This window comes from Ornithorhynchus anatinus, chromosome 8, assembly GCF_004115215.2.
Source record: "Ornithorhynchus anatinus isolate Pmale09 chromosome 8, mOrnAna1.pri.v4, whole genome shotgun sequence".
In the NCBI taxonomy this organism is placed as follows: Eukaryota; Metazoa; Chordata; class Mammalia; order Monotremata; family Ornithorhynchidae; genus Ornithorhynchus; species Ornithorhynchus anatinus.
The window spans coordinates 31,901,101-32,042,403 of record NC_041735.1 but is presented as its reverse complement, the minus strand read 5'-3'; the positions used below and the strand labels follow the sequence as shown (position 1 = coordinate 32,042,403).

At 48.5% G+C, this 141,303-nt stretch overlaps 2 protein-coding genes, 1 non-coding gene and 2 pseudogenes across 8 annotated transcripts; 3 read left to right on the top strand and 2 right to left on the bottom strand.

Moving 5' to 3' along the window:
- Window positions 1-7,569: 7,569 nt before the first annotated feature.
- On the top strand, window positions 7,570-28,685 carry LOC100079201 (annotated as a pseudogene).
- Window positions 28,686-49,247: 20,562 nt separating this feature from the next.
- LOC114813699 lies at window positions 49,248-89,233 on the bottom strand. 5 transcript variants are annotated; one of them, XM_039912974.1, is made up of 7 exons: window positions 89,165-89,233; window positions 84,082-84,184; window positions 55,961-56,310; window positions 55,320-55,463; window positions 52,053-52,117; window positions 51,398-51,474; window positions 49,248-50,948 (listed from the first exon to the last, which is right to left on the bottom strand). In XM_039912974.1, exons 3-7 carry the CDS (start codon window positions 55,981-55,983, stop codon window positions 50,613-50,615), a joined length of 645 nt encoding a protein of 214 aa, XP_039768908.1. In that variant the 5' UTR covers window positions 55,984-56,310; window positions 84,082-84,184; window positions 89,165-89,233; the 3' UTR covers window positions 49,248-50,612. The 5 variants fall into 5 exon arrangements, 3 of the variants coding, with proteins under 3 accessions (XP_039768908.1, XP_039768909.1, XP_039768910.1); XM_039912975.1 differs by lacking the exon at window positions 89,165-89,233 and adding an exon at window positions 86,337-86,467; XM_039912976.1 differs by lacking the exon at window positions 55,320-55,463.
- A 4,748-nt stretch (window positions 89,234-93,981) lies between these two features.
- On the top strand, window positions 93,982-94,119 carry LOC114814048. The gene has a single exon (XR_003761791.1). It is a non-coding gene; the product is annotated as a small nucleolar RNA SNORA7 (small nucleolar RNA).
- Window positions 94,120-105,628: 11,509 nt separating this feature from the next.
- ORNANAV1R3220 (vomeronasal 1 receptor ornAnaV1R3220) lies at window positions 105,629-109,955 on the top strand. Of its 2 annotated transcripts, XM_029070007.1 has the most exons (2): window positions 105,629-105,720; window positions 108,977-109,955. In XM_029070007.1, exon 2 carries the CDS (start codon window positions 109,026-109,028, stop codon window positions 109,953-109,955), a length of 930 nt encoding a protein of 309 aa, XP_028925840.1. In that variant the 5' UTR covers window positions 105,629-105,720; window positions 108,977-109,025. The 2 variants fall into 2 exon arrangements, with proteins under 2 accessions (XP_028925840.1, NP_001240541.1); NM_001253612.1 differs by lacking the exon at window positions 105,629-105,720 and having other exon boundaries at window positions 109,026-109,955.
- On the bottom strand, window positions 119,106-119,747 carry ORNANAV1R-PS4050 (vomeronasal 1 receptor ornAnaV1R-ps4050 pseudogene; annotated as a pseudogene).

The window sequence follows — 141,303 nt, the reverse complement described above, 5'->3', positions numbered from 1 at the left end:
GTGCCAGGACCCACTATGTGAAGGATCCTGTACTGGGGAAGAGGCCCCATTTATACAGCGCCACCCCTATCCTACATGACCAGCTGTTCTCCCCCCACCGAGGACAGAACAAGAGAAATGGACTTGAACTGCAGTGAGAGGCAAAAAGAGCGGAGACTGGCAGTGCCATGGGAACGGGGCTCTCGGGGAGCCTGGAAACTCCTCTGGGAGCCGGTGGCCAGCCGGCATGGAGCTGAAGCACCCCCAAGAGTTACTCTCTATCCTCTTGGAAATCACCATTTCTGATAGTGGGGAATGGGAGTCGGTGAGCTCTATTTTGAGCTTGTCGGTGAGCACCAGCCTCACAAAAAGCTCACCAGCCCATGACTAAGGTGAGTCTTCAGGGCCTTTTCTAAAAACCTGTCTCCCCAGGAAACCTTCCCTAATTGATTCAATTAATCAATGGTATTTATTGAACACTTACTTGTCCTAAGCGTTTAGGAGAAGGCAGTAAATAGAGTTGGTAGGCTTGATCCCTGCTCATAAGGACCTTACAGGCTAGACTAATTCCTACAATTCCAATCACATCAACCTTCAACACTTCATTTTATTCCTTTACTCAGCACTTATGCAGGCAATCAATTTAATCCTTATACCTTTATCTCTATATTTAATTAGTTGTTCAGCTATTTCACCCAGATCTATTTCAATCAATCAATCAGCATATTTACTGAGCAGTTACCATGTGTGGTCAATTCATAAATTACCCAGTGGTGAATACTGAACGCTTACAGTGTGCAGAGCACTGTATAAGCATTTGGGAGAGAGTACGACCTAAAAGACTTAGTAGATATGATCCCTGTAAATAATTTTTGCCAGCCACCCACCCACATTAGTTCATGAGCACCCTTAGGGAAGGGAACATGTATCTGGCTGCTATTCTACTCTCCCAAGCACCTAGTACAGTGTTGTGCACACAGCTGGTGCTCGGGGAATCTTGCTGATCGATCAGTTGACTGACTGGATGGGGAGCAGCTGCCCTGCTCTCACCCCGAGACTGGAAGCGTTGTCCCTAAATCTTACCTTGAACAAGCAGCTCAAAAATGTAGTTCATTATATCATCCTTGTTTTGCACTACAATTGTGTAGTGCCCACTGTCTCCCTCCTTTGCTTGGATTAGCTTCAGCATGCTCTGATACCTGGTGACATCAAAGAGGACCCACGCGAATACACTCATTAGGCACTACAGAAAACCCATACGTAGAAGTTCCTAGCTAAATTATTCTGCAAAAGGTGAAAGACTTCATCTTTGCTACTTCACTTCAACAGTAGGGAAGCAGTATAGCCCAGTAGAAAGAGCACTGGCCTGGAAGTCTCCCACAGGGTTCCAGCTCCACGGGAGGGACTGCATGCTGGTTGCCCCACTGGGTGCCCAATGCGGACCATGCCCACCAGCATGGACCAGGGCCCAGGTGCCCATGCCTGTCCCAGGGTGGGCAGGGAAAGGGAAGACAGGGGAGGCGATAGAGCTGGAGGGCATCTCTTTGCCTGGCATAGCCCAGATGGGGCCAGTAGTCCAGGTGGCTCCGTCGCCCAACAAATGGACATTTCAGGTGGAAGGGACCTTCCGTGTTCTGACTCCAATCTTATTGTGGGCCTGGAATGTCTCTGTTTATTGTACTGTACTCTCCAAAGCACTTAGTACAGTGCTCTGCACATAGCAAGCAATCAATAAGTACAATTAAGTGAGAATAAAATCCACACCAGGGCCAGGCAATCCAGATGACTCTTGAGCAGTTCTGACTGGGGTTGCTCCAGCAGTCTTAAGGGGGACCCAGGAGACTGGGATCCCCATGTGGCCAGCCTCCAGAGGAAGCAACAGGCCAAGCTAGGGGGTTGGCGCGGTGTCGGGGGGCTGGAGCCAAGTCTCCCCAATAATTCGTTCATTCAATCGTATTTACTGAGTGCTTACTGTTTGTACAGCACTAATCTAAGCGCTTGGAAAGTACAATTCGGCAACAGAGACAATCCCTACCCAACAACAGGCTCACAGTCTAGAAGGGGGAGACAGATAACAAAACAAAACAAGTAGACAGCAATCAACCTCCAGCCTTGGAATCCCAGGGGGCCTGGGCCTGGCCGCTCCCTATCCTCGGGCCAGGACCCTCGAAACTTCACCTGAACCCGGGCCGGGCTGGAGCCCAACACTCATAATACGGGCCCAGAACCTACTGAGATCCCCGCCTGGGTCACTGTGGTCACTCCGCAACAGGTGTCCCCTCCCTCTATGAGGAAGTTATGGGCCACTAGACTAAAAGCTCCTTTAGAACAGGGATCGAGTCTCCTAACTCTGTTGGACTCGCCCAAGCGCTTAGTGCAGCGCTCTTCATGCCACAGCCTGGAAGCTCCCTGAGAGCAGAGACTGTCTTCTAATCCTATGGGACCGTCCCAAGTACGCAGTATAGTGCCGCTTGCCATAAATGCCCAATACAGCATTCTGCACACAGTTCATGCTCAGTACAATGCTCTGCACATAATAGGCACCCAATACAGCAGCAAGAAGCAGCATGGCCTAGTGGATAGAACATGGGTCTGGGAGTCAGAAGAACCTAGATTCTAATCCAGGCTTCCCCAGTTATCTGTTGTATGACCTTGGGCAAGTCACTTCACTTCTCTAGGCCTCAGTTACTTCACCTGTAAAATGGGGACTAAGACTGTGAGCCCTATGTGGGACAGGGACTGTGTACAATCTGATTAGCTTGTATCTACCCCAGTGCTTAGTACAGTGCCTGGCAAATAGAAAGTGCTTAACAAATACCTTAAAAAAAGGGACAGCACTCTGCACATAGTAGGTGTTCAGCAAAGAGTAGGAGTCCAGCACAGCACTTCATATACAGTAGGGGCCCTATACAGCATTCTGCCCTCAGGCATCCAGCTGGGGACATGGACTCAATAAAGGGGGTGCGGAGAGCACTAGGGTAGACTCAGCAGGGGAAAGGCTCTGTCACCTGATCTCCTAGGTCTTCTCCAGGCTGATGGTGATCTCGGTCAGGTTCTCAATGAGCATCACGTTGTTCTTCAGCCAGGACACCCTGGACTGGAGGTAGGTCTCAAGCTCCACACCAAAATGCCGAACCTCGTGCAGGTTCACGGCCTCCACTGGGTCGAAGCCAGGCTGGAGCTGGACGAAGCCTTTCTCTGGGGACAGAAGGGGGTCCGATGAACAGGTTGGTGCTGCGGAGAGGCCAGTTGGCCACAGGCCCCACCCCACCGTGGGGACTTAGGGTTCTCACTCTACCGTGGACGTGAGGGTGACCTTCTTTATCTGCTTCGCCTCTTCGGTGACATGGTGGGCAGCACACTCAGAATCACCGCTGTCCTTGGCCGTGGCCTCGGGCACCATCAGGGTGAACACCAGCTTGATGGGTGGGACCTTAAACTCGTCCACCTTGATAATGCCCTTGTCCCTCTGTGCCGGAGAGAGGAGGCGGGGCTCAAGCCACCTGCAGGAGGAGGGGACACCCCAGGAGAGGTCCGGGATCCTGATGGGTGGGGGAAGCTTTTCTGGATCTGCTGCACCATCATTTCTCTCCACCCTTTGTCCTGGAACTGGGGCCCAGGGGTGGGACCGACAGCTGCCAAATAGGTGAAAATAAGGAGAAAGAAGGGGATGAACAGAGAGGAGGAGGAAATACATCAGGGCAGAAGGGAAGGGAGGAAGAGGCTGGCAAGATGGAATAGGAGAGTGGGGGCAAAGGATCAGGAGGAGGAGATAAGGGGGAGAGACTAGGCAAGGAAGCAAGGGTGTGGGCAGTGGCTGAGATGCAGGGGAGGGGAGGGGAAGAACTCTTTCCTCCCCACAAGGGCCTGCGAGGTCGCCTCCCCCAGACCCACAGGGGAGGAGAGGCCGTTTCCCAGACAGTGACCGTCACCTTAGCTCCCCAACTCATGCTCCGTGCTTAGTGCATAAGCCAGTCCTTATCCCGGCTCCGCCACTTGTTTGCCATGTGAACTTTGGCAAGTCACTTCACTTCTCTGCGCCTCACTTATCTCATCTGTAAAATCGGGATTGAGACTGTGACACCCACATGAGATGGGCTGTGTCCAACCTAATTTACTTGTATTCACCCCAGCACTTAGTACAGTGTCTGGCACATTCATTCATTCCTTCATTCTATAGTATTTATTGAGCACTTACTATGTGCAGGGCACTGTACTAAGCGCTTATATTAAGCGAAGGGGGAAGAGCAGAGGGTGGGAGGGAGGGGAGGAGGAGCAGAGGGAAAGGGTGGGCTCAGTCTGGGAAGGTGAGGGGGAGGAGGTGAGCTAGTGAACTTACCATAAGAAATACCATTATCATTTTTATTATTTACATCCCCAGGGGCCCAGGAGTGGGGGGCAAGGGGCCTGGCCAGGACCCCGAGGACCGTTGCCTTTAAATGCAGGAAGGGGGGGCGGGGCGGGTTGCCCCGCTGCTGCTCGCTTCAGCTTGTGTTCAATGGTAGTAATAATAATAATTGTATTTGTTTGCCTGCACTGTGCCAAGCCATGTGCTCGGCGCTGGGGTGGATCTAATCAGGTCAGTCGCAGTCCCCGTTCTTCATGGGGCTCCCTGTCTAAGCGGAAGGGAGGTCAAGGATTGATTAGCCTCTTGCCTACTGTGTGACCTTGGGAAAGTCAGTTCACTTCTCTGGGCCTCAGTTGCTCCTCTGTAAAATGAGGATTGAGACTGTGAGCCCCACGTAGGACAGCGGCTGTATCCAGACTGTTTTGTTTGGATCCCCCCAGCGCATAGTAGAGTGCCTGGCATATAGTAAGTACTTAACAAATACCACAATTATTATTATTATTTTACGGATGAGGGAGCTGAGGCCTGGAGAAGTGAAGTGATTTTGCCCCAGGTCCCCCAGCCGGTAAAACCGACCCCCAAAAGTTGAACTGCGCAGGAGGGCGGGGAGGGGCGTGTCAGTCACGATGGTGCAGAATTTGGGGTCCAAGCGCTTCGCTCCCTAAAGCCTCCTTCCCCCTTCCCCATCCCAGCGATGCCCTGCTGGGCCTTTGATGGGATCAAATGCTTAGCTATTTGGAAGAACGCTATTTGGAGTACAGGGTAAACAGAGAAGAAGGAAAACCATGTTTTTTTTGTTTGTTCTCTTCCTTCCAAGGGTACTTCCTGGAATAAGTCACGCAAAAACTCCAAACATGTAGTGTTTAGCATGGCTGAGTGGGTGCCTTAAAAACCTATCCTGAAAAAATATAAAAGCATTCTGGCCAACAGAAGGACTACATACTGGAGTTTTACTCCATCTGCTTGGGGCTTAGTTTGACCCAAAGCGAGGGGAGAGAGGCCGGCGCCAGCCCTATTAATCTCATAACAGGGGAGCAGTGTGGTTTAGTAGAGAGAGCCCGGGCTTGGGAGTCAGAGATCGTGGGTTCTAATTCTGGCTCTACCACGTATCAGCTGTGTGACTTTGGGCAAGTCACTTCACTTCTATGTGCTTCAGTTCCCTCATCTGTAAAATGAGGATTAAGACTGTGAGCCCCACATGGGACAGCCTGATTACTTTGTATCTACCCCAGCGCTTAGAACAATGTTCGGCACATAGTAAGCGCTTAACAAATACCATCATGATTATTAAGCGAGTATTGTGTGCCAAAAACTATGCTAAATGCTAGACGTAGAGACAAGGTAATCGTCTCGGACAGTCTCTGTTCTTCGGGGGGCTTGGTTTATGAGGAAGGGAATTGAAGTGGTTTATCCCTATTTTACAGATGAGAAAACTGAGGCACAGAGATATTACTGACTCTGCTCAGAAGCATTGATTTATTTGCCTATCCATCTTTCCATTCTTTTTTATCTCAAAATTAAGTGATGTGTGCCTGTGACTGTGAGCTCCTTGAGGTAAAAGGTAGTATCTTTTACCTCTATTGTACTCTCCCAAGTGCTCAGGACAGTACTCGGCAAATTCTAGATGCCCCGTACGTTGTTTTCCTACAATAAGTGGCCAGTACAGTTCTCAGCTCGCTGTAGGTGCTCAACACTTATGATTAATGGAGGAAATGAAAGCAAGTTCCTCCAAATCTGTAGTGTACAAATTTCCTTTAAGGGAGCCTTTTGAGGAAAGGTTTAAAGTCTGGGGAGTTGAGCTGTTTTGGATTAAAACCTTTCTCGGGATTTGAGGCTGAACATATTATGCGTATGTCCCACATTTCTAATTAACAAGGTTTCCAGTCAGTCCCTCCCGGTTGTGTTTTCTTTTTTGGGGTTTATTTTAAAGTGGGGAATCAGAGGTTTTCTCACCCCAGCTAAGTTTTCGTGTTTACTTGCAGGGAGAGCAGCAGAGGGCTGCAAAACCCCTTTTCATAGTGTTTTAAGGAAAATTGATCTAGGGATAAGGGAGCAAAAGTGAAATCTGCACCAGGCAGTGCATCTCTCATGACGGTTCAACAAGGAAAGAAAAAGAGAGAGGGCGAGCTGGAGAGAGGGAGAGAGACAGATATTGATGGAGACAGAGAGAGACCGCATTTGTTGCCGAATTGTGCTTTCCAAGCACTTAATACAGTTCTCTGCAAACAGTAAGCACTCAATAAATGCGACTGCACAAATGAGAGAGATGAGCATGAGAGAGAGAGAGAAAGAGAAGCATGAACCTGGGAGTCTGAGAACATGGGTTCGAACCCCGGCTCTACCATATGTCTAGGGTGTGACCTTGGGCAAGTTACTTCACTTGTCTGGGCCTCAGTTACCTCATCTGTAAATTAGGGATAAGAGTGTGAGCTGCGTGTGGGACAGGGTCTGTGTCCAACCTGATTAATTTGTAACTACCCCATCACTTAGAACAGTGCTTGGCACATAGTAAGCACTTAACTAGTACCATAATTATTATTAGAGAGTGAGTTCATTCCTTCGTTTTTATTGAGCCCTTACTGTGTGCACAGCACTGTACTAAGCACTTGGAAAGTACAACTCAGAAAGAGATAGAGACAATCCCTACCCAGCAAGTGGCTCACAGTCTAGAAGATCCACGGTCTAGAAGAGTTGGGGGGAGAGGCGGGAAGAGAGAGAGAGTAGTGGCTGGGATTTTCAGCCACACACAAATGGGACAGGGACTGTGTCCAGCCTGTATCTACCCTGGTACTTAGCACAGTGCTTGGCACACGATAAGCACTTAGCCCCATTATTATCATTATTGGAGTCTGTGAGTCGGGAGGGCGATATCAAAGGGAAAAGGAAGATGTTTGTCTTCGATGGAAGGGATGTGGCCAGCTCTTAGCTGGCTCGTTCCCCGCTGGTCACCTTCCCGTTTTGGGGGTGGGGACGGGGGACATGGGCTGAATCATACCAGCGTTGATTAGGAATGGAAATCTGGGATGGCGCAGGGCCCCCTGGCCTGGGAACCTGAAAGAGGCCTGGGAAAGGGGAGAAGAGTTCACTGGGATCCCTGGGGCTGGAGTGGAATCCAGCCAGCTTCTCAGACTGGGACAACTCCAGGGGGGTCAGGGTCAGCTGAGAGTGGGCTCAGTGGAACTAAACCCCCAACCCTGGCTCTAACTTTGACTTGTCTTGGTTCCCCCAGTTTTCCATCGACTATGGGTCCTTCCCCTTGGACATTCCTGGTCTTGGGGTGTCTGCTGTCAGGTAAGGCCCATGACCCACTCCAGCCTTAGGCAGGGGAGAGGGGAGGAGGTGATCCAGAGACCAAAGACAGTCGAAGGGGGAAGGGTGGGAGGTTGAATTCATGAAGTGCCTTTGGATCACGTCCCTTCAGAGCCAGGAGTTGCGGGGAGGCAGAATCCTCCCCCTTTCTAGATGTTTCAGTGTGCAGACCCAAGGGGTCTGCAGCTAGGGGGGTGGAATCCTGGGGCAACCCACCTCAGGAAAGTGATGATAGTGGCAAGGGGGCAGGGAAGGTTCTTCTCCCAATATGGTCCTGCCCTCGCATCCCGGAACCTGTCCCTCTCCCCCACCGCACAGTACTACCAGGGAAGGGAGAAAAAACAGACTGTTTTGGCCCCCAGCTCCTAAGGTCGCAGGGTCCCCATTGACACTCTACTGAGTGTGGGTCAGGGGAGAGGACAGAATTCTGTCTCAGCTGCCCCAGGGGAATGAAAGATTCCACTCCCCCTCATTCCTTCTGCCAGGCATGGCACCCCCCTACAGGGCCAAACGTCTTGTTGACTTCCCCCCCCCCCTCGGCCACTGGTACCCAGATTCCCAGGGGGAGTGAGTGTCGGCGAGCTCTAGTGGCTCAAAGGAATTTCCATGGTTTCCTTCTGTCAGGAGAGGGGCCCGGCTCTGGAGGTGAGGGTGGGGTCTCTGAGGCTGAGCTTGCTCTTGGAGGGGGTCTCAGGGTCGGATTACCCAAGCCCAGCTCCTGGTCACAGCTACCTGGGCTGAACCCAGAGATTCCTGGCTCCCCACAGCCTATATGAGGTGCCCCAACCCAGATTCTGGAAAGCAAAGGGTGTGAACTGTAGGATCGGTTGAAGGGGAGATCCTGAGCACAGTAGCTGTTGTTCAGAAAGGTCTGGGGGATCCCCCAAAGAGGGAACCCCCAAGTTGAAGGTTGGGGCTCCCCCTGGTGGGTTCCTCATGGAGGGTCCAGTCAGACTGGACCAGCTCTGCCCACCCACCCGCTCCCGACCGTCTCCCACCAGCTTCCCCTCCGTCAGGGCTGCGACGCGGCTCCTTCCAGCCCCCATTACGCACCACCATCACGCCGAATGAGGAGGAGCTGGTGATGCCGCTGCATGTGTCCCTTTCCCTGAATTACACAAGAAACAGCGAGGTCATCTGGCAGTTCCCCACACTGGAAGACGAGAGCCCTGGCGTGTCCGTCCGCAGTGAGAACGACAGCGGCTCCTTTGTGGCCGTGCTGGAGGTGGCCAATGTCTCGGCCGTACACACTGACCTCTAGACCTGCTACTACAACCACACGCAGGCCCAGGAGGCTGAGGTCAAAGGCCAGGATATCTACATCTACATGCCCAGTGGGTGCAGGGCCCCCCCATGGTCAGGTGGTCTGGGTGTGGGGCGACCATGGATTCCATACAGGGGTGCTGGAAGGGGAGATCCGTGGTTGGGGTTGGACCGGCCCCCTTACGGAAATGGCGGGGTACCGTTTGGCCACGTTGAGTGCAGTCAGAAGGACCTGGGTTCTAATTCCGACTCTTCCACATGTCTGCTGGGTGACCTTGGGCAAGTTACTTCACTTCTCTGGACCTCAATTCCCTCATCTGTAAAATGGGGATTAAGAGTGTTGGTATTTGTTAAGCGCTTACTATGTGCAGAGCACTGTTCTAAGTGCTGGGGTAGATACAGGGTAATCAGGTTGTCCCATGTGGGGCTCACAGTTAATACTCATTTTACAGATGAGGTAACTGAGACACAGAGAAGTTAAGTGACTTGCCCACAGTCATACAGCTGACAAGTGTTAGAGCCAGGATTCGAACCCATGATCTCTGACTCCCAAGCCTGGGCTCTTTCCACTGAGCCACACTGCTTCTCTAAGAGTGTGAGCCCCATATGGGACTGGGACTGTGTCCAACCTAATTAACTTGTATCTCACCAGTGCTTAGAACAGTGCTTGACACTGTAAGTGTTCAGCAAGTTTCATAATTATTATTATTATCCAGTGGAGATGGGGAACTACAGGGGATCTGAGCCCACTGGTAGCAGGGCACTGGGAGGAACCCTGTTCTGGTTGTCCTCTGGACACAGCTCACAGCAGGAGCTCAGTCCAGTACTCTGCCCATAACAGGTGCCTAGCCCAGCCCTCTGCCCACGGCAGGCAATTAGTCCAGAGCCCTGCCCTTAGGAGGCATCTTGCCCAGTGCTCTGCCCACAGCAGGCATTCAGTCCGGTGCTCTGCCCACAGCAAGCTCCCAGCCTAGCACTCTGTCCTCAGCAATTGTCCAAGCTAGCATGCTCCCCACAGCAGGTACTCAGTCCAGCACTCTGCACACAACATGCTCAGTCTAGTGCTCTGGTGTCCAGTCCAGCACCCCTTCCCCAGCTAGTACTCATCACTTGCTGGTAATGACAATTGCTTCCTCTGCGTGCCCTCTGCCCCTCCCTCCTCCCTCTCGACAGCCCAGCCAAACCAACCCCTCACGTCAAGCAGCATGACCTAATGGATAGAGCACAGGCCTGGACGACAGAAGGATCTGTGTTCTCATCCTGGCTCTGCCACTTGTCTGCTGTGTGGCATTGGGCAAGTTACTTCTCTGTGCCTCAGTTACCTCATCTGTAAAAGGGGGATCAGGACTGTGAATCCCATGTGGGACAGGTTCTGTGTCCAACCTGATTAGCCTGGATCGATCCCAGCTCTTACAACAGTGCTAGACACGCAGTAAACGCTTAACAACTGTTAATCATCATCATCATCATCATCATCATCATCATCATCATCGTCCCCCCTCAGTCATGGTTGACCACTTCATCGTCTTGGAGAAAGCTGGTTCCACCGTGATCCCCTGTCGCCCCACCTACCCGCAGACGCAGGAGACCCTGCATGCCAGCCTCGGCAAGGCGGTCTTTGCCTCCTACGACAGCCGCTAAGGCTTCCTGGGTCACTTTGCCATGGGGTCCTACATGTGCGAGATGACCTGTGGCAGGAAGTTCCAGACCCGCAAGTTCAACATCTACACCTTGCAAGATATCTGCTGCCCTTGGGCCGTCCGCGCCGTCCCTTGGGGAAGGGTCCCTGAGCGCCTGAGGCCCAACAAACTCGGTCCCTTTCCTGGAGGGCTGAGTGCATGTGCCTGGAAGGCCACCACCTCCTCCGAGGGGAGGACAGTTTCCTGAGACCACCTGCTCACGGGAGGATTTCAGGGAGGCAGTGTGGCCTAGGGCACCCGGGAGGCCAGGACTTCTGACTTTAGTTCGGGCTCTGTTCTGTATTGCTGGATGACCTGGAATGTAATTCACTTAGTCTCTCTGAGCCTCATTTTCCTTATCTGTATGAGTCCCAGGGGGGTTGGGTCTGCACCAGAAGCAGAGTGGGCCTGTGAGTCAGCAGGACCTGGATTCTAATCTTGGCTCTGTCACTTGTCTGCTGTGTGACCTTAGGCAAGTTACTTCACTTCTCTGTGCCTCAGTTCCCTCAACTTTAAAAATGGAGATTAAGACTGTGAGCCCTATGTGGAACAGGGACTGTGTCCAACCCAGTTAGCTTGTGTCTACCCCATCGCTTAGGCCAGTGCCTGGCACATAGTAAGCACTTAACAAATCCCACAATTATTTGGGGACATCCTGCTTCGGCCTTGAGGTTAGTCCTTGACAGCCAGTTGGCCAGGTCCGGCCTCCACAGGGCCCTGGCCTAGGCGCTGTGCAGAGTTGGGGAAGGTGATTCCCTGGCCCACACCTGTCCTTCCTTGCTTGCCGGTAGTCACCCCAGAGATCGTCGTGGAGATGGAGGCCCCAAAGTGTACAAGACGGGTGAAACTATTGTGATCACCTATACCGTCCTGGACAACGAGGTGGTCGATTTCCAGTGGAACTATCCGGGGAAGGTGGTACATCCCACTTGCAGCACGCTGACCGGGGAGGGCGTGGTGGGGATGGGGCTCAGAGCAGGAGTCAGTCAATCATACTTTTTGAGCGCTTACTGTGTTCAGAGCACTGTACTGAGTGCTTGGGAGAGAACAGTACAGTAAGAGAAACAATATCTGGTCACAACGAGCTTAGAGTTTAGAGGGGGAGATAGACATTAATAGAAATAAAGAAATTACAGATAGGACGGTAAGTGTTATGGGGCTAGGAATGGGGATGAATAAAGAGAGCAAGTTAGGGTGACGCAGAAGGAGTCTTTCGTTCATTCAGTCATATTTATTGAGCACTTACTGGGTGCTGAGCACTGGAGGCACAACCTTAGGCCCAATGGACAGGGAGACGGAGTGGTGGAGACATCCCCTCCATCAATTGATTAAGCACCTACTGGGGGTGGAGCACTGCTTTGCAAGTCTACTCAGTGCTTTGTGGGTGTAAATCACCATCTTAGGGGCCTACTCTGTGCTAGGCATTGTATAAAGCAGTAGGGAAAGTACGATGGAGGAAAAAAAACATGGTCCCTGCCCTCATGAATTGTGAGCCCTTTCAGGAATAAGAACTGGATCTAGTTCCCATCTCTGTACTCTTTCCCAGTGCCTAGTACAGGGCTTTGCACACAGTAACTGCTTAATGAATACCAATACCACTACTTCTTCCAGTCTCATTGGGGTAGACAGGCAGAAAGAAGCAGAGTGAAGTGAAGAAGTGAATTACTAAGTGATTGAGCCACAGGGAATGCACGCTGGGAGGAACAAAAATGCTCTGATGCTATGGTGGATGTTGTTGTGAGGTTCGGACATGAGGAGATGCCTCTTGAGGAGGAGGAAGAGGAGGAGGTGGATGAAGGGGAGGAGGTGAAGGTCTACATGCAGAGTCGGGTGGCTGTTAGGTGGGAGGGAGCTGCAGACCAAAGTGGGGCCGTGGAGAGGGATGAGAGGGGAGAGATGAGACCAACCAGTGCTGGGGAGGAGCACGCAGCATGAGTTGGGGAGCCAAGGTGACGGTCACTGTCTGGGAAACGGCCTCTCCTCCCCTGTGGGTCTGGGGGAGGCGACCTCGCAGGCCCTTGTGGGGAGGAAAGAGTTCTTCCCCTCTCCTCCCCTGCATCTCAGCCACTGCCCACACCCTTGCTTCCTTGCCTAGTCTCTCCCCCTTATCTCCTCCTCCTGATCCTTTGCCCCCACTCTCCTATTCCATCTTGCCAGCCTCTTCCTCCCTCCCTTCTGCCCTGATGTATTTCCTCCTCCTCTCTGTTCATCCCCTTCTTTCTCCTTATTTTCACCTATTTGGCAGCTGTCGGTCCACCCCTGGGCCCCAGTTCCAGGACAAAGGGTGGAGAGAAATGATGGTGCAGCAGATCCAGAAAAGCTTCCCCCACCCATCAGGACTCCCGGACCTCTCCCGGGTGTCCCCTCCTCCTGCAGGGTGGCTTGAGCCCCGCCTCCTCTCTCCGGCACAGAGGGACAAGGGCATTATCAAGGTGGACGAGTTTAAGGTCCCACCCATCAAGCTGGTGTTCACCCTGATGGTGCCCGAGGCCACGGCCAAGGACAGCGGTGATTCTGAGTGTGCTGCCCACCATGTCACCGAAGAGGCGAAGCAGATAAAGAAGGTCACCCTCACGTCCACGGTAGAGTGAGAACCCTAAGTCCCCACGGTGGGGTGGGGCCTGTGGCCAACTGGCCTCTCCGCAGCACCAACCTGTTCATCGGACCCCCTTCTGTCCCCAGAGAAAGGCTTCGTCCAGCTCCAGCCTGGCTTCATCCCAGTGGAGGCCGTGAACCTGCACGAGGTTCGGCATTTTGGTGTGGAGCTTGAGACCTACCTCCAGTCCAGGGTGTCCTGGCTGAAGAACAACGTGATGCTCATTGAGAACCTGACCGAGATCACCATCAGCCTGGAGAAGACCTAGGAGATCAGGTGACAGAGCCTTTCCCCTGCTGAGTCTACCCTAGTGCTCTCCCGCACCCCCTTTATTGAGTCCATGTCCCCAGCTGGATGCCTGAGGGCAGAATGCTGTATAGGGCCCCTACTGTATATGAAGTGCTGTGCTGGACTCCTACTCTTTGCTGAACACCTACTATGTGCAGAGTGCTGTCCCTTTTTTTTAAGGTATTTGTTAAGCACTTTCTATTTGCCAGGCACTGTACTAAGCACTGGGGTAGATACAAGCTAATCAGATTGTACACAGTCCCTGTCCCACATAGGGCTCACAGTCTTAGTCCCCATTTTACAGGTGAAGTAACTGAGGCCTAGAGAAGTGAAGTGACTTGCCCAAGGTCATACAACAGATAACTGGGGAAGCCTGGATTAGAATCTAGGTTCTTCTGACTCCCAGACCCATGTTCTATCCACTAGGCCATGCTGCTTCTTGCTGCTGTATTGGGTGCCTATTATGTGCAGAGCATTGTACTGAGCATGAACTGTGTGCAGAATGCTGTATTGGGCATTTATGGCAAGCAGGGCACTATACTGCGTACTTGGGACGGTCCCATAGGATTAGAAGACAGTCTCTGCTCTCAGGGAGCTTCCAGGCTGTGGCATGAAGAGCGCTGCACTAAGCGCTTGGGCGAGTCCAACAGAGTTAGGAGACTCGATCCCTGTTCTAAAGGAGCTTTTGGTCTAGTGGCCCATAACTTCCTCATAGAGGGAGGGGACACCTGTTGCGGAGTGACCACAGTGACCCAGGCGGGGATCTCAGTAGGTTCTGGGCCCGTATTATGAGTGTTGGGCTTCAGCCCGGCCCGGGTTCAGGTGAAATTACGAGGGTCCTGGCCCGAGGATAGGGAGCGGCCAGGCCCAGGCCCCCTGGGATTCCAAGGCTGGAGGTTGATTGCTGTCTACTTGTTTTGTTTTGTTATCTGTCTCCCCCTTCTAGACTGTGAGCCTGTTGTTGGGTAGGGATTGTCTCTGTTGCCGAATTGTACTTTCCAAGCGCTTAGATTAGTGCTGTACAAACAGTAAGCACTCAGTAAATACGATTGAATGAACGAATTATTGGGGAGACTTGGCTCCAGCCCCCCGACACCGCGCCAACCCCCTAGCTTGGCCTGTTGCTTCCTCTGGAGGCTGGCCACATGGGGATCCCAGTCTCCTGGGTCCCCCTTAAGACTGCTGGAGCAACCCCAGTCAGAACTGCTCAAGAGTCATCTGGATTGCTCTGGCCCTGGTGTGGAGTATTTTATTCTCACTTAATTGTACTTATTGATTGCTTGCTATGTGCAGAGCACTGTACTAAGTGCTTTGGAGAGTACAGTACAATAAACAGAGACATTCCAGGCCCACAATAAGATTGGAGTCAGAACACGGAAGGTCCCTTCCACCTGAAATGTCCATTTGTTGGGCGACGGAGCCACCTGGACTACTGGCCCCATCTGGGCTATGCCAGGCAAAGAGATGCCCTCCAGCTCTATCGCCTCCCCTGTCTTCCCTTTCCCTGCCCACCCTGGGACAGGCATGGGCACCTGGGCCCTGGTCCATGCTGGTGGGCATGGTCCGCATTGGGCACCCAGTGGGGCAACCAGCATGCAGTCCCTCCCGTGGAGCTGGAACCCTGTGGGAGACTTCCAGGCCAGTGCTCTTTCTACTGGGCTATACTGCTTCCCTACTGTTGAAGTGAAGTAGCAAAGATGAAGTCTTTCACCTTTTGCAGAATAATTTAGCTAGGAACTTTCTACGTATGGGTTTTCTGTAGTGCCTAATGAGTGTATTCGCGTGGGTCCTCTTTGATGTCACCAGGTATCAGAGCATGCTGAAGCTAATCCAAGCAAAGGAGGGAGACAGTGGGCACTACACAATTGTAGTGCAAAACAAGGATGATATAATGAACTACATTTTTGAGCTGCTTGTTCAAGGTAAGATTTAGGGACAACGCTTCCAGTCTCGGGGTGAGAGCAGGGCAGCTGCTCCCCATCCAGTCAGTCAACTGATCGATCAGCAAGATTCCCCGAGCACCAGCTGTGTGCACAACACTGTACTAGGTGCTTGGGAGAGTACAATAGCAGCCAGATACATGTTCCCTTCCCTAAGGGTGCTCATGAACTAATGTGGGTGGGTGGCTGGCAAAAATTATTTACAGGGATCATATCTACTAAGTCTTTTAGGTCGTACTCTCTCCCAAATGCTTATACAGTGCTCTGCACACTGTAAGCGTTCAGTATTCACCACTGGGTAATTTATGAATTGACCACACATGGTAACTGCTCAGTAAATATGCTGATTGATTGATTGAAATAGATTTGGGTGAAATAGCTGAACAACTAATTAAATATAGAGATAAAGGTATAAGGATTAAATTGATTGCCTGCATAAGTGCTGAGTAAAGGAATAAAATGAAGTGTTGAAGGTTGATGTGATTGGAATTGTAGGAATTAGTCTAGCCTGTAAGGTCCTTATGAGCAGGGATCAAGCCTACCAACTCTATTATACTGCCTTCTCCTAAACGCTTAGGACAAGTAAGTGTTCAATAAATACCATTGATTAATTGAATCAATTAGGGAAGGTTTCCTGGGGAGACAGGTTTTTAGAAAAGGCCCTGAAGACTCACCTTAGTCATGGGCTGGTGAGCTTTTTGTGAGGCTGGTGCTCACCGACAAGCTCAAAATAGAGCTCACCGACTCCCCATTCCCCACTATCAGAAATGGTGATTTCCAAGAGGATAGAGAGTAACTCTTGGGGGTGCTTCAGCTCCATGCCGGCTGGCCACCGGCTCCCAGAGGAGTTTCCAGGCTCCCCGAGAGCCCCGTTCCCATGGCACTGCCAGTCTCCGCTCTTTTTGCCTCTCACTGCAGTTCAAGTCCATTTCCTCTTGTTCTGTCCTCGGTGGGGGGAGAACAGCTGGTCATGTAGGATAGGGGGTGGCGCTGGTATAAATGGGGCCTCTTCCCCCAGTACAGGATCCTTCACATAGTGGGTCCTGGCACAGCACCCTGCTCAGAGTAGGCATCCAGCATGGCACTCTGCTCTCCTGCATTGCCCCAGGCACAGTGCTGAAAGCTGTTCCTTCCCCCACTCCTCCTGCTCCAACTCTCCCTCAAGTGCCGGCCTCCATCTTGGATCTGGTGGACGAGCACCACGGCTCGGCAAGGGTCCAGACCGTCCGCTGTGTCGCCAAAGGGATGCCACTGCCCGACATCGACTAGATGGTTTGCAGGGACATTAAAAAGTATGCAGAGCAGCCTGTGCTGCCTGACCACTTCCTTCCTAGCCCCGGTCTGAGGGTCTGCACCGGTGGCCTGAGCCCCATGGCTCCATGGGGAGGGGCGTGTGTTTTGAGGGGCCGAAGCACCTTGGGACTGCTGAACGTTTCAGTAAAGTCGGAGCCAGGTGGGGCTTAGTCAGGAGCTGGGATCCACTGGGGACTCAGCACAGCTTCTGGCCTGTTTTATTCTCTGGGATGACCAGCAGAGGGTGTGGTGACCAGCAGGGGTATCAGGGTGGAAAATGCTGTCAAACTCCTGCCTCCCTCCTGCTTCAGCCTCGACCTCCCCACTCTCCCCAGATGCAAGAATGAGACCTTGTGGACCCCCCTGGCCGCCAATGCATCTGACATCACCATGGAGGCCCACACGGGCAAACGGGGACATGATGGAGAGTCAGGTGACCTTCTGGCAGGTGGAGGAGATGCTGGCAGTGCACTGCTTGGCCAAGAATCAACTCGGGGCCATGACGTGGGAGCTGAAGCTGGTGGCCCCCGGTGAGTTGGTAGACGAGGGGGGCACAGGTTGAGGGGGATGACGACAGGTGGAGCCAGTCCTCCTTTCTTCCTCCTCCTCCCTCCAAGGACCTCCACCCAAATGAGGAACACCATTTAGCTCGGCCTTGCAGAGAGCCAAGGGCCAGTCGGCCCTGGTTGGGAACAGAGTCGACGATGCTGACATCTGGAGCGGGGGCTTTTGTGTCAGGAGGGGTGGTTGGGGCAGCGGCGTTGCGGGACGGGAGGGACGGGTCTCCATCTGGGGCCGCGCTGACCTTCGGGTCTCTCCGCCCCCAGCCCCGCACTCTGAGCTGACTGTGGCTGTTGCCGTCCTGGTGACCCTGCTGATTGTGATGGTCTGCCTCATCGTGCCAGTCATCATCTGGAAACGGGTCAGGGCCCTCCACCTCCCCCCTGCAAGGGCCAACTGGGATCTCTCCCTGGCCCAGCCTCCCCGGGTCCTGACCCCTCCTTTCACCTTGCAGAAGCCACGCTATGAGACCCAATGGCTGGTCATCGAGTCCATCAGGCCGGCCACCCACGAGTCTGTCTACAAAACCAAATGCAGATCCCCTGCGACTCGCACTGGGAGTTTCCGAGGGACAGGCTGGTGCTCAGTACGCTCCCCTGGACCCTCCCTGCCGGCCGGTGGCCTCCAAGCCCCAGGGACTCCTTATCCACATGAGCGACCTTGGGGGCAAAACCAACAGGCAAGCGATAGCAAGGACTAACAGTGACTTTGTGGCCCGTGTAACCGAGAACTCTGTGCTAAGCGCTGGGTAGACTCAAGACCATCAGATCAGAAATAGACCCTGCTCCACCCGAGGCTCATAGTCTACAAGGGAGGGAGAGCGGGGATCTGTATGCACATACCCACTCACCCCTGCACCCGTACAGCCACAGTTGCTCATATATGCACATGTATGTGTACCATCCCTGCACATTCACGTCCACACACACATAACACAGGTGCCCGCCGGCCAAGTCACAGCCTTCCAGGAGGGCCCCAGAAAGGCAGGCGGGCAGGAAGCAGTGGGAGGGAGGCAGGGATGGCTCGCTCCTGCTCTGACCAGCCTTGTCACCCACAGGCCAAATCCTTGGGTCCGGAGTATTTGGGGAGGTGGTGGAAGGCACTGCATACGGACTGAGCCGCTCCCAGCCCATGATGAAGGTGGCTGTGAAAATGTTAAAACGTGGGTGCCTTTGGGGGCTTCCATAGTGCATGGGAGGACCGGGAGGGCTCTCCCTCTGAAACACCCCAGGAGTCGCCACCCTTCCCTCACAGTCCCCCCATCCTGCCGGAGTGAATCCCCTGGGATTGACTTGCTCTTTTGGGGTGCAATGGGGTGGGTGGTGCTGCTGGTTACCCCAGCTTCTCACCTCCCCTCCCCAACCTTTCTTGCTGGCCATGGCCTGGTAATGGTATTGATAAAGGGTATACTACATGCCGAGTGCTATGCTGAGCGCTGGGGTAGATTTAAGATTATCAGATCTGACACAGTCCCTGTCCTGCTTGGGGCTCATGGCTAAACAGGGAGAGCAGGAATCTCATCCCCATTTAACGGATGGGGAGGTTGAGGCCCAGAGAGGTTAAGTGACTTGCTCAAGGTCATCCAGCAGGCCTCAATCCCCTCCTTACACGACACACCCTTGCCCACTCTCCTGGACTGAATTTCTGCCCTTCTGGACCCTCAGCTTTCCACTGGCCGGCTCTCCTGTAGCTGGCTGGCCTCTCCTTCCCAACCACCATTCCCTCTACCATGCCATTACTTGCCCCTGCCCCTCATTCTCCTCAGCTAAAATACCCTCCCCATCCCATCAAAGCCCTTCTCCTGAGCCCCCCTCCTCCAGAAAGCCTGCCCGGATTAACCACGCCTCTGCTGCACACACTCATCATACCACCTTGCGGCTCTTCCTCCTCCGTAGGGCCCAGATCTGTCTCTAAGGTACCAGGGAGAGTTCAACAGTAGAATAGCCCCCTCCACTAGGTGGAGCTCCTTGAGAGCAGGGCACCCAGCAGCATGGCGCAGTGGAAAGAGCACGGGCTTTGGAGTCAGGGCTCATGAGGTCGAATCCCATCTCTGCCACTTGTCAGCTGTGTGACTGTGGACAAGTCACTTAACTTCTCTGTGCCTCAGTTCCCTCATCTGTAAAATGGGGATTAAGACTGTGAGCCCCACGTGGGACAACCTGATTCCCCTGTGTTTACTCCAGAGCGCTTAGAACAGTGCTCTGCACATAGTAAGCGCTTAACAAAAAAATTATTACATTTCTCCTGCAATGTCCTCAGCCCCTAATAGTGAGCGCAGTCCAAACCGGGCCCCCGGCACCCACCACAGCTGCTCTACCACTCACATTGACCATCATAACAAGGGGAACGATAGTCAACTCTCAGGGACTGCTTCTCCACCATGCGGATTATCCAGGCCCCCACCTTCCCCTTCCTGTTCTCTTTCCAGTGCCCTTTGCCCCTTGCCAGCCCCTCTCTGAGACCGGGAAGGGGAAATGAGAAGGGTGAAAGAAATATCCCATTGCCGTTTATTGGTGGTCTGGGGTGGGGAAGATAAGGAAAACTGTTGGAGAAAGGTTCTCTCCTCCTGCGTCTTGGAGATCTCGAGCATCTCTGTCAACGTGGTCTCCCCTCTTTGTAGCTGTGGGGGCTTGCCTTTCACCCATCACCCCACTCTAAGACTGGCAACCTTCAGCCATTGCTCTGGGCATTAGGGGAAGTAGCTGAATTCAGGCCATAGAGTCGAGTGGATGGAGAGGCCTTTGTGTGCCATAAAGGAGTGGGGCAGTGCTTGGAATTACTGTGTACTGACTATATGTACAGCCCTGTGCTAAGCACTTGGGAAAGTACTGTATAACAGAGTTGGGGGGTACAATCCCTGCTAACAGGCATTTACAATCTACAGGAGGAGGAAGACATCAGGGAAGTTTTTTTGCAACATCCTGAGGGCCGGGAAATTGGGTGGTGGGGGAACCTTGGGGGTCTTCAGCCGTGCCGTGGACACTTGAGCTCCTAGAGGCCGGACTGCCCAGACTGACTGACACACGGTTTTTGACCCCGACAGCTGCGGCTCACATCAGCAAGAAGCAGGCCCTCGTGTCAGAGCTGAAGATCATGATGCATCTGGGCCCCCATCTGAACATTGTGAACCTCCTGGGGACTTGCACCAAATCAGGTGGGTGTGAGTGTCAGGGAAGGGCATGTTTTGAGTCGAGGGATGACTGGGGTGGAGGGCTGTGGCTCTGTGGGCACAATCCTCCCCCGAGCCACCCTGCTCACTTCCCATTACCCCGGCCTCAGGACCCATCTACCTCATCACCGAGTACTGTGTCTTCGGCAACCTGGTCAGCTACCTGCAAAAGAAGCGTGTTAACTTCCTGACTCACCCCCCAGAGAAGATGAAGAAAGAGGTGAACATCTTCAGAATGAGCCCTGCCAACAAGAGCTTCACGAGGTGAGCTAGGGCAGGGCATGCTGGGTATTGCCCTGAAACCAAAGGGGGCGGGGCTGTGTACTGGTTGCCGTCCTGAATGCCCACCCTCATGACCAGGAATGGAGAAGGGAGAATCAGGGGTGTTGGATTGTCCATGCTGGGTCACTGGGGGAGAGTCAGGGATGTTGGATGGTCAGTGCTGGGTCACTGTGGGAGAGTCAGGGATGTTGGACAGTCCATCCCTAATGGTGAGAGTGGGTGTCCAGGAGAACAACCAGCATGTTGTTCTTGGGCACCTGGTGCCCTTTCAGAGTCAAAGTCCTGGGCTACGCGGACCATGGGGGTAGGCCAGCAGGTGTTGCTCAAGACCTGGTGGTCTCTGAGCCTGTTTCTCTAAATGGGGGCTTTTCCAGGGCTGGGGAGGAATCAGGAACTAGTGGCAGGAAATCTCTTTGCCAGAGTGGGAGGGAGGGGCCAGAAGTGGCCATGGTCTGTAGAATCTCCGAGCAATGAGAAGTCATCAAGACCAACCCCCTGCCCCCTCCATAAACACCTGTTTTCTGGACGAATGTTTCCCTCAGAGGAGCTGGGCCCCCCAGCTAACACTTCACCTTGGCTGGCGCAGTTGCATCATCTTCTCACTTGAAAACAATGGGGACTACGTGGACTTGAACAGGTGGACACCTCGCAGTGCGTATCCGTGTTGGAGAGGAAAGAGTCGTCCAAGTCCTTGAACATCCAGCGATCCCTGTGCAACCGGTCAGCCTCCTACAAGAAGGCGGTATCGGGTGAATGACGGGGTCCCCTTGATCCCTGTGACTGTTGGGTGGAGAATTGGGCTGGGGGCAGGGGGTACCACATCCAGGTGAAGGGCTGAGGGCATTACTGGTGGAGGCTGGCTGGATTAGGCAGAAAATGCCAGGCCATTTTGGGACTGCGGCATGTGGGTGGGGATCGTTTACTCTGCCACCTTGGGAATCAAGTCCTCTGCATGGACATGGGAATCAGAGGATCTGGGTTCTAATCCCGTCTGTGTAATTTTTCTCCTGTGTTACCTTGGGCAAGTCACTTCACTTCTGGGTTTCAATTCCCTCATCCGTAAAATAGAGATTAAGACATGTGAGATAGGGACTGTGACCATCCTGATTACCTTGTGTCTACCTTGGTGCTTAGATCAGTGCTTGGCACATAGTAAACACTTAAGTATCATAATTGTTATTGTGAGGAGCAGCATGGCCTAGTGGATAGAGCACGGGCTGGGAGCCAGAAGGTCATGGGTTCTAATCCCAACTCTTCCACTTGTCTGCTGTGTGATCTTGGGCAAGTCACTTCACTTCTCTGTGTCTCAGTTACCTCATCTGTAAAATGGGGATTGAAACTGTGACAGGGACTGTGTCCAACCCAATCTGCTTGTGTCTACCGCAGTGTTTAGTGTTAGTGCCTGGAACATAGTAAGCACTTAACAAATACCATTATAATAATAATAATAATGATAATCTCTCCCCTAGGTGAGGCAGGAGGAGGAGGAAAGAAGTGGCAGGAGACTGGGGGTCAGACTGAGGCAAGGAGTAGAGTGCTGGCAGCTGTGAGCCGGTTGTGGCCTTTTTCTCCTGGGGCTGGGAAAGGCAGACTTGAGGACAAGGGGATTCTCCAGTCAGGGTGGGGCCCGATGCCCAATATTAGGTCTGGAGACCCTTTCTGGAGGCTTCTCTGGGGGAGCCAGTCCGGTCCTCCAGGATGGCAGTGCTCTGACTTAGGGGGCCATACCCAGATTCCTGACATCCTCTCTGCCCTCCCCTCACCTGGTACCACTGACAGACCCTGAGAAGCCAGAGAAGCCTTTCCGGGGGCTTCTCTGGGGGAGCCAGTCCGGCCCTCCAGGATGGCAGTGCTCTGACTTCGGGGGACATACCCAGATTCCTGACATCCTCTCTGCCCTCCCCTCACCTGGTAGCACTGACAGACCCTAACGTCGGATGACGATTCATATGGCCTTGGCCTGCTGGACCTGCTGAGTTTTTCCTACCAGGTGTCCTGCAGGATGGAGTTCTTGGCTTCGAAAAATGTGCGTGTCTCTGGGGGGTGCAGTGGGATGCGCAGTGCGGGGAGGTGGGGAGGTGGCTCGGGGGTCCCTGTCCAGAGCCCGTGTTTCTGATGGAAATGGTCACTTCTGGAGTGGGCAATGGGCCCCTCCTCCACCAAAGTCTGGATGCCTCCTCTTCTTGTCTAGAGATCTCCAGTCTCATTTAGATCTCTTGCCCACCATGTATCCAGACATCCCCTTCCAGCATTTCTATACTTCTGCCCCTACCCTGGTGAGCTGGGCAGAGGGAAGAGCCCCTGGTCCATCATAAGCGTCTGGCCTCAGAGGACAGGGAAGACTGTGGCTTCTGCAATGATCGTGCCCCTCTCCCGTTCCCCAAAGTGTGCCCACCGGGACCTGGCCACACAGAACGTCCTGCTGGCCCAAGGGAAGATCGTGAAGATCTGCGACTTCGGGCTGGTGAGGGACCTCATGCTCATCTCCAACTACGTGTCCAAGAGCAGCATACGTATAAACTCAGGCCGGGCCTGTGCAGTCCAGGGGTGGGCAGAAGCATAGATTTTGGAGGCCAGGGGAAGGCTGCCTAGCTCCTGGAGCTCCAAGATGCTTGAGGGGAGGGGAGGGGCGGACTGAGGGTGGAGATTTGTCCAGTCAGTCGGTCAGTCAGTTGTATTGATTGAGTGCTTACTGTATGCAGAGCACTGTACTCAGTGCTTGGGAGAGTACAGTATAACAGACACATTCCCTGCCCACAAGGATCTAGAGGGGGAGACAGCCTCGGGCGGGGAGATAGACATCAATATAAATAAAATTACAGTTGTGGACATAAGTACAGTGGGGCTGGGAGGGGGAATTGGTCTCTGGGAGAGGCTGGCAAGGGGTTTAATTGTAACCATGAAAGCAGTAGAGTGGAAGGATGTTCTCATCTCAGTCATCAACGTTAACAGGATTTGCTGGATCGCTAGTAAATCAATGCATGGCATTTATTGAGGGCTTACTATTTGCAGAGCGCTGTACTAAGCACATGGGAGAGTACAGTGCAACAGAACCTGATTATCCTGGATCTACCTCAGTATGGTACTTAGTGTGACATCCCAGCTCTGCCACTTGTCTGCTGTGTGACCTTGGGCGAGTCACTTTACATCTCTATGCCTCAGTTACCTTATCTCTAAAATGGGGATCAAGACCGAGAGCCCCATGTGGGACTGGGATTATGTCCAATCTGATAGCTCGTATGTACACCGGTGCTTAGAACAGTACCTAGCACATAGTAAGCCCTTACCAAATATCACAATTATTATTATTACTTGGGTCAGAGAAAGAGCTTAGCAAGTACCATAATTATTACTAGTCCTGTTATTGTTATCCTTGGGGGAGGGTGGCGCAGGGTTGGGGAGGATGGTTTGAGTCCTCTCTGTGTGCTGCCTTCATGCTGCAGATGTTTCTGCCCGTGAAGTGGATGGCTCCGGAGAACATCTCTGACAACCTGTACAGTACGCTGAGTGATATCTGGTCTTACTGGATCCTGCTGTGGGAGATCTTCTGTCTTGGTACATCCCCGTCAACCCCTTGCCCTGCCCCGGCAGTCCTCCTTTGGAATGCCGGAAGCAACTGTTTGCCGGCTGCCCTTGTGGACACCCACCCGCATGCTGTGGATGGGCACACACCTCTCTCTCTTCATCTCTGCCTTTCCCCACGTGACCTAGTACAGAACCCTGATTCTCCCCCTCCACCCCTAATTGTCCCATCAGTAACCAGCTTGGACCCCCTGACACTTCCCTGACTGCTCGACTCTCCCTCCAGTAACCTAGCACAGACCCCTGTCTCCTCACCCAGTCAACCCACCACGGACCCATGACTCTCCCCTTTCCACCCCTGACTCTCCCTCCAGTGCCCCAGCACGGATCCTGTATGAACTCCTTGTCCATGACTCTGTCCAATTTCCTCTGAACCTGTTGGTGTTTTAGACTGAGCAGCTTCTTGGGGAAGGGAATCCTGTACTCACCCCCCTTTTCTTGTGTTTCCCTTTGGCCTTGCCAGCTTCTCATTCTTGTGAAACTTCCTTGCTCTGATGCCAAGATGTTTGGGGACCACAAATTTCCCGTCTGCCCTGCTCAACCCACCACGGCTGTGGAACTGGCAGTCCAGTCTCCCGAGTCCTGGCTAAGTCACCTAGGGCCAGGCCCTCTGTGGCCTGAATGGCACCCCATTGTTCACGTGAACGGTACTGCTCTGTCGACAGGGGGCACACCCTACCCGGGCATGATCATCGACTGTACCTTCTACAACAAGATCAAGGGCAGCTATAGAATGGCCAAGCCGGACCACGCCACCGACGAGGTTAAGTCATTGTTTCTAATTCTGGCTCCGCCACTTGTCGGCTGTGTGACCTTGGGCAAGTCACTTCACGTCTCTCTACCTCAGTTCCCTCATCTGTAAAATGGGGATTGAGACCTTGAGCCCCACGTGGGACAGGGACTATGTCCAACCCAATTTGCTTGTATCCACCCCAGAGCTTAGTACAATTCCTGGCATGCAGTAAGTGTTTAACAAATGGCCCCATTATTATTACTATTATTACTAAGTCTTCCTTTTTGGGCCCCTGCGCCCCTCCTCCCCCCATCCCCTTCCCCTCCTTCTCCAGGTATGAGATCATGGTCAAGTGCTGGAACAACGAACCCGAGGAGAGACCATTCTTCAAACATCTGAGCGAGATCTTGGGCAGCCTGCTGCCCAGCCACTACAAGAAGGTTCGCCCACCGTGGGCTGGCGCTGCAGCGGTGGAGGGGCTGGGCTGCAGAGTTCCAGAGGGATCCAGGCTGCTGGGAGTCCCGGGCTCATTGGATGACCTTAGACAAATCCCTTCATTCAATAGTATTTATAGTATTTATTTCAATAGTATTTATTGAGCGCTTACTATGTGCAGAGCACTGTACTAAGCGCTTGGGATGAACAAGTCGGCAACAGATAGAGACAGTCCCTGCCGTTTGACGGGCTTACAGTCTAATCGGGGGAGACGGACAGACGAGAACAATGGCACTAAACAGCGTCAAGGGGAAGAACATCTCGTAAAAACAATGGGAACTAAATAGAATCAAGGCGATGTACAATTCATTAACAAAATAAATAGGGTAACGAAAATATATACAGTTGAGCGGACGAGTACGGTGCTGTGGGGATGGGAAGGGAGAGGTGGAGGAGCAGAGGGAAAAGGGGAAAATGAGGCTTTAGCTGCGGAGAGGTAAAGGGGGGATGGCAGAGGGAGTAGAGGGGGAAGAGGAGCTCAGTCTGGGAACGCCTCTTGGAGGAGGTGATTTTTAAGTAAGGTTTTGAAGAGGGAAAGAGAATCAGTTTGGCGGAGGTGAGGAGGGAGGGCGTTCCAGGACCGCAGGGAGGATGGCCTCAGTTTCCTCCTCCACAAAGCGGGGCTTAAGATCCCTGCTATCCCTCCCTCTAAGACTCAGAGCCCCATGGGGGATGGGGACCATGACCAGCCTGGCACTTAGCACAGGCTCGGCACCCAGTGCATACTCAGTAAACCCCACTGTTGCTAGCACCAATACTCTGAAGCCCTATGTAGCCTGGCCTTCAGCCCATAGTAACCAGGGCCTGCCATTTATCCCCAGAGCTACAAGAAAGTCCACCAGGACTTCCTGAAGAGTGACCACCTGGCCATGACCCGGATGAGAGTTGAGAGTGACCAGCCATACGTGGATGTCGCCTTCAGGAGAGAGGAGAAGCTCGAAGGGGAGAGCGGCTTGGACGAGCAGAGTCTCAGCACCGACAGTGACTACATCATCCCCCTCACGGACCTCGAACTCAGCCTGAAGGAAGAGCTCAGCAAGAGGTACCCCCTGCCCGGCCATCCTCTCCCCGCCCCCCGGCGCCATGGTCCTCACTATCCTCTCGCCCAATGTCTGGTGCCTGCTGATCTGTCATCCCCCAAACCTCACCCAGACCGGGCAGACACAGTCAAGCCTACATTTTGGAGGTTTGGGAGGTTTTGCTCAAATGTAAGCTCCTTGCTGGGAGTGTGTCTACCAATTCCCTGTTATATTGTACTCTCCCAAGCACTTAGTACAGTGCTCTGCATTCAGTAAGCGTTCAATATTGATTGACCGACTGACTGGGAGTTCCTTGCCCTCATGCCGCGTTGTCTGGGGACCACAAATTTCCCATCCGCTCTGCCCACCCTTCCACGACTGTGGAATTCCTGAGCTCTGGCTAAATCACCTCAGGGCGGGCCCTCTGCTTGGTACAGCGCTCTGCACATGGTAGGTACTCAAAAACAAAGTACTACTGATTAATTGACCCCTATAACTGGGAAGAGCAGGGAGGTGTTCTTGTAATTGCCAGCGTCCCCTCTTTCTCTCCTAGGCTCTGTACTAGAAGCCTGCTGTATGCAAAGCACTGTCCCAGGACCATATTGGGTGCAGAGTAGTGTACTGGGTACCTGCTGTGTGGAGATCAGTCCATCAATCATATTTACTGTGTGCAGAGCACTGTACTAAGCACTTGAGAAAGTATGATTGGTCATTCAATCGTATTTATTGAGCACATACTGTGTGCAGAGCACTGTACTAAGCACTTGGAATGTACAAGTCAGCAAAAGATAGAGGCAATCCCTGCCCGACAGCGGGCTCACAGCTTAAAAGGGGGAGACAGACAGCAAAGGAGACAGACAGCAAAACAAAACAAGTAGGCAGGCATCAATACCATCAAAATAGATAGTGTCATAGATATATACACATCATTAATAACATAGAGTAATAAATAATATATACAAATATACACAAGTGCTGTGGGTGGGAAAAGGGGTAGAACAGAGGGAAGGAGGAGTAGGGGCAATGGGGAGGGGAGGAGGGGCAGTGCAAACTGAGGAGGGCTCAGTTTGGGAAGGAATCCCGGAGAAAGTGAGCTCTCAAACATGACATAACAGACACACTCCCTGCCCCCAACGAGCTTACAGTCTAGTGGGGTATGCAGACATTAGTATTAATAAATTATAGATGTGTACATACGTGTTGCAGGGCTCAGGCAGGGTGCAAATCCAAGGGCAAGGGTGATGCAGAGAGAGCGTGAGTAGAGTACTGGGTGCCTGCTGTGTGCAGAGTACTGTATTGGGCACCTAGTGTAGGCAGAGCACTACAGAAGGTGCTTGGGAGTCAGACAGAAATGAGATGCAGGTCCCACCCTTGAAAAACCCAGTCTAATGAAGGGGACAAATCAACATAAAGTGATGCATAGACACCTAGGCAGAAGGGTACAAAAGGGAAGGAAGAGGTAAATCCAAGAGATCGCTCACAAGAACGAATCAATCAATAGAGGCCATTCTGCTTCTTCCCGGCCCTAGTAAAAGGTTGGCAAAGAAAGCAGGGAGGAGGGGGAAGGAGAAAGTTGTCTATGTTTCAGTCCCCGAGCCCCTGGGCTAGGAGCCGTTGCTTCCCATCGTGCCGCTGCCAGAGGTATGTGACCCTGGCACTGTCCACCAAGGTCAGGTGCCTCCCCCTAAGGGGCCAACCGTGGAGGTTACCCTGGGCACCGGTCCCCAGGGGCCCGCAGGGCAGTATGGCTCAGTGTGGGAGGATGGGAGCGGTCCCCACCCCTCTCACCCGCCCAGGGGCAGCTTTGCAGGCTCCAGTCCTCTGGGCCGAGTTGGGAGGTGGCGGGCAGAGCGTGTCAAGTTGGAAGCTCGGTCTTTCCGATGCCCCTGGAGCCATAGAGCTATTCTGGGAGTTGGGGTCCCCTGGAGGGGATGCCTCTGCCTCCAATGGTGGGACCTCTCTACTTCCTCCATTTCAGCACCTCTGTCCACTCCCCAGGTCCCAGATATCTGAGGAGATCGCCATCGACATGGGCTCCAGCAGCTCGACCTTAGTCAAGAAAGAGGACAAGACCCTCGAGGACATCAATCTGGTGGACGATGACATTAACATTGATCCATCAGACCCAGCGAAGGACAGGTTCTTGTAATCTCCCCCACCCCCATGGTCCCAGTACACATACACGTCCACCCTGCCCCTCCCTGCCTAGCCAAAAGCCACTTCATTGCAGTGCAGAAGCTGCCGAGGAGTCTCCGGCCTGTGCCAAAAGAGGTAGGTGGTCCTGATGGACCCCCAGGGCCCCAGAATTGGGCAAGCTAGGCCCAAGTGAACCTTTCTGGTGTGCGCTTCTCAGCGGGGGGAAAGGGAGAGTGTCTCAGCAGTATCTGTGGCTGCCCAGAAATGGCCCACCCTTGGCCCATGGCCTCCCTGTCCCTTCTCTACAGACACCACCCCCCACTGTCCCCTGTAATTATGCAAATAGTCGTCTGCCCCAGGATGCCGTCCACTGCTCTCCCCACCCTGGTCCAGAGAAGGGATTACTCCGGGCGCCTGTGGAATCTTCCCCCTCGAGACCCAAGCTCAGCTAAAGAGCCAAAATCACTTGTGACATTCCCAGACACAAGGATAATAGCATCCTCCTTTCTTAGCATTCACCTGGGCATTAGAAGGTCATGGGTTCTAACCCCGGCTCTGCCATTTGTCTGCCTTGTGACCTTGGGCAAGTCACTTCACTTCTCTGGGCCTCAGTTACCTCATCTGCAAAATGGGGATGGAGACTGGGAGCTCCATGTGGGACAGGAACAGTGTCCAACCCGATTGGCTTGTATCCACCCCAGAGCTACTAAGGTACAGTGCCTGGCACATAGTAAGCGCTCAACAAATCCCATAATTATTGTTATTATTATTACTATGTGCCCAGTGCTGCACTGGGTGCCTTTTGAGTGTACTGGACATTTGGGAAGCCTAAAATACATAAGAGACATGGTCCCTGCCCTCTAATGGAGGAGAGAGAGTGGACCCAAATGGTTAAGTAAGCCAGAACTACCAATGTGCGAGCGAATTAAATACTGGACCCAGTGAACAAATGAATAAAACCCTGAATACTAAGGGTGGCTGTTTAGGAGGTGCTGAGGATGGGGATGACTGGGGCTTGAAGAAGTGGGCTGGGCCTGGGGGTTGGTGGAGGGGTGGCGGGGGGAGAGATCCAACTGGGAGGAAGGAGTCAGGGATGGGGTGGCAGAGTGGGAGATGGGGCAGGTGGGCCTGGGGGATGTCGACCCCACCCCCATAGCGCTCATGTTCCTATTTTTATAACCTACCCCTTTCCCTACCTCTAATTTACTTTAATATCTGTCTCCCCAATAGACTGTAAACTCCTTGAGGGCAGGAAATGTGTCTACCAACACTGTAATTATAATAATGATGATGATGATGGTGTTTGTTAAGTGCTTATTATGTGTCAAGCACTGTTCTAAGTGCTGGGGTAGACACAAGCTAATCAGATTGAACATAGTCCCTGTCACACATGGAGCTCCCAGTCTTGAGCCCTGTTTTACAGATGAGGTAACTGAGGCACAAAGAAGTGTACTGACTTGTCCAAGTTCACACAGCAGGCAAGTGGTGGAGCTGTGGTTAAAACCCAGGTCCTTCTGACTCCCAGGCCTGCGTTCTATCCACTAGGTTAAGCTGTTTCTGCTGTCATTGTTCTCCCCCAAGCACTTAGTACGGTGCTCTGCACACACAAATTACTCAATAAATAACATTGATCGGCTGATTAACGGGGTGGACCAGGTTGCTAGGGGCTGGTGTGCCCACTGCTAGTGGGTCTCTCAAGAGAGATCTTTTGGATGTAACAATGATAGTAATTTGGATTTCTGAATTCCACTCACATCAGTCTTTGTGGGTGGGGAATGTGTCTGTTTTTGTTCTATTGGCCTCTCTCAAGCCCGTAGTACAGTGCTCTGCACACGGTAATTTCTCAGTAAATACCACTGAATGATCATCACTGAATGGTAATGAATCAGTGGTCTCATTTTTATCCTCTCAACATCCCTCCGGCTTGAAACTCCCCGCCATGACCTGCTGTTGTCCAGGAAGGGCGGAGGTGGGAGATGCTTGGACTCAAGGCCGCAGAGTGCCCCACCAACCATCAAGGGATACCCTCCATTCCGCCATTCGCAACTGGCATGGAGAACTGTGCAATAATAATAATAATGGAATTTAAGCGCTCACCATAGAATAATAATAATAATAATGATACTTGTGGCATCTGTTAAATGCTTACTACGTGTCAAGCACTAGTGCAGTGGATAGAGCATGGGCCTGGGAGTCAGAAGACCTGGGTTGTAATCCCTGCTCTCCCACTTACCTGCTGGGTGACCTTGGGTAAGTCACTTTACTTCTCTGGGCCTCAGTTACCTTTTCTGTAAATGGGGAGTGAGACTGCGAACCCCAAGTGGGATAGAGATTGTGTTCAACCCGATTTGATTGAATCCACTTCAGTGCTTAATAATAATAATAATAATAATGTTGGTATTTGTTAAGCGCTTACTATGTGCAGAGCACCGTTCTAAGCGCTGGGGTAGACACAAGGGAATCAGGTTGTCCCACGTGGGGCTCACAGTCTTAATCCCCATTGTACAGATGAGGGAACTGAGGCACAGAGAAGTGAAGTGACTGGCCCAAAGTCACACAGCTGACAAGTGGCAGAGCGGGGATTCGAACCCATGATCTCTGACTCCAAAGTCCGTGCTCTTTCCATGCTGCTTCTCTACAGTGCCTGTAAGCACTTAACAAATACCATTATTACTGTTATCATTCTATGAGCTGGAGAAGATACTCAAGTCAGATCCGCTCCCTGTCCCACACAGGGCTCCCAATCTAAGTAGGAGGGAGAACTGAATTTCCACTTCACAGATGAGGTAACTGAGGCACAGAGGAGTTAAGTGACCTACACAAGGTCACAAAGGAGGCATGTATCAGAGCTGGGTTGGAACCAAGGTCCTCTGACTACCGGGCCCCTGCTCTTTCCACTAGGCCACATTGCTTCTCACCATATGTGTTTGGAGTAGATACAAAATAATCGAGGTGGACACAGTCCCTCTCCTACACGGAGCTCAGAGACCAAGAACTAGGCACGCTCTTCCCATAACGTGAGTCTGTCCTGATAGAACACACTATTACTGGTACCATCACTGGTATTTATTGGGCGCTAACTATGCACAGAGCACTGAACTAAGCACTTGGGAAAGTGCAATTCAACGGAGTTGGCAGACACATTCTCTGCCCACAACGAGCCTAGAGTGTAGAGATGCTAGCAGGTGTAAATCGGTAAACCTGGTTGTGTGCCACTGTGTTGCACTGGGCAAGGTGATTTAGCTGCAGTGCTGCCCAGACTCATCCGCAGCCTCCCTGTACTGAACTGGTCAGGAATTTGTATGTCTTTTGTGGTTTTGCAACACTACAGTATTTAATTTAATTTAATTGGGGCAGCTTGGCATAGTGAATTGAGCACGGGTCTGGGAGTCAGAAGGTCATGGATTCTAATCCCGGCTCTGTCACTTGTCTGCTGTGTGACCTTGGGCAAGTCACTTCACTTTTCTGTGCCTCAGTTACCTCCTCTGCAAAATGGGGATTGAGGCTGTGAGTCCCATGCAGGATGGGGACTCTGTCCAACTTGATTTGCTTGTATCCACCCCAGCACTTAGTACAGTGCCTGGCATCTAGTAATCACTTAATAAATACCATCATCATCATTATTATTATCATTAATAGTGTGAAACAGCAATGAGCAGCCTGGGTGCCAAGCATTCCCTGGGTACTAAGAATGGCATTTGTTGAGCACTAACTAGGTGCCAAGCACCGTGCTAAGGGCCAGGGTTGATACAAGAGAATCCAACTGGACCCAGTCAGGGTTCCACACAGGGTTCACAAGCAAAGAGGTGGGAAGAGCAGGCATCTCCATTCCATTTTACTGTTGGCCTTACAGCTCTCCATAACTTTGCCCTTTCCTACCTCACCTCCCTTCTCTCCTTCTACATCCCAGACCATACACTCCACTCCTCTGGTGTGTATACTGCCTATCTCGCTGCCGACACCTAGCCCATGTCGCACCTATGGTCTGGAATGCCCTCCCTCCTCAAATCTGCCAGACAATCACTCTCCCCCACCTTCAAAGCCCTACTGAAGGCACACCTCCTCTAAAAGGCCTTCCCAGGTTAAACTCCACTCTTCCTCAGCTCCCACTCCCTTCTGTGTCACCCTGACTGGCTCCCTTTGCTCTTCTCCTCCTTCCTGCCCCACAGCACTTATGTACATATCTACAATTCTATTTGTTTATATTGATGGCTGTTTACTTGTTTGATGTCTGTCTCCCCTGCTCTAGACTGTGAGCCAGTTATGGGCAGGGATTGTCTCTATTTGGTGTATTGTACTTTCCAAGTGCTTAGTACAGTACTCTGCACACAGTAAGTGCTCAATGAATATGAATGAATGAATGAAACCGAGGCCCAGAGATGTTAAGCGATTTACCCAAGGACACCCAGCAGGACAAGGGCAGTGCTGGATCCAAAAGCCAGTCTTCCTGTCTTCCAGCACTGAGCTCTTTCCTCAGAAGAAACTGGGAGACAACGGAGCCAAACAGACCGGTGACAATTCACCCCCGTCCCCAGAACTTCCGAGGTTCAGTGCTAAGCGTGTAACAAATACCATAGAAGCAGCATGGCTCCAGTGGAAAGAGCCCGGGCTTAGGAGTCAGAGGTCATGGGTTCAAATCCCAGCTCCGCCACTTGTCAGCTGTGTGACTTTGGGCAAGTCACTTAACTTCTCTCATGCCTCAGTTACCTCATCTGTAAAATGAGGATTAACACCATGTGGGACAACCTGATTACCTTGTATCCCCTCTACCACTTAGAACAGTGCTTGGCACATAGTAAGTGCTTAACAAATGCTATCATTATTATTATTACCGTCATCAGCATGCTCAGCCAAGTGTCTGTGCTCGTATTGGCCATCGACCCAGAGAGTAACAGGGAGGCCCACACCTGGTCGTTGTTTAGCTAATGGGGTTTAGAATGAAGCAGGAAGTTGGGGGTGATTTTCCGCAGTGGGGTGTGTGGCCCCCCTTTTCGTTTATACCGCCATTCTGGGGCCAGGGAAGGGACTGGAATCAGCGCAGCAGGGAAATGGACACCGGTAGGTTCAATCAATCAATATTTACTGAGCACTTACTATGTGCCGAGCATAGTCAACAGCTGTGGTATGGCGAACTCACATGGGACTGTTCAGAGGGGATTACTTTGAAGGTAACAGTAAAAAGCAGCCTTAGTTGTTAAGTAAGTGCCTAGCAAATGCCAATATAATAATAATGATAGCAATAATAATAATTTATTTTAAAATAAATTATGGTATTTTTAAGCACTTACTGTGTACCAAGCACTAGAGATTACTATGCGCCAAGCACTCCGCTAAGCACTGGGGTAGACACAAGATAATCCAATTTCACATGGGACTCACAATCTAAGTAGGAGAGAGAACAGGTATCCTCACTTTGCAGATGAACTGAGGCACAGAAGTGAAGTGACATGCCCAAAGTCACATAGCAGAGGAGTAGTGAAGCTTGGATTAGAACTCAGGTCCTCTGACTCCCAGGCCTGGGCTCTTTCCATTAGGCCATGCTGATCCTCAATAGTGAGTGCTGAAGCAGTCCCATAATTATGAACAACTGCCATCAGTGGCCACCCAAAAGGAGGGCAAAGGGGCTAGTGTGGTTCAACTCTGGAATTGGGAGTGTGGCTTTCTGACAATGAAACCAGTTCATCGGAGGTTCCTGTTAGCAGAGAAGCAGTGTGGCCTAGTGGATAGAGCACGGGCCTGGGAATCAGAAGGATCTGGACTCTAATCACAGCTTTGCCACTTATCTTCTGGATGACCTTGGGCTAGTCACTTCACTTCTGTGGGCCTCAGTTTCCTTATCCATAAAGTGGGCATTAAGACTGTCAGCCCCATGTGGGACATGGACTGGTTTTAATTTGATTAGCTCGAGTCTACCCCAGTGTCTAATACAGTGCCTGGCACATAGTCAACACTAAACAAATGGGAAAAGAAAGATGGAGTCAAGTGACCAATCAGTCCATTCAGACAGTGTGGGCTCATTGCAGTCAATTCATCAATCAATTGTATTTATTGAGCGTTTACTGTGTGCAGAGCACTGAATTAAGAGCTTGAGAGAGACCAATATAAAAGAGTTGGTAGACACGTTACCTGCCTACAAGGGATTTACGGTGTAGAGGGGGACAGACATTACTATAAATAAATTACAGATCTATGCGTAAGTGCTGTGTGACTGAAGGTAGGGTGAATAAAAGGTGCAAATCCAAGAGCAAGGGTGACGCAGAAGGAAGTGGGAGAAGAGGAAATGAGGGCTTAGTTGGAGGAGGCCTTTGCATGTCTGCACATTTGCTCATTCCTTTCTGATGGTCTGAAAGTAACTAACGGGTGAGCGTATTGCACATGCTCAGAACCCTGGGCTACGCTAAAGGGAAAGATACCCTGAAAGAGCATTTCCCTCCGTAAAATGGAAATGTAAGTTCTCAGTGTTAATATCAAGTAGAGGACTCGTTAACAGATGGCTTTAAAAGAGATTTGGGATTTCCTTCTGGCTGTGGCATCCAGTCAGTATCCACGTGTCGTGATGGGACCATCGTGCAATCTTCCCCTCCCTCTTTCCATTTGGAAGGAAATCTCAGCTGAGAGGGATGCTTATGAAGGATCTCGGTGAATTTAATACCCATGAAATGAAACTCTGACTCTTCCCGTCTCTCAGAGAACCTCTTCAAAGGGCCAATCACCAGGGTGGAGCTCAAGGGGGCAGGAGAGAGGGTGAAGAATATAGCGCTGGGCCTGGTGACTTGAAAGCCAAGCCTGTGGTGATCCCCTTGGCATGTTCTTTAAAAGCTCTCATCCATCTACAATGGCATAGCTACTTCAGAGCCTCTGAAAACCCTTCATGTGTTGCTGTAATTATACTGCGACTAAGGACAGTTGAGAATCATTCGGCAGTAAATCATGCAAAGGCAGTCGCCGATCTGGCCGGAAATTTAAGGCAGGCTTTAAGACAAACCTACACACTCGGTTCTCCCAGGATGTGCCCGAAGCAGAAAAATCTGACCAAGTTGGGGCCCAGGAGGCAGTACTGCCCAGCAGAAAGACCCTGGGTCCGTGGGAGTCAGGAGGTCGGGCCTGCTGGTGGCCTTGGCCAAGACAGTTTACCATTCTGGGCTTCGATGTAAAATGGGAAGCCCGATCTCTGCTTCTCCCAAGCCTGGTGGGAGGGAAAACAGGGATAACTGATGTGGAAATGTACTGTGGGAAATTTTAGGAAAAATAGCTCACCTTAATTCAAGGTGTGGCTGCTGTTCCTGATCTTTTATCAGCAGAACCGACCCACTTGCAGAAGCCCATCACAAAGGGGAGGAGAGGGGCCAATGTTTATATTCCTAGGACAGCTTAGAACTGAAGGCTGAATGGGAGAGATTCTTCCGGTTTCTTTTTCCCTTTCCCTCAGCCTCTGAGACCTGTGATCTGCTCCCGGGAGACTGGGGAGGAAAAGGATGGATGAGTGGAGAAACCTGAGAAAAGCAGTGTGAGAAGTACACCGAGGAGCAGTATAGCCTAGTGGATAGAACATAGGCCTGGCAGTCAAGAAGGACCTGCGCTCTAATCCCGGCTCTGCCACTTGTCTGCTGTGTGACCTTAGATGAGTCTCTACACTTCTCTGTGCCTCAGTTACCTCATTTGTAAAATGGGGATTAAGATTGTGAGCCCCATGTGTGATAGGGACTTTGTCCAACCTGATTACCTTGTAACTACCCCACCTTTGAAACAGTGCTTGGCACATGGTAAGGGCTCAACAAATACCATAATTACTATTAATTATTAAACCCACAGGGTTTGTTTAGCAAGGATCAGGGTCTGGGAGCTGAAGAGATAGAGAAGCAGTTTGGCGTAGTGGATAGAGCACGGGCATGGGAGTCAGAAGGTCCTGAGTTCTAATCCCAGCTCTGCCACTTGTCTGCTGTGTGACCTTGGTTGAGTCACTTCACTTCTCTGGGCCTCAGTTACCTCATCTGTAAAATAGGGACTAAGACTCTGAGCCCCATGTGGAACAGGGACTGTGTCCAACTCGATTTGTTGGTATCCATCCCAGTGCTTAGTACAGTGCCTGGCACAAAGTAAGTGCTTAACGAATACCATGATTATTGTTAAGAGTCGTGTTGAAAGTGTCCTTGGGTGGGGGAGCGGGATTCCATTAAAGGACCCTTTTTGGGCAGGGGGCAGGAACAAAGTTGCTGGAAACTGCTGAGTAGAGCAATTGTGCCTACCAACTCTATTGTACTGTCCACTCCCAAGTGCTTAGTACAGTTGAGCATACAGTCCTCGCTCAATAAATTCCATTGATTGATCAATTGCTGGAGAGTGAAACCTAACAGCTGATGTGGAGAAGGCTCCTCAATCAGTCTCGGGTTCAGGGGTATTCCTGACATACAATGAACGATCAGGAAGACCGGATCTGACTTCAATGAGACACTGGGAGCACATCAACCCAGCGATCCAGTAATGGCACTCATTAACCACCAGCTCCGAGGGGACTGAAGGCCCCATCTAAGTGCTTGGAACAGTTCAAAAGAGTGAGAAGACATGATCCCTGCCCTCCAGGAGCTTACAGTCTACCGTGGGCAGAACACTGGGCTAAGCCCTTGGGAGAATTCAACAGAATTCTGATAATCCTGTTCTGAACATTGGCTTGGCCTTGATCTGCCCCCTGCAGCCCCAGATGGGCAGGAAAGACCAGGAAATGGGCTGGGGAGCTCAGGAGAACCAGGGGAACTGGAAGACTGTCTTGAGCTCCAGATTAAGTGCTCGGGCAACCCATTTGGCCCAGAGACTGGCAAATCAGCCCTCTCTACAGCCCCTTGCACTTTGGCCAGCCCCACTGACCCAGCTGACTGATCACAACTCCCGGGCTGGGCCAGATCGGCTCAGAACCATGTTCCGATGCTCTCACTGATCTTATTTAACAGCCCCACAAATGGCAGGCCCAGGAGAAGACCCATTCCTCGGACAACGGAGCTGGACTCTGGCGCGAGATGTGTATCGAGGGAGCGGTGTCTGTGAGATGGTGAGTGAGAATCGGGGCTGATCTGGGGCGGATCCTACCCCGCCTGGAGTCCAACCATGTTGGGGTTTTGGAGCTACCGCAAGTCGCGACGCCCTCCTCCCTCCGCCTGTCAGCACCATCGGTGCAGTGCCCTCCATCGCTTGGGCCCCGGAGGCTGATCTCTACCGCGGCGGGGGGGTGGGGGAGGAATCACCAGGGGTTAGAAGGTGCCGAATTGTCCATTCCATGTGCTTAGTACAGTGCTCTGCACATAGTAAGCGCTCAATAAATACGACTGAATGAAAGGTGATGTCTCGCGTGCGTGTGTGTGGAGAGCGGTGGGGACGATGAGACAGGGCGAAGAGAGCGTTTTGGGGGAAGAAGAGGGGGGGTCTCGCTGCTTTTGCCCCGTTCCTCCCAGAGTCACTCGAGGAGGGGGACTTTTTTTCTCTCCTGCGAAGGGGACGTGGGGTTGTCTGTCGTGGCTCTGGTGGAGGACCCACCTGGGATGCCGCACCTCTTCACTGGAGCTGTTCGGATCACGCCCGCCCCCAACCCCGGCCCTCACCGCCACCCACTCCTCTTTTATTCTCCCTTCTTCTCTAGCGGATCCTCAGCAATCTATGAAATCGAACCGAGTCCAAATGCATGTGGTGTTGTGTTCCAAGGAGGTGGGGAAAAGAACCTCTGACCCTCCCCGCATTTCGATGGGGCCACCGGCCCTTGCTCAGTGGTACCCTGATTCGGTCCAGGCCTCCCCTCCTGTGCACCGCTTTCTTCCTTCCCATCCCACCGGCCGCACTCCTCTCCAGTCAGGTCCGGCTGTCCGGTCAGGGTCCATCCTCAACCGGGGGGTGGTGGGGGGAGGTCGGGGTTGGGGTGTGGGCGAGGATGGACCTAACGGGCCGCCACGCATGGTGGTAGAGCAGGTGGTGCGCGCAGGCTTCTTGGCTCGTCCCTACAGCGTAGCTCAGTTGACACAGCACGGGCTTGGGAGTCAGAGGGCATGGGTTCTAATCCCGGCTTCACCGCTTGTCAGCTGTGTGAGCTTGAGCAAGTCATTTAACTTCTCTGTTGCCTCAGTTACCTCAGTTACCTCAAAAATGGGGATCAATACTGTGAGCCCCACGTGGGACAACCTGATCACCTTGTATCCCCCCAGCGCTTAGGACGGTGCTTTGCACACAGTAAGCGTTTAACAAATACCATCATTATTATTATGTCTTTGTGGGCGGGAGGGAGGGTGGGGCGTGGAGAGGCGCGATCTCCCAGCAGATGGGGCGCCCCCAACTTCACCCCGTCCTCCTGCGACGTATGGACGTCTTATCCTCCGGCCACCTGTTGGGTGCCGTCGACACCGGCCGAAGGCGCGCCACTCCCCCGCCCCACGACCCACACTCTGATCGTGAGTGGTCACTCGTGAGTGGTCACCGGGTCGGTCTGCACCTTCTCCGGGGGGTGGGACGGCTTTTGTGGTATTGGCGGGGGACACGTGTCGTGACGGACGGATGGGAGGAGGATGCAGGAGGTGGCGTGGGAGAAAAAGTAAAGGCTTCACTGGGCGTTCCCGGTGCCCCCCCCGCCCCGCCCCTCGTGCTCTCCCTCCCCTCTCTGCAGCCCCAGCCAATACCAGCACCCCTCTCGCCTCCGGGGTGCGGAGCCCTGGCGACCGCCACCGCTCGCACTCGCACTTCTCACCCCAGCAGCAGCCGATGGGCGGCGGGGGGAAGTCGCTGGGTTTTTTTATAAATTTGAGTAGTTCTGTCAATTTTCCCGAGGCCCAATTTTCCCGGGGGACGACCTTGTGTGGTGGGCCCGTTGATTGATTGATGGTGGGGGGGAGGGCGGGCCCCACCTCCGATGGCGACGCCCAAGTGTATGGGTGTCTGGGGTCGTGTGTGTGTGTGCGTGTGGGTGGTGTGGCGGCTCGTGTGCACTCGCTGGGGGTCGGCGGCGAGGAGGATGAGGAGGTGGGGGGCGGCTCTCGCCCGGGCAACCTCCCTCTTCTCCCCCCCCCCCGACCCCGCGACCACCTCCCCGCAGCCCGCTTCTTCTCGTTGAGTGCTCCCGTGCTCGAGGAAGGGGCTACCTGGTTGATCCTGCCAGTAGCATATGCTTGTCTCAAAGATTAAGCCATGCATGTCTAAGTACGCACGGCCGGTACAGTGACACTGCGAATGGCTCATTAAATTAGTTATGGTTCCTTCGGTCGCTCGCCCTCTCTTACTTGGATAAATGTGGTAACTCTAGAGCTAATACATGCCGAGGAGCGCTGATCCCTTCCCGCCCTCTCGTCCCTCCCCGCCCCTCGGGGAGGCGGCGGGGTGTGTGTGTGTAGGAGGGAAGGGGTGCATGCATTTATCAGACCAAAACCAACCCGGTTCCCCCCGATCTCTCTCTCTTTCTCCTCTTCTCTCCCGCCCTCCGCCCCCCACCTTCCCGCCCTCCTGGTTCCGCTCCTGCGGTGTTCATGGTGTGTGTGTGTGTGTGTGTGTGTGCGTGTGTGTGAGTAGGGTGTGGGGGTGGGTCGCGGGGTGGGGTCGGGGCGGGGCGGGGGCCCGGCCGCTCCTTGGTGACTCTAGATAACCTCGGGCCGATCGCACCGCCCCCCCGTGGCGGCGATGACCCATTCGAACGTCTGCCCTATCAATGGTAATAATAATAATGTTGGTACTTGTTATGCACTTACTATGTGCCGAGCACTGTTCTAAACGCTGGGGTAGATACAGGGTAATCAGATTGTCCCACCTGAGGGTCACAGTCTTAATCCCCATTTTAGGCACTGAGAAGTTAAGTGACTCGCCCGAAGTCACATAGCTTCGAGTGTGGCGGAGCTGGAATTACTTGCCGTGCCTACCATGGTGACCACGGGTGACGGGGAATCAGGGTTCGATTCCGGAGAGGGAGCCTGAGAAACGGCTACCACATCCAAGGAAGGCAGCAGGCGCGCAAATTACCCACTCCCGACCCGGGGAGGTAGTGACGAAAAATAACAATACAGGACTCTTTCGAGGCCCTGTAATTGGAATGAGCACACTTTAAATCCTTTTCGCGAGGATCCATTGGAGGGCAAGTCTGGTGCCAGCAGCCGCGGTAATTCCAGCTCCAATAGCGTATCTTAAAGTTGCTGCAGTTAAAAAGCTCGTAGTTGGATCTTGGGATCGAGCTGGCGGTCCGCCGCGAGGCGAGCCACCGCCTGTCCCCGCCCCTGCCCTCTCGGCGCCCCCTCGATGCTCTTAGCTGAGCTCTCCTCCCTCCTCTGCGGCCCCCCTTTCATTTAGTAGTATTTATTGAGCGCTTACTATGTGCAGAGCACTGTACTAAGCGCTTGGAATGTACAACTCGGCAACAGATAGAGAAAATCCCTGCCCAGTGATGGGCTCAGTCCAAACACTCATGGGGTTGGGTGTGGGAGTGGGGCGCGGCTGGGGGTTCCCTCTCGCAAGGCTCGCTTTAGTCCTTCGTCTCCCTAAGTGTAGACCTCCTCGGGCCCGAATGCACATCGTCGGTGTGAATGCTCGATCGGTCCCGTGGGGATCTAAAACTGTGCAGCGCTAGGTGATCCCGCCTGCAGGTTCTGACCGGTGTCCCTTTTCGTCCGTCCCCTCAAACCCCTACCGTCGCCGTGCCCCCCCCCCCAACCCCGATGAGTCAGATGGGGCGGGGGAAGTCGGGGCCTTGAGGCTGGATGCGTTAGGCGATCCGAGATAGACCCTGTATGTCCCCCCAGCGCTTAGAACAGTGCTCAGCACTTCGTAAGCGCTTAAAAAATACCGTAATTTCTCTCCGATAGAGGAGGGGACAAGCGAGTCTGGGCACGTGTCCCAGGGCGCTGTCGCTCTGACCGCCCGCTCCGGACTAAAAAGCCTGTTCGTGTCCCCTTCCCCCGCCCCCGCCCCGTCCCCCGGCAGGAGGGTTCTCCCTGTGGACGTTAGGGGGCGCTCCCCCCAGGGGGCGGAAGGGGCTCGGGCCCGCTGGGCTCCACCGCGCGCGGGGGGTGGCCGGGGGAACGGGACTCTGGACTCCCTGCTCCCCCCACCAACGCCGGAGGTTTTGTTTTTTTTTCCGAATCTAACCTCGGAGCAGACGTGGCGACCCCCTGAATTTAAGCATATTAGTCAGTGGAGGAAAAGAAATTAAGCGAGATTCCCTCAGTAACGGCGAGAGAAGAGGGAATAATAATAATAATAATAATGTTGGTATTTGTTAAGCGCTTACTATGTACAGAGCACTGTTCTAAGCGCTGGGGGAGACACGGGGGAATCAGCTTAGCCCACATGGGGCTCACAATCTTAATCCCCATTTTACAGATGAGGTAACTGAGGCCCAGAGAAGTTAGGTGACTTGCCCACAGTCACACAGCTGACAAGTGGTAGAGCTGGGATTCAAACTCATGACCTCTGACTCCAAAGCCCATGCTCTTTCCACTGAGCCACGCTGCTTCTCTAAGAGCTCTAAGGGAAGAGCCCAGTGCCGAATGCTCGCCCCGCGGTGGGGCGCGGGATCTGTGGCGTCCGGAAGACACACTCCCCGCTGCCGCTCGTGTGTGTGTGTGTCCGCCCGCCCAAGTCCTTCTGCTGATGGAGGCACATTCTGTGGACGGTGCGAGGCCGGTAGTGGACCCCGACGCGCGGGAATGCAGCCCAGAGCAGGGGGGAAACTCCAGCTAAGGCTAAATACCGGCACGAGACCGATAGTCAACAAGTACCGTAAGGGAAAGTTGAAAAGAACTTTGAAGAGAGAGTTCAAGAGGGCGTGAAACCGTTGAGAGGTTTCTGTCTCCCTGCCTCCCCGCCCCTTATCTCTGCCCCCCCATCCATCCCCTCTTTCTTTCCCTTTGGGAGAGAGGGGGCTGTGGGTGGGAGTTGGAGAAGAGATTGGAGGTGGCAGGGAGGGGGGGAGGACGGGAGGAGGGAGACGGGCCGCCCCGCCCCCGGAGCGACTTTTTTTGTCCCAAGCCAGGGCGGAAACTGTCCTCGGTGCACCCCGACCGCGTCACGCCCCTGGGTTTCCCCAATGGGGGGCTTCAGTCGCCCCCTCCCCCCGCCTTCTCCCCCTCCCCGCCCCGCTTGGGAGGAGGGGGCGCCTGGGGTCTGTGGCGATGTCGGCCAACCACCCGTCTTGAAATACGGACCAAAGAGTCTAACACGTGTGCGAGTCAGGGGCTCAATGGCGCGATGAAGGCGAGGGCCGGCGTGTGCCGGCTGAGGTGGAATCCCAGTGGGCTTGTTTGTTGGGGAGGGGACGGGGTGTGGTGTGGGTGTGTGTATGGAGGGACGGCCTTTCGCTCTCCCTCCCTCTCCCTGCCCCACCGCCCTCTGCCCCGAGATGCCCCGAGGGTGCAGAGTGGCTCAGTCGAAATAGCATGGGCTTTGGAGTCAGAGATCCTGAGTTCGAATCCAGGCTCCAACCTATTCTCAAACTTTAAATGGGTCAGAACCCCAGCTCGCTGGCTTGGAGCCGGGCATGGAATGTGCCACCTAATGGGCCATTTTTGGTAAGCAGAACTGGCGCTGTGGGATGACCCGAAGGCCGGGTTCAGGAACCGACGACGACGCTCATCAGACCCCAGAAAAGGTGTTGGTTGATATAGACGGCAGGACGGTGGCCGTGGAAGTCGGAATCCGCTATGGAGTGTGTAACAACTCACCTGCCGAATCAACTAGCCCTGAAAATGGATGGCGCTGGAGCGTCGGGCCCATAGAGAAGCAGCGTGGCTCAGTGGAAAGAGCCCGGGCTTTGGAGTCAGAGGTCATGAGTTCGAATCCCAGCTCTGCCACTTGTCAGCTGTGTGACTGTCACTTCACTCCTCTGTGCCTCAGTTACCTCATCTGTAAAATGGGGATTAAGACTGTGAGCCCCACGTGGGACAACCCTATTCCCCTGTGTCTACCCCAGTGCTTAGAACAGTGCTCTGCACATAGTAAGCGCTTAACAAATACCAACATTATTATATCCGGTCGTCACTGGCACTACCAAGGAAAAGCTTGGGAAATTAGAAAAAAAAAAAAAGAGATGAAAAGAGAAAAAAACCCGAGGTGCTCCGGCGCACGAGTCCATCCCCCCCCCACTTTTTTCTTCTCTCTTTTTTTTTCTGCCTTCCCTTCTTTTGGCGGGGGCTAGGCCGCGACGAGTAGGAGGGCCGCTGCGGTGCGCCTTGAAGCCTAGGGCGCGGGCCCGGGTGGAGCCGCCGCAGGTGCAGATCTTGGTGGTAGTAGCAAATATTCAAACGAGAGCTTTGAAGGCCGAAGTGGAGAAGGGTTCCATGTGAACAGCAGTTGAGCATGGGTCAGTCAGTCCTGAGAGTTGGCGAGCGCCGTTCCGAAGGGACGGGCGATGGCCTCCGTTGCCCTCAGCCGATCGAAAGGGAGTCGGGTTCAGATCCCCGAATCCGGAGTGGCGGAGATGGGCGCCGCGAGGCGTCCAGTGCGGTAACGCAAACGATCCCGGAGAAGTCGGCAGGAGCCCCGGGGAGAGTTGCCTTTTAATAATAATAATAATAATGATAATAATATTAATGTTGGTATGAGTTAAGCACTTACTTTGTGCAAAGCACTGTTCTAAGCGCTGGGGGAATACAAGGGGATCAGGTTGTCCCACGTGAGGCTCACAGGTTTAATCCCCATTTTACAGATGAGGTAACTGAGGCACAGAGAAGTGAAGTGACTTGCCAAAAGTCACACAGCTGACAAGCGGCGGAGCCGGGATTCAAACCCATGACCTCTGACTCCCAAGTCCTGGCTCTTTTCACTGAGCCACGCTGAAGGGCAGGGCGCCCTGGAATGGGTTCGCCCCGAGAGAGGGGCCTTCGCCTTGGAAAGCGTCGCCGTTCTGGCAGCGTCTGGTGAGCTCTCGCTGGCCCTTGAAAATCCGGGGGAAAAGGTGTAAATCTCGCGCCGGGCCGTACCCATAGCCGCAGTAGGTCTCCAAGGTGAACAGCCTCTGGCGTGTTGGAACAATGTAGGTAAGGGAAGTCGACAAGGCGGATCTGTAACTTCGGGATAAGGATTGGCTCTGAGGATTGGCTGGGTCCGTCGGGCTGGGGCGAGAAGCGGTGCTGGGCGCCGCTGCTCCCCCCGCCCCCGGGGTCTCTTCCCGCGCCGCCGCCAACCGCTCTTTCTCCCCGTCTCCCCCCTTCCCCGTGCCCCCACTCCCGCTCTCCTTCTCTCTTCTCCCACCTCACCCTCGTCCCCATTTGGATCCCCTCCCGGGTTTCCTGGCCCTCGCGCCTCCTCTCCTCCTCTCCCATCCCTTCCGTCCTCTCTTCTTTCCCCCATCCCTTTCTGTCGCCCCTTCCTTTCCCCGTCCCCCCTCCTGGTGGGGGGGTTGGGAGGCAGGAGGGGTGGTGTGAGGGGTGGGTGGGAGGAGGAGGAGAAGGGAAATACACATCATGAACAAAATAGAGCAATCAATAATCTATAGAGATAGGCACGTGCTGTGGGAAGTAGGAAGGTGGGGAGAACAGGAGGGAGGGAGTAGGGGGAATGGGGAGAGGAGGAGGAGCAGAGGGAAAGGGAGGGCCGGCCTGAACAGGGGTCAGAGGCATGGCCGTTCCCTCTGCTCCTCCTCCCCTCCCCTTCCCCTCCTCCCGCCCTCTGCTCTTCCCCATTCCCCTCCCCTCAGCACTGTGCTCATTTGTTCCTATTATTTATTACCCTATTTATTTTGTTCATGAGGTGTATATCTATCTTGATGATGTCTTGTTTTGTTTTGTTCTGCTTTGCTTTACTGTCTGCCTCCTCCATTTAGACTGTGAACACGTTTTTGGGCAGGAATTGTCTCTAATGTTGTCTAATTATACATTCGAAGCGCTTAGTACAGTGCTCTGCACATAGTAAGCGCTCAATAAATATTATTGAATGCATGAATGACTGATTGAATGTGCCCCCGGGGTTCCCACGGGGGGGTTCCCGTGGGTCGGCAGCGGCACCGACTCTGGAGGCGAGCCGCTCCATTCCTGTGGATCACACCTGCTGCGGGGGAGGTAGCGGCCGAGCCTGGGGCACCCGGGGGATTCCCCCTTTTCCCTTCCCCCCGACCTCGGGTCCGTCTCCCTTCCCCCCTCCCCCCCTTTCTCGGCCCATCCCACCTCTTCCCCTTACCCCCCCACCTCCGCTCTTCCAGAAGCGATGTGCTGATGGAAGGGGGGGGGGGCGGACGAGGTTGGAAGAGAGTCGGGTGAGGAAGGGGGATGGGGTGGGGCCCCCTTGGAGGGGATGAGGGGTGGGGGGTTGTTACCCGTAGCCGGAGACAGGTTCTCTCCGAATCGGCGCGGCAAGAGAGAGAGGCCGGGGATGGAAAACCTGTGTTTTGTAAAGAATTTATTCCGCGGGGCCAATTGAATTAATTAATTACTTAAACGCGACAATCGGCCTTCCCTTTTCGGGGGGGTGGCGGGGAGGGGAATATGGGAGAATATGGTGTTAAAGCTTCCCCTTTGGGAGGAATATGGTGTTAGAGCTTCCCTAACCGGAGGAAGACACTGGTATGTTACTCGCGTGTGGGCAGACACCAGGGCCCGCCCAGGAAGAGCTCGCTTATGGTTTACTCACAACGTGGTGAGGCGGCTAGTTCCCACCATGTGTGCACCCACTCAGGAGGAACCCACTTAAGCGTTAAACCCACTTGCATGTTAAAACCCACTTATACGTTAGCCCCACTTGTACGTTAAAACCCACCTATGCGTTAAGTTCACGTATGCGCTCCTTGCACGTGGTGAGGCGGCTAGCTAGGGGGGAATCCACTTAAACGTTCAATCTACTCACTTATACATTACCCACTTATGCAATAAGCTCACATATGTGTTACACTTACTTATACGTTACCCACCTATGCATTAAACCCAGTTATGCGTTACACTCACCCGTCCCGTGACCCCTGACTCTGTGCGATGGTCCTGGTGGCAGAATGGGCGTCTGGTGCTCTGGGAAAGGAAAGACACGTGGGTGACTGTTGCTACCGCTGTGGTCCTCCAAGAGAGACCAGAGCACCACAGGCCACAAGTATACATTACCCGTGGTTTGGGTGGTACCAACTTCCTTCCTGTTCAATCTCCGCCCCTTCCGCTCCCTCCCCTTCCATACCTAATTGGGTGGGCACGGAGGGGAGGGGCATCTATCTTCCCGTCCCGCCCCGCCCTCTGGCCAGAGAGGTTACGTCACCGATGGCATTTTGACCTTGGGGTAGCAGGTGTCCAGGTCCACCTTGGCACAGGGGTCCGTTTTCCCGGGGTCTCCCCCGCCGGGCCCTGGCCCCGCGGTGCCCCGCCTCGCCCGGCGCCTAGCAGCTGATTTAGAACTGGTGCGGACAAGAGGAATCCGACTGCATACAACACCCTGTTGAGCTTCACTCTAATCTGGCACGGTGAAGAGATATGAGAGGTGTAGAATAAGTGAGCTCTAGAGAGCTCTATCCCAGGGTGTCCGAGCGATGGGGAGGGAACAGAGGGAAAGAGAGGGCTCAATCTGGGAAGGCCTCCTGGAGGAGCTGAGCATATTCACTCTGTGTGCGGAGAGGTAATGCAACCACTTTGCAGAAAGGAAAGTCGAGAGGAGAGACTTTTTATAGTAGGGAATATAACACTGTGCTGTGGAGCAGGAGACAGGTGCAGTGTATATATTATATATAAATACATATTTTCTAAATTTAATGAAGCTGATCCACCCCGTGAGTTCCGCGTATTATCCGGAGAGGTAATGCGGCCACTTTGCAGAAGGCGAAGTAGAGAGGAGAGGCGTTTTTTAGAGGGTATATAACACTGTGCTGTGGAGCAGGAGACAAACTGATAACATTTGAGAAAAAGCAACTCTGGGAAAACGGGCCGCAAGGTGGACGGCAGGGTGGGGAGCCGGATCTTGCTCTGCCCTCTGGAAAAGTGAGTTACCGCGGCTTGACCCAGCACTGTTCATTCGTTCGTTTGTTCATTCGTTCATTCCTTCAATCCTTCCTTCTTATATACTGAGTGCTTACTGTTAGCAGAGGACTGTACTGAGCACTTGGGAAGTACAATTCGGGTGCAATTAGAGATAATCCCTACTCAACAACGGGCTAAGAGTCTAGGAGGGGACGGGGGGGTGGGTGTAGACAAACAGCAAAACGAATCCAAAAAAAACTTGCATCAACATAAATAAATGGAATTATGGCTCTATAGACATCATTGATAAAATTAATCGAATACTAAACAGGTGTATCTATGCGTGAGTGCTGTTGGGCGAGGAAGGGTGGGGGCTAGAGCCGAGGGAGGGTGTCCGGGCGATGGGGAGGGAAGGAAGAGGAACAGAGGGAAAGGGAGGACTCAGGGTGGGAAGGGCTCCTGGAGGAGCTGAGCTTTCAGTAGGGCTGTGAAGGGCGAGGGAGGATGGGGGGAAAGTGTGCTAGTTTGGCGGATGTGAGGACGGAGGGCATGCCAGGGCAGAGGTAGGACGTGGTACAGGGGCCGACGGAGGGACAGGCGTGAACGAGAAAAAGTGAGGGGGCAAAGCATCAGAGGTGTGGTGAGTGTGTGGTCTGGGCTGGGCTGTCGAAAGAGAGAAGGGTGGTGAGGTTGGAGGGGGCACGGTGATGGAGAACTTGGAAGCCAAGAGTGAGGATTATTTGCTTGATAGGAAGATGGACAGGTCACCGCTGGAGGTTTTTTGAGGAAGGGGGGCGGGGAGAAAGGGGTGACATGCCGACAGCGTTTCCTTAGAAGGATATTCCGGGCAGCAGAGTGAAGTACAGACTGAAGTGGGGAGAGACAGGAGAATGGGAGATCAGATAGAATGCAAATGTGGTCATCCAGTCAGGATATGATGAGTGACTACAGCGTGTCTCAGTGGAAAGATTACGGGCTTAGGAGATCTATCAGAGGTCATGGGTTCTAATCCCAGCCCTGCCACCTGTCCGCTGTGTGACTTTGGGTAAGTCAGTTAACATCTCGGTACCTCAGTCAGCTCATCGGGAATTAGGACTGTGAACCTCACGTGGGACAATCTGATCGCCCTGTATCCCCTCCTCCCCCCCCCCCGCCCCGCACTCCCCTAGTGCAGGGGACATAGTGGGGGCTTAACAAATAGCCCCTTTATCATTATTATTATTATTGACGAAGGTAGCAGTTTGGATGGAGAGGAAAGGGCTCATGTCCAAATGTCTCTGAGGCGGCGGAGGGAGCCCTGAGGATGTCCGGGGTGGGTTGCGAGTTGGGTTCCCCTTGTGAGTGTACTCGGTGGCCCTCAGACTCCCCAGCAGAGGGAAATTCCTTTGGCATGAAGCCGCCGAGGACAGTGTTAACGATCGTGACATTCTTCCGCCCGCGTCCCGGCTCCAGGAGAAGGGAAAAGGAAGCAGTCGGTTGCAGAGGAGATGGAACATCACGAGTGTGTAGAGGCTCAGAAAGGCGGAAAGGAGAGGGAGTTGGGAAATGTCTAGCCCTCCGATCTCTGGGTTGAGCGATCCAAAGTTCAATCTCGGTGGGACGTTCCGCTCTTTCCTCATGGTCATTTTGGCTCTGCGGGGCTGACTCGTGCTCTGTTCCTGCAAAACTCCAAATAAATAACTCTCCATGAGAATAGGTTATTCAGATGGTCAACCTACTTCACTTCCTTTATTCAGTACTGACACCTGCTCGTTGAGTAACCAGCAATACCTAGCAGAAAAGAGTCGTCAATCTTTGGGCGTCTGGGTTTTGGATCCGGGCCGGTGACTTCAGGGTGATTTCAGTGCTTCTCTTTCCAGCCCTGGCTCCTGTAGAGTACGTGCAAGTTAGTGAGTGGGTGAGGTGGGATGGAGCACGAGGTCAGTGGAATTGCGAAGCGATAGGAGGCGGTGTGGAAGTTGAAATCCCCAGGTGTGAAGGTAAGGCTGCAGAAAGAGAGAAGGAAGGTGCGAAAGGGATCCAAATGGTTTCCAAAAAGAAGCTGGAGGTGGGCCCCGTGCTTCCACTGGCTTCCGGGCCTAGTCCAGGATACTGTCTCCCAGCCTCGAGTCATCGCCCCCTGGGTCACGGTCCCTGGTGGCCATGCCGTGACCCTCTATCTTGGGGTCTCCATTACCACGTGGCCGGTTTCGGGATCCTGGGTGCTGGGGAGGGGCGGGGAGCTGGCTCGAGCGTCCCACGGGACTTCCACGTGCAGGGGGAGGGCTCAGGCCTGGTCCCCGTACCCACTTGGGTGAGCTCTGGGGAGAGGGAGAAGGAGAGAAAGCCAGCCAGGCAGGAGGAGCTCTGCCCACTGCTCGAATCCAAGGCACGTGGGGACGGGGAGAAGGGGCTGAAGTGGGGCTGGGCTCTGGGCTCTGGGCTCTGGGTTCCCATCTGAGTGCAGAGGGGGAAGGGTATGGCAGCTCGAGCTCTCTCCCTGCTGCGCTGCATGTCCCAGGCCTACACACGGGCAGCGCTCCCCGACCACTGCCATGACAGCCGGAGATCTGGGTGTCGCGTGGAAACTGGCCTTCAACCCTCTCCACGCCTCCACCACTCCACCCCCACTCCCTCCCGCTCGCCGAGCCCCTTTCCCTGGACCGGACGCAGGCCGCTGACGCTGTTTGTTTGCCCTCATTCCCGTTGAGCTGAAACTCCTCACTACTCCCCCAAGGCCCAGGGGACGCAGGACTGGGCGGGGGAGGGCAGGGGGATGCTGGGCTCTGCCCAGCGGCACCCCCAACACAGTTCGGGTAAGTGACGCCCACCGCTCTCAGGAACTGGGCAGGTTGTAGCAGTGCCCTTCTACGGAGACAGGGATCACCAGCGCTTTTGCGTCTGAGGACCCACGTCTCCAAGGACACCAAGGCTGGCAGGGTGGGAGAGAGGGCGAATAGGGCCTTAGCTCTCTATGTGCGTGACTAGGTCCGCGCCCCTCGCAGACCATCAGTGATGGTGGAAATCTCCAGGCTGCACCAGCCTGTCCCAGCCTCTGGCGACAACTGAAGGACAGGAGCGAATCTTCAGGAGTCCCAGCACAGGCGGCGACGAGCCCTCGGTCGGACCGAGGCTCTTCGGGGAATCCGCGGGAGCTGCAGCTTGTGGATGGAGATGGCTCGGAGCGAGGAGACCGCAGACATGAGGCAGAAGTCCTCATTGTCGCTCAGTGGATTTGACCTGCCTCTGGCCTGCGCTGCGAGGGAGGAGAGGTGGGGATTGGCCTCCTGGTCTGACTTCAGGACGGAGCCATCCACCCACTTCAGTGTCGGGACCTCCAGCCCTGACCGCTGGGAACCAAAGAATCTCTGGAAGGCCATCTCCAGCTCATTCACGGTGATGGGTTCACCATCCAGCAGGACCTGGAGGAAGGGGACACAGAAGATCTTGTTATTAGCAAAGAGAAAGCAAATGCTTCTTCTTTCAATCCTAGCGACGTACCTTTAGAGTCTTCTCAAAGGAGGTAGGGGCGGGAAGGTCTTCTGGCCAAATGCCGCCGCCCCCACCCCCGCCCCCCGATACCTATTGCAGTGAAAAAGATACGGCTACTCGGCAATGCGTTGGGGAAAACCTAGCCACGCTGATCTTCCCACTGTTTGGTTTGTTTTGTTTGGGGACTGAATCCCTAAGGACTATTGACATCTCGCAGGACCCGTGCCCAAGAGGCGCGCCCCCCGCCCTCCCCCCGCCACCCACCCCGCCTTTGAATCCTACCCCCAACTTTCGGCCGCGGTCACCTGACCTGCGGGTATAGCTACCGTGCCAAGCCTTCGACACTAGGGGGAACCCCATGGAGAAAGAAAGGACTCACCTGGAATGGCACTGGGCTTCTGATGGACGGGGTTGAGCCAGGCTTCTTGGAAATGGAGGTCACGAGCTTCCTGCCATCTGTAGGGAAACAAACACAGGTAATGGTGGCGAGAGAGACAGGAGTTCCCCCAAATCCTCAAAATCCTTGCCCATCAAGACGTGGCAGGAAGAAGGAAAGCTTGGGGGCCAAGGTGGAAAACCCGGAGGAGTTCAACAGGGGGTGGGGGAATGCGTTTAGGTGCAGATGGAGCTTGTGCGGTCTAGGACAAACGATGAGGTAAGGGGTAGGCCCTGAGGAAAGGAGTCAGGATCACATCTCAGGGGCAGCCCGGGCACAGGCCTGGGACCCGGATAAGCAGGAAGAATCTGAAAGGGAAAGTTTGGCCTTGAGGGTCGCAGAGGAAAGAACTCGGGAGCAGGCGGAGAGAAAGCGAAATAGACACGCGGCCAGGGTCACCGCCGAAACAGGGTTCCCAAATAGCAGCAGATAAAGAAGGGGAGAGTCGGAGAGGCAGTCCTGAGGTCCCGCAGCCATGTCAGGGAGAAAAGGGTGGGCTTCACGAGAAGGAGTGAGTGGGATGGCAGGAGAGGAACCTGGGGAAATAGCGGGAAAAGAAAGGATGCGAGCGGGAGAAAAAGAGAAAGAGGGACTTTACCTGCAGCCAGCGGAGAGACCCGGATACAGCGGCGCTTGGCAGTCTGGGTGGCATCCTCATCGCAGCTGGAAGGAAAGAGAAAAGAACCGGGCCGATCTCTCTCCAGCCCCGGGGAGGGCCCCGGACCCAGTTTCCGTTTCTCCTGGATCCCAGTAGAGAGGACCCCACTCTGTGAGGGCGAACCCGTACTATCCTGAGCGGGGCTGTCTAGCGAGGCCTTCCTGGAGAGCCCTCGGCTAGGGCTTCCCCGTCCAGTCTTCTTGTTTCCGAGGGGCCGAGACCCCTTCCCATGGCTCCGCGCGGAGCTGGGTAAGGGGCTGGCGGGGCCGCGCATCCTGCAACAGGGAGGGAGCGAGATCCGAGCGGACGGCGAAGCAGTTGGCCGGCAGCGTCGTATCCCCTCTGGGCTGAGGTTGCGTCTGGACCAGGCAGGGACGAGCGAGCCTGCGACATTTAAATAGGGTGTCACCACGAATTCCTCGGATCAGCATTGGCTCTTCCTCCCACGAAATCGCCCCACGCCCCTGGTGGCCGGAGATTGAGGCAACAAAGTGTCAACTCTGCGGATTGACAGAAAGGGGCGAAAGAGGGAGGTGTGAAACGAGTGTCGTCTGGGCGGATCTTGGCGATGTTGTGAACATGAGACCGGCGGGTTTGGGGGACTGATTGGACATGTGGGGAGAATCCTGAAGATGTTTTTCGGGTTGGAGCTTTCCTGATGGGAAATTATGTATTAAAGGCGTCCCATGTTCCTCTGTCGAGTGCATTCATTCATTCATTCAATAGTTTTTATTGAGCGCTTGCTAAGCACTTGGAATGTACAAATGGGTAACAGATGCCTTCCCTGCCCTTTGACGGGCTTATAGTCTGATCGGGGGAGACAGACAGACAAAAACAAAACAAAAACCCGATTTAGGCCTCTGGGTTTTGCATCCGGGCCTGTGACTTCAGGGTGATGTCAATGCTTCTCTTTTCCAGTCCTGGCTCCTGTAGACTACGTGCAAGTTAGTGAGTGGGTGAACTGGGATGGAGCTGAGGCCTGGTCCCCGCACCCATTTGGGTGAGCTCTGGGGAGTGGGAGAGGGAGAGAAAGCCAGCCAGGAAGGAGGGCCGGGTGGAGCTCTGCCCACCGCTCAAATCCAAGGCACGTAGGGAGGGGAGAAGGGGCTGAAGTGGGCCTTGATTCTGGGTTTCCATCTGAGTGGAGAAGGGGAAGGGTATGGCAGCTCGTGGTCTCTTCCTGCTGCGCTGCCTGTCCCAGGCCTACACATGGGCAGCGCTCCCCGACCGCTGCCTTGGCAGCTGGGGATCTGGGTGTCGTGTGTGAACTGACATTTAACCCTCTCTCCACCTCCACCACTCCACCCCCAATTCCGCCGGCTCGCTGAGTCCCTTTTCCTGCACCGGGCGCAAGCCACTGATGCTGTTTGTTTGCCCTCATTCCGGTTGAGCTGAAACTCCTCACTACTCCCCCATGGCCCAGGGGATGCCGGACTGGGCGGGGAAGGGCCAGGGGATGCTGGGCTCTGAGCTGGGAGAGACAGGAGGAAGGGAGATCAGAGAGAAGGCTGATACAATAATCCAGCCGGGATATTATAAGAGCCTGTACCAGTAAGATAGCCGTAGTGATGGGCCTGCTCCGTCATTTTCCTGCTTGAGTTCTGTTGTGCTACTATTGTCCCAAGAATTTTCTGCGTGGGAGGCTCATTCCGCCAACGACAGGCACGGGGATAATTCAGTCAGGGGGTAGTCAGCACTCATTTCACTCTCAACTCATTAACAAGAATTGATTGATTAACTGTAAGGGATCACTTTGCATTGAAATGTTAACCTTTCTAATGGATTGGCAGTGAGAGTGTGAACTCTTGCCCCGGAGTGAGATGGGCCTGCACCCCGCCCTTGATCGCTCTTCAAGAGCCAAGTCTCTCTTATCAGCTGAGGTACCAAGTAGCGCACTCACACCAGCTAGGCAGAACGTGACATAACGCGTGGAGATAGGGGAAGTGCTAAATTGGAGCCAACACAGCAGGAGTAGAGCTTCCCCTTCTGGGCCCTTGAGAAAAGGCGGCGGGAAGCAGAGCAAACTGATTTGGCTGGTCTTCGTCACGGAGCAATCAATCCGTAGAAAACGTCCATCCCAGATCGACTGTGTCCTCTGGGGCACTCCAAAGAAGGCTGTAAGCCAATTCGGCTCCCAAAGCAAAGGTTGCCCGCTTCCCTTCATTTACCGCTTCTGAAGGGCTCGACAGGCAGGCGTGGCGACGATGGGGCAAAACTCCTGGGCTGAATGTTCTCCGTTCTTTTCTCCTGCAGAGTTCTCCTGTTGCCAGAAACCATCGCATCCCAGGAATCCTTGTTCTGGAGCTTTGTAAAGGCTTATCCAAAGATCTCTGCGGTGGAAGTGGACATGGTGTCCTCCGCAATACTACCGCTATGTGAAGGGGACGAAGAGATTGAACGATCTTGGTACGAGAAATACACCCAGACCATGGGACGTGATCCCCCAATAAGGAGCACCTCTCAAAGTTCAGGTAGTATGACAGAAAAGTTTATCTCACCACATCTCTAGAGAGGGATGGATGTAGCTGTGCATACTGGGTGAATCCAGGGTGAAGGGATGTATCGATCCTGGTGAGAGCTGGGTCCTGGGGAAGGGGCATAGCCCGGCGGTATTGCATATCAGGCGTTTCTCGAGTCTTCTGCTTACTGTTCGTTTTCTATCTCTAATAGCCCCTTCTTGCCTTCTGGAACCACGAATGGCACCTCTTGATCAGACACATGGGTCCGGGTCTTCCTCTGGACTCATCAGCATTGCTAGGAATAACGACGAAGGTAATGAAATGGAAAAGAAAGAGGAGGAAGGAAAGGAAAGGAACGTAGCCAAGAGGAAGATGGACAGGGTGGTGGTCCACAAAACCTCCCAGAATCGTCCTGTGAGCAAATCCATCATGGAAACCTTGTGGATGACATTTAAAATGAAGCATCGGGTCAGGACCCCTGAAGCAGTAAGACTGGCCGGAGATTTGGCGATATCCGTTCCACAGGTAAGAAACCAACTTTTTTGTGGGCTTGAGTTCCTTCAGGTAGAGGTCTAGAGGAGTGCACAGCTGAACAGTGGAGGGGGAGGGAACGAGTATGGTACCAAAAATCAGTCATTTAAACAGAAATGAGGTTCCTTAACCCTTCTGCCCACATCCCACACCCATCTACCTTTCAAGATGTTTTTCTTTCACTCTCCCATTCAGCTCCTCTCCCCATTTCACTCACCATATCATCCATTGCATCTGACCACACAAGCGCCTGTGCTGAACTGGCTTGAAGAGCAGTCGTGGGCTGGAGATGTGGTTGCTCATCACCTCCCAGGAATCTGAATCACATCTCCGTTTTACAAGATGAGGCCAAATATTTCCTCTGTAGGGAATCAGATAGGTTTGCTCCCGCCCCGTCCCCAAACCTCCCTGTCTTCCTACACACACACACACACACACACACACACGACTCAAACTGAACTGATTTTCTGTCTGTTTTCTCATCCAGGTTACAGCCTGGTTTCAGAGCACCAGAAGGAAATATCGAGAAATGGCTACGGTCCAGAAGAAGGCGACAAAGTCTGTCCAGGTGAGTTAATATGCCAGAAAGTCTGTCCCTGGCAGCAGCCGAATCTCAATCGCAGAGAAGGAGGAGGAAGCGTGAGTGGAGCGGCAAGAGGTGAATGGAGCCTGAGGGCGGGAGGGGGCCATGCACTTCACCCTGAGGTAGAAGAAGAGAGATGTCTTTGTGACCCTCAAACTCAAGACACTGAAAGGGAAAGCAGGGGATGGAGGCTGGTCGCAACATGGACTGAGTTTTTAGGGGTCAGGAAGGGAGATGGGGATGGAGAAGGGTTGTTATGAGATAGCTCACCGTACCTCATGTATAAGCGTGATCCCATGGAGATGCAGGGTGTTGTTATTTTCAGGGTCTCTCAACGCTAAGCCTGCTTCAAAGTTTGCTTTTGTCTCTGGACTGTTCTTAGGATGAAGTCTCCCGTGACCCACTGCACGTGCTCCGCTTAAAACGGATTGGTAAGAGCGATTCCTTCTAAATCTCCAATTCCATGCCCTGTTACCAGCCCAGCGGGATTCAGAAATCCCACCGCTTCCAATGCTTGAAAACACAGTATCATTGACTCGCGACTGGAACGCATGCCCCCGTGTCTCCACGGGCATGCAATTAGTAACTGTGTCTGTGGGGTGGGATATTCAGGACTTGGCGTGACCTGTTGGAAAGAGCACGACACTGGGACTCAGCAGACCCGGGTTGCAGTTCCACTTATACCTCATTCCTGTTGTGTGATCTTGGGCAAGTCCCTTACCTTCTCCGTTCCTGTTTCCCCCCCCCCGTGAACTGGGGAAAAGAGTCCTGTTCTCTCCGCAAGCTCCGGCTCTCACCCCACCCTCAATGCTTTGCCCTCTCCGGGCTGACGAGTGCAGAGACGGATCTGAGGTAGCATGAAACACCCAGAGGAGCTGGCGGAGCCCTGGCTGCGGACACCTAAACTATGATTCTCCCTTCCGCGAAGTTCAGTTCGAGGTTAACTTATACACACTTTGATTTCGGAGGAAACACGTCCCCTTCCCCTCACCGCCCCAGCCCGCGTTCTATCTGGCTTCCTTCTTCCCATAGTTCACGGAAGGTATCTCCTCCCTCTCTTCCCCAGCGCCGCCCCCATCTCGCCACATCGGGCAACCTGGTAATTCCAGTTTCGAAAACATAAAACATAAGACATTGGAAAGGGCAGACTTTGTCATATCTTTGAAGGATTTCACCCCCTCAAAGTTTCATCGTGAAGGATTTGATCTGAAGTGGAGGATATTGCTCCAAATTGCCATTAGCTTCCAAGATCTATTCTAAATTGAAACCATCACTTATTTACTTAGATAAATGTATAAACTAAACAATCAAGTAAAATATTTCTTAATATTAACATTTGCCTCATTTTTTTGCGACCTTTTCTCAGAACGAATGGAACTTCTTAGAAGAAGGTGAGGGAGAGAAGGGAAAGGGAAAGAGGGGTTCCCAATGAGAACTAGCCGCCCCCCCAACCTGTAAACTCTAACTACACTTTGAAAGCCTGCATCCAAAAAAATCTGAACAATCCCGGGGAGAGAGGGGTTATGAGAAGCATTTAAGAGGTCCCTTAGGATTCAGGAAACTATCTGAGAGGCAGGAAAATGATCATGTGGCTCGGAAGGCCTTTGGCTCTGGTCTCAGAGAATCAGGAGAGGGTGGACCTGAGACCTGGGATTCCTTGAGAGTCTGAGGGGTACAGAACCAGACAGCATGTTGCACACAGGAAACGTAGAGTGCTGGGGAAGGGAAATGTGGGAAATATAAGCTCACTGTGAGCAGAGAATGTGTCTGCCAACTCTTGTATTATACATTCCCAAGTGCTTAGTACAGTGCTCTGAACATAGTAAGCACTCAAGGAATAATATTGATGATGGTGAGGAAAGGTCAAGGCATTTTCTATAGGAATTATTTCATATTGACCAATTCACTTGTTAAAGACCCTTTCGATTTGAGTATTAGAAATCCTATAGTGTTCTAACATTTTTGTGCAGCTGGGGTAGTGCTTCAGTTAGCTCTTAAGGGTCCAAGGAACAAATCTGCCCCGGCAGCAAAGGGATACAAGGGAGAAAAGGCCCCTCCAGGATTTGTGCATCCAAGGAGGAAGGACAACTAAGAGAGCCGCATATGATCCAATTACTCTTTGGAGGTGCTTATTTTGACAGCCAGTTTCTGACCCAGAGCGACTCCATGGACACACCCTCTTCAGAATGTTCCATCTTCTGTCATCAAGTCATTGTGGTGTCTGTATCCATACAGTTTTCTTGGTAAAGATATGGAAGTGGTTTAATTAATGATGGTATTTGTTAAGTACTTACTATGTGCCAGGTGCCGTTCTTAGGTGGATACAAGCAAATTTGGTTGAATAAGGTCCCTGTCCCGTGTGGAGCTCTCAATCTCAATTCCCCATTCTACAGATGAGTTAGCTGAGGCCCAGAGAAGTAAAGTGGCTTGCCCAAGGTCACCAAGCAGATAAGTGACAGAGCCAGGATTAGAACCCATGACCTTCTGACTTGCAGGTCTGTGCTCTATTTACTACACCATACTGCTTTTTACTGTTGCTTTCTTCCCCACAGTAAAACCTTGAGTCTCTGGTGTTGTCTGTGATCAATATTTTGATAATTTCGTCACTTGCCTTTGACTCTTTCCCATGCCACAGCTGTCCATCACAGGTGAATCGACTTTGTCTGATGCGTAGGCTTTGACCTTTCCATTATGGTTAGCCCTATATGGCATAGCTTTACACTTCATCTGCATGCCAACTCTCTTGCCACAATAAGATTCCCTCGGTCAAATGAATTAGCCTCAAATGGGGCCAAAGTATTTGGTTGAGAGGCCATTTGGTAATCACAAAATTCATTTGAAGACTGGTGCTGTATGGCAGCTGCAGCCCTGGACTAGGAGTACTCTGAGCCCCAATCCCTCAGTGACCAACCTAACCTCTGGGGCCCACCGCCTAGGAGAGAAGCTACCCAACTCTCCACTGTGGCTCCTTTCAGCCCCTGTTCCAACCCCAGAAGGAGCCGACCAGCAGCAGCAGAATTGTGAACCTTCCAACATCACTGGTGGCTTCCCCACTCTCATAACTCCAGGGTTCCCTCTCACCTATATCATTCGTGTACTTTATGTGAACTTTCCAACATCACTGGTGACTACCCCACTCTCATAACTCCAGTGTTTCCTTCCACCTATATCATCCATGTACTTTATCCCCTGCACTTAGTTCATCTTTAGGCCTCAGACTCATGGAATTTCGGGAGCAGCAAATGAAGGGTAATATTCAGAATAAAATTATTTCAGATTTTACCCCTTAGTCTAGGTTCTTGACCCTCCTAGGTATTTCTCTTCCTAGAAGTCAGTGGGTTAGGACAGTACCTTCCTAAGATTTCACAGGACATCAGGGAGGGCAATGGGACACACTGCCTTAACAGACAGTTCCAGCTAAGTGATCATTAGAGCTGTCTTCAGCCTGATCTGGGGTGTGAAAATTTCAGGAAAAGGCTTTTGCTCCTGGAAGATTATGTGGTCTAGGAATGACAGGCATTGGCTTCATCTGGAGAAAGATGGGGGCTCCAAAACCACAAGGAAGCCATGTTGTTTAATAGATAAAGCATGGACCTGGGAGCCAGAGGGCCTGGATTCTACTCCTGGCTCTGCCTCATGCCTGCTGGGTGACTTTGGACAGTCACTTAAATGTATTGTGCCTCAGTTTCCTCAACATCAAAAAATGGGGATTCACTACCTGATCCCCACCCCACTTGACTGTGAGCCCCATTTGGGATAGGGCCTGTTTAACTTATACCTACCGCAATGCTTAGAATGGTGCTTTACACCTTGTGAGTGCTTAACAAATACCAATAAAAAAAGATATTTTTCTTTCTTTGTTGGCTTGTTTCATGTAATTGTTGGGTGGATCTTCCCTGACCTAAAATGTGACCTTGCAAATGGTTATCCTGGCAAGCAGCCTAGCCTTATATCCATCCACTTACCATACCTCCAAGTTATTCCACCAAGATAGTGGCCTTATCTGGATTTAGCTAGCTGGGTCTCCTTGATCTGTCCATCTGGGCAACTTCTCTTTTGTCTCTTATCTGGTCTCTCATCATTTATCCGGTCTTTTCAGTTTAAAGTGGGTTCCTCTCCACAATGACTTTGTCCAAACATTGGTAGAAGCAGTTTGCTGTAATATGTGCACTAAACCTTTCACTCCGAACATTTCACCATCCAAAGCCCTCTCCTTTATTTTCTCTCTCTCTCATAGTTATATATCTTAGAGTGAAAGAGAAAGAGTTCAGTATCCCACAGGCTGTATTTAACATCTAGGATCTCCACCAGTGACCCTCAATTTTTTCTGCCTCAGATGTCAGAGATCTGTATTGTTTGGGGTCTGGCTTTGGGATCAAGAATTTGAGTGAAATGTATATGACTAGCTGCAACTAGCTGCAACTCCTACAATACAGTCCCAACTCCAATCTCAGGCTCAGTACTCCTGTTTCTGTAATGAACACCAGAGCAAAGAATCAAGGATATAAAATGAGGGACAGTCTCAACCTACTCTCTCACACACATCCTCCCAAACCCAACCTGGCTGCTTGGGTATGAGGGTGTGAGTCTACAGTTGTAAGCGGGATATGGGCAAGGGTGAGAGATGAGGGTGCGTGGCTTCTGGTGTGGAACTATGTCCTAGTGAACTGTGCTCAGGTGGCTAGTTGAATTAATCCCTAACTGTGCTCAAGCTCTTATTCATTCATTCATTCATTCATTCATTCAATCATATTTATTGAGCACTTACTGTATGCAGAGCACTCTACTAAGCGCTTGGGAAAGTACAACACAACAATAGATACATTTCCTGCCCACAAAGAGCTTACATTCTACAAGGGGCACACAGACATCAATACAAATAAATGAAATTACAGATATGTACATTAAATAAATTTATATATATGTACATAAGTGCTGTGGGCCTGGGATGGGGGAAGAGCAAAGGAAGCTAGTCAGGTTAAGGCAGAAGGGAGTGGGAGATGAGGAAAAATTACTCTCCCCCACCTCAAAGCCTTGTTGAAGGCCCACCTCCTCCAATAGGCCTTCAAGAAGAAGAGGAGGAGAAGTGCTTTCAATATGGCTTTGGTTTGTGGGTGGGGGCAGGGAGGAGCAGAGTAAGTGTCTGTCAGATTTGAAGAGGGAGGACGTTCCAGGGCAGAGGCTGAACGTGGTCTAGGGGTTGGCAGCCAGATAGGTGAGATTAAGGCACAGTGAGAAGGTTAGCACTAGAGGAACTAAGTGTGTGGGCTGTGTTATACCAAGAGAGAAGCAAGGTGATGTAGTAGGGAACAAGGTGATAGAGTGCTTTAAAGACAATGGTGAGGAGTTTTTGTTTGATGTGGAGGTGGATGGGAAACCACTAGAGTTTTTGAGTAGTGGGGTAACATGTCCAGAATGGACCTAAACACTATCTTCAACTGTTTGCTGTCCAAGGGCTTCAATCCTCACTGCTTTCAAATATGCCCATTTCTCCTTTATCCTAAAAAAAACCTCCCTTGACCCCATAGCTTCCTCCAGTTATTGCCCCATCTTCCTACTACCATCCCTTTCCAAACTCCTTGAGCGAGTTGTCCATATCTGGTGCCTCAAGTTCGATTTAGTTTTTTTATAGTCCACCATCATTGCTCTAGATAGTGATCTTCCCCAATTTAGACTGTGAGCCATGTGTGTATAATCTGTCTTGGATTTACTCTAGTAAAATAATAAAAATTGTGGTATTTGTTAAGTTCTAACTCTGTGCCAAACATTCTGCTAAGCGCTGAGGTAGGCAGAAAATAATCAAATCCCACATGGGGCTACCAGGTCTAAGTAGGAGAGAGAACAGGTATTAAATCCCCGTTTTGCAGATGGGGTTACTGAGGCCCAGTGATATTAAGTGACTTGACCAGGGTCACATAGCAGCTAAGTAATGAAGCTGGGTTTAGAACCCAGGTCTTCTGACTCACAGGATCATCCTCCTTCCACTAGGCTAATAGGCCATGCTGCTTGTAGCCTGAACTTGGTGTACAAATACCATTGCTAATGAATATTAATTCATTCATTGAATCATATATTTATTGAGCACTTACTGTGTGCAGAGCACTGTACTAAGCACTTGGGAGAGTACATTATAACCATGAATAGACACCATCCCTGCCCACAACGAGCTCACAATCTAGAGAGGAACACAGACATTAATACCAATTAATAAATTATAGATATGAGCATAAGTGCTGTGGGGCTGGATTGGAGGATGTTTCTTGTGATATAAGGTTTGGGATATTTGGGTTACATAGTGGCCTGGAAGGTGAGTAAGGGGTGTGAGGTACTAAGTCTGTCACTTAAAGTAAGAGACGGGGGACAGAAAGGCTGAGTCTTGTACAAAATTTATTCCACGAGGAGAATTGAATTATTTGACTATTTTTGATGCGGCAAATTGAACCTCCCTTTTGGGAGGAATATGATTATTAATAATAATAATAATAATAATGTTGGTATTTGTTAAGCGCTTACTATGTGCCGAGCACTGTTCTCAGCGCTGGGGTAGACACAGGGGAATCAGGTTGTCCCACGTGGGGCTCACAGTCTTAATCCCCATTTTACAGATGAGGTAACTAAGGCACCGAGAAGTGAAGTGACTTGCCTAAAATCACACAGCTGACAAGTGGCCGAGTCAGGATTCGAACCCATGACCTCTGACTCCAAAGCCCGTGCTCTTTACTTACTGATATTAAAACTTTCCTATCAAGAAGAATATAATTACGTGCTACTCATATGTGGCAAAACACCTAGGTCTCTGGGCTTTGGTTTGGAACCCAGGAGGAATGAAGAGAAGCCAAGCATGTTGAGAAGGGAGTTCCCCATGATACCTACTCCAGTCTGGGAGAGGAAACAGACTTCTTGAGCCACATCAATGTTCATTGTTTCCTGATGCGAATCTAGGTCCCATCCAGAAGGAATTTACTTATGCTTTGTTTGCACGTGGGAAGGCAGCTAGCTGCCACCCACAAATGCTTCCCATCCGGGAGGAATCCACTTATTCTATGTTCACACGTGATGAGGCAGCTAGCTCTGATCCACAAGCACTTCCCACTTGGGAGGAATCCATTTAGGTGTTAAACACCCATGGAGAAGAGCCAGCTTCCAGCCCCATGAGAGTTCAGCGGGACACTCACCCATCCCAAGGCTCCTCACTTGGTGCAGGCAGAGCGGGCATCCCACACTCTGGGCAGAGGTGACCCACAGCCGATTGCTGCAAGTGTCGATCCACTGCCCAGTAGGTCAGAGGCTGCAAGCATTTATTACCTGTGCTCCTAGGCCATTCCAACTTTCAGCCTGAGTTTATCCAATCTCTACCCTCCCCCTCCTCCATACCTAATTTGATGGGCACGGGGGCAAGGGACTCCTTCTGTATTCCCAGCTTGGGCTGTCAATCTAGCAGTTTTGGTTGTGAGGGCAGTATCCTATTCACACTTCCGAAATCCACCTTGCTGGCTTGGAGATAGCATTTGAAAGCAACGTGGCTTAGTGGAAAGAGCACAGGCTTGGGAGTCAGAGGACGTGGGTTCTAATCCCGGCTCTGCCACCTTGGGCAAATCACTTAAATTTTCTGGGCCTCAGTGACTTCATCTGTAAAATGGGGATTACGACTGTGAGCCCCATGTGGGACAACCTGATAACCTTGAATAAACCCCAGGATTTAGAACAGTGCTTGGCACATAGTAAGTGCTTAACAAATACCATCATTATTATTATAGGGGGTACCTCGGGTGCACCTTGGGACAAGGTCATGAGCCAAATGATTAGGATGGAAGAGAAACCTGAAAGAAGCAGTGATTCTACACTGAGAAGCAATTGGACCTAGTGGAAACAGGTTAGGCCTGAGAGTCAGAGGATCTGGGTGCTAATCTTGCTCCACTACTTGCTTGAAGTGTGACCTTGGGTATGTCACTTAACTTCTCTGAACCTCAGTTTCCTCATCTGTAAAATGGAGTTTAAACACCTTTACTTCCTCCCCCTTGAACTGTGAACCCCGTGTAAGACAGACATTGTCCCCAAACTAATGATTTCATATCTACCCTAGTATTTAATACAGTACATGGTACACAGTAAGGGCTTAATAAACATGACATTTGTGGTATTTGCTAAATGATTAATATGTGCCAAGTCCTGTAGTAAACGTTGGGGAGGATGCACGCAAATCTAGTTGGACACAGTCCCTGTCCCGCATAGGGCTCACAGTCTTAGTCCCCCTTTTACAGATGAGGTATTTGAGGCCCAGAGAAGATAGGTGACTTGCCTAAGGTCAACAGCAGACATGTGGCAAAGCCAGAATTAGAACCCATGACCTTCTGACTCCCAGGCCTGTGCTGTATCTACTGCGCTATGCAGCTTCTCGACAATTATTCATTATCTAATTAGATTGCATCTACCCCACCACTTGACACATTTCTAAGAGCTGTACAACTGCTAAAATATCTTATCATTACTTAAAAGAAGGAAGGCCCTCTAATGAAACATTTACGGTTACATACTGCAAATTATTTTTCCTTTCCTCTTCTACAAAAACATTCAGTCCATGTTTCTACACTCCTCAACGTTCAGTCGTTGCCTATCCACCTCTGCATCAAACAGAAGCTCCTTTAAAGCATTCAATGACCTTGACCTCTCCTACTTTACCTCACTGCTCTACCATACTATCTAGCCTGCATCCTTCTCTCCTCTAATGCCAATCTAGGCACTGTACCTAGATCTCATTCTGTCTCTCTGCCAGCCTCTTTCTCAGATCCTGCTGCTAGCCTGGAAAGCCCTCCCTTTTCTATCTGACAGAAAATTATTTTCTCCATCTTCAATGCCCTATTAAAGGCATATCACCTTGGTATGGGCTACGTGATGAAAGTGACTCAGATCTCACTTCAGTACAATAGAGATCAACACCAAGGAAGACGAGTAGAAGAGGCTGTCATTAGGTGGCCAGACAGAACCTGCCTGTGGATGTAACACTTGGTATAACCATATACTGTGCTAAATACTGAGGTAAATGCAAGATAAATCACATCAGTCACAGTCCCTGTCCCACATGGGGATTACAGTCTGATTGGGAGAAAGAACAGGTCACACCAATTTTATAGTTTTTGACTCCCTCAAATCAAATGTGAATAGCAATTCAGACAAACAAGAATTTAACGGGTTTAGGTGTCTGCCAGAGTACCCCAAGTAATTCCTGTATTTTTGCACTTCTCTTGCTTCTTTCATGGTTTTTAACCTACCAAGAGAGGGAATGGACAGGTTACAGTCATGTGAGACGGGGAGGGGCAGAGGGATGGGCAATAGATAAAAATAAATGCCTTCTAGACTGTCATCTCCTTATGGGCAGGTAATGTGTCTACCAACTCTGTTGCGTTGGACACTCCCAAGCATTTAGTATAGCCATATCATGCCTTTGTCGGGTAATATAAGTTAAAGAAAGGAAATATGGGAGAGAGAATCTCAGCTGATTCCGTTCCCCTCCTCCAATTTTCTCCTTGACTCCCACCAATCTGGCTTCTGTCCCCTTCATTCCACAGACACTGCCCTATCGAAGGGTACCAGTGTTCTCCTTTTAGCCAAATCCAATGGCCTTTATGCCACCCTAATCTTCCCCGTCCTCTTAGCTACCTTGGACGCTATGGAACACCCCCTTCTCCTGGAAACATTATCCAACCTCGGCTTCACTTACACCGTCCTCTCCTGCTTCTCTTCCGATTTCTCTGCCAGCTCATTCTCAGTTTCTTTCATGGGCTTCTCCTCTGCCTCCCAACCCCTAACTGTGGGTGTCCCTCAAGGTTCAGTTCTGGGTCCCCTTCTGTTCTCCATCTACATACACTCCTTTGGAGAACTCATCTGCTCCCATGACTTCAACTAGCACCTCTATGTGGATGACATCCAAATCTACATCTCCAGCCCTGATCTCTCTCCCTCTCTTAAGTCTCACATTTCCTCATGCCTTCAAAACATCTGTACTTGGATGTTCCACTATCACCTCAAACCTAACACGTCTACAAGAGAACCCCTTGTCTTTCCACCTAAATTCTGTCCTTCCCAGGACTTTCTAATCACTGTAGATAGCACCTCCATACTTCCTGTCTCGCAAGCTTGTAACCCTGGCATTATCCTTGACTCCTTTCTCTCATTTCAACCCACACATATTCAATCTATTACTAAATCCTGTCGGTTCAACCTTCACAACATCACTTTGTCCTTTCCTTCCCATCCAAACTGCTATGATGTTAATCAAAGAAATTATCCTATCCTGCATTGTAACAGCCTCCTTGAAGACCCCACTGACTCCTGTCTCTCATGGCTCCAGGCCATACTTCACTCTGCTTCCTGAATAATTTTTCTGCAGAAACTTTCAGCCCATGTTTTGCCACTCCTCAAGATCCTCTAGTTGTTGTCCATCCAACTCCACATGAAACAGAAACTTTAACACACCTTGCCCCCTCCTACCTCACCTCACTACTCCCCTACTACAATGCAGCCCACATACTTAGCTCGTCTAATGCTAACCTTCTCACTGTACCTCGAGAAGCAGCGTGGCTCAGTGGAAAGAGCATGGGCTTTGGAGTCAGAGGTCATGAGTTCAAATCCCAGCTCTGCCACTTGTCAGCTGTGTGACTGTGGGCAAGTCACTTAACTTCTCTGGGCCTCAGTTACCTCATCTGTAAAATGGGGATTAAGACTGTGAGCCCCATGTGAAACAACCTGATTCCCCCGTGTCTCCCCCAGGGCTTAGAACAGTGCTCTGCACATAGTAAGCGCTTAACAAATACCAACATTATTATTATTATTATTACCTCGATCTTATTTATCTCACCTCTGCCCGCTCACCCACATCCTGCCTCTGTCCTGGAATGCCTTCCCTCTTCACATCCAAAAGATAATCACTCTCTTTGTTCTCTTCAAAGACTTATTGAAGGATTTATCCTCCAAGACACCCAAAAACTCTCTGGGTATGTCAAAAACCTCCAGTACTTGCCTATCAGCCTTCGTATGAAGCAAAAACTCCCCTCACTATTGGCTTCAAAGCCCTCCATCACCTTGCCCCCTCCTACCTCACCTCCCTTCTCTCCTTCTACAGCCCAGCCCGCACACTTCACTCCTCTGCCACAAACCTCCTCATGGTGCCTCGTTCTCACCTGTCCCACCGTCGACCCCCATCCCACGTCCTACATCTGGTCTGGAATGTCCTCCCTCCTCACATCTGCCAAACTAGCACTCTTCCCCCCTTCAAAGCCCTACTGAGCTCTCCTCCTCCAGGGGTCTTCTCTGACTGAGCTCCCCTATTCCTCTGCTCCTCCTCCCCTCCCCATCATCCCTACTCCCACCCTCAGCTCTACCCCCTTCCCCACCCCACAGCATTGGTATATATTTGTACATATTTATTATTCTATTTTATTAATGATGTGTATCTATCCACAATTTTGTTTATCTATTTTGATGTTATTGATGTCTATCTACTTGTTTTGTTTTGTTGTCTGTCTCTCCATTCTAGACTGCGAGTCCGTTGTTGAGTAGGGATTGTCTCTATCTCTTGCCGAATTGTACTTTTCAAGTGCTTAGTACAGTGCTCTGCTCACAGTAAGCAATCAATAAGTACAATTGAATGAATGAATGAATGAATGAATGAATGATTAAAAGCCTTCATTCCCTTTAATTTCATCCCTTTTGTGTCACCATGACTTGCTGCCTTTATTCAACCCCCTCCCACCTCCATAGCATGTATGTACATACCTGTAACTCATTTATTCATATTAATGCCTGTCTCCTTTTATAGACTGTAAGCTTGTTGTGGGCAAGGGAATGTCTCCTCTGTTGTCATATTGTAGTCTCCCAACCACTTGCTCGACAAACAGTAACTGCTCAATAAATACTACTAACTGATCAATACAAGATCAAAGAACTCAAATTAGAGTTAATTTGCAAAGAAGGTCCTGTCTTTTAATTAATTTTGAATTGCCTGTTACAGTTCAGAAGTGAGTGTAATTTTGTTCTACATGTATTATTATAAACATAAAAGAATGCCTATCTCCAAACTTGGCCTGCCTACCACGTAGGATTATTAAATGATCAAATTGGTCATGGTCAGAATGAGATTTCCAGGAAATATGGAAACGAAACCAGTGGAATAGAAGATGGTGAGCAGAGATGGAAGGAGAAAGCTGCAGTCTAAGATCGCCAATAATTTGTTTACATAGTTTAACCCCCATTGAATACAACAAAAGTATCTTGGGGGAATAAATGTCTTTTTTGGGAGGTGGCATCATGACTTTAGGACTTTATAATTTGCAGGAGCAGGTCGACAGAAGGAATTGAGAACCTTTAAACTTATAATGAATGAGGATTAAACAGCAGGTGCAAATGACAAGAATTTGGGAGGAACTGGATTCAAAGAAGATAGGTGAAGATATTCACATCTTGCAGGAGCAAAGTGCAAACAGTAGAAAAGTAAATAGGGAGAAATGGATTGTTTTCGTATAAAACAGCAGACTGTAGGATTGTTGGAATCTAATTCAGTGTAAGTATTAAAAATAAAAAAAATAATAATTCTTATGGAGATTTCGAAAGAGTTTAATCCTGTGAACTGTTCACGGACTAGATTGCTTCTGGTGGGAGATGTATGAAACCTAAATTAGTTTGCCAAGTTCCTACAGACTTGTGCATGTGTGCACGCATGTGTATGTGTGTGTGTGTGACTGTCCGTATTGGAGAAATATAGGGAAAAGCTTTGCCTGCCTCTCAGGGGACGAGAGAGAAAGGCAGGAAAATTTTTTTTTATTTCGACACAATTCCCAGTCTAGTGCCCAAAAGTCCTATCCTGTTCCCCTGACCAACCTGTGGTCAGCTCCAGCAAAGACATCTCTGCAGCCCCAAGATCAAATTGTGGTTGAGGAGAGATCTGCTGAGAGGTGCGGGGATTGGGTCTTGAGGGAGCAGGGCTGATCCTATGCTAAGAGCTCCCCAAATCTGGGTGGCAGAAACCTGTGTCGAGTAACCAGCTGGGAGGCAGGAATAGGATGGAGTAAGGGACTCAGAATATGGCCAGCAGCAGGAAGTTATTTTACTACAGCTAATTCATTCATTCATTCAATAGTATTTATTGAGTGCTTACTATGTGCAGAGCACTGTACTAAGCGCTTGGAATGTACAAATCGGTAACAGATAGAGACAGTTCCTGACCTTTGATGGGCCTACAGTCTAATCAGGGGAGACAGACATACAAAAACAATAGCAATGAGTAGGTAGATTGAGGCAGGATGGAAAATACACCTTATTTGCAAATGGGGTGGGGGTGTCTCATGGTCAGGGTGTGGGTCAATGGTAGCTTCCAACAGTCATGTTCCCTTCTGATCCTGCTGACCAGTCCTCTCCTGGCCCAGGTCTCTCTCGCCCCCTCTGGCTTACAAAAAAGATGATCTCTCTCTTCTGACCATGGAGTCAGCAAGAATCAGGGTGGCCTAGAGAGAAGCAGCACTGCCTAGTGGATAGAACAAGGACATGGAAGTCAGAGTGATTTGGATTTTAATATCAATTCCACCACTTGCCTACTGGGTGACTTTTGGCAAATCACTTCACATCTCTATGACTCAGTTCCCTCATCTGCATATGGAGGTTAAGACTGTGAAAACCATGTGAAACACGGACTGTATCCAATCTGATTATCTTGCATTTACCCCAAGTCATAGTACAGTACCTGGCACAAAGTAAGCACTTAATAAATACCATTTCTTTTAAAAAGGAGACACTTGCCAGTCTGCACTTTGATTCTGGACCTGAGTCACTCTCACTGCTCCGTCAGGGCCAGGATGACATTTATAAAGAAAGGTTTCATGTCCTCATCTCCCTCCAGGACGATTATTTTCTTGTCACTAGCAGGATCCTTACGTTCCCTGGGGCAACAGGGAGATAACTCATCCCCAGTGCCCAGAAACCACTTGTGTCAGCCCATCATAGTAACAAGCAAGAAGCAGCTGGGCCACAACTCTTTTCTCAATTTCTGGACTATCCCCTCAGCAATAACAATAATAATAATAATAACAACAACAATGATAACTGTGATATTTGTTAAGCTCTTACTAAGTGCCAGGCAGTGTATTTAACATTTGGAGAAATCATTAGGTGGGATATAGCCCCTATCCTCCATGGGGCTAACAATCGAAGTAGGAAGGATAACAGGTATCGAAACCCATTTTGGAGATGCGGAAATGGAAGCACAGAGAAATTAAGTGACCTACTCAAGTTCATAGAAGGAGAAAATGGCAGTGGGAGGATTAGAACTCAAGCAGTCTGACTCCCAGTCACCAGACCCTTTCTACTAGGCTACACCGCTTGGCAGTCAGTAAGTGCTCAATATATACCATTGACTAGTTGATTGATTGGGAAACTTGCAGTCAGTTGGGACAGCAGGTCTGGGAATCTGATTCTGTATTTCCCCACCGTGAAGAAATATGGATGTACTTCATCGCCATGGTTAATGTACTCATTAACAAATATTGGTATGCATACACACACACACACACACACACACATTACATATACTATTCTGTTTCATACGTAAATGTATAATCTCTCCAAGGAATAGAATGATATAGATAACACATTATATTTCAAAGGAAATGAGATATCAATGTATTGATATGCATTGATATGTGACATGTATAATACATATATGATGTATATGTTATATTGAAATTCCTTTGAGAGATAATTAAATAGAGCAGCATGAAGAAGTAACTTACTGCAAATTCATATGTGAATGGGTGAACATTCTGATAAATGAAGTATCTTTTTTACTTCATTATGAGAAACTCCGGTCACTATTCCCTTGCACTCTCATGGCTTGTTTGCAGTGATCTTTTCCCTTGATTCCTAATAATCATAATGGCAATGATGGTGTTTTTAAACACTTTCTATGTGACAAGCCCGTTCTAGGAGGATACAAGTAGATATAATTTAATCAGGTTGGAACCAGCGCTTGCTCCATAGTCTCGATAGGGAGAACAGGTAATTTCATCAACAACCTGGCAGTGGAGGGAGAGTGGAGATTTCATGGCAAAGGACCCCTTGGCCAGCCAAGCTCCCTCTCCTTCTTTCTTATGTGATTTGTTAAGCTCTTACTATATCCCAGGCACTGTACTAAGTGCTGGACTAGTTACAACCTAAACATATTGGAAACAGTACATTAACTACATGGGACTCACAATAGTAATCACCATTTTACAGACGACATAACTGAGGCACAGAGAAGTTAAGTGATTTGCCTAAGCTCACCCAGCAGAATCAAGGCAGAGCCTGGATTCTAACCCAGGTCCTTCAACTCCCTCTACAAGAGGATTTGAATCACTGATGCTGAGCTTCTAATTTAGGTCCAGGAAAGTCTCTGTCCAGGTTGGAAATGGGGATGAAAGTGGGGATGAAACCCTGCATACAAATTGTTTTCAAATGTGCTCATGTATCCCAAGATATTCCCTGTCCTAAGTAAACTCTTAATATTGGTATTTGTTAAGTGCTTACTATGTGCAGAGCACTGTTCTAAGCGCTGGGGTAGATACAGGGTGATTAGGTTGTCCCACGTGAGGCTCACAGTTAATCCCCATTTTACAGATGAGGTAACTGAGGCGAAGAGAAGTGACTTGCCCACAGTCACACAGCTGACAAGTGGCAGCGCCGGGATTCAAACCCATGACCTCTGACTCCCAAGCCCGTGCTCTTTCCACTGAGCCATGCTGCTTCTCTACCTTATGTATCCCTCCAGTTATCTCCCCATCTCCTTCCTACTATTTCCCTCCAAACTCATAGAGCAGGCTGTCCAGACCCACTGACTCCATTTATTAATTGAGTCATTCAATCGTATTTACTGAGCACTTACTGTGTGCAGAGCACTGTACTAAGCGCTTGGAATGTACAATTCGTCAACAGAGATAATCCCTGCCCAACAATGGGCTCACAGTCTGAAAGGGGGAGACAGACAGCAAAACAAAAGTAGTAGTCAGGCATCAATACCAACAAAATAGATAAATAGAATCATTGATATATACACATCATTGATGAAATAGAGTAATAAGTAATATATTCAAATATGCATAAGTGCTGTGGGGAGGGGAAAGGGGAAGAGCAGAGGGAGGGAGCAGGGGAAATGGGGAGGGGAGGAGGGGCAGAGGGAAAGGGCGGGTGCAGTCTGGGAATGCCTCCTGAAGGAGGTGAACTCTCAGTAGAGCTTTGAAGAGGGGAAGAGAGTTAGTTTGGCGGATTCATTCAATAGTATTTATTTAGTGCTTACTATGTGCAGAGCACTGTACTAAGCGCTTGGAATGTACAAATCGGCAACAGATAGAGATAGTCCCTGCCCACTGATGGGCTTACAGTCTAATCAGGGGAGACAGACAAAAACAATAGCAATAAATAGAATCAAGGGGATGAACATTTCATTAAAACAATAGCAATAAATAGAATCAAGGTGAGGTACATCTCATTAACAAAATAAGTAGGGTAGTGAAAATATATACAATTGATCGAAAGAGCACAGTGCTGAGGGGAGGGGAAGGGAGAGGGGGAGGGGGAGGAGCAGAGGGAAATGGGGGGAAAGAGGGCTTAGTTGAGGGGTGGTAAAGGGGGGGGTAGAGGGGGAACAGAGGGAGCAGAAGGAAAAGGGGAAGCTCAGTCTGGGAAGGTCTCTTGAAGGAGGTGAGCTCTAAGTAGGGTTTTGAAGAGAAGAAGAGCATTAGTTTGGTGGAGGTGAGGAAGGAGAGCATTCCGGGACAGCGGGAGGACATGGCCCAGGGGTCGATGGGGGGATAGGCGCGAACGGGGGACGGTGAGGAGGTGGGCAACAGAGGAGGGGAGAGTGCGGGGTGGGCAGTAGAAAGAGAGAAGGGAGGAGAGGTAGGAAGGGGCAAGGTGATGGAGAGCCTTGAAGCCTAGAGTGAGAAGTTTTTGATTCATGCGGAGGTTGATGGGCAACCACTGGAGGTGTTTAAGAAGGGGAGTGACATGCCCAGAGCGTTTCTGCAGGAAGATGAGCCGGGCAGCGGAATGAAGAAGAGACTGGAGCAAGAAGAGACAGGAGGAAGGGAGATCAGAGAGAAGGCTGACACAGTAATCCAGCCGGGATATTATGAGAGCCTGTAACAGTAAGATAGCCGTTTGGGTGGAGAGGAAAGGGCGGATCTTGGCCATATTATAAAGGTGAGACCTGCAAGACTTGGTGATGGATTGGATGTGTGGGGTGAATGAGAGAGCCGAATCAAAGATGACACCGAGGTTTTGGGCTTGCGAGACAGGAAGGATGGTCGTGCCATCCACTGTGATAGGGAAGTCAGGAAGAGGACAGGGCTTGGGAGGGAGGATGAGGAGCTCAGCTTTGGCCATGTTGAGTTTTAGGTGGCGGGCAGACATCCAGGTAGAGACGTCTTGGAGGCAGGAGGAGATACGAGCCTGAAGGGAGGGGGAGAGGTTAGGGGCAGAGATGTGGATCTGTGGGTCATCTGCATAGAGATTATAGTTGAAGCCGTGAGAGGGAATGAGTTCACCAAGAGAGTGAGTGTAGATGGAGAAAAGAAGAGGGCCAAGAACTGACCCTTGAGGAACCCCAACAGTTAGAGGATGGGAGGGGGAGGAGGAGCCTGCGAAGGAGACCGAGAATGAATGGCGAGAGAGATAATAGGAGAACCAGGAGAGGACAGAGTCCATGAAGCCAAGGTGAGATAAGGTGTGGAGGAGAAAGGGATGGTCAACAGTGTCAAAGGCAGCTGAGAGGTCAAGGAGGATTAGGATAGAGTAGGAGCCGTTGGATTTGGCAAGAGGAGGTCATGGGTGACCTTTGAGAGAGCAGTTTCGGTAGAGTGGGAAGGGGAAGGAGAGCATTGGGAGGGGCAGATGGGGGGGTGGGTGGAAGGACATGGTGAGGCCAGAGAGGTAGGTGGCAGCACTGAGAATAATTAACAATAACATGCGAAAGCGGTAATTTAGTAGCATGATACAATAAAATAGTATTAATAAGCGGGTTATAACCAGGGTCGGATGTTGACTTGACTAAGGGTCGAACTGATCAAAATCAAAATCAAAAGGCTAGCTGCAAGGAGAGTCCTGGGGCTCATGTCCAAATGTCTCTAAGGCGGCGGCGGGAGCCCTGAGGATGTTCGGGGTGGGATGCGGGCGTAGGTGGCGGTTAAGGTAAGGTAACACAGTGAGAACAAGGATATCGTTGCTCGGGGCGTGGGAAATCAACCACCTCACGGGGGAAGAGGGAGTGAGGGCTTCCCAAAATGGCCACTTCCGGGAGGAGTGTGGGGAGGGCGGTTGGGGAGCACAATGTCCCAGGGCCCGAGATGGGAGGAGCAGGGGAGCACAATGTCCCGGGCCCAAGCAGGGGAGCACCATGTCCCCAGGAGCACATCACCAGGATATGAGGAGGGAGGGCATTCCAGGCCAGAGGCCGGACGTGGGCTAGGGTTCAATGGTGAGACAGGCAAGGAAAAGGCATGGTGAGGTTAGCAGCAGAGAAGCGGAGTGTGCGGGTTGGGCTGTAGATGCCGAGAAGGGAGGTGAAGTAGGAGGGAGAACTTGTTGAGGAGAAAGCGATGGTCGACAGTGTCAAAGGCAGCTGAAATGCCGAGGAGGATTAGGGTGAAGCCGTTGTATTTGGCAAGGAGGTCATTGGTGACCTTTGAGAGGCTGGTTTTAGTGGAGTGGTGAGGATGGAAGCTAGATTGGAGGGGGACCAGGAGAGAGTTGGAGTTGAGTAATTCAAGGCAGCGAGTGCAGAGGACTCACTCCAGGAGTTTGGAAAGGAAGGGTAAAGGGAAATGGGGCAATAACTGAAGGAGGCTGTTGGGTCAAGGGAAGGTTTTTTTAGGATGGGGGAGACGTGGACATGTTTGAAGGCAGAGGGGAAGAAGCCGTTGAAGAGTGAGCGGTTGAAGATGGAAGTTAAGGAAGGGAGGTGGGAAGGAGTGAGAGTTTTTAAAAGGTGGGACAGAATGCAGTCTGAAGCGCATATGGAGGTGGCGGCACTTGAGAGGAGGGTGGAGATCTCCTCTGAAGATACTGCTGGGAGGGATGGGAAAGTAGAGGAGTGGTTCAAGAGCAAGGAGGATGTGGTGGGGGAGTGATTTTTGGGGGGAGGTGGTGATTTTGGGGAGCTCAGACCTGATAATATTAATTTTCTTAATGAAGTAGGTGGCCAGATCATTGGTGAGGGATGGGGGAGGAGGAGGAACAGGGTGAGTTAAGTGTCCGGAACAGCTGATGAGGGTGATGGGCATGGGTGTCAACAAGGGAAGAGAAATAGTTTTACTGGGCAGAGGAGAGGGCAGAGTTAAGATAAAGCAGCATGGCTCAATGGAAAGAGTCCGGGCTTGGGAGTCAAAGTTCATGGGTTCAAATCCCGACTCTGCCACTTGTCAGCTGTGTGACTGTGGGCAAGTCACTTAACTTCCCTGTGCCTCACTTCCCTCATCTGTAAAATGGGGATTAACTGTGAGTTCTCACATGAGACAACCTGATTACCCTGTATCTAGCCCAGCGCTTAGAACAGTGCTCTGCACATAGTAAGCGCTTAACAAATACCAACAACATTATTATAAAGGACACACTTAAAGTGGACAAGGTTGGCCTGGTGTTTAGATTAACACCAGCAGCGTTCAGCGGGTTGAGCATAAGAGCAAAGGAGGCAGACAGTGGAGTTGATCCAGGCTTGTGGGTTAGTGGTACGAGAGAGATGAAGGGATAGGGGAGCGAGTGAGTTGAGTAGAGAGAGTGGAGTTGAGAGCATCTCTTTAGTCAATAAGAGTGGGTAGAATGGGTAGGGAGGCTAGGGGGTAAGAGATGTGCTGAGAAAGATGGATGTGGTCGAGAGAGCAGAGGTCTCTGTGGGGGACTAATACAGATTTACAGATAGAAGGAGTGTGGGAGAGGAGGCTTGCGAGAAGGTTGTGGTCAGAGAGAGGGATTTCAGAGTTGGTGAGGGTGGAGATTGTGCAGCTGTTAGAGATGAAGAGATTGAGTGTGTGTCCCAGTTGGTGAGTGGGCAAGGTTGGGGGGTTGGCAGAGGATAGAAGGCAGGCGGAAGAGGAGTCATCGGGTACATCTATGTGGATATTGAAGTCTCCAAGGATCAGAAAGGCATGGAAAAGGTGAAAAGGAAAGTCTCTGCCTCTTACCTGGTGTGTGACCTTGGGTAAGTCCTTTAATTTTTCTGTGTCTCCGTTCCCTCATTTGCAAAATGGGGATTCAATATCTGTTCTCACTTCTATTTAGACTGTGAGCCCCACATGGGACCCAATAATCTTGGATCTACCCCAGCACTTGGTACTGTGCTTTGCATGTAGTAAGAGCTTTACCAATACCACAATTATTATCATTATTATCACTGTTGTTATTATTATTATCATTATCATTAGACACTAAATACAAAAGTGATTACTTACACTTGTATTTATCAAGCAATGATGGTGTGTTATGAACCAGAATTAAATAACAATAATAATAATTTGATATTTGTTAAGCACTTACTATGTACCAAGCACTGTTCTAAGCGCTGGGTAGATACAGGGTAATCAGGTTGTCCCACGTGGGGCTCACAGTCTTTAATCCCCATTTTACAGAAGAGGTAACTGAGGCACAGAGGAGTTGTGATTTGCCCAAAGTCACACAGCTGATAAGTGGCACATTAGAACCCATGACCTCTGACTCCCAAGCCTGTGCTCTTTCCACTGAATCACGCTGCTTCAGCAATCCATGATTATCAGTGTTTACACTACATAGCTAAAAATGGTACTGGGAAGGGAAGCCCTCGAACTTCTCCTTGCTGCAGGCAACAGAATAGGTGTTCAGAACAACGACCCAGGCAATGGAGAATATTGAAGAATTTGTGAAGTCTGAGTGCTTATCACAGTGCTTGGCATGTAGTAAGCTCTGAATAAATACTATGACTAACTAGCTTAGATTGTAAAAATTGCAAGCATGGAAACGAGTGAGGAGGTTCATTAGTAGAATAGTCTGCAGGTGAAGAAAGTTTGTTTCAGGGAGAGTGCCATAACGTTAGAGAGGAAAGGGCAGTTGCAAAATATCAGATTTAGGGTTTTCTCATCTCCTTTGGAAATTCTTAGCTGTTTTTGGTTCTGAGATGAAACTCTTCAGTTTTGTCCACGAAATTGGCTGTGATACTGCCCAAAGAGCAGTGGTGAAGAGAAAGCATTTACCACTACATCTGGACACTCGCAGGGTTGGTACATTGAATATTCTTATGTGTGGGTACCCTAAGGGAAGCAACATGACATAGAGAGTAAAACGCAGGCCAGGGATTCAGAAGGTCATGTCCAGAATGCTTTTGTAGAAAAATGATCTGTAAAGTAGAGTGAAGTATGAACTGGAGTGGGGAGAGACAGGAGGCTGGGAAGTCAGCAAGGAAGCTGGTACAGTAATCCAGGAGCAAAAAAGTGAGCGTTTGGATTAACATGTTATCAGTTTGGATGAAGAGGAAAGAGCAGTTGTTAGCAGTGTTGTGAAGGTGGGAGTGACAGGATTCAGTGGTGGACTGAATTTGTCGGTTGAGTGCAAGAGAGGAGTCAAAGATAACACCATGGTTACAGGCTTGTGAGTCAGGAAGGGTGGTGACACCATCTACATTGAATGGAATGTCATGGGGAGGACAGGATTTCGGTGGGAAGATAAGGAGCTTTCTTTGAGACATTAGGTTTGAAGTGACAGGAGGACATCCACGTCATGATGTCTTGAAGGCAGGAGGAGATGCCAGACTGGAGAGAAGGACAGAACATCTCCAGGCTGGAGATGTAGATTTGGGGATCATCTGCATAGAGGTGGTAGCCGAAGCCATAGGAGCAAATGAGTTCTCCAAGGAAGTGGGTGTAGATGCAGAATAGAAGGGGACCCAGAGCTGAATATGGAGGGACCCTCATAAGTTAGGGAGTGGGAGACTGAGAATGGAGGGCTTGAGAGATGAAGAGAACTAGGAGAGGACAGTGTCAGTGAAGCCAAGGTTGGATAAGGTTTCCCGGAGAATGGGGTGATTCACAGTGTTGAAGGCAGCTGAGAGGTAGAGGAGGATTAGGATGGAGTAGGGGCTGTTGGATTTGGCAAAAATGAGATCATTTGTGAACTTTGAGAGGGAGGTGCATGGGGCTCACAGTCTAAGTAGAAGAGAAAACAGGCATTCAATATCCATTTTATAGTTGAGGAAACTGAAGCACAAAGAAGTTAAGTGACTTGCCCAAGGTCACACATGAAGCAATTTGCAAGGCCGGGATTAGAACCCAAGTCCTCTGACTTCCAGGACAATTCTCTTTCCACTAGGCCACACTGTTTCTCAACTTCTATAACTGGTGTGTACCAGCAGATTTCATATTCTATCTATCTAGCCCTGACTTAAGGCTGGAGCTAGTCTTATAAGGATTTTCTGTCCCATCGTGCCATCAGTCACAAGACCACAAGATATACTCAGAACAAAAGCCTTCCAGACATCCTTTTTTTTTATAAGATATGGGATTTGAAAATCATTTTCTCAACACTGAAGGTAAGAACAAGTATTAAGTAAAATCAGAAACATGAATCTACACTGAATGAAGTTTGGTAAAAGAACACCATGTTGACTTCCTTCTTGCATCCCAATGCCTCTTTCTCCCCATTCGACCTCTCCCATCCCTTTCTTTCCCTTCCTTCAAAGCTCATACCATCCACCTCTATCATACATTCTAGATTCGAGTAACAGTCACCTAACCCCTCCCAGGCCCTACCTCCAACATTTTCTTAACCATTTTCATGTTTCTCTCATTCCTTATCTCTTTCTCTATCTCTACATTGATCCTTGGGGACTTCAATACCACCCTTCCACTGCTCACTTTCTATCACTCCAATTCCGCTGACTTCCTGCTACACCCCACCTCATCCACTCACCAACTTGTACACACTCAAGACCATCTTCTATAGCCACTGCAGTCTTTGAAATCCCTCTACCTGAACACAACCTCTTCGCCTGTTTTCTCTACCACACACCTCCTCCCCGCAAATCTGTGCTGTTTCGCCACAGTGTCATCCAATCTTTTGACCCCATCCAGATTTCTCAGTACCTCGTTCCCCATTAAGCTTCTATACCCTAAATATCTTCCCTTCAAGACCATTTACCGCTCTCAACATCACCCTCTTTACTGAACTCAACTCACTCACTCCCCTATCCCTTTGTCACTCTCTTTCCACTAACAGTTAGCCCTGGATCAACCACTGCAATCCACTGCTTCATTCTTGTGCACCAGACATAGATAACAGGCCAATTGCATACACATCAAGTTTATCTTAGAGTGCTTTAACTCTGCCTTCTCCTCTGCCCAGAAAATTATTTTTCCATCCTTATAGACACCCATGTCCATTGGTCTCATCGGTTGTTCCAGATGTTTAACTCTCTCCTCAAATCTTCTGTTTCCCAGCCACCCCCATCCCTTGTCCCTGATGACCTGGCCACTTTCTTTATTGACGAAAAATTGAAACTATCAGGTCTTATCTCCCCCAAATCTCCCCTGTCCCTCCTCACTCCAGCCCCTTCTTCAACTCTCCCATCTTTTCCAACTGAATCTGTGGAGGAAATTTCCTGCCTTCTTTTAAAATTCACCCCCTCCACCTGTGCATCCAACTCTATTCCTTCAAACCTTATCAGAACACATGCCCCCTCCATTTTTCCCTCCCTAACCACTGTCCTCAACTGTTTACTCTGCAATGGGTTCACTCCAACTGCTTTCAAATATACCCAGGTCTCCTAAGTAACCCTACCTAAAATAACTCTCCTCATCTGAATAACCCTCCCTTGAACCCCAGCTTCCTCCATTTATGGCCCCATCCTCCCATTCCTCTCCAAACTCCTTGAGTGAGTTTTCTATAACTGGTGTATCAAGTTCATTTTAGGTTTTTTTGAAGTCCACCATCAATGCTTTCCATAGCTTTCTACCCTAATTTAGACTGTGAGACGTGTGTGTGCAATTCCTCTTGGATTTACTCTAGACTAATAAAAATAGTTATTAAAACAATTGTGGCATTTTTTTAAGTTCTTACTCTATGTCAAGCACTATGCTAAGCATTGTGGAATGCAGAAGATAATCATATCTCACATAGGGCTCACAGTTAAGTAGGAGAGAGAACAGGTATTAAAACCCTCTTTTGCAGATGAGGATACTAGGCCAATAGGTCATGCTGTTTCTAGCCATTCTTTGTGTATAAATATCATCATTATTATTATAAATACCATTCCTAAAGAATATTCATTTATTCATTGAATCATATCTATTGAGCACTCACTGTGTGCAGATCACAGTACTAACCCCTTGGGAGTGTACATTATAGCAATAAACAAACATCCCCTGCCCACAATGAGCTTACAATCTAGAGGGGGAGACAGGTATTAAAAGCAACAAATACAATTACAGTTACATACATAAGTTCTGTGGGGCTGGGTTGGGGGATGCTTCTTGTGATATAAGATTTGCGATATTTGGGTTACACAGTGGCCTGGAAGGTCGGTAAAGGGTGTGAGGTAATAGGTTGTGTGCTAAATGGTTAGGATGGAGGAGTAACCTGAAAGAAGCAGTGATTCCCTAGTGGGAAGCAGCAAGGCCTATTGGTAAGTTAGGCCTGGGAGTCAGATGACATGGGTGCTAATCCTGAGAGAGCTGAAGATCTACCCCAGTGGCTAGTACCGTGCGTGGCACACAGAAGGGGCAATTATTCATTATCTAATTAGATTGCATCTACACCAGCACTTGGAACATTATAGTGCTTTACAACTACAAAAACTTAATTTTCATTACTTAAAAGAAGAAAAATCCCTTAACAAAGCAATAACAGCTGCATCCTGTAAATTTTCTTCCCTTCCCTTTACTACAAAAACGTTCAGCCTATGCTTCCCCAATCCTCAAGAAAGTCCAGTCATTACCCATCCCCCGCTGCTTCAAACAGAAACTCCTTATCCCTGGCTTTAAAGCACTCAATGACCTTGTCCTCTCCTATTGTACCTCACTGCTGCCCAACTACTATCCAGTCTGTCACTTTGCTCCTCAAATGCCAACCTATGCATTGGACCTACATCTCATCTACCTCTGCCAACCCCTGTTTCACATTCTGCTGCTGACCTGGAAAGGCCTTCCTTTCTTATCTGACAATTACTCTCCCCACCTTCAAAGCCCTCTTGAAGGCACATCTTCTTGGCATTCATTCATTCATTCAATAGTATTTATTGAGCGCTTACTGTGTGCAGAGCACTGTACTAAGCACTTGGAATGTACAGTTCGGCAATCCCTGCCCATTGATGGGTTTACAGTCTAATCATGGGCTATGTGATGCAATTGGCTTGGTGCTGACTGCATTACAATAGAGCTCAGCACCATGGAAGATGAGTAGAAGGTGGCCAGACAGAACCTGCCTGTGGATGTAGCACTTAATAATACCGAGTAATGTGCTAAGTCATATCCGACACAAACCCTGTCCCACCTGGGGATTAGTGTCTAAAGGAGAGAGAGAACAGGTAGTTCGTACCCATTTTATAGTTCACATCTCCCTTAAATCAAATGTAATAGCAATTCAGACAATCAAGACTTTAACAGGTTTGGGTGTCAGCCAGAGTGTCCTGACTAATTCCTGTGTTTTTGCACTTCCCTTGCTTCTTTCATGGATTTTAACCTACTGAGAGAGGGAGTGGACAGGTTGCAGCCATGTGAGGGGGAGAGGGAGGGGCAGATGTTTTAGACTAGAACTCTAGGCTCTGAGCTCCTTACGTGTATGTAATGTGTCTACCAACTCTGATGCATTGGATGCTCACAAGCATTAGGTACAGCCTTGTCATGTCTTTGTCAGATAAGTTAAAGGAAGAAAAATTGGAGAGATGGAATCTCAGCTGATTGTGTTCCCCTCCTCAAATTCTCTCCTTGATCCTTTCCAATCTGGCTGCTGTCCCCTTCACTCCACAGACACTGCCCTCTCAAAGGATATCAGTGATCTCCTTCTAGCCAAATCCAATCGCCTCTACTCCATCTTAGTCCTTCTCGACCACTCAGCTGCCTTTGACACTGTGGACCACCCCTTTCTCCTGGAAATATTATCCAACATTGGCTTCACTTACATTATCCTCTCCTGCTTCTCTTCCTATTTCTCTGCCTGCTCATTCTCAGTTTCTTTCATGGGCTCCTCCTCTGCCTACCAACCCCTAACTCTGGCTATCCCTCAAAGTTCAGTTCTGGCTCCCCTTCAATTCTTCATCTACAGCCACTCTTTCGAAGAACTCATTCACTCCCATGGCTTCAACTACCACCTCTATGTGGATGATGCTCAAATCTACAACTCCAGCCATGATCTCTCTCCATCTCTGCAGTCTCACATTTTCTCCTGCCTTCAAGATATCTGGACTTCAATGTCCTGTGCTCACCTCAAACTAAATATGTCTAAAAGGGAACTCCTTATCTTCCCACCCAAACTCTGTCCTTCCTCTGACTATCTCCTCACCATAGACAGCACCACCATCATTCCTGTCTCACAAGTCTATAACCCTGGTGTTATCCTTGACTTCTCTCTCTCATTCAACTAACACATATTCAAACCATCACTAAATCCCATTGGTCGAACTTCACAACATCACTAAAATCCATCTTTTCCTTTCCAACCAAATGTCTACCATGTTGATCCAAGCAATTTTCCTATCCTGCCTTGTATCAGCCTCCTTGAAGACCCCAGTGAATCCTGTCTCTCAACAATGCAGTCCATACTTCACACTACTGACTAGATCATTTTTCTACAAAATCTCTGAGTCCATGTTTCCATACTCTTCAAGAACCTCTAGTCCTTTCCCACCCACCTATGCATCAGACAACAAATCCTCACCATTGGTTTTAAGGCACTTAATCATCTTGACCCCTCCTCCCTGACCTCCCTACTCTTTTACCACCACCCAGGCCACATACTTCATTCCTCTAATGCTAGCCGTCTCACTGTACCTCAATCTAGTCTATCTCACCACTGACCACTCACCCACATCCTACCTCTGGCCTGAAACACCCTCTCTCCGCATATCAGACAGATAATTGCTCTCCCCCACTTCAAAACGTACTGAAGGTGTATCTCCTTCAAGAACCTTCCTGAGTTAGCCCTCCTCTCCTCTTCTCCCACTCTGTTCTGCGCCACTCTTTCTTCCTCCTTCATTCATCCTTCCTCCCATCCTCACAGCACATATATAAGTATTTATACGTATATATATGTATGTATATATATATATAGAACTGTATATTAGAGAAGCAGCGTGGCTTAGTGGAAAGAAAATGGACTTGGGAGTCAGAGGTCGAGGGTTCTAATCCTGGCTTTGCCACTTGTCAGTTGTGTGACTTTGGGCAAGTCACTTAACTTACCTGTGCCTCAGTTACCTCATCTGTAAAATGGGGATCAAGACTGTGAGCCCCAAGTGGGACAATCTGATGAACTTGTATCTATCCCAGTGCTTAGAACAGTGCTCTGCACAAAGTAAGAGCTTAACAAATACCAACACTACCTCATCTGTAAAATGGGGATTAAGATTGTTAGCCCCACGTGGGACAATCTGATAAACCTGTATCTATCCCAGTGCTTAAAACAGTGCCTGGCACATAGTAAGTGCTTAACAAATACCATCATCATCAACATTGTTGTTATTATTTCTGTAATTGATTTATTTATATCCTTATATTAATGTTTCTCTCCCCTTTTAACTGTGAGCTCTTTGTAGGCAGAAATGTGTCCATTTATTATTATATTATACTCTCTCAAGCTCTTAATACAGTGCTTTTAACACTGTAAGCCCCCTATAAATCTGATTAAATGAATGAGTGAATGAATCTCACCTCTGCCCTCTCACCCTCGTCCTGGAATGCCCTTCCACTTCACATCACTCTCCCCATCCCTTTCAAAGACTTACTGAAGGGACATCTTCTCCAAGACACCTTCCGTGACTAAGCCCTCTTTCCCTTTTCATCCATCCCTTCAATGTTGGCCAACTTGCTCCCTTTATTCGCCCCCCCTTCCAGGCCCACAGCACTTATGTACATATCTGTAACATTTGTTTCTAGTAATGTTTGTCTTCTCAACTAGACTCTAAGTTTGTTGTGTGTCTGCTATGTTGGTATATTGTAATCTTACAAACAGTGAGTACCCAGCTCCATGCACAACAGGCACTCAATAAATACAATTGACTAACTAATCATTACAAGATCAAAGAACACAGAGTTCATTTGCAAAGGAAATCCTGTCTTTGAATTAGTTATATATTGCTTGTTACAGTTCAGAAGTGAATGTAATCATGTTGTACACACATTATTACAAAGATAAAAAGAATACTTACTTCCAAACTTGGGCTGCCTAACACATGACATATTAAATGATCAAATTGCTCTTTAAGCAGTTGATGGTCACAGTCAGAATGAGGCTTCCAGCAAATTTGGAAACTAAACCAGTGAAACAGAAGATGGTGAGCAGAGGTGAATGAGAAAGCTGTTATGACCAGATTGTCAATAATTTATGTAGTTTAACCCCTTTTAAGTACAATCAAAGTATTTGGGAGGAATAAAGGTCTTTTTTGGGAGGAGGGAGGAGGCCTCATGACTTTAGGACATTATAATTTGCAGGGGCCAATTGCCAGGAGGAATTTAGAACAATTGAAACTAACACTGACTGAGGATTAAACAGCAGGTGTAAATGACAAGGATTTTGGGAGGAAGTGGTTCAAGTAAATTAAGTGAGGATGTTCCACATCTTGCTGGAGCACAGTGTAAACAGGAGAGAAGTAAATAGGGAGAAGTAGATTTTTTGAAAATTAAACTGCAGCCTGAAAGATTTTTCAAATCTAATTCAAAGCCTTCCATGCAAGTATTAAAAATATAAAAATTGAATCATTCTTATGGAGATTTGAGGAAAGTTTAATCCAGTGAACTCTTCAGGGACTAGATTTTTTCTGGCAGGAAATGAATGAAACCTAAATTGGTTTGCCAAATTCCTAGGGACATGTGTGTGTGTGTGTGTGTGTCTGTCTGTCTGTCTGCCTGACAATTTTGGAGAATTATGGGGGGAAAGTTTGCCTGCCTCTTAAGGGTCATGAGAGAGAAAGGCAGCAAAACTCTTTTAATTTCAGCAAAGTACCCAGTCTAGTGCCCCTCAGTTCCATCCTTTTCCTTTGATCAGCCTGGAGTCAGCTGTAGCAGAGACAGCTCTGCAGCTCCAAGACCAGGGGCAGTTGGGGAGGTCTGAGAAAGGGGGTGTCCCAACCATGAATTGCAGAGCACTGCTCAAAGGTGTGTTTGTGGTGGGAGGGGAGGGGAGGCTTGGGAATTGAAGGAGCTCCCCAAGACTGGGAGGCAGAAACTTGTGCTGAATATACAACTGGAAGGCAGGAAGCAGCATCACATAGTGGATAGATCATATGACTGGATGCCAGAAGGTCGTAGGTTCGAATCCTGCTCTGCCACTTGTCAGCTGTGTGACTTTGGATAAGTGACTTAACTTCTCTGTGCCTCAGTTACCTCATCTGTAAATTCGGGATGAAGACTATGAACACCACGTGGGAACAACCTGATAACCTTGTATCTATCCCAGTGCTTAGTACAGTGTTTTGCACATAGTAAGCACTTAACACATACCATCATTATTTTTCACCTCCTCCAGGAGGCCTTCCCAGACTGAGCCCCCCTTTTCCTCCACTTCTCCTCTCCTCCCCATTGCCCCGACTTCCTCCCTCTGCTCTACCCCCTCCCTGCCCCACAGCACTTGTGTATATATGTACATACTTATTATTCTATTTTATTAATGATATGTATACATCTAAAATTCTATTTATTTATATTGATGCTAATGATGCCTGTCTTCTTGGTTTGCTTTGTTTTCTTGTCTGTTTCCCCCCTTCTAGTCTGTGAGCCCATTGTTGGGTAGGGATTGTCTCTATTTGTTGTCAAATTGTACTTTCCAAGTGCTTTCTCAGTGCTCTGCAAACAGTAAGCGCTCAATAAGTATGATTGAGTGAATGAATGAATGAATAGGATGGAGAAAGGGCCAAGCATATGGCCAAGAGCAGGGGGCTATTTTACTACAGCTAATGTAGTAAGGGGACAGAGGCAGGTTGGGAAATTCACCTCATTTGTGAGGGGACTGGGGTTGTCTCAAGGTCAGGGTGTCAGGGAATGGCCTCTTCTAACAGTCATGTTCCCTTTCATCTTACTAACCAGTCCTCTCCTGGCCCATGTCTCCATCACCACTCTGGCTTACAGAAAATATGATCTCCTCTCTGTTCTGACCATAAGGTCAGCAGGAATCAGCGTGGCCTAGTGAGAGGAAGCATTGGCTAGTGGGTTGAGTATGGGCCTGGAAGTCAGGATCTGGATTCTAATCCCAAACCTGCCACTTGCCTACTGGATGACCTTGGGCAAATCACTTTGCCTCTCTGTGCCTCAGTTTCCTTATCTGTAAAATGGAGGTTAAGACTGTGAGCCCCATGTATGACATGGATTGTGACCTACTTGATTAGCTTGTATCCACCCCCATGCATAGTACAGTACCTGGACATAGTAAGCACTTAACAAATATCATTGCAAAAAAGGAGACACTCACCAGGCTGTACTTTGATTTGGGACCTGAGTCACTCTCTCTCCTCTGTGGTGGCCAGGTTGACATTTATAAGGAAAAGTTTCATGTCCTCATCCCCCTCCAGGCCAGTGATTTTCTTGTCACTAGCAGGATCCTGACACTTTCAGGGGAGAGCAGGAGATGGTTTGTCCCCAGGGGCCAGAAGCCACTTGTGTCAGTTCATTATAATAATAGGCTAGAAGCAGCCACAACTCTTTTCTCACTTTCTGGACTACTCCCTCAACAAAAATAAAATGTTGGTGACAGTTCTGGTGAATTTTTCAAATAAAATAATATGATATGAAGTTTTGATTGTTTTTTGAGATCATTATTAATTATTGCTGACCTGTTGTGTAAAGCATAAATTGAAGAGCTTATTCTATTTGGACACATATATTGAAAACAATTTGTAGTGCCAGGGGAAATGAACAAGAATTTTGGAGAGACTACACATTAAAATAATACTCTGAAAACAAAACCATACTGATATAATTATTTTGAAGAGTTTCACAGAGAGAATTATCTTATCTCTTATCTTAGAAATTAATTTCAATGAACAGTGCCTTTTTCAGTGGTATATAATAATAATTATGGTATTTGTTAAGCACTTACTATGTGTCAAGCAGGTAGTGATGCCTATTGCCCTGAGATTTCAAATCAAATACATGAGTTTCTCTCTGCTATTGAAAAGTATGAGTATTCACTATTTAAACAAAATCAATAGTGATTCAGAGAAAACTGAAATAATATGAACCACCTCAAAAATAGTGAATATTGTATTTTTCTTCCTCCCCTCTACATCACCTCGGCATTTGGGTCTCGACACCTTAAGCAATTTGATACTCACTCAATTTGATACTGCAACCATAGTCCTTATTTACATACTCTGTTTCTTCCTCTATCTGTAACTTATTTTAATGTCTGTCTCCCTAACTAGATCTGTATGCTCTCTGATGGCAGGGATTTTGTCCACTAATCTGTCCACTAATTCTAGTGTACTCTCCAAAGCTCTCCACACAGGAAATGCTCAATAAATATGATTGACTAATGCATTCAGTGATCATGAATAAACCTATCTTGTCTTATGCTGTCAAATCGTGTCCAGCCCATAATGCTGCCACAGACATATCTCTCCCAGAACGCCCCACTTCCATCTGCAATCGTTCTGGTATCCACAGAGTTTTCTTGGTGAAAATACAGAAGTGGTTTACCATTGCTTCCTTCTCTGCACTAAACTTTAGTCTCCACCCTCGACTCTCTCCCATCCTGCTGCTGCCCAGCACAGGTGAGTTTAACTTGTAGCAGATTGCCATCCACTTGCTAGCCACCTGCCAAGCTAGGAATGGAATGGTTAGGCCTCTGCTTGACTCTCCCTCCTGTAGTCATGTCTGGTAGAGTACTGGAAACTCTCCATGTGCTACCATGAGAGCAGGAATAAATCTATAGACCTTAATTAACTGTGGGAGCTGACTTGTTTATTGTTAATGAGACAATTTATGTTTTATGTCTCAATACTTAATCCAGTTTTTCAGAAATTCTTCTACTAAACAGCACAATATCCTCAAAAAATGACTGTTGCTAGCAACAGCCTCCCATAAATTAGGTACCAGGATTCCTATTAGAGGAACCCCTTAAAGAGGAAGAACCAGTCCATTGCCCCCAAATAACTACCATTTCCACAATAAGACAACAACAAATCAAAAAGTCCACAATAATGCAGTTTACTGTCTTGCTTTTCCACTGGTGTACAGTCAAGTGGATTCTGGCCCTCAAAGCTTATAGAGCCCACAAGGCCACAGAACCAAAATTAATAACCCCAATACATTCATTCATTCATTCATTCATTCATTCATTCTTATTTATTGAGCATTTACTGTGTGCAAAGCACTGTGCTCGATGTTAAGGAGAATACAATACAAAAGCAAACAGATATATTCCTATATATTCCTGCATACAACAAGCTCACAGTCTACAGGGGGAAATAGTAATTAATATAAATAAATAAATAAATACATAAATAAATACATAAATAAATAAATAAATACAGATGTAAATATATGTCTTGTGGGGATGGGACAGAGGATGATTGAAGGGAGCAAGTCAGGGCAAAACAGAAGGGAGTGGGAGAAGAGGAGGGCTTAGTCAGGGAAGGCTTCTTGGAAGAGTTGTACCTTCAATAAGGCTTTGAAGTAGAGGAAAGCAATTATCTGTCTGATATGAGGAGGGAGGGTGTTCTCGGACAGAGATAGGATGTGGGCAAGCAGTTGATGGAGAGAAAGATGAGGTGGAGGTATAATGAAAAGGTTAACATTAAAGGAATGAAGTGTTTGAGGTGGGTTGTAGTAGGAGAGGGGGCAAGGTGATTGAGTGCTTTAAAGGCAATGGTGAGGAGTTTTTGTTTGCGGCAGAGATGGAAGGGCAACCACTGGTGTTTCTTGAGGAATGGGGAAAACTGGTCTGAAGGTTTTAGAAGGAAAATGATCTGGGCAGGAGAGTGGAATATGGAATGGAGTGGGGAGAGACAAGAGGCAGGTAGGTCAGGAAAGAGGCTGTTGCAGTAATCAAAGTGGGATGGGATAAGTGCTTGCCTTAATGTGGTAGCAGTTTGGATGGAGGGGAAGGGTGGATTTTAGCGATGTTGTGAAAGTAGAACTGATGGTATTTAGTGATGGCTTGAATGTGTGAGTTGACTGAGAGAGAGGAGCCAAGGATAATGCCAAGGTTACAGGCTTGTGAGACAGGGGGATGGTGGTGACATCAAGAGTGATGGGACTCATCCTTTCCCTGAAAATTTTTTCCTCATGTAAACTTACCCAACTTGAGATAGTATCAGTCCAGGAGACAGAGGAATGATCAGGAAGTGACATTAAGCACTGTGGAGGTCACAAAGACTGCATTCTGGAACTTTCCCCATTACACTGTCAAAGGACCTGGATTCTAATCCCAGCACTACCACATACCTGCTTTGTGACCTTGGGCAACTTCTCTGAACCTTGCTTCCCTCATCTGAAAACAAAAGATTTTCTACCTCTTCTCCCTTCTGCTTAGACTCTGAGCCCTATATAGGACTTGATTATCTTTTATTTGCCCCAGGGCTTAGTACAGAACTTGATGAATAGTAAGTGCTTAACAAATATTATTATTATTATCCCATATCCTTGAACCCAGACTCCACTCATTCTGTTTCTTGTTCCTCTTTCCTACTCTTTCTGCGTTTTAGAGCCTGACACATTAAAAAAACATATACCCGAAGTATTCTTGCTCCCTCAGCATGGAATCTAAGAGACCTAGCCCCAGCCGCCCCCCCACCCCCCGCCGTTGTTGGGGACGGATTGTCTCTGTTGCTGAATTGTACTTTCCAAGTACTTAGTACAGTGGTCTCCACACAGTAAGTGCTCACTATTCATTCATTCATTCATTCAATAGTATTTATTGAGCGTTTACTATGTGCAGAGCACTGTACTAAGCGCTTGGGATGAACAAGTCGGCAACAGATAGATACAGTCCCTGCCGTTTGACGGGCTTACAGTCTAATCGGGGGAGACGGACAGACAAGAACAATGGCAATAAATAGAGTCAAGGGGAAGAACATCTTGTAAAAACAATGGCAACTAAATAGAATCAAGGCAATGTACAATTCATTAACAAAATAAATAGGGTAATGGAAATATATAGAGTTGAGCGGACGAGTACAGTGCTGTGGGGATGGGAAGGGAGAGGAGGAGCAGAGGGAAAGGGGGAAAAGAGGGTTTAGCTGCGGAGAGGTAAAGGGGGGGTGGCAGAGGGAGTAGAGGGAGAAGAGGAGCTCAGTCTGGGAAGGCCTCTTGGAGGAGGTGAGTTTTAAGTAGGGTTTTGAAGAGGAGAAGAGAATCAGTTTGGCGGAGGTGAGGAGGGAGGGCGTTCCAGGACCGCGGGAGGACGTGGCCCAGGGGTCGACGGCGGGATAGGCGAGACCGAGGGACGGTGAGGAGGTGGGCGGCAGAGGAACGTAGCGTGCGGGGTGGGTGGTGGAAAGAGAGAAGGGAGGAGAGGTAGGAAGGGGCAAGGTGATGTAGAGCCTTGAAGCCTAGAGTGAGGAGTTTTTGTTTGGAGCGGAGGTTGATAGGCAACCACTGGAGTTGTTTAAGAAGGGGAGTGACATGCCCAGATCATAAATATGGCTGAATGAATGAATGAATCATCAGCCCAAAAGCATCAATAATTTCATTAATAACCTGAGCAGTTAATCAAATCCAAACTGAAATACTAATAAGCTGTCTGACATCTAGGTAATTTGAGGTTTGAGCAGAGAAATACATTGTGGCTTGTAACTGTCAGAAGGTATTACTTGCTGTTGATGATTTTCAAGATCATCTGATCTATCCCCCACTTTACTGTTTTCACCTTAGAGCAAAAATTGTGATATAGTTAAATTTTGTATTGATGCTGATATCCCACAATCAAAATGCAGCAAGGTTTATTTTCATTGCCGTGAGAGCCAACTAATAGCTGTAATTTGAGGCATTAATTTGAACATTTCCATCATTTGTAATTGTTGGAATAATAACTTGAACAATAATAATGGTATTTTATAAGCATTATGTATTAAGAGCTGTGGGAAATGCAGGGTTCTGAGATTGACTACAGTCCTTATTCCTCATGGAGATCACACTCTACTTTATCCTTATTTTACAGATGAGGAAGCTGTGCTCCAGAGAGGTTAGCTGACATATTTATGACCACACAGCTGGCCGGTTACAGAACTGGGGTTCCAATATTGGCCTTTGGACCCCCAGTCCTGTGCACCTTCCACTTAGACCAGGATCCCTTCCCATATTACCTGTGCTTGATATTCACAGCACCCTCACTCCCACAGCAATTATATACATATCCATAATATATTTTAATGTCTATTTCCCCGTGCAGATGGTAATCTCCTTATAGGCAGGGAGTAGATTTATCGACTCTTTTGCATTGTAGTCTCCCAAGTACTTACTTAGCACAGTGCTCTGCACACAGTAGTCACCCTATTGATGGTGAAGATGATAAGGATTGGAGAAGGAGGAGAGGAGGATGGGAGGAAGTTGAGATGGAGGAGGAAGGAGAAGGAGGTAGAAGAGGAGAAGGAGGAGGATTTGAGACCATCATTCATTCATTCATTCATTCATTCGTATTTATTGAGCACTTACTGTGAGCACAGCACTGTACTAAGCACTTGGGAAAGTACAATACAGTAATAAAGAGAGACAATCCTCACCCATTACGATTCGACAGTCTAGAAAGGGGGCGGAGGGGAGACAGCCATTAATACAAGAGACATCAATATAAATAAATGAAATCACAGATATATATTTACATATATATATATATATATATATATATATATGTGCTTTGGGGCTGAGATAGGGAGGAAGAACAAAAGGAACAAGTCAGGGTGATGCAGAAGGGAGTGGAAGATGAGGAAAATGGGGCTTGGTCTAAGAAGACCTCTTGGAGGAGATGTGGCTTCAGTAGGCTTTGAAGTGGGTGAGAGTAATTGTCTGGTGGATTTGAGGAGGGAGGACATTCCAGGCCAGAGGTAGGGTGTGATCCAGGGGTGACAGTGAGGCAGGCAAGCCTGTGGCACAGTCAGAAGGTTAGCACCTGAGGAGCAAAGTATCTGGGCTGGGTTGTAGAAGGATAGAAGGGAGGTGAGGTTAAGAGGGGCCAAGGTGATGGAGAGCTTTAAAGCTAATGGTGAGGAGTTTTTTCTTGATACTGAGGTGGATAGGCAACCACTGGAGATTTTTGAGGAGGGGGTGAAATGCCCTGAACGTTTCTGTAGAAAGATATTCAGGGCACTGGAGTGAACTATGGACTGGGTGGGAAGAGGCAGGAGGTTGGGAGGTCAGCAAGGAGGCTGATGTAGTAATATGGGAGGGATAGGATGAGTGATTATACTAACAGGGTGGAGGTTTGGATGGGAAGAAAAGGGCGGATCTTGGTTATGTTGTGAAGGTGAAATGGACAGTATTTGGTGATGGATTGAATATGTGGGTTGAATGAAAGAGCGGAGTCAAGGATGACACCAAGTTTATGGGCTTGTGGGACAGAAAGGATGGTTCTGTCGTCTGCAGTGACTGGAATGTTCAGGAGTGGACAGGGTTTGGGAGGGAAGATAAGAAGCTCTGTTTCGAACATGTTAAATTTGAGGTGATGGGAGGACATCAGAACTGCAATCTGCACTCAGTGAATAACTAAATCTGGCTGTACTAGAAAGGTTTTCATGAGCTTGGGCTATACCACCTATTCTATACCACCAGGCCCGAATGGGAGATTCGAACCTGGAAGCTGGTGTCAGAAAATGTTTTTGATCCACTGGATAACTTTTACATTAAACCAGCTCTGAGCATTATCAGCTTCTGTATGTTGATAATTATACCCTTGAGAGGCAAATATAAGTTGATCATGAATTACTCAACAGTGACATTTCAGTAATGTGGACTCAGAGTACTCTAGAAGAAGCATAGTGTAATGGATAGAGCATGGACCTGGGACTCAGAAAGTCATGGGTTCAAATACTGCCTTTGCCACTTGTTCATTCATTCATTCAATAGTATTTATTGAGCGCTTACTATGTGCAGAGCACTGTACTAAGCGCTTGGGATGAACAAGTCGGCAACAGATAGAGACAGTCCCTGCCGTTTGACGGGCTTACAGTCTAATCGGGGGAGACGGACAGACAAGAACAATGGCACTAAACAGCGTCAAGGGGAAGAACATCTCGTAAAAACAATGGCAACTAAATAGAATCAAGGCGATGTACAATTCATTAACAAAATAAATAGGGTAACGAAAATATATACAGTTGAGCGGACGAGTACAGTGCTGTGGGGATGGGAAGGGAGAGGTGGAGGAGCAGAGGGAAAAGGGGAAAATGAGGCTTTAGCTGCGGAGAGGTAAAGGGGGGATGGCAGAGGGAGTAGAGGGGGAAGAGGAGCTCAGTCTGGGAAGGCCTCTTGGAGGAGGTGATTTTTAAGTAAGGTTTTGAAGAGGGAAAGAGAATCAGTTTGGCGGAGGTGAGGAGGGAGGGCGTTCCAGGACCGCGGGAGGACGTGACCCAGGGGTCGACGGCGGGATAGGCGAGACCGAGGGACGGCAAGGAGGTGGGCGGCAGAGGAGCGGAGCGTGCGGGGTGGGCGGTAGAAAGAGAGAAGGGAGGAGAGGTAGGAAGGGGCAAGGTGATGGAGAGCCTTGAAGCCTAGAGTGAGGAGTTTTTGTTTGGAGCGGAGGTCGATAGGCAACCACTGGAGTTGTTTAAGAAGGGGAGTGACATGCCCAGATCGTTTCTGCAGGAAGATGAGCCGGGCAGCGGAGTGAAGAATAGACCGGAGCAGGGCGAGAGAGGAGGAAGGGAGGTCAGAGAGAAGGCTGACACAGTAGTCTAGCCGGGATATATACTTGTCTGCTGTGTGATCTTGGGCAACTCATTTAACTTCTCTGTGCCTCATTTACCTCATCTGTAAAATAGAGAATGAGACTATTAGTCCCAAATGGGACAGGGACTGTGTCCACCTCGATTTGCTTAAACCCACCCCAGTGTTTAGTACAGTGTCTGACATATAGTGAGTGCTTAACAAATTTTACTAGTAGTAGTAGTAATCCACCTAAAGATCTCTCAGAGTCGCACCTGGAGAGTTTCCAGTACTCTACCAGTCTTGACTATGGGAGGGAGAGTCAAGCAGAGACATATCCATTCCATTCCTAACTTGTGCAGTGGCTATCAAGTGGAAGGCAATCTGTTACAAGTCACAACTCACCTATGCTAGGCAACAGTGACATGGGAAAGAGTCAAGGGCAGAGACGCAAATTTACTGCATGAAAGGAGGCAGTGGTTAACCACTTCCATATATTTACCAAGAAAAACTCTAAGGATGCACTGCCAGAACGATTGCAGATGGAGGTGGGTGTTCTGGGAGAGATGTGTCCATGGTATCTCTGTGGGTTGGAGATGACTCGACAGCATAAGATAAGACAGTCCTCCTAAAACCAGAGAGAATTTGACAAACTTCACTCAGGAATCCGGATATATTGTTGGCTATGAAATGAAAGTACTATCACTGAATACAGCTTGGTTGTATTGTACTTTCCCAAAGTGCTTAGCACAAAGTTCTGCATACAGTTAGCACTAAACAAATAGAATCGATTGAATTTTGTTATTTTGACTAACTTCCCATAAACATAACCATAAACCCTTTCATAAAAAAGTGTTTCCAATCAATTAATCAATCAACAGAATTTATGAGTGTATGAGTGTATGCTTGGGGCAGAGCATGGTAGGAAGAGGTTGAGAGAGTACAATACATTTGGTAAACATGATTCCTGCCCTCAAGGAGCTTACAGTCTAATGGGGGAGACAGGCATAGACACAAATTCCAGAGAGAGGAAGCAGCTGAATATAAGGATATGCACGTAAGTTCTGAGGGAGTGGGAATAGGTTTGAATATCTTTGTGCTTGGGTGATGAGGCTAAGTTATTGGAAAATGCAGTAGGGAGGGAAAATAGGGAGATGAGAGTGTAGTTTGGGAAGGCTTCCTAGGGGACATATCTTCAAAGCTGGGAAGAGTGATGGTCTGTCAGATATGTAAGGGGACAGATTTCCAGGCAGGAGGGAGGATGTGAGGAATGGGTCGGTGGCAGGTGAGACAAGACTAAGGATTGTGAGTAGTAGGTTTGTATTAGTTGACCAAAGTTTGCCTACTGGGTTGTAGTGGGAAAAGAGACAATAATAATAATAATAATGGTATTTGTTAAGCACTTACTAAGTATGAAGAACTGTTCTAAGCATTGGGGTAGATACAAGGTAATCAGGTTTTCCCATGTGGGGCTCACAGTCCTAATCCCCATTCTCTCTGTAACTGAGGCACAGAGAAGTTAAGTGACTTGCCCAAAGTCACATATCTGTTAAGTGGCAGAGTCGGGATTAGAACCCATGACCTCTGACTCCCAAGCCCGTGCTCTTTCCACTAAGCCACACTGCTTCTCTCATGAAATATGTAAGGGGGTGAGAGCTTACCAAGTTTCTTGAATCTAAAGGAGAAGAATTTCTTCTTCATGCAGAGATGGATGGACAACTATTGGAAGAGAAACACTCAATCAGTCAACTGTATCTGTTGAGCATTTACTTTGTGCAGGGCACTTTACAAAGCATTTGGTAGAGTACAACACAATAAAGTATCAGAAATGTTCTCTGCCTACAGTGAACTTAGACTCCAGAGGGGAAGATAGGTATTACTATAAATAAATAAATCATGTATATAAATGCTGTGTGGCTGGGGCAGAGTGGATGTGAATAAAGGGAGAAAGTCAGAGTGATGCAGAAGGGAGTGGGAAAAGCAGAAATGAGAGCTTAGTCAAGGAAGGCCTCTTGGAGAAGTTGTGCCTTCAATATGGCTTTTGGGGAGAGTACTTGTCTCTCGGATTCATTCATTCAATCGTATTTATTGAATGCTTAATATGTGCCCAGCACTGTACTAAGTTCTTGAAATGTACAATTTGGCAACAGATAGAGACAATCCCTGTCAAACAATGGGCTCACAGTCTAAAGGGGGAGCTCACAGTAGGACATGAAGAGGGAGGGTGTTCCAGGCCAGAGGCAGGACATGGGCAAACCCACAGTTAAGGGCTGGGAGGTAGAGAATGAGCCCATGGAGGAAACTGAGGATGAATGAAAGATAAGAGGAAAAGCAGGAGAAGACAGTGTCATTGAAGCCAAGGTTCAATTATGTTTCCAGGAGAAAGGAGTGGTCAACAGTATTGAAGACAGCCGAGAGGTCTAGGAGTATGGAAGCCAGATTTGAAGGGGTGAAGGAGAGAATTGGAGGAGAGTAACTTGAGACAGCAGGTGTAGACAACTTGCTGAAGGAATTTGGAGAGGAATGGTGAGAGAGAGATGGGGCTATAACTGGAAAGAACAGTGTGGTCAAGGGAGGGTTGTATTTTAGGATAAGGAAGACATGAGCATGTTTTTAAAGAAGTAGGGAAGAAGTCAGTGGAAAATGAACAGTTGAAAATGGAGGTAAGGGAGGGAAGAAGGGAGGGGACAAGTGTTTGGTAAAGTGCAAAGGGATGGGGTCAGATGCATAGGAGGAGTATGGATTTTGAGAGATGGTGGAATATCTCCTCTTGAGAAACGGTTGGGAAGTATTAAAGTTGAAGAAGGAGTAGAAGGCGGGAGCGGTTGTAAAGGAGCAGGAGAGATTTTAGGGAGGTCACATCTGATAGGATCAATTTTTTTCAGTCAAGTAGGTAGCCAGGTCATTAGGAGCAATGGATGGGAGAGGCGGGGGACAGGGGGTTTGAGGAAGGAGTTTAACATTTGGAACAATTGGTGAGGGCAATGGGCATGGGTGTCAATAAGGATAGATAAATAATTTTGCTGGGCAGAGGAGAGGGCAGAGTTTAAGCAGGCAAGGATGAGGTAGACCTGACATTTAGATTTCTGCCAGCAGCACTCTGTGGCTCATGCACAGGAGTAAAGGAAGCAGGCTGTGGAGGTGATCCAGGCCTGTGGGTTATTGGTACAAGTTTGATGAAGGGATAGGGGAACAAGGGCATTAAGTTCAGTAGGGAGGGTGGTGTTAAGGGTGTCAATTCAATCATCAAGGGAAGACAGTCTGGGTACAGAGGCTAAATGGGACATGAAGACTTGAGAGAATTGGATGGAAGAAGTGGGAAGACATGTACCCAACAATTATTTTAAAAGATTATGCCAGAAGCGGAGTGAAGTATGGACTGGAGAGGAGAGAAGCTGGAGGCAGGGAGAACAGCAAGGAAACTGATGTAATAGTAGAGATAGGATCCGTCGATGTTCGAAACAGTATGGAAGCAGTTTGTATCACAAGGAAGTAGCAAATTCTGGAGATGTTGTGGAGATAGTTTTGACAGGTTTTAGTGACTGAATAAGCAGGTTGAAGGAGAGAGCTGAGTCAAGAATAATGCCAAGGTTGAGAGCTTGAGAGACAGGAAGGGTGGTGGTATTTGAAGGATTGGGTAGGTCTGGGCAAAGATCACCATTTGGATAAGAAAATGAGGAATTCAATTTAGGATGTTGAGTTGGATGTGATTTGTGGGACATACAGTTAAAGATGTTCTGAAGGCAGGAGGAAATATGAGACTGAAGAGATAAAGACAGGTCAGGGCTGGAGAGGTAGATTTGGGAATCGTTAGCATAGAGATGGTAGTTTGATACCATGGGAGCAGATGAGTTCCCTGAAGAAGTGGGTGTAGAAAGAGAATTGGAGAGGAATCCATAAATGAGCCTGATCTCAATTTGTTTGTAGAAATTAATATATTATAAATCACCATAGCCAAAATTTCAGTATGACTCTCAATGGTTACACTAGGAAATTTTGCACTACCACACACTGGGGAAATTATTTTAACAACATTACATTTCTGAGAGTCAACACACCCCAAAATGTCGTTTTTGTGTTCCTCTTTAGCTGGACCAGTGGATACAAGGTTGTTGGGCCACATTAACATCACAAGCAATTCTACCACACCCAACCATGCATTCTTTACTCCTCCAAATTTAGCTTTCATTCTTTCATTCATTCAACTGTTCTTATTAGGACTGTATTAAGCTCTTGGGAGAGTACAGTGCAACAATAAACAGATACATTCCCTGTCCACAACAAGCTAACAGTCTGCGGGTGGAGACAAGACATTAATATGAATAAATTACAGATATGTACTAAAGTGCTGTGGATCTGGGAGGGGGGATGAATAAAGAAGGCAAGTCAGGGAGATGCAGAATGGAGTGGAGGAAGAGGAAAGGGGGGCTTAGTTAGGGACAGCCTCTTGGAAGAGATGTGGCTTGAATGCTTTGAAGAGCTGAGAGAGTAATTGTCTGGCAGATTTGAGGAGGCAGGACCTGGGTGAGGAGTCGGCAGTGAGATAGATGAGATTGGGGTGAGAAGGTTGGTTGAGAAGCAGCGTGGCGCAGTGGAAAGAGCATGGGCTTTGGAGTCAGGGCTCATGATTTCGAATCCCAGCTCTGCCACTTGTCAGCTTTGTGACTGTGGGCAAGTCACTTAACTTCTCTGTGCCTCACTTCCCTCATCTGTAAAATGGGGATTAAGACTGTGAGCCCCACGTGGGACAACCTGATTCCCCTGTGTCTACCCCAGCGCTTAGAACAGTGCTCTGCACATAGTAAGTGCTTAACAAATACCAACATTATTATTATTAAGGTTAGCATTAGAGAAGCAAAGTGTGTAGTCTGGGTAGTAGTAGAAGAGAAGAGAGGAGAGGCTGGAGGAGGTAAAGGGATTACATGCATTAAAGGCAATGGTGAGGAGTTTTTGTTTGTAGTGGAGGTGATTGGTAACCACTAGAATTTCATGAGGAGTGGGGAAACATGTCCTGAATGTTTTTGTATAAAAATGATCCAGGAAGCAGAGTGTAGTTTGGACTGAAGTGGGAAGAGACAGAAGGCTGGGAGATCAGCCAGGAGACTGATGCAGTAATCCAGGCAGGCTTGGATGAGTGATTGTATTATTCATTCATTCATTCAATAGTATTTATTGAGCGATTACTATGTGCAGAACATTGTACTAAGCTCTTGGAATGTACAATTCGGCAACAGATAGAGACAATCCCTGCCCAATGACGGGCTCACAGTCTAATCAGGGGAGACTGATGGCAGAGCAAAACAAAACGAAACAAAAACAAGACAATATTATCACAGTGAATAGAATCAAGGGGATGTACACCTCATTAACAAAACGAATAGGGTAATAAAAATATATATACTAATGAGCACAGTGCTGAGGAGAGGGGAAGGGGGGAGGGGAAGGAGCAGAGGGAAAGGGGGCTCAGCTGAGGGGAGGTGAAGGGGGAAGGGGGAGAAAACGTTGCAGCAGTTTGGTTGGAGAGGAAAGAGCAGGTTTTAGCGGTTATGAAGGTGGGACCAATAGGATTTGGTGGAGGATTTAGAATATGGGGGTTTAATGAGAGAGAACAGTCGAGGATAACGTCAAGGTTATGGGCTTGTGAGACGGGAAGGATGGTGGTGCCTTCTACAGTGACAGAAAAGTCAAGGAGAGGACAAGGTTTGAGTGGGAAGATAAGGAGCTTTGTTATGGACATATTAAGCTTGAGGTGACAGGAGGACATCTAAGTCCTCTGAAGGCAGGAGGAAATGTGAGACTGCACAGAGGGAGAGAGAACAGGGCTGGAGATGAAGATTTGGGTATCATCTGTATAGGGGTGGCTAGTTGAAGTCATGAGTTCCCCAAAGGAATGGGTGTAGTTGGAGAAGAGAAGGGGGCCCAGAACTGAATCTTGAGAGACACCCAAAGTTAGGGGATGGAAGGCAAAGGAAGAGCCCACCAAGGAGACTGAGAATGCATGGCCAGAAGGATAAGAGGAGAACCAAAAGAGGACAGTGTCAATGAAGCCCAGGTTGGATTATGTTTCCAGGAAAAGGGGGTGTTCGACAGTGTCAAAGGAGGCCAAGACATCTAGTAATATTAGGATGGAGTAGAGGCCAATGGATTTGGCAAGAAAGAGATCATTGGTGACCTTTGAGAGGGCAGTTTCTGTGGATTGAGGGGGATGAAAGCTAGATTGGAGGGGGTCTAGGAGAGAATTGGAGAAGAGGAATTTGAAAACAGCGGGTATAGACAACTCACTCAAGGAGTTTGGAGATAATTTGTAGGAGGAACATGGGGTGATAAGTGGAGGGAGCTGGGGGTCGAGGAAGGGTTTTTGGTGAATGGGAAGAAATGGATATGTTGGAAAGCAGTGCAGAAGAAGCCTTTGGACAGCAAACATTTGAAATTGGCTTTTTGGGAGAGAAGAAGGAAGGGGGCATGAGTTTTGATAAGTTGAAAAGAATGGGGTTGGATGTGCAGGTGGAGGGAGTCATTTTTGAGGGGAGGCAGGAGATCTCCTCTAGTGATACTGCTGGGAAGGATGGGAAAGCTTAAGACGGGAACAGAGCAGAATAGAGGTCCTCTGACTCCCAGGCCCATTTTGTTTCCACGGGGCTATGCAGCTTCCCTTTCCCCCTCTCACCTCCATGCTATCTGCTGTTCCTGTGAAATGGTTAGCAACAATGCAGGGGCCACGGGGGCTAGGGGCTTTACTAAAAAGAAGGACAGGAAGTGAATACTCAGAGCCGATGGCTGTATTCTCCATCTACACTCCTTCTCCTTCTATTCTCCACCTACATTCATTCCCTTGGAGAACTTATTCGCTCCCATGCCTCCCCTCATCTGTCTCCCTCTCTCCAAGCTTGCATCTCCTCATGCCTTTAAGACATATCTACTTGAATGTTCTTCCCTCACCTCAAACTTAATATGTCCAAAACAGAGCTCCTTATCTTCCCACTCAAACCTTTCCTCTACAGGACCTTCCCGTCACTGTAGATGGCACCACCATCCTTCCCATCTCACAAGCCCATAATCTTGGTGTTATCTTTGACTCCCCCCTCTCATTCAACCCACACATGCAATCCGTCACCAAATCCTGTTGGTCCCACCTGCACAACATCGCCAAAATCTACCCTTTCCTCTCCATCCATACTGCTACCACATTAATACAATCACTCATCCTATCCCGCCTAGGTTACTGCATCAGCCTCTTTGCTGACCTCGCAACCTCCTGTCTCTCCCCACTCCAGTCCATACTTTACTCTGTTGCCTGGATCATCTTTCTATAGCAACGTTTAGGGCATGTCACCCCTCCGTCAAAAATCTCCAGTGGTTGCTTATCCACTTCCGTATCAAACAAAAACTCCTCACCATTGGCTTTAAAGCTCTCAATCACCTTGTTCTTCCCTCTTATCTCACCTTGCTCCTATCCTACTACAACCCAGCCCTCATATTTCACTCTTCTGGTACTACCCTTCTTACTGTGCCTCCATCTCACCTGTCTGGCCACCACCCCCTGGCCCACATCCTGCCTCTGGCCTGGAACACCGTCCCTCCTCAAATCTGCCAGGCAATTACTCTCCCCCTCTTCAAAGCCTTACAGAAGGCACATCTTCTCCAAAAGACCTTCCCAGGCTAAGCTCCACTTTTCTTCATCTTCCACTCCCTTCTGTATTGCCCTGACTTGCTCCCTTTGCACTTCCCTCCTCTCCCAGCCCCATAGCACTTATGTATTTATCTGTAATTTATTTGTATTCATATCTGTTTATTTGTAATGATGTCCGTCACAGTCTGCCTAGACTGTGAGCTCACTGTGGGCAGGGATTGTCACTCTTTATTGTTGTATTGTATTTTCCCAAGCGCTTAATACAGTGCTCTGCACACAGTAAATGTTTTAATAAATATGACTGAATTGCATTAAATTGAATTGAACCTAAACCCAGTGTGAAATGCCTGAAATTAGGGTGGACTGTATGGCCTAGTTCACTCTGGAAAGAGGAGTCCCTAGGCAACAGTCTATCAGCCCCAGATTGGACAGAGAAAGTTTCAGACTGAGACCTTGGAGGGACCCTTGTGAGGAGCCCAAATTGGAGTGATGATGAAGTGTTCCAGTCTGGAAAGGCCCAGGATAGAAGAACCTCATTCAAAGACAAAAGTAAAGCCACTAGTCAGATGTCACTGGAACCATGAGGAAGGATCCCTTGTGCCCAGATCCCTTGTGCCCAGGGAAGCCAAACCAAGTTATCCCTCCTCTATCCCTATTCCAAATCTTAGAGATGGTGCACGGAGGTGCCCAGGCAAACACCCTGGCAGCACAGGACATGAAGAGGAGTATGGTTAGTGTTCTGGTTGGAGAAGCAGCATGGCTCAGTGGAAAGAGCACTAGTTTAGGAGTCAGAAGTCATGGGTTCTAATCCCAACTCCACCACCTGTCAGCTGTGTGACTTTGGGTAAGTCACTTCACTTCGTGGTGCCTCAGTTACCTCATTTGTAAAATGGGGATTAAGACTGTGAGCCTCACGTGGGACAACCTGATTACCCTATATCTTCCTCAGCCCTTAGAACAGTGCTCAGCACATAGTAAGTGCTTAACAAATACCAACATTATTATTATTATTATTATAAATGCTGAGAATAGGAAATAAATATGCTACATCACAAGTGCTAAGCGTGGTTGGGACTGGACTTCTGCATCTACTTTAAAAACTGGGACCTAAATACACCGACCCATATGGACTAATTGCCCCTACCCTCCACTCACACATACCCAGACACACAAAGATACAAAGATACCTACATCCTGAGATGCCTCTAGAGACCCAAACATGGACAAGCATAATCTGGAAATTTACAAACATAGGTTAAATACATTGATACACAACAAAATAAAATTTCTGGGATAAATATAACCACAATCATGCATATATGCAGCTCACAACTCTACTGAACAAAGGCATCCTGCCTCTTAGACTCGCTAACACCTGAAGATTAGTCAAAATTATCTTGTATTGAAAAAATGGGAGAAGTTTCAGAGAAAATAATTGATATGTGTGTACATATGCATGCTTGTGTATATAACAGCTACTATTCCCAGACAATCCATACTAGGGGGACTCAGTGGAGAAAGGACTCACCTGGAATGGCCCTGGGCTTCTGATGGGCAGGGTTGATTCACTCTTCCTGGAATCAGAGATAGGTCATGAGGATCCTGCAGTTTGGTGTAAATGGACAAAAGAATGAGAGGAAGAATGTCCTGGACTAATGGATTCCTACAGATTGAGACATGGCAAGAACAAGGAAAGGAAACAGACTGGGTGAAGAACAGGGGAAGGTAATGAGGAAATGCTTTCTGGAGACATGGGACTTGAGCAGCAAAGTGAAAAAGAGGATATGTGGGGCAGGAGGTAGGGAACAGTGACGTTATCAGGGTGGGAACAGCCTGGGCACAGATCTGATATCCAGAGAAGAAAGAAGAGTTTGAAAGGAGGATCTTGGCATTGAGAGTTGAATTGTAAGACCACATTTCCTCCAAGAGACCTTCCCTGATTAAAGCCTCTTTTCCCCAGCTCTCCTTCCCTTCGGCATTGTCTAGGCATTTAGATCTGTGACCTTGGGACATTTGATTTTCGCACCATCCTCAACCCCACAGCACATATCTATAAATTATACATTGAAAGGTATTTATATTAGTGTTTCTCTCCTCTTCTAGATTGTAAGCTTCTTGTGGGCAGGGAACGTTTCTGCCAACTCTGTTGCATTGTACTCTCCCAAGAGCTTAGTACAGGGTAGTGCTGAGGGTATTGTTTTGGCCACCAAGAGAAGGTAGTTTGGGTATGGAGACCAAAAAAAGGCCTTATGACTTGAAAAAATTGGTGTGAATCAAAATATAAGTGGTTTCTGTGGAAAAACAGTATAGATTTGCGAGGACGAGGAGTGTGGGAGAAAAGGCAGGTAAGGAGGTTGTGGTCAGATAGAGGGATTTCAGATTTGGCCTTGGTTGGGTCCTATAGTGCTTTCCATCCCATAATAGCCAAATCTGGAGATCTTTCCCTAATAATGCACTCCAACTCCCTGCACCCCTATCATTGTCCTCACTACCACCCACCCCATCTGAAACCAAGGCATCTCCTCAATGATGAGGAAATCAATGGAGTCTGACTTATTGTCCCATCCTGGGGCTGACTACAGGAAGCTCACAGAGGCAGAATTCCCTTCCCAGTTCCATGAATCTTCTCCTAAAACCAGAGTTTCTCCTCCAGTAGACACCTAGATCAACGTACTCAATAAGGTTTGGTGGTATTATGGCCAGTATTCTTAGTCAGATAACAGTCAAACCAAATGTCATTCAAACTGCCTTTCCAAAGTTCTAATACTATTCCCCCAGGGAGGCTCTGTATTTTCCTGTAGGCATCTCAAGGCTCCTATTCATCTAGTTCTTAACCATTCCAAGTTCCTGTCTTACCCTCTCTAAGTTCTTCAGATTTTGCCATTTCTTAGTGTAATTTCTTCCTCTCGGGGGTAGGCCCCTAGCTCCTACCCAAGATAATCTCTTATGCTGACAGGGTCCTAGCTCCAAGCCGTCTCTATGTCCTGCTTTCTCAGGAACAAGACTCAAGGCCTCAACCCAAAATTGCTGAGGGCCCCCTTCCCCATCTACCTGGTTCCCCTAGTGTTTCCCTCTAGCATGGCTCCATGCTAAAACCATGTAAGGAATTGTAGCTTTTTAATTAAACTTATCTCTTAAAGGATGCCTCAGAAGTCTCTCTCCTGGGTTCTTCTTCCCCCTCCTGAGAGTGAGAGCTAAATGCCATGACCACCATGGGAGCATTGGTCACTTCTACTGTTATCAGTTGTATCAGCTGTATTTGTGGGATTTCTCCTATTCCCACTGGTGTATACCCCTTTGTCTTGTTTATTCTCCCAGAATCAAAGGCCATGTCAGCTATTTTTATTGCATGCTCCCAAATGCATAGTATTGCACTCAATAGTCAGTGCTCAATAAATACTTGCAAAAAGTGAATGACTATCGGGAAACTAGAAATTTCCACTGTCATCTCTCTGGTCAGTCCAGAAGGAGCACTCTGAGTACCCAGTTCTAGGCTGTAAGAAACTCAGTTAATTGTGTTGTCACTAGGACAACTGTCCTAGGTGGATCTTTCTTAGGGGAACTGACATGGGCTCTGTTCCTCCATTTGGGAGTTAGGAGCTGTGCTTGTCCTTGTCACTAGCTGCCCCTTGTCTATATCCTAGCTATCATCTACTAATTGGAGGTTTGAAAAAGAGTATGAGGGAGGAAGGAACCTGCCATGTCAGTAAACGTCAGCAGGCAAGTTTGGTTTCCCTCACATGCCCCACAATGCATAGTTTAATTTATTATTCATTATGGTATTTTTAAGTGATTTCTATATATACAGCACTGCTCTGAGAGCTGGGATAGATACTAATTAATCAGTTAGAATCCATCCCCTCTCCCTCATGGGGTTCACAGTATAAGTACTCATATGGGAGAGAGAGAGCTTATATTTGTGTTAAGGGGAGGAGAAATTTTCAGATGTGCTAGAATATCCTCATTGCACCATGTCCCAATGAGCTGGAGAGTTATAGTGTTGGAAACACACTAGAGAGTCAGACCAGGCTCCAGTGCCTATGGAATGTGGTGCTATTGTTGCCTTGCTTCTCCAGAGGCAACCCTGTTGGGTCAATAAACATTGTCTCATTGAGGGGAAAAGCTCTGGGATCATAGTCCTAGATTGTTGGATAGGAGTAGCAGGAGTCTGGGCATTCCCAGAAATGTCCCAGTTGGAATGTCAGTGGATTAATGATCAGCAATTCACATAATGGTGCATGCACACTAATCTATCCCCATAGGAGAAGATTAGGAAAGCAACTACTATATAGTGCCACTACCTTGATCTTCCAAAGACTAATGGCCATTAAGCTGATCTCCAAACTAGCAGGAGCAATCTGGATGGGTGAGTAAAAATATTGTCTTTCTGATAATGGGATATTAGTGTCAGAAATCCATTCGGGAATGTTTCACTTTGAGACAGAATCTGTGTGTTGGACTCAGTATGTCAGGGGAGGGAGATTAACACTGGGACAATGAGAGTGACACAGGCTGGGATGGCATGTATGCCACATTTTCTACAGATTGTTCTGCTTTTGGTGGTGACACCAATCAATCGGTGATATTTACTGAATGCTTAGTGCAGAACATAGCACTAAGTGCTTGGGAGAGTGCAGTAGCATAAGCACACATGATTCCCCATCCTAATTTACAACCTATCTGAAATTTACAAAGTAACAAGAGCTTCAAGAACCTGGCAGGGTTGTCTTAGGGAAAGACCAAAGAGATTCGGGTCCCCAGTCATGTCTGTACTCCCTCCTGTTCTCACTTTAACCAACCTTGGCTTCACTGACACTGTCCACTCCTGGTTCTTCTATCTCTCTGGTTGCTCATTCTTAGTGTCCTTGGCAGGTGCCTCTGCTTCACAACCCCTAACTATGGGAGTCCTTCAAGGCTCAGTTTTGGGTCCCCTTCAGTTTCCAATGGCACCCACTCACGTGAAGTGCATATTTGCTCCCTTGGCTTTAACTACCATCTCCATATGCATGATTCCCAAATCTACATCCCCAGCCCTAATCTCTCTCCTTCTCTATAGGCTCATATTTCCTCCTGCGTTCAGGCCATCTCTCCTTGGATGTCCTGCTGACACTTCAAACTTATACATTCAAAACAGATCTCCTCATCTTCTCACCCAAACCCTCTCCTCTCCATGACCTTTCTAACACTGTAGATAACTCCACCCTCCTCCCTGTCTCAAGTCCTTTGCATTATTCTCTAGCCATCACTATAATTCATATTCAATCTGTCACCAAACGATTTTGGTTCAACCTTCACATCAGCACTAAAATCCACCCTTTCCTCTCCATCCAAATTGCTACCACAGCAATCCAAGAACTTGTCCTATCCCACCTGGATTACCACATCCGCCTCCTTGCTGATTTTTCTGCCTCCTGTCTCACTCGACTTCAGTTCATACTTCATTCTGTTGCCAAGATCATTTTTTTCTGCAAAACCGTTCAGTCTATATTTTCCCACTCCCCAAGAAACTCTAGGGGTTGCCCATTCACGTCTGCATCCAACAGAAACTCCTTACCATTGGCTTCAAAGCATTCAGTCACCTTGCCCTCTCTTCCTTCACCTCTCTGATCCTACTACAATCTAGTTGTCACACTTTCCTCCTCTAATGCGAGCATACTCACCTTACATTGATCTTATCTATATCACCCTTGATCTCTGATTCAAATCCTACCTCTGGCCTGGAACTCCCCCTCCCTTCATATCCATCAAACTATTACTCCCCCTACCTTCAAAGCCTTCTTATTAAAAGTACATTTCCTCCAAGAGGTCTTCCCTCACTAAGTCCACATTTACTTTTCTCCAACTCCCATCCTCACTGCCCTTACACAGATTTGTATCCTTAATTCACCAACTCCCTCAGCCCCACAGCGCTTATTTACTTATCCACATTTTCTTTTTTTATATTAATATCTGTCTCCTCCTATAGACTATAAGCTTCCTGTGGTCAGGGAACGTGTCTACTACCTCTGGTATATTGTACTCTCACAAGGGCAATGCTTAGTGCCGTGTTCTGCCTACAGTAAGCACTCAATAAATATGATTAATTGATTGATTGATCCTGCCCCTCAAACACCTCTACCTTAATCTCTTACTATTGTCCTCCCCACTTTAATTTGACAATAGACAGTGATCATTGTGTCCCTGTTCATGGAGATAATAATGTATTTCTATGACAGATCTCTTTTCTCCAGCTCTGTCCTATCCTCACAGAGTAATCAAGACAGCATCTTCTACAGAATCCAAGAAATGATCCCTCAGACTCTGGATTCTGGTGTCAAAGAACTAATGTCACTGTCAGTAAAAGGTACTCAGTGTTTGGCCTTGAAAGGCCTAAGGGACACCTTTATTTGGATTGCCCCATGAGAGACTCTAAGCACAAAGTAAATTCATGAAAGAAGTGATTGAAAATTGTTCTAAACTGAACTAAATTGGGGTACAATTAATCAATTGTATTCCTTGAGTGCTTGTGTTTGTAGAGAACTGTGATAAATGCTTGGGAGATTACAGTTTAAGAGAGTTGGTATACACTTTCCCTACCCATAAGGAGCTTACAGTCTAGAGAAGCAGCATGGTGCAGTTGTTAGCACAAGCCTGGGAGTCAGAAGGTAAAGGGTACTAATCCCTGCTCCTCTACTTGTCTGCTGTGCAGCCTTGGCCAAGTGAAATGAAGTCACTTCACTTCTCTGGGCCTCAGTTACCTTATCTGTAAAATGGGGATCGAGATTGTGAGCCCCACATGGGATAGGGAGTGTGTCCAATCTGATTTGCTTGTATCCATCCCAGCGCTTAGTACAGTGCCTGGATTATAGTAAGTGCTTAACAAATACAGTAATTTATATTAAGTATTGTTAGAGGAGGTGACAGACATGAATCCTGGCTTCACCACCTGTCTGCTGTATGACCTTCAGCAAGGAACTTCACTTCTCTGTGCCTCAGTTACCTTATCTGTAAAATGGGGAGTGAGTCTATGAGCCCTACATGGGACAGGATTGTGTTCAACTGGATTTGTTTGTATCTACCCCAGTGCTTAGTACAATGCCTGGCACATAGTAAGCGCTTAATAAATACAATCATTATTATCACTATTACCTTAAAATAAATTACAATTATGTGCTTAGGTGTCGTAGGGCTGTGAAGGCAGGGGAGGAATAAAGGGTACAAACCCAATTATAGACTTACTTTTTCTATATGGATGGTTGAAGCTAAGCCTTGTGTCTAGCACTGGTTGGGAGTGAAATTTGGAGAGAACCAAGGTGATGCCATGATAATCATCTGATAACTAAGCCCAGCCTGGGATCCATGAACACCTCAGCCCCAGTCCAGGGAGGGCAGCTGTCCATCATGCCTAGCCATTGGCCAGTCCTAAAACTTAAAATGGAATCAGTGCTAGTGCAATGATGTTTTCATTGCTGACCCCATATAATGTTTTCTAGCCCTCCTTGGTAGAACTGGGACAAAAAAATGGTGAATTCTGACAAACCTACAAAGGAATAACAGGACTGTGAATTATGTATTTTTTTCATCTGCATTCAAGGTGATTTGCAGATTTATCTCTCTCTCTCTCCCTCCTCCCCCTCCCCAAGTCACAAATTCCCAGAAACTTATTGAAGTTTTGCCTGAGAAGCTGTATGAATGGATGCCAGTGAGATCTCCTTCAGGATTATAATGCTGCTACAGATCTGCATTGGGGTCTCAGTGAATGGATTCCTCCTGCTGTTTTACATTAGCATTGCATCTGCCAGACACAAGTTAAGTTCTTCAGATTTGATCAATGCTCACTTAACCCTGTCTAACTCCATAATTCTTCTCACTGGGGGAATCCCAGATGCCTTGTCAATTTGGGGTCTGAGAAATTTTTTGGATGATATTGCTTGTAAAATCCTCATTTACCTTTATCGAGTATCCCGGGGCCTGGCCATCTGCACCACCTGCCTCCTGAGTGTCTTCCAGGCTGTCACGATCAGCCCCACCACCTCCCTGTGGGCAGGGCTCAAAGCTAAATTACCCAAGTGCATCCTCCCATCCTGTTTCATTTTATGGATCTTCAACCTCCTCATCGATGTCAGTGCCCCAATATCTTTGACTGGCCCCAGGAACAGAAGCAGTGTACAAATCATTTTTGACCTTAAATATTGCTCAATAGTCCCTGTTAGCACAGAAACCACCATATTAAATGTGGCAGTTTTGGCTACCTGGGATATGTTGTTTGTGGGTCTCATGAGTGTGTCCAGTGGCTACATGGTGCTTGCTCTTCACAGGCACCACAGGCAGGTCCAATATCTCCACAAACCCAGCCAATCTCAAAGTGCAATGCCAGAGGTCAGAGCAGCCAAGAGAGTCATTGCCCTGGTGACACTCTATGTTCTCCTCTATGGGAGACAATCAATCATGTTGAGTGTTTTATTAAACATGAAAGAAAATTCTCCTCAGCTAGTGACTAGTCACATGGTGTTGTCATTCACTTTCTCAGCAGTTAGTCCATTCCTGCTTATTCATAATGACAGAAGAACAAGAACATACTGGAAAAGGCTATCTCCAGTGTCCAACTTAGGTCCTTCTTAGTACCATTCTGTATGCTGTCATCTAGTTCCAGAATCTGCTGCATACTTTATCTCAGCCCTCTTTGACCCAGGCCCATCCTACAGAAACAGGGATGGAGAGAGGGAAGGGAGGGAAAGATATATTTTTAAAACAAAGTGAATACAGATGCAAACAGAATTTTGAATCATTTGTTTGGCACACTTTGTAGGTGGTTGGAGCTTCAGGATACTTTTGAGGGGGGATAAGGAGAAATCATGAAGCCAGAAATTTGAAGGAGAGAATGGGGATGGGAATCTAGGGAGCCAATGAGTACATTTTAATTAAATATTAATATTAAATCTATATGGCCAACATAATATCACTTCTAGCCCATTAAATAATGCCCTTTCCTCTCCATCCAGACTGCTACCACATTAACACAATCACTACTCCTTTCCTGCCTTGAATCCTGTAACAGCCTCCATGCTGACCACCCAGCCTCCTGTCTCTCCCCACTCCAATCCATACCTCATACTGCTGCCCAGATCATTTTTATACAAAAACGTTCTGGACATGTTTCCCCACTTCTTAAGAAACTCCAGTGGTTGCCCAACTACCACTGGTGCCCATCCACCATCCATCAAACAAAAACTCCTCATGATTGGCTTTAAGGCACTCAGTCACCGTGCCCCCTCCTATCTCACCTCACTACTTTACCACTACAACCCAGCCCACCCACTTCACTTCTCTAATGCTAACCTTCTCACTGTGCCTCAAAATCATCTACCTCACCTCCAATCCCTCACCCATGTCCTCCCTCTTGCCTAGAACACCCTCTCTCCTCATACCTGAAAGATAGTCTCCCTACTTTCAAAGCCTTATTGAAGCCATATCTCCTCCAAGAGGCCTTCCCTGACTAAGCCCCCTTTTCCTCTTCTCCTACTCCTTTTTACTTCGCCCTGATTTGATCCCTTTATTCTTCCTCCTCCCAGCCCCGCAGCACTTATGTACATATCTGTAATTTATTAATTTATATTAACTGTCTGTCTCTCCCTCTAGATTGAAAGCTCATTTGTGGGAAGGGAATGTGTTTGTTTATAGTTATGTTGTACTCTCCCAATCACCCAGTACTTTGATTTGTCCACAGAAAAGCTCTTAATAAATAGAATTGAATGAATGAATAAATGACAGTGATCAATAAAATGATACAGCTGATTCCTCTCCTCCTACTCTGCTGTAATATTCAGAGTAGTGAGATACAGGACCCAAACCCCCAACCCAACTCTAATCCCATATTCTTGGCCATTCATTCATTCAATAGTATTTACTGAGCGCTTTCTATGTGCAGAGCACTGTACTAAGCGCTTGGAATGAACAAGTTGGCAACAGATAGAGACAGTCCCTGCCGTTTGACGGGCTTACAGTCTAATCGGGGGAGACGGACAGACAAGAACAATGGCAATAAATAGAGTCAAGGGGAAGAACATCTTGTAAAAACAATGGCAACTAAATAGAATCAAGGCGATGTACATTTCATTAACAAAATAAATAGGGTAATGAAAATATATACAGTTGAGCGGACGAGTACAGTGCTGAGGGGATGGGAAGGGAGAGGGGGAGGAGCAGAGGGAAATGGGGGGAAAAGAGGGTTAAGCTGCGGAGAGGTGAAGGGGGGGGTGGTAGAGGGAGTAGAGGGAGAAGAGGAGCTCAGTCGGGGAAGGCCTCTTGGAGGAGATGAGTTTTAAGGAAAGTTTTGAAGAGGGGAAGAGAATCAGTTTGGCGGAGGTGAGGAGGTAGGGTATTCCAGGACCGCAGGAGGACGTGGCCCGGGGGTCGACGGCAGGATAGGCGAGACCGAGGGACGGTGAGGAGGTGGGCGGCGGAGGAGCGGAGCGTGCGGGGTGGGTGGTAGAAAGAGAGAAGGGAGGAGAGGTAGGAAGGGGCAAGGTGATGGAGAGCCTTGAAGGCTAGAGTGAGGAGTTTTTGTTTGGAGTGGAGGTTGATAGGCAACGACTGGAGTTGTTTAAGAAGGGGAGTGACATGTCCAAATCGTTTCTGCAGGAAGATGAGCCGGGCAGCGGAGTGAAGAATAGACTGGAGCCGGGTGAGAGAGGAGGAAGGGAGGTCAGAGAGAAGGCTGACACAGTAGTCTAGCCGGGATATAACGAGAGCCCGTAGCAGTAAGGTAGCTGTTTGGGTGGAGAGGAAAGGGCGGATCTTGGCGATATTGTAAAGGTGAAACCGGCAGGTCTTGGTAACGGATAGGATGTGTGGGGTGAACGAGAGAGACGAGTCAAGGATGACACCGAGATTGCGGGCCTGAGAGACGGGAAGGATGGTCGTGCCATCCACGGTGATAGGGAAGTCTGGGAGAGGACCTGGTTTGGGAGGGAAGATGAGGAGCTCAGTCTTGCTCATGTTGAATTGGCCATGCCATCTCATTGGCTACTTCAGGTGGTAAGTGTACGTGTGTATGTGTATAAATATACATAGGTATATCTTTGTATATATCTGAACATATCTGAATATATGTATACAAATATGTATCTATATGTGTGTGTATATTTACAAAATCCCCAAAAATCTGTTTATGTATGTGTGTATATATTCATAGTTATCTGTTCCTAGATTTGCTATTTATTTTTTTGAAATGCATATGTTAAGCTGAATATTTTTCTTACTCGTTTATCTATTTCATGTTTAGCAGTTTTTCTACCTGTTCATTCAATTGTATTTATTGAGTGCTTACTGTGTGCAGAGCACTATACTTGCTTCCATTAGATGGTAAACTCCTTGATGTCAATGACAACTATACTGTACTTTTGTTGTATGTTACTAAATAACTAAATGGAATGATAAACCATCATCAAGCAATATGTTGATAATGAGATGAGATGGATGATGAAGTCCCTAAGTTTCTAAAGAAGTTTTTATTTGAAAATGATGGACTCATGGGGATACAAAAGATCAATTCCCCCAATTTCATTCATTCATTTAATCTTATTTATTGAGCACTTACTATATGCAGGACACTGTACTAAGCACTTGGAATGTACAATTCAGCAGCAAAGAGAGACAATCTCTACCCAACAACGGACTCTTCAGGAGGGGAGATCTCGGCGCCCTCCTGGCAGCATCCGAAGGGGAAAGATCCTTCCAGCCTGGAATCATACCAAGTTGGGACCAACTTCTGTCCTAACAATTGCTTCTCTATTAGGTGGCAATTACATGTATAATGTATTGTTACCCCATATATTTTTGTAATAATTTTATTTACCCTTGCCTGTAATATTTGGCAATATGGTAAATGGCTAGTACTATCGGTAATTGAGCCTCCGGGTAGAGCTTTTGGGAAAATTAATGGCATAAGCTTCATACTTTCTTGAAGCTCCTGGAAATTAGGGTTATGGGGGTATGGGATGGGAGTAGGAATTTCTGGAGATGGGGTTTTCTGGGAGTGGGGGATTAGGAAGCACAAAATCTGATACATCCATTCCCCACCTTGCTAGATTTGACTCTGACCTCAAAGGAAGACCATGTCTTACACCTGACTGCTTCTTAGAGGCTAATTCAGTGCCTTGCAAAAAGTAGGTGCATGGGAGCACCTGCACATGGTAGTGGTGCTCTCAAGCAGGAGGAGCTCAGGCCCTTGGGTGTACCACCGATGAGAGTGGATGGGGGAGGGGTGATGTTCACATCACAATGGAGGCAGCTCAGACCCCCACTCCATGATGTAGGGCCTACCTCGGGCCATGGGGATGACAACAAGGCCATGGTTTGGAGCAGATGTGTGGGGTCCTGGGGATGGTAGTAATAATAATAATAATTGTGTCAGTTGTTATAAGCACTTACTTTGTGCCACGTACTGTACTAAGTGCCCAGGTGGATACAAGAAAATAGCGTTGGTCACAGTCCCTGTCTCACATGAAGCTCACAGTCTTAATCCCCATTTTACAGAGGAGATAACTGAGCCCCAGAGAAATGAAGTGACTTGCCCAAGGTTATACAGCAGACAAGTGTCAGAGCCAGGATTAGACCCTATGAACTTCTGACTCCCAGGCCCATGATTTATCCACTACACCAAGCTGATTCTTTTGTGGTAGCCTGGGGATGCCCCTTGGCAGCAGAGGCTCCACACAAGGGGCCCCACGGTGGAAGCACCTCAGGACACAACTCAGGCATGGAGCCTAAGCCTGACGAAGGCAAGGGAACAGTAGATACTCTACAAACATTGATGACTGACTTCCTGACTAACCCACTTCTCCATCCCCTTATCCATTTTGGGAGAAGAAACAGCAATGAGCGAAGTCCTTGGCAAATTTTGCAATGCTTAGTATCTCAGACCCTGCCATTCTTAGCTCCCCAGGGACAAAAGAATCAGAACATTCTGTGAAAATGAATTTCCTGTTTTCAAAACAGATTTAGTTGGATTACCCCAATTATTAGGAAGGACTGGATGTAGCAGGGCTGTAATTCTTTGACCACTTGGAACAGTACCTTGCCTTTACAGCCTGCAGCCTATATCTGCAGAGCGGAGCTATATCTATACCTGGAGATCCGGGATTCGAACCCATGACCTCTGACTCCCAAGCCCATGGTCTTTCCGCTGAGCCACGCTGCTTCTTCCCCTCCCTAGTTCCTAACCACAGTCCGGGTTGAGCTGCACAGTGTGGGAAGGATGATTCAAGCCACCTTGTTGCACCTACTATCCAGGTTGAGGCCCGTAGTGCACTTCACACCTACCCTCTGCCGTGCCCTCAGGCCGGGCTTGGAGTCAGAGGTTGTCAATTCTAATCTCACTTCTGCCACTTGTCAGCTGTGTGACTTTGGGCAAGTCACTTCACCTCTCTGGGCCTCAGTTCCCTCATTTGTAAAATGGGGATGAAGCCTGTGAGCCCTACGTGGGACACCCTGATTACCTTGTATCTACCCCAGCACTTAGAATAGTGCTTGGCACATAGTAAGCACTTAACAAATGCCATCATCATCATAATCATCATCATCACCTTGCAGTAATGAGCAGCATTTTGGAGTGCCTCCATCGTGTGCACCAGTTGTCTCCATTCCCACACACGGTGCCCCCTCCCCCATCAGTTTGGGAGCCTGGCTTCGCTGTTTGACCTGCTTCAGTGGCCTAGGGACACTGTCCCCTTTCACCACACACACCTCAACACCAAGGTGTCACCGCACATCCCCCACTCTCAGTCCTGGAATGCAGCCTGCAACCCACCCCCTATCATAGCTTGGCATTGATCCTAGTTTTCTGAGCTTCCCCAACACCATGATATTTTGGGGGTACCTCCTGACTTCCCCTTCAGGCCACAAGACTCCAAATAACAGATGGGGCCACAAGGTGGAGATAAATGGACCACTGTGGAGAGACTAAGACTGATGAATGTGTACCATTGGAAACTGAGGGATGCCAACTCCCTGCTCAACTGCCAACAAGAAGCAATGGAACATGACTGTCAGCACGGGGACTAATGAGGGTTTACTCCTTTGGGATTATCTTCAGGAGGGGCAAGGGGAACTCACTGGGTCAACCAGGGGAGAGATTATGCAAATGGGGATGGGTCAAAACCCTGCCCATATAAGTGGCCCATGCTCATTACATGGACCACTCAGTGCCTGGCTCAGTGGTAATGTTTTGATCCCTCCCGGGAGGGAATGGAATTAAAGGCTCCTAACTTGGACCGAGCTGTAGTCTCTGTGTTCTCTATGCTGCACCTCACTCGGAAAGATAGCAACAGTCAGTGTTCTTGAGGGCCACCATTTCTTTCCTCTTCCATGGGGAGCTAGGTAGCACTGTCTACAGGACTTGGAGGTTCCCTCATCTTTTTTTTTTTCTTTTTCAATGGTATTTCTTAATTCCTTACTATGTGCCAGGCCCTGTTCTAAACCCTTGGGTAGATACAAGGTCATCAGGTTAGACTCAGACCATGTCCCACATGGGGCTCACAGTCTTAATCCTCATTTTACCGATGAGGGAACTGAGGCACAGAAAAGTGAAGTGACTTACCCAAGATCACACAGCAAACAAATGGCAGAAGTGGAATTAGAACCCAGCTCCTTCTGATTCCCAAGATGGTGCTCTCTGCACTAGGACATGCTGCTTCTCACTAGGCCATGCTGCTAATCATCTGTGTGGCTTGATGTTTTTAATTTCCTTCCCCCTCTCAGAAATTCTTGAAATAATCTGGCTCGATGGAGGGAATCTGAGGCGTGAGTTCAGAGAACCTAACTAGCCTTGTGATTTTTTTCGGGCCCTTATTACAAATTAAAAATGAATGAATAAATATAAACATTCGGGGCTTGAGCAATCATTCTAGAAGAATAAAGAAAAAATATGTATGAGGGAGGTTCCTCCATCAAGAAGACAGCAAACTTGTTTTATTGTGATGTATGGACTTCACTGTTTAGATAGCTAGTTCTCAACTGCTTAACTACTATAATGCAAGGGGATTAATAAGGAAATAATTTGTAAATGGTCTTACAGAGTAGGAATGTCTGTTGTAGGGGTATTTCTCTGTTTTAAGGATATCAGGAATTGTTCAGCACTATGCTTAGGTATGCTAAATTAGTTAAAGAGGTATATAATGGGGAAGCAGCGTGGCTCATTGGAAAGAGCCTGGGCTTCGGAGTCAGAGGTCATGGGCTCGACTCCCGGCTCTGCCACTTGTCAGCTGTGTGACTGTGGGCAAGTCACTTAACTTCTCTGTGCCTCAGTTACCTCATCTGTAAAATGGGGATTAACTGTGAGCCTCACGTGGGACAACCTGATTACCCTGTATCTAACCCAGCGCTTAGAACAGTGCTCTGCACATAGTAAGCACTTAACAAATACCAACATTATTACTATTATATAATCAAATTTGGAATGGACTATCATCTTTATATCTACCCAGTATCAATCGATCCATCAGTTAGCGGCATTTATTAAACACTTACTGTCTGCAGAGCACTGAACTAAACACTTGGGAGAATACAAAACAATGAAAAGGAATTCACTTAAATGTTTCCTGCCCATAGTAAATTTACAGTCTATTACTAGAGGGGGAGGCAGACATTAATACAAATAAATCATTTACAATATAAAATTTAAAGATATGTACATCAGTAAGGTGGAGTTGGTGATGGGACAGAGATGGGTCCAAAGGTCAGAGATTCAAGTGCAGAGATGACATAGATGGGAGAGTGAGCTGGGTAAAAGAGGGCCTTAATCGGGGAATGCTTCCTGGAGAAGATGTAACTTTAATAAAGCTCTGAAGGAGAAGAGAGTGGTGGTATGGGATATATATTTGGGCAGGGAGTTAAGATCAGCTAGGTGCCCAGGGTGGTAAGTGTAAGTGTGAGTTGGTGAGTGCGTGAGGTGGCATGGAGGAGCAGGTCATTGGAGTAGAGGAGTGAGAGGAGGTGGACAGTGGAGGATAATTGGGAACATCCATATAAATATTGAAGTCCCCAAGGATCAGTGTTTGAAAATGGTGAAACTTGCCTAATACACTTACTGGATATGCTGTATATACATAAATGAAAGATGTATGTCCTCTATTGTGCAATTATGGATCTGCTAATCTTATCATTCCCAAACCTGTTGGTGATAGAGTTGATATTGAGAGCTGAGAGGGAATAATGTGTAACTATAATTGGGTCTGGTATGCCTTGGTATTCTGAGTTATGCCTTGAGATGATGGTATGATTGAGAATTAAAATGGATTTTTGAGGGAGTGGAAGGGAATTTGTGTGGATCAATTTATTAGTCAATGAATTAGAGACATAAGAGAGGATTAAGGATTTGAGATGATGTATATAGTTTATGTGCTCATGGATTTGGAAAGGACAGCAATGTGGAATAGACAACTTGCATACTATCTGTAAAACCAGCAAAGAGTTAAGAGAAAAAGGATTGAAGAATGATCTGAAAAGAGATAGTGGAGGACTGAATTAGGATAAAGAGGGAGTCAGTACATAGCAGAAAGGAATGAAGAGGTCAAAGAAGGATTTAGGTTTTATTTGGGTAGGCAATGACATCTGTTCATGGGGTAGGGGGGTTTAGAACCACATAGAATACCATATTTTAAAACAACTATAATGGGTTAATTGAAGGGTAAGTGTTCATATATTTTTTAAGAAGTCCAATCTTTTTCTTTGCTGGTTCCATTGATATTTTTGTTCAGATGGTATTAAATATTAAAGATATGTGATGTTAAAGGTTAAAGTAATGCAGGTCCTGTGCATCTATACTTCAGCCAGGAAAGATGTGCCAATATAGGAATCTATATAACCTGCCCATATGTGGCTAAAGGCATACAAATCTTTGTCACTTTGTTTAGTATGTGGTCATATGTAGAAGAAAAGGCTTGAGTATCTGTTTGTCTTTGTCTTTGCAATTATGTCTCCTGTTAAAGAGCTGGAGAAAGTGTTAGGCATTGGATCCCAGGGATTTGGAAAGTCATAACAGAAAGATAACAATTGGGAATATGTGCTATTGTTAAATTTTACTGGGAAAGAATAGTTATCTCAAACTTTATGGATTGGTTCTGGATATCTGCTGCCATTGGGTACATATTTGCCTAATAATTGTATCATCAAGAATTTGTCTTTTGAAGATTATGTTCAGGTGTTCGGGCCACACAGGATGAACTGGCTTCCAGACAGGTCCAGTGAAATGATAATCACTCAGTTTCCCTCTCCCGCTAAGACAATGGGTGACAGACACCTGTGGATATCTGCTGCTTCCCACTTTCTCTTTTATTGGACTCTTTCTCTTTAGATTGCAGGACCAGAGTAGGATGAGAAGGTTTCCTCTTATTCATTCCCGGGATCTAAGAGAGTAGTAGCATTTCTCAAACTCTTGAGGGTCCACTGACACCAAGGGACACAAGGATCATTACAGATCAGCACCAGAGGGTAGAAGAGTCAAAGAGCATCCCCACACCCTCCCCTAGCAAACTGACAGTCAGATTAAGAGGTCATGGGTTCAAATCCTGGCCCCACCGCTTATCAGCTGTGTGACTTTGGGCAAATCACTTAATCTCTGGGCCTCAGTTCCCTCAACTGTAAAATGGGGATTAAGACTGTGAGCCCCACGTGGGACAACCGGATCACCTTGTATCCTCCCCAGCACTTAGAACAGTGCTTTGCACATAGTAAGCGCTTAACAAATGCCATCATGTTATTATTATTATTATTAATGCCGCTGTTGATGCAGCAAAAGCAAACAAATCAAATGACAAGAAACAGGATGGTACTGGTGGTTCTGGACTATTCTGGGGAAAATTTAGGAGAAGCTGGCTCGATGAATGTGCTGAACTTGTTTATGGAGTTGGTGTAGCACAGTCCCCATGTAGCCACTAGCACAACTCATGAGGAATAGATAGAAAATATCTTGCAATGTTATAACTGTTCAAAATTGCATCAAAATGTTTGCATCTGTTTCTTGGAATGTATTTGATCAAGATTTCAGATTTTGAACTCTGACTTTGATAGTGACATTTTTCATGGCTGCTATCCTGAATTTTATATTCATATCCACCAAAACACTGAGGACCCAGAAGAAAATGAAAGATGGAAGGATGTAGTTGGAGATTCTGGGTTTGAGTTTTTTCCACCAGGAATTGTTGGGACTGATGGTGATGGCCTGGAATGCCCACAGGTGGTACAGATTTACATAGCTCTGGCCACTCTCTGGATAAACAAGGTGATCTGGCATCCAAAGGTAAATATAAATGGCTCCAAACTAAAGGCCATCACCATTCCTGGAGGACACTGGGTGAGGAGTGTGACTATGTTGGCCAGAGAGGTCAGGTGCATGAGATCGAGGTCTCTGGGCTTCTTTCATTCATTCATTCAATAGTATTTATTGAGCGCTTACTATGTGCAAAGCACTGTACTAAGCGCTTGGAATGTACAAATTGGCAACAGATAGTGACAGTCCCTGCCCATTGACAGGCTTACAGTCTAATCAGGGGAGATGGACAGACAAAGAATAAATAGAATCAAGAAGATGAACATCTCATGAAAACAATAGCAATCAATAGAATCAAGGTGATGTACATCTCATTAACAAAATAAATAGGGTAATGAAAATATATACAATTGAGTGAATGAGCACAGTGCTGAGATGAGGGGAAGGGAGAGGGGGAGGAGCAGAGGGAAAGGGGGGAAAAGAGGGCTTAGCTGAGGGGAGGTGAAGCGGGGACAGAGGGGGAGCAGAAGGAAAAGGGGAAGCTCAGTCTGGGAAGGCCTCTTGGAGTAGGGTTTTGAAGAGGGGAAGAGAATTCGTTTGGCAGAGGTGAGGAGGGAGGACAGTCCAGGACAGCGGGAGGACGTGGCCCAGGGGTCGACGGCAGGATAGGTGAGAACGGGGGACGGTGAGGAGGTGGGCAGCAGAGAAGCAGAGAGTGCGGGGTGAGCAGTAGAAAGAGAGAAGGGAGGAGAGGTAGGAGGGGGCAAGGTAATGGAGAGCCTTGAAGCCTAGAGTGAGAAGTTTTTGTTTCATTTGGAGGTTTATAGGCAACCACTGGAGGTTTTTAAGAAGGGGAGTGACATGCCCACTGCGTTTCTGCAGGAAGATGAGCTGGGCAGCGGAATGAAGAATAGACTGGAGCGGGGAGAGACAGGAGGAAGGGAGATCAGAGAGAAGGCTGACACAGTAATCCAGCCGGGATGTTATGAGAGCCTATAACAGTAAGATAGCCATTTGGGTGGAGAGGAACAGGCGCATCTTGGCAATATTATAAAGGTGAGACCGGCAGGTTTTGGTGATGGATTGGATGTGTGGGATGAATGAGAGAGCCGAGTCAAAGATGACACCAAGGTTGCGGGCTTGAGAGACGGGATGGATGGTCATGCCATCCACTGTGATAGGGAAGTCAGGAAAAGGACAGGGTTTGGGAGGGAAGATGAGCTCAGTTTTGATCATGTTGAGTTTTAGGTGGCGGGCAGACATCCAGGTAGAGATGTCTTGGAGGCGGGAGGAGATACGAGCCTGAAGGGAGGGGGAGAGGACGGGGCAGAGATGTAGATCTGTGTGTCATCTGCATAGAGATGATAGTTGAAGCCGTGAGAGCGAATTAGTTTACCAAGTGAGTGAGTGTAGATGGAGAACAGAAGAGGGCCAAGAATTGACCCTTGAGGAACCCCAACAGTTAGAGGATGGGAGGGGGAGGAGGAGCCTGCGAAGGAGACAGAGAATGAACGGCCAGAGAGATGAGGAGAACCAGGAGAGGTCGGAGTCCGTAAAGCCAAGGTGAGATAAGGTGTGGAGGAGAAGGGGATGGTCAACAGTGTCAAAGGCAGCTGAGCGGTCAAGGAGGATTAGGATAGAGTAGGAGCCACCGGATTTGGCAAGAAGGAGGTCATGGGTGATCTTTGAAAGAGCAGTCTCGGTAGAGAGGAGGGGACAGAAGCCAGATTGGAAGGGGTCCAAGAGAGAATGGGAGTTAAGGAATTCTAGACAGCGAGTGTAGACGACTCGTTCTAGGAGCTTGGAAAGGAAGGGTAGTAGGGAGATTTCTTCTAATGGGGCTGAGGAATGAGGGTGCTGATGTATATTATGAGCAAAGTGGAATTCACCAGGAGCCCAGTTATAACCTGAATGAAGAAAACTGTGAAAATCATGTCATGCCAAAGCATTTCTTGATTTTTTTTACAACTGTAGAACTCAAAGTACCTTCAGAGTGAATTTCAGAAGAGCTGAGTAGTGTTAAATTCTCAGCTGTTCATTTTTTTCTATACAACCTGCCAGCACACTGCCCAGATGTCAGTTCATGAATGAAGCTTTCTGTAAAAGGACATTTAGGACTGGTGATGCCTCATTTAGTGCTCTTTTGAGGTGGGATAAGTATTCTTAGTTAGGTTTTCTAGGAAATTATGTGTTTTTGCAGATCAATCTGGGCAACTGTTCTTTAGCTTTTGAGAGCAGCTGATCCTTATGGAGACATTAAAGGACATTTAGAGGAAATATAGTCCATGTTACTCCTAAACCATCATGAAAAGATGGATGACTACAATAACAACTTGGAATAAATTAAAGAAAAACTCTCCAAAATCTATGTACTATGTATATACCTCACAGTCCAGGTAGGTTTTCTTGGTATATAATTTTTAACCTTCCCTGAGTAATAATAATAATAACAATGTTGGTATTTGTTAAGCACTTACTATGTGCAGAGCACTGTTCTAAGTGCTGGGGTAGATACAGGTTAACCAGGTTGTCCCATGTGAGGCTCACAGTTAATCCCCATTTTACAGATGAGGCAACTGAGCCACAGAGAAGTTAAGTGACTTGCCCACAGTCACACAGCTGACAAGTAGCAGAGCGGGGATTCGAACCCATGATCCCCCATGAGTCATGGGTTCCCCTTCATTTCCCCACCTATTCACTCTCTCTTCTGTGTCACCCCTGCACTTGGGTCTGTACGTTTTTTAAACCTTTGATACTTACCACCCCCCAGTCCTGTAGTGATTATGAAAAATTCCTTATAATCAATGATATTTATTAAGCACCAAATATGTGTGGAATATTGTTCTAAGCGCTTAATATTCTCCTGTTAACCCTATCCATCATTGATTTTAATGTCTGTCTTGCTCCTGACACCTGTAATCTTCTTGAGCAAAACTACTGCATTCTACTTTCCCAACTTTTAGTATAGTGCTCTGCAATGAATGGTATTTATTGAGCATTTAGTATAGTGCTCTGCGTATAATAAATGTTCAATAAATACCATTCATTGATTGCTCAACCACAGAGGGCTGTGACATTTGCCTGTTCATATAAATAATGCATGTATTTTGAAATGGAAGGTTGTTTCTTGCACAAATTTTTATTATTTTAGTGATTTATCTGACAACTCAATTTCTATCCTCTAAAACATTGTCAATCTGCCTCCATATAAAGCAGAAACTCCGTACCATTGCCTTTAAAGCACTCAATCGGCTCAGTCTCTTCTGTCATGAGCCCCACCAGGGGATTGCTCCCCCAGAGTACCAGGCGCTTGATCTAGGAGACCTTAACCAGGGATTTGATTCCTTGATTAATTTGGATGCTCAAATGATATGTTCCAGAAAGTAAAACCAAACAGCACTGTTACAACGGAAAGCTTACTTTACTAAAACATATGCATGCACGCACACACACACACAAAGCACAATGCCTATAGTTACCAACCCAGCTGGTTTCACCCAAGTCTTGGTGAAGATGATCTCATGTTAGAGGAGTTTCATGGAGTCCGATTGCCCACAGCTCGTTGTCATCCTGGTTCAAGTCTTAGGTGCTTGCCTGCAGCAGCCATAGGTGTCAGTGCATGGCTTAGGTGGTTCCATGCTGGGCAAAGAGGGTCAGTTTTTTTCCCCTTTTATCAGTTCTTTGGGGAGAGTTGCAGCAAGGGGGCTACTCAGGATTGCTTGCTGTCTTCTGCTCCTGAAGCAGTTTGGCATAGCGGATACAGCACGGGCCTGGGAGTCAGAAGGTCATGGGTTCTAATCCCAGCTCTGCCATTTCTCTGCTATGTGACCATGGGCAAGTCACTTCACTTATCTGGGCCTCAGTTGCCTTATCCCCTTAAATGGGGATTGAGACTATGAGCCCCACATGGGACAAGGACTGTGTCCAACCTGATTTACTTGTATCCACCCCAGTGTTTAGTAGAGTCTGGCACGTAGTAAGCACTTAATAAATACCATTATTATTATTATTATTCCACTCATTACTGGGTAAGTCAGAGGGGAAGGCGACCCCTTCCTCCGGCCTTATTCCCCTATGGGTGTCTTTTTCCTGCCGAGCAGAACAATTTAGCCCCTCCTTAAGCCCTCTGCAAAACAATCTGGTTCTCTTCCAACAATTCAGGTCCTAAAAACACCTCAGAAAGATAACAGTTTCTCCTCTAAATCGTCCTTTGGCCTCGTTGCTCCCAGAGTCGAATAATACATGATGGAGTCGTCCTTTGACCTTGTTCCCCCCCACCCCCACTTCCAGCCCCCAGGCCAGATAATACAAGGTGGAGTCACTCTTGCTCACCACATCTTCTATCTTTGTAGTATGGCTTATTGGATAGAGCATGAGCCTGGGAGTCAAAAGGAATTGGGTTTTAACCCCAGATCCACTGCTTGTCTGCTGGGTGACCTTGGACAAGTTGCTTAACTTCTCTGGGCCTCAGTTAGTTCATCTGTAAAATGGGAATTAAGACTGTGAGCCCCCTGTGGGACTGGGATTAGCTTGAATCAACCCAATTAGCTTGAATCTACCTCAGTCCTTAGAACAGTGCTTGGCATTTAGTAAGCACATTATTATCTTACCTCATTGATTTCCTACTATAACCTAGTTGCAGTGAGCCCACATGAAGCCATTTTGAGTGACTTTTGATCTTGCAAACAACAAAAACAGCAAAGAATGAATTTACGAAGGAACTAGACTGCTCTACTCCAGGAGAGATCATTACCAGGCTAGTCCATGGGATAGGGTACAGAGGGAGAAGTTGATTTCCCTCTTTGCTCTGCTTTGTAATGGGCCTGGACCTATTAACAACTGCCACATGAAGGCACTGCGACACCCTAGGCAGATAAAAGGCAGTCACTTTGACTTGCACAGGGGGAAAGAGCATCTGGAAGTTTGCATTAGCAGCCTGTGTCACCAGCACAGAGTCAGGCATAGCCAAGATGGCAGGAACTTCTCCAAACCTCTGATGTGGTATCAGTGGGATGGTGTGCCAAGGTGGACCTGGGCACTGGCTACCCAAAGGTCAAAATGCCACCAGTGACGTAACCTCTCTGGCCAGAGGAGGCAGGACGGGAAGATAGGTGTCCCTCACCTCCGTGCCCACCCAATAAGGTATGGAAGGGAAGGGAGCGGAAGGGGGCGGAGATTGAACAGGAAGGAACTGGGGACCACCCAAACCAAGGTAATAAATACCTATTGCCTCTGGTGCTCGGGTCTCTCTCTGGGAAGATCACAGCGGTAGCAACGGCCACCCACGTGTCTCTCCCTGTCCCGAGCACCAGACACCATTCTGCCACCAGGAACAACGCACAGAGACAGGGGTCGCGGGACGGGTGAGTGTAACACATAACTGGGTTAAATACATAAGTGGGTAATGTATGAGTGTAACGCATATGTGAGCTTAGTGTATAAGCGGGCAATGTATAAGTGAGTATAATGCACATGTGAGTTTAGTGCGTAAGTGGGTAGTGTACAAGCGAGTGTAACGCGCAAGTGAGTTTAACGCACGAGTGTGTAACGCATAAGTGAATCTAAAGCCTAAATGGGGTCAGCGCATAAGTAGATTGAACGCTTAAGTGGATTCCTCTCAAGTGGGTGCGCACACGGTGGGAACTAGCCGCCTCACCTCGTTGTTAGTAAACCATTAACGAGCTCTTCCTGGGCAGGCCCTGGTCCGCCCACACTCGAGTAACATACTAGTGTAATCCTCCCATCAGGGAAGCTTTAACACCAAATTCCTCCCAAAGGGGAAGCTTTAACACCATACTTCCCCCAAAAAGGGAAGGCCGACTGTCGCGTCTAAATAATTAATTAATTCAATCCGCCCCGTGGAATAAATTCTATACAAAACTCAGGTTTTCCATCTCCAGCCTCTCTCTCTCTCTCTCCCGCACCGATTCCGAAAGAACCTGTCCCCGGCAACGGGTGACAGATGGACACCATTAACAGTCAGATGGGTACCTACATTTGTTGGAGTGTGTGTGTTAGTCCCCTTCATGTAGGTTAAGAATTAACTAAAGCTTTCCATAGTAATCTTGGTGGTTTGGCTCTTCACTTTGAATGTGTCACAGAGTAACCAGTCTAAGAAATTCCTGGTTGGTACCAGCCCGGGGCTTGTGACCCTAGCCAGCTCATTTTTCTCCTCCACCCCAACCTACTCACCATATCCTCTTTTCATTCATCTTGGTGCAGAGCCCTTACCCATGTCCTCCCTCTTGCTTGGAATTCCTTCCCTCTTCCAAGACTTATTAAAATCCCATCTCCTCCAAGAGGCTTTCCCTAAATCTTCATTTCCCTTACTCTCTCTCCCTTCTGCATTGTCCTAGCACTTCAATTTCTACCCTTTAAACACTTGATATTCACCCCACCCTCAGCCCCATAGTACCTATTGTTATCGACAAAAATTAGACAAATTAGGAAGGGTTCGTTTTTAGTGGAAGTGACGAAAGACTCCGAGAGAACGGGTCAAAGAACAGGACAGTCGGAAACGGGCGAGCAGCCCGTTCACCCCGATGGGGTACGAGTGACTGCAGCACCCTGATCCCGGGCTGCCCTGCCAGCTTTATTGGTACAGCGGAACCCCCCGCTGGCACAGGGCACCCAATCGGGGCTAGGAACACATAGTATCAGTACCCAATCAGTAAGCACTTTCCTGATCCCATGACACCCGACCGGCCAGCGCGGAAAGTGGCGCACGAGGTTTGAAGTGGCGCATGATAGAGGAGTTTCACGTGGCGTGGCCATTTTACAGTCCGCATGGCACAGGTAATGGCGCAGGCATTTTACAGTTCGCATGGCGCAGGTCCCATGACTTGGGCTTGAGGCAGGCCTCACCATCGCCATCTTGAGGCGGTCTGCAACAGTCCCCCCTCTGCGTCCTTGGGGCCAAGAGGCCGCCCCCAGAGATGCATCAGGGTCCTGGCTGCTATCGGGGCGAGGATGGGCAAGCAGCCGGAACCTGTAACCCATAATGGAGCGCCCTGAAGAAGACACAACCAGGAAAACACAAAAAAAAATATACAACCAGCACAGTCAAGGAAGCGCAGCCCATCCAGACGAGGATCGATCAAGACATAGAGGTGGGACGCGGGCAGCCTGTGGGAACGGAGGCGTTGAAGGAAGGCACGGGGCAGCGGCCAGCATGGGAGGTGACAGTGCAGGTCCTCCGGGAGCCGTCGTGGGGATGTCCACAACAGCTGCTTTCACCTGCAAATGATGGATCCACGCCGAGCACTCGGCAACACAAACTGCAGAGAAAGTGGTTAAGAGAGAACACAAACAACCACTAGGACAGTACAGATCCTGACGGGGAAAGCCTCAACTCAGCCCGTCGGGCGGTCCATGATGACCAGGGCATGGCAGAAGCCTTCAGCTCGGGGAACGGTAATAAAATCAATTTGGAGCCCCTCAAAAGGGAGATAAACCTAGGGGCGCCCTGCACAGGTTGGAACCAGAGGACGGACTGAATTAAATGAATGGCAGATGGGACATGTCTCGGTGACTCGGCGCACCACCGGGTGAATGCCAGGAGCAAACCAATAACGGAGGACCGTGTCAGCTAAGGCCCCTGCTCCAAAATGGGAAGACTTGTGGATCAACTGACAAACAGTGAACACGGCTGAACGGGGGAGGATGGGGGCAGCCGTCAGGGACCCAGAAGTACCCATTCCACTCGGTAGCCTCATACTCGTTCCGCAACAGTCCCAGACCTTCTCTTCAGCAGTAACAGGTGTGGCGGTAGTCAACCGGGTCGCATCTGTGTCAAGCGTAACCACTACCATTTTGTCTCAGACAGGGTCCCGAGCAGCCACCGAAGCGGTGTGCTCTGCTCTGGTGTTACCCAGGCTGATAGCATCTCGGGACCTTCTGTGAGATCAGACGTGGATGACGGCCACTGCAGCAGGTTTTGCCAGAGCCTGAGGCAGCCCCACGATGAGGTTGCTGTGGGCAATAGGCCGTCCAGCTGAAGCGACATAACCACGGGCTCTCCAAAGGGCCCCAGTGGCATGGCAAACTCCAAAGGCATAACAAGAGTCCGTGTAGACATTCACACAGTGGCCTGCCACCAAAAGGAGTGCCTGAGTATGAGCGACTAGTTCCTCAGCCCTATCGCTATAGGAAGGAGATAAGGTGGTCGACCAGAGGTTGCCGTTACCAGGTGGTAACAACTGCGGCCCCGGAGAACCGGACCCCATCATCCACGTAGGACGAACCATCTGTGAAGAGCTCAAGGTCAGGGTCCAGAAGAGGAACGTCCGTTAAGTCCGGCCGGGCCATGGCCACTGTTGAAGCAACCTGGACATAATCAGGTGGTCCCTCAGCTGGAACCACTGGGTCTACCAACCCAGCTCCCAGTAGGGTGGTGGGGTTTAAAGCGCCGCAGCGCTCCACCATGACAGTGGGGTTACCAATCAAGGTGAGCTCATAACGAGTCATACGGGCAGCAGATAATGCCTGTATGGCCCATGAACGAAGAAGGGCTACAACGTCGTGTGGGGCGCGTATGACAACCCGGTGCCCCAGAAGCAAGTCCTGGGCGTGATCAAGAATATCACAGGCAGCTGCAATGCAACAAATACAGGGGACCTGGGCCTGAATAACAGGATCCAATTGCAGGTATGCCACCGGACGAAGGGAAGGGCTGTGGTACTGGCAAAGGACCCCACGCGCCATCCCAACTCACTCATGGACGAACAGATGGAAAGGTTTTGAATAATCAGGGAGCCCAAGGGCAGGGGCAGTTCCTAATGAAGAACGCAAGCGATCAAAAGCTTGCCGGGTCTTGGTATCCCACGGGGGGGCTCTGGGGTCCCAGCTGTCAGAAGGCATATAAGGATTGGCGAGAAGGCTGAATTCAGGGATCCAGGAGCGACAGAAACCTACCGCTCCTTGGAACAATGGAATACCCTAACCCGCCTCAAAGACAGAATTGCTGAACACACCTTATCAGAAAGCATACCCACACACACATGAAAATTTCCAAACCTCTTCCCAAACAGCTTTTTGTACAACTACAAAGTATTGCAGGTTAGGATACCCATCTTTGCCTTTCAAGAATTGTCCTGATTTGCATTTCAAGAATTTTTCTACCACCACCACATGAACTTTGTTTAGATTAAACTAAACGCTCTGTGGCAAGACTATACATTTCAAATTTACAGTAATGCTTAATGCAAATGCAGTTTCTCCTTGTGAATATTCCACCAAAGACAGTACCCAACCTCTTCCTGAATAAACATGTTTGTCAAAGCTCAGGAAGTGAACATTTTGCAATGCAAACAACTTGAAGAAACTGCACCTTTAAAAAGCTATACAATTTCAATCAACTCCTGTACTTCCAAGGTTATAAAGCTTGGAACATCTACATTCAATTAGTTTGGTTCAAAGAGGAAGGTCAAATGATAAGATTCAGCAATTCCAATTTCACTCCATTGTTTTCCTAGATTGGCTTATCAGACCTATGTATATTTAAAAATCCCTCATATTTTTCGTATTCCCATGGTTTAGGATAAAGTTCCATTTGGCACCTGAATTGAACTTACAAAAAAACCAAAACCAAACTTCCAGCATTACAGTTATAGTTACAAGTATATTAACAGTGGGATGAGAAAAAACATTAGACAAAACCAAGGCTCTATGCTGTCAACTACTACCACTGGAATATCTATTACAAAATATGCACATTAAATTCTGCTAGCTTTGTTATTAAGCACAGAAATGTTCTTTAAATTTACAACATTTGACTGTCTTATTTTTTTGATATACTTTCTGGACCCCAAACATCTTTCTTCTAAGGAGACTTATGCCAGGGGAATGTCAGCATGAATTCAAAAGGCAAGGATCATGTACAAATTTTGGTTCTAAAATTTTGGTGAATATTTCAAATTTTACATAATTTTCCTCTAAGTTATTAAGAAGAAAAATTAAGTCACTTTCCTTTGAGCATAGTTACCCTCCACCAACTTAGGCAAAAGGGGAAGGAGGCTGCCTGGTACCTAAACCCATTGGAAAAGAACCTTTACTCATAGGTCAAATACCTGTTTTCTAATCTTGTTAATACTGCATCTCCCGAGAAAGATGAACTCTTATAAAAGGGAAGTCTTTCCACTTTCCTGAACAGAGAATATTAGTTAATAGAAATATTTTTTTTCTCCAATTTTTCCTGAGCTCAATGCCTATTTGCAACAAAGAAATGTGAACCAAAGGGTAGTTCTTGAATTGAAAGGGAAATTTATCCTCAAAACCCCTGTAAAGCTGGTGATTTGTTTTGCCTTTTTTTTTCCTTTTTTTTCCCCCAAAGCTTTTTAATGACAATTTTGAATTAACAGCCCTATCAACAGTGGATCTTTTAAACAAAAGAAATTTTGGGCACGGTAGGAAGGTGGAATGCAAGATGAGTTCTCTTTAGACCCATCTTAATCTCACCACGAAATTCAGAGGCTGTGACTACACAGTAAAGAACTGTGAACGGTGAACTCATCTGCTCTCACGGCTTCAACTCTCATCTCTAGGCAGATGACACACAGATCTACATCTCTGCCCCTGTCCTCTCCCTTCAGGCTCGTATCTCCTCCTGCCTCCAAGATGTCTCTACCTGGATGTCTGCCCACCACCTAAAACTCAACATGGCCAAAACTGAGCTCCTCATCTTCCCTCCCAAACCCGGTCCTCTCCCTGACTTCCCTATCACTGTGGATGGTACGACCATCCTTCCCATCTCTCAGGCCCGCAACCTCGGTGTCATCTTTGACTCGGCTCTCTCATTCACCCCACACATCCGATCCGTCACCAAAACCTGCCGGTCTCACCTTTATAATATCGCCAAGATCCGCCCTTTCCTCTCCACCCAAACGGCTACCCCACTGCTCCAGGCTCTCGTAATATCCCGGCTAGATTACTGTGTCAGCCTGCTCTCTGATCTCCCTTCCTCCTCTCTCTCCCCACTCCAATCTGTTCTCCACTCCACTGCCCGGTTCATCTTTCTGCAGAAACGCTCTGGGCATGTCACTCCCCTTCTTAAAAACCTCCAGTGGTTGCCTATCAACCTCCGCACAAAACAAAAACTTCTCACTCTAGGCTTCAAGGCTCTCCATCATCTTGCCCCTTCCTACCTCTCCTCCCTTCTTTCTACTGCCCACCCCGCACCCTCCGCTCCTTGCCGCCCACCTCCTCACCGTCCCCCGTTCTCGCCTATCCTGCCGTTGACCCCTGGGCCACGTCCTCCCGCGGTCCTGGAATGCCCTCCCTCCTCATCTCCGCCAAACTAATTCTCTTCCCCTCTTCAAAACCCTACTTAAAGCTCACCTCCTCCAAGAGGCCTTCCCAGACTGAGCTCCCCTTTTCCCTCTGCTCCCTCCACCCCGCCCCCCTTCACCTCTCCGCAGCTAAACCCTCCTCTCCCTCTGCTTCTCCCCCGCTCCCATCCCATCCCCTCAGCACTGTACTCATCCGCTCAACTCTATATATCTTCATTACCCTATTCATTTTGTTAATGAAATGTACATCACCCTGATTCTATTTATTTGCTATTGCTTTAATGAGGTGTTCTTCCCCTTGATTCTATTTATTGCCATTGTTCTTGTCTGTCCGTCTCCCCCGATTAGAATGTAAGCCCGTCAAAAGGCAGGGACTGTCTCTGTTACCGATCTATACATTCCAAGCACTTAGTACAGTGCTCTGCACATAGTAAGCGCTCAATAAATACTCGTTAGTGAATGAATGAATGAATGAATGAATGAATGAAAAGGAAAGACAAAAGAGAAGAGGTCCATGCCCCCAGTAGTTGGGCAGCCAGTCCCACCATTCGCGGGACAAGCCGAGGGCGGCTGAGGCAGGCAGCAGCAGGGGGGCGAGCACACTGCAGCAGCAAGTGTGGATAGCCCTCTCAAAGCCACTTGACTTGCTTCTGGTCATTAATCGAACGGATAACCAGGTCCATCCCGAGGACCGAGACAAGGCCACGCCACAACACGCTCCACGTGGAAAATTCGGGCCCGAAGGTCCGAGAGACAGCAGACCCGGGAGAACCAGAAGAGCAGTGGCGGGCGCGAGGAAAGTTACGAGGGGGGAGAAAGACAAGAAACGATCTAGGACCGAGGGGCGCCTCACCATCGCCATCTTGAGGCGGTCCGCAACACTACGTACAACCATAACATTTTAACGTCTGTCTTCCGGTCTGTACTGTAAGCTTCGTGTGGGCTGTGGACATTTTACCAACTCTCTTACTCTGTATTCTCCCAAGAACCTCTTACAGTGCTTAGCACACAGAAAACACTCAATAAATACTAATGATTGACTGACTGAAAACTGTAGTAGTTCTCTTTACATTTTCAATTACAAAAATAAACAGGTTTCTTTACATGTCTATGCTAATTCTCCTTTAACCCAAGTCCAAAAAACAATTATCATCCTGTCCTTTCTCGACCTGGATACTGCATTTGACATTGTTGATAACTCCTGTCTCCTCAAAGCACCATCGGGTCTCAGTTTTTCTGACACAGAAATAACTTGGTCAGGGCCACATTGATTGAAGCTTTGGGGAGTTGGTACTTGGGGTCAGTTGGCCTTTGTCTGGGACAAGGGTAGGAGGCTGAGCAAGTGTCCAGTGGGTCACCTGCTATGGCCAAGGGGTATTTCCTTTGGTGTCTCTTCTCTCTTCCTCTCCACTAATCCTCCTGGGACTTTATCTTCTGAACGCTAAGGTGACTACATGGTAGGGACTCTGAGAAAGGAAGCAGGACTGTTGGGGGCCCTCCCATTCCCCTCTATCATACTGACATCTCACTGTGCAATAGGGAAGGATCCCGGTTAATACCTCCACACACGCAGCTGTATATGCAGAAATCATTCCCACTCTGGTGCCTTGGATGCTTCATTTTGTAACAGGGTGGGAGGACTGGGGTTAAAGAATTGGTGGGAGAAACCACCTACATATAGCTTGAGTTCAAAAGTCAGTCAATCTATTGTAGTTATTGAGCATTTGCTGTGTGCTGTGTACTGTACTAAGTGTTTGGTAGAGTACAGTATAACAATATAACAGACATATTCCCCACCCACAGTGAGCTTACAGTCCAGCTTGTGACCAGTGACAGCTGGGGCCGGGCTGTCTTATGTCTGGGGTAGTCCAAGAGGGGAGCAGGAATCAGAAGACTCCCCCCCCCCCCCACTCCATGACCAAGTGGTGTTTTCTGACACACCTCTATTCACTACTCCACCAGTCTATACCATGAGGCTTGTTCTTCCTAAAGCAAAGTTTGCTATGGGCTATCCAGGTGGAGTGGCATAGAGGGACAGCCCCTAAAACAACAGGGCAACACCCTGATGAGTGAATAGACACATGCATGCACACACACACACACACACACACACACACACACATCAGAAATCTCCTAGATTCTGAAGCTTCTGAATTTGTTTTACATAATCCCAAATCTTTCAATACCAAACCCACCTCCCCCCCTCTATTCACCATCTGCATAACAACCTCCTCCAAACCAGAAATCAGCAACGTTCCTCCTTGAGGCGCTGAGAAGAAGAGTAGCAATTAGCAACTATTTGGGTTAATCATTCTCCCCACCTGTGGGTTAACTAAGAAGCTCTCCATCACCTTGCTCTCTCCTACCTCATCTCCTTTCTCTCCTACAGCCCAGCCCCCACACTCCACGCCTCTGGTGCTAACCTCCTCTCTGTGCCTCTTTCTCGCCTGCCTCACCATCGACCCCTGGCCCATGTCTTGCCTCTGCCCTGGAATGCCCTCCCTCCTCACCTCTGACAAACTATCTTTCTTCCCCCCTTCAAAGCCCTACTGAGAGCTCACTTCCTCCAGAAGGCCTTCCCAGACTGAGCCCCTCTTTTCCTCTGCTCCTCCTCCCCTCCCCATCACCCCAAATCCCTCCCTCTTGCTCTACCCCCTTCCCCACCCCACAGCACTTGTGTATATGTGTACATATTTCTTATTCTATTTCTTTTATTAATGATGGGTATATGGCTATAATTCTATTTATTCATAATGATGCTACTGACGCCTGTTTACTTATTTTGATGTCTGCCTCCCCCTTCTAAACTGTGAACCCTTTGTGGGCAGGTGTTGTCTCTATTTGTTCCTGAATTGTATTGCCCAAGCACTTAGTACAGTGCTCTGCACACAGTAAGTGCTCAATAAATGACTGAATGAATGACGACAAGGAAGATTGTCTTCTGGGTTGTTCTGATTTCCAAGGAAGAATGCAAGGCTCTCCAGACTCATTCTTGCCTCTGCTTTAGTGCTTCCAATGCTCCGCAACTTAAAGAGCAGTGTTCCCTTTAAAAGCCAGTTACACGGGTACTGGCTACCTTGGGGAGTCCTTTTGGGAAGAATGTCATCTTTATAATGTCCTAAGTAATGGCAACGTTGAGAGGTTAAGAGCGGCATGATTCTGAGGGCTTGCTGAAACTTCTCCACCCCAGCAAGCAAGTCCAAGCTCTCGGCTGAAACCTTATTTAGCCTTCGGTTATAGCCTGGGTAACATCCTGTTTCTCTTACCATTCTGATCCCTCCTTTTCAGTTTCTTTTACTGGTTCCTCCTCTGTCTCCCCTCCTATTATCATAGGCATGCTCTAACTGTCTCTTCTATGTCTTCTAGGTTCACATTTTGCACTACTTTCCCAGAGGAATTCATCTGCTTATAGGACTTCTGTTACTACCCCAGTGCAATAATTCCCAAATCATTTCTCTAGCCTGACCTCTCATCTAATCTGCAACTACATGCATCCTCTCATGTCTCCACAAAATGTCCACTTGGACATTCAGCCAGCAGTTAAATCGAATTGCTAAAAATCAAACTCTTCACCTTCAGACTTAATCCCATTCCCCACTGTGATGTTCCCATCTCAGTCAATATGACTTTCATCCTCCATGTCCTAGAAGCGTGCAGTCTTGGACTCATCCCTTAACTCTTTGCTGTCACTCAAATTTCAAACCTTGCCAGTTTTTCCCGCCCCATATTTCCAGGATCCTACCTAACATTCCTCACATTGAAATCCATTCATTCATTCAATCAAATGTAATGCACTTACTGTGTGCAGAACACCCTATTAAGCTCTTGGGAAAGTACAGTACAACAATAAATGGACACATTCCCTGCCCACAGTGAGCTTACAGTCTATAGGGCAGGGAAATGGATATGAATATAAATGAAAAAATTACAGGTTGTACATATGTGCTGTGGAGCTTGGAGGAGAGATGAACAAGGGGAGCAAGTCAGGGTGACGCAGAAGGGAGTGGGAGAAAAGGAAAGGGGTCTTAGTCAGGGAAGTCCTCTTGGAGGAGTTGTGCCTTCAATAAGGCTTTGAAGGAGGGGAGAGTAACTGTCTTTCAGAATTGAGGAAGGAGGGAGGCCAGAGGCAAGACGTGGGTGAAGGATCAGCAGTGAGATAGATGGGATAGAGGCACAGTGAGAAGGCTAGCATTAGAGTCAGGTGTGTGGGCTGGGTTTTACTAGGAAAGTAGCAAGGTGAAATAGGAGGGAGCAAGGTGGATAAGTGCTTTAAAGCCAATGGTGAGGAGTTTTGTTTGATACGGAGGTGGATCGGCAACCACTAGGGTATTTTTTGAGGAGTGGAGGAAGCATGTCCTTAATGTTTTTGTAGAAAAATGATCCAGGCAGTAGAGTGAAAAATGGACTGGAGTAGGGAGAGAAAAGAGGCAGGGAGATCAGCAACGATGATGATAGAGTAATCAAGGTAGGATAGGATAAGTAATTGGCTTAACGTGGTAGCAATTTGGTTAGAGAGGAAAGGACAGATTTTGGTGATGTTGTGAAGGTAGGAATGGCAGGATTTAGTGATGGATTGAATGCATGGTTTGAATGAGAGAGAGAGGAGTCAAGGATGATGATAAGATTTCAGGCTTGTGAGACAGGAAGGATGGTGGTGCCATCTATAGTGATTGGAAAATCAAGGGGAGGACAGAGTTTTTGTGGGAAAATAAGATGTGTTTTAGAGATATTATATTTGAGATGACAGGAGGACATCCAAGTACAGATGTCTTGAAGGCAGGAGGAAATGTGAGACTGCACAGAGGGAGAGATATCAGGGCTGGAGATATAGATTTAGGTGTCATCTGCATAGGGATGGTAATTGAAGTCATGGGAGCGAATGAGATTTCCAAGGGAGTCGGTGTAAATGGAGAATAGAAGAGGATCCAGAACTGAACCTTGAGGGTGTGGAAGGGAGGGACGGATCCCACGAAAGAGACTGAGAATGAGTGGCCAGAGAGGTAGGAGAATGAGGAAGGGACAGTGTCAGTGAAGGCAACATTGGATAATGTTTCCGAGATTGGGTAATGTTTCTGAGAAGAGGTCGAGGAGGATTAGAATGGAATAGAGGCCATTGGATTTGGCAAGAAGGAGATCATTGGCCACCTTTGAGAAGGTCATTTCTGTGGAATGAAGAGACTGGAAGCCAATGTCATCCTCCAGAAGAATAAAAATGATTCCATGTGCATACTTCCTTTTCCATTTCCTTTCCATCCCTTGCCATCTCTTTTTCACCTCTAAAATTTCACTAAATGTACTAAATCCTGGGGGGGGGATCCAAGATAATTAGGTCTCACATGAGGCTCACAGTCTAACCAGAAGGGAGAACAGATATTGAATCCCCATTTTGCAGATGAGGGAACAGAGGCACAGAAAAATTAAGTGACTTGCCCAAGGTCACACATCAGGTAAGAGATAGAGACAGAGACTAATCCAGATCCTATGTCTCCTAAGCTTGTGCTCTTTCCCCTAGGCCAATAGGCCATGCTACAGGGAGCTAGTATTTAGCATATAGATACCATTGCAAATGAATATTACTCCATTCCTCAAAATAGGCCTTTTGGTCTCCCCACATTCGACTGTAAACTCTTTGAGGGCATGGACAGATTTTCATTTTTGTATTTTCTGAAGCATTGTTCTGTACAAAAAATGCTTTTGAATAAATGAATCCTGAGAATGACTCAGACATTCCTGCCCCTTCCCATGCACTAGTACTCTCACAACAGAAAAACAGCATTTGTTTGGTTTGATTCACTGGTGCCCAGTGAATCAGGGTGGCAGTATTACTTAGACCACTGCCCTAGTCATTTGTTCCAGATGTTTAACTCCCTCTTCGAATCCCGTCCCTGCCTTCCCCTTGTCCTGCCCTTAATGACTTGGCTACCTGCATTGCTGAGAAAATTGAAACTATCAGACAGGATCTCCCTAAAAATCTCTTTACTCCTCTCCAGTCCCGCCATCCTCCTGTCCCTTCTTCAACTCTCTCATCTTTCCTAGGAGTATTTCAAGAGGAGATCACCTGCCTTCTCTCAAAGTCCACCACACCACCTGTTCAAACAATTCCGTCCCTTCACACTTTCTCAAAACACATAAGCCCTCCCTTCTTCTCTCCTTGACTACCATCTTCATGTTTACTCTCCAAAGGTTTTCTCCCCACTGCTTTCAAACATGCCCACATTCTCCCTATCCTAAAAAACCCTCTCCCTTAACCCCATGGCTCTCTCCAGTTATCACCCCTTCTGCCTGCTACCATTCCTTTCCAAACTCCCTAAGCAAATTGTCTACACCAGCTTTCTCAGTTTCATATCCTCCAATTCTCACCTTAACCCCCTCCAATCTGGCTTCTGTCTCCTTCACTCCTCAGACACTGCTTCTTGCCAAATCCAATGGCCTCTACTCCATCCTAATCTTCCTCGACCTCTCAACTGCCATTGACGTTGTGATCAACCACTTCTTCTGAAAACATTTTCCAAATCTAGCTTCCCTGATACTTTCCTCTCCTGCTTCTGACCCCATCTCTCTGGCTGCTCATTCTTAGTCTCATTCACAGGTTTCTCTTCTGCTTCCCACCCCCAAAGTATGGGAAACAAATCCCTCAAGTTTTAGTTCTGCATTCCCTTCTATTCTCCATCAACACCCACTCCCTTCAAGAAATCATTCACGGCCATGGCTTCAACTACCAACTACACGCCAATGGTTCCCTAATCTACATCTCCAGTCCTGATCTCCTCCCTCCCTGCAGTTTGCATTTCCTTCCTGCTTCAAGACAAATCTCCTTGGATGTCCTGCCATCACCAAAAAACCTAAGGCATCCCAAACCGAAATCCCTATCTTCCTACACAAATCCTGTCCTCCTCCTGACCTTTCTGTCACTTATAGGTCCACCCTGCCCAAATTAATTACTCTGTTCACTGACCTGGGAAGAAATTCCAAACGGGCTTCTCCATCAGGCATATGGACCCTCCTTGTATGTAATTACCCCAGAGGTTGCCCACGAAACTGACAGGCCTATAGAGGCAACCAAATCTCTCCCCAGTTGGCTCTTTTGGAGCTATTATAGGCCATAGGCACATCCTCATCATCGTTTTTTTTGAATGCTTACTGTCTGCAGTACATTTTACTTGGCACATGAAAGAGTCCAATACAACAGAGTTGGGAGACATGTTCCCTGCCCACCAGGGGCTTGCAGCCTAGAGAAGAGTTTACAGCTCAAAGGAATTTCCTCTGGGTGGACAGTCATCTTTTTGGGGGATGCTTAACCATTCTCCCCCATCCTCTCCTACCCACCATGTCACTCGTCTTGCTCCTGGCTCTGCTGCCCTCACTTCTCTCCTTCGCACCCTAGTCAAAAAGTAATTGAATTAATCTCATGACCTACTTTCTCAAGCACCCAGTTTATCAAGCAGTTAGAGCTACTGGTTGATTGCAAACTTAGTGCTTACTACCACTGCCTGAATTAGCTACAAGGACCTTCAGGCTCATCCTCTGGGGATTGCACCTCCCAAGCACACACTGGAAAATGTCCTGGAGTTTCCTTAACTATAATGTGAAATAACCTTGCCTCCTGGTCCATGTCTTTTCATGGCTTCTCATGTTATTCTTGTCCTAAACCTGGCTACATCTACATCTACATCTATATCTCTGCAGACATTTCTGAAATAGCCAGACTTGGAGAGGGAGGAGGAACGGGGCAGAGCAGTAAGATGGTTGGAATCTCAGAGAAACAGGACAGCTGTTACAGATTCTAGTTATAAATTTAAGTATTTGTTTAGAGCTTATTACGTGTTAAGTCATGTGCTAAGCACTGGAGTAGATAGAAGTTAATTAGTTCAGACAGAATCCTTTTCCACATGGGTCTCACAGTCCAAGTAGGAGAAAGTCTGCTGTTTTTCCGTTTTTCTCTCCTCGGTGCTCGGTGCTTTCTGAAAACCACTGATGACGATCATGTCCCCCACTCCCCGTCGCTCCTCCCACAATAACTCATTTCACACCTTCTTCTGTTCCCTTAATGTCATCTTCCTCACCTCACATTTCCTCATACCACACCTCAGCCACCAGACAGGGCCAGCTACTCCTTGGGGCCCCCCGAAAATGGTCTGAGGGAAAGATGATTCAAGGAATTCATAGTGTTTTCGCTTTCATAGGTCTGAGACTCACTGGCCCTTTGCTGCTCTGGACTGCTCCTTAGCTTAAGAGTTAACATGCTGCTGCTCAAAGAGCTTCATGTCACATTCGGATCTTGTTCTCTCTCCACTCCTCTAACCACCGACCCCCCCCCCCACCCACGGAACCGTGGGATGGAATTTTGGGATTGAATTTCTGCCCCTAGGAAACACAAGTGGTGGTCTGGGAGTGCGGAGGCTTCAGCTCTCCAGGATGGCCACCTCGCCAGCCACGCTAGGGTGGGAATGGGTTCGCCCTCCCAGAGCAGGGTGGGCTCTACTGAGTTCCAGGAGAAATGGAAACTAGGTCCGGGGGGCTCCCCCGGGCCTGAGAGAGACCAATCCCTCCTATTCCTTTTCCCTTCCAGCTGTGACAAGGACAGAGTCCAGCCTCCCAAGTACCACTGTGCCTGGATCTCTCTGCTGGCTTCAGCTAGGTCCCAAAGCCTAGCACATGGGCCTCTTTCTCCTTTCCTCCCTCATTTCCTCTTGGCTCCACTTTTCTCCCAGATTCATTTCTTCGTCCCCACAACCTTCTTTTGAAGTATGGACCTCTCTTCACGTGGCAGCAGGGGCTGTAGGTTACCTCTCTCTCTCTCTCTCTCTCCTTCTCTCTCTCTCTCTCTCTCTCTCTCTCTCTCTGTGTGTCTTTTTGTCTCTCCCTTTTCACAGCTTAATTTAGCTGCTTCCTAGCCTGCTACTCCATATAATCACGTTCCCATGGCTGCTCTGGTCGGGCTTCTCTTTCTGTTTCACTTGAGCTGTTACCAGGTCCCTTATAATACCAAACTAAACACCAAGTGACTCCTTTGAAACTCCCTCATCTTTCAGGTTGTGCTCAATTATGCAACAGGCATCCTGATCCTGGCATTCTTCCCCACCCTCTGCCCCCTACATCCTCTCTTTCTCATCTTTTTTCTTTGCTGCTCAAGATCCATCTCCACCCAAAAGCACCACCTGATTAACTCCTCCTGTTTTCCACCTTGTTCCCCATCCTTTCCTTATTCCTGCCATGTCTCAATGGGCATGTATTTTTAGTTCGGGACCTCCTGTCTCTCTCGCCACTGTTAAGTTTGTTGTTTACCTTCAGATGGCAGGAACCTCAAGACCTCCATTTCCGGGAAGACTGGCTCAACCCCGACCACCAGAAGCCCAATGCCATTCCAGGTAAGTCCTTTCTCCATGGAGTTCCACCTAGCTTTGACGGATGGGCACAGTAGCTGTTTCCGGAAGTCATATGACCTCAGCGGATAAGAGGGGTTAGGTTTTAAAGAGGGGAACCTCTAGGGCCGGGTCCTGTGAGATTCGAATAGTGCTTAAGATTAAAAAAGTCGGAAGGTCAGCGTGGCTAGGTTTTCCCGTAACATTACTCGAGGATCTTTTTCTGTGAAAAACGTTTTGGGTGTCATTTTGTTAGAATACATTTCTGCTTCTTCCTCCTTTGAGAAGAGTCTAAAAATACTTTGGATGCGATCTTCTACAATTTAAAGAAGCAGTATTTTCTTTTTCTTTGCTAATGACATCTTCTGTCTCTTCCTACAGGTTCTGTCGGTTGGCGAACCCGTCACTGTGAATGAGCTAGAGATGGACTTCCAGAGATTCTTTGGCTCCCAGCGGTCAGGACCGGAGGCCCCGACACTGAACTGGATGGATGGCACCGTGCTGAAGTCAGACCAGGAGACAAATCCCTGTCTCTCCTTCCTCACAGCACAGGCCAGAACCAGATCAAATCCAATGACCAACAATGAGGACTTTTATCCTCTCCCCAAACCATCTACATTCACAAGATGTGGCTTCCACAGATTTCCCCGAAAAGCCTCTGTCCAAGGCACTCCCTTTTGTCACCCTCCCTCTCACCCTCTACTCCAACCAACCACCCACCCACCTTGCAGTCTTTTGATATATGGGGCCTCATATCCAAAGGACAAGCAGTGGCCTTCACTACCTTAGTAAATGGGCACTGCTACACCATGGCCCAATATTGAGGGTGGTGGAATCCACTTATCTGAACTCTGCTAGTTGCACTGCTGGGCATATCCTAGAATTTCTACCGGATTTCGACCGGCCCTTTGACCGTCCTGGATAGAAGGAGTAGTGGGGTGTTTCAGTTTAACCGAAATGAGGGCAAATAGTGTTAGTGGCCTTTGCCCAGTCCATGACAAGGTAGGAAAGAAGGCCGGTTCTAGTAAGGTGCCGAGATCTCCTGCTGCTGTAGC

Coding starts and splice junctions, on each gene's coding strand:
- LOC114813699 (XM_039912974.1), bottom strand. CDS start 55,983: ATGGGATCACGCTTATACATGAG. Junction 52,118..55,319: donor CAGATGCAATGGATGATATG/GTGAGTGAAATG, acceptor CTTTCCTTCCAG/CTGCGATGAGGATGCCACCC. Junction 50,949..51,397: donor GAAGCCCAGTGCCATTCCAG/GTGAGTCCTTTC, acceptor CCCTTCCTCCAG/GTCCTGCTGGATGGTGAACC.
- ORNANAV1R3220 (XM_029070007.1), top strand. CDS start 109,026: ATGGATGCCAGTGAGATCTCCTTCAGGATTATAATGCTGCTACAGATC.